At 32.9% G+C, this 130,871-nt stretch overlaps 4 protein-coding genes and 1 long non-coding RNA gene across 6 annotated transcripts; 4 read left to right on the top strand and 1 right to left on the bottom strand.

Moving 5' to 3' along the window:
- The first annotated feature begins 20,508 nt into the window (after positions 1 to 20,508).
- LOC143042934 (uncharacterized) lies at positions 20,509 to 44,122 on the top strand. Its single transcript, XM_076215439.1, has 10 exons — positions 20,509 to 20,544; positions 22,242 to 24,470; positions 30,478 to 30,732; positions 32,773 to 33,297; positions 34,023 to 34,138; positions 35,862 to 37,100; positions 37,912 to 37,942; positions 38,591 to 38,880; positions 39,784 to 39,811; positions 43,615 to 44,122. Exons 1-10 carry the CDS (start codon positions 20,526 to 20,528, stop codon positions 43,905 to 43,907), a joined length of 5,025 nt encoding a protein of 1,674 aa, XP_076071554.1. The 5' UTR covers positions 20,509 to 20,525; the 3' UTR covers positions 43,908 to 44,122.
- Positions 44,123 to 53,417: 9,295 nt separating this feature from the next.
- On the bottom strand, positions 53,418 to 65,195 carry LOC143084827 (transmembrane protein 184C-like). Its single transcript, XM_076260890.1, has 9 exons — positions 64,897 to 65,195; positions 63,714 to 63,750; positions 62,632 to 62,831; positions 61,382 to 61,456; positions 59,990 to 60,083; positions 59,224 to 59,336; positions 56,788 to 56,890; positions 55,812 to 55,992; positions 53,418 to 54,232 (listed from the first exon to the last, which is right to left on the bottom strand). The coding sequence occupies exons 1-9, from the start codon at positions 65,142 to 65,144 to the stop codon at positions 53,730 to 53,732; spliced, it is 1,554 nt and encodes a 517-aa protein (XP_076117005.1). The 5' UTR covers positions 65,145 to 65,195; the 3' UTR covers positions 53,418 to 53,729.
- Positions 65,196 to 67,021: 1,826 nt separating this feature from the next.
- Positions 67,022 to 87,550, top strand: LOC143084825 (spartin-like). The gene is made up of 7 exons (XM_076260889.1): positions 67,022 to 67,140; positions 76,467 to 77,247; positions 77,820 to 78,041; positions 78,545 to 78,739; positions 80,953 to 81,114; positions 85,035 to 85,125; positions 86,899 to 87,550. Exons 2-7 carry the CDS (start codon positions 76,485 to 76,487, stop codon positions 87,110 to 87,112), a joined length of 1,647 nt encoding a protein of 548 aa, XP_076117004.1. The 5' UTR covers positions 67,022 to 67,140; positions 76,467 to 76,484; the 3' UTR covers positions 87,113 to 87,550.
- Positions 87,551 to 87,829: 279 nt separating this feature from the next.
- On the top strand, positions 87,830 to 88,896 carry LOC143084826 (uncharacterized). The gene is made up of 2 exons (XR_012981177.1): positions 87,830 to 88,436; positions 88,669 to 88,896. It is a non-coding gene; the product is annotated as an uncharacterized LOC143084826 (long non-coding RNA).
- Positions 88,897 to 99,064: 10,168 nt separating this feature from the next.
- On the top strand, positions 99,065 to 115,466 carry LOC143084824 (uncharacterized). 2 transcript variants are annotated; one of them, XM_076260887.1, is made up of 12 exons: positions 99,065 to 99,192; positions 101,722 to 101,825; positions 102,146 to 102,261; positions 102,552 to 102,776; positions 103,671 to 103,892; positions 104,164 to 104,194; positions 107,550 to 107,635; positions 108,274 to 108,507; positions 109,456 to 109,686; positions 110,452 to 110,482; positions 111,106 to 111,783; positions 113,018 to 115,466. In XM_076260887.1, exons 2-12 carry the CDS (start codon positions 101,735 to 101,737, stop codon positions 113,293 to 113,295), a joined length of 2,223 nt encoding a protein of 740 aa, XP_076117002.1. In that variant the 5' UTR covers positions 99,065 to 99,192; positions 101,722 to 101,734; the 3' UTR covers positions 113,296 to 115,466. The 2 variants fall into 2 exon arrangements, with proteins under 2 accessions (XP_076117002.1, XP_076117003.1); XM_076260888.1 differs by lacking the exon at positions 99,065 to 99,192 and adding an exon at positions 99,216 to 99,234.
- Positions 115,467 to 130,871: the final 15,405 nt, after the last annotated feature.

Below are 130,871 nucleotides of genomic sequence, written 5' to 3'. Positions count from 1 at the left end.
TTGGGGACGCCTTCTCTCATTCCTAACTGGTGGTTGCTGTTGTTCCATAGGAGCCCTGCTAATACGAAGTTCTCGACCTCCTCCAACCGGGTCCTGCCGACGACGTCTGCCTCTACCCCTTGGCATTGTTATAAACTATTATAATTATAAAAACAGATTAGATACATACATCAAGTATTAAAAGCCTTAATCATATTGCAAAACATAAATTCAGGTTCTTATTCAATCATTCAATTTAGATAAATTAAATACCACATATAACCCACTACGTTGTCTTCAATAAAATTAATACATTTGAATGCATTAAACAACTGAAGTTGGTAAGTAAACACAATTAAAACAAGTGCAATGTTCTTTTTAACCAAATAAAACGTCGTTATAAACAGCAAGTTAAATTACCAAGCTTATTTAATTATCCGCAAATTAATAACTTATAAAAGATGAACGTGTATCAAATTAAACATTAGCGGACATGTAAATGTTAATACGGCTTACACTACAAACATGTAATTACCTGTTTAAAGAATATCGCTCATACATTGCAATCAAAACAAATATATCACCTGTATCAAAGCATTTTAATTTAAATGCTATTCAATGATTAATATATGTGTGCACAAATGTAACTATTAAATAATAGTCTACTTCGTCTAAATGCTATCCAAGTACGCGATACATTGAATTAAGAATCAAACTATTGCAATAACAACTTTCAAATAAAATAAAATTATTCTTAACAAATTACAGAAATAAAATCATTCGGAAAATTCAACTGCAATAACTATATCTATTTATCAATAAAACATATGTACTTATCTTATGTCTGAATCAGCCTATCCTTTTGTGTTCCTTCAGTTCAAATCACGCAATGAACAAATCACGAAAAGCATGCAATTTTATACCAAATAAAAGCGGGAAAACCGCTTATGAAATTATGTAGGTAAATGAAAGACGCTCAAGTCCTTCAAAATTAAAGAAAAGATAACTCAAGTTTAGCAGACGATAATCTTAATTTATTAAATTGATTTAATGCTTAATGATTAAATCTTATTAATAGCAAAGTTCAAAAGGCCATATCATATCAATTTTAATACAATTCAACAGAAAAAAATACAGCCTAATTTATGTGTAACAAATATGATATAAAAAAAAAACGACAGACACCGAATTACAGAATTCTGATTTGTTACAGACACATATTGATTGGGGCGGGATTAAAACAATGTTGGAATGCGTCTTACTCCCTCCCGTCTTTTATTGGGACAGTGTTTACACAGCACAAGATTAAAACAAACTGTAAGAATTTAATTTACCGCCTTTTCTTTTTTTCATAATCATGAGCTTGGGTTCAAACGTGTGTTCCGCTCACACGATTGGATATAACCGATCCTGTACCATTTCGAACTATAGGGTTATTTGCACCATCATTTATTTTCTGGCATTGTTATACCTTTATATTTAATGTACAATCAAACTAAATATCTTTAAAATAAGTAAAAGAAAGTTAAAAAGTAATTATTTAGCAATCAAATATCTGGAAGGAATCAATATTTGTACTCAGATTATCCATAGTGTTGCATGTTTTATTTGAATATTGATTTTTTTTAAATCAAAACAATTGCGAAAAAACAATAATATGCACTACCTGCCATAATTAAATGATTTTTATGATAGAACACACTATTTGGACATTTTTAACCATGGTACCGTGTATCGAAGGCACAGATATGCATTTATATAATCTAAATGGTGTTCATACTAAATTGGCTACTGTTTCAAATTAGGAACATTGATCAGTTCTTTTTTCAAAGTTTTACAATACAAATCATTTTAGATTGTTTTGCTGGGAGCATCAATTTGTATAGATGAATACAAGCATAAATGTCCATACCCATCACAAAGGAGATTTCGTATACAGAGTGAATGCAATGGTACTTCAAGCTTATACACCTGTTTATACAATACAGAAAACAGAACCTACACTGAATTCTGTGAAAGAAACCAGCTAGTCAGAGCAGGTAGATTTTTTTTATTTAACTCTACCATACATTTAACAAATGATAGTATTGCAAATGTTAAAATGTCTTGGAAGTTTGCTCTCTAAAGTTTATATTATAGTTCGTTTATGTGTATGTTACATTTTAATGTTGTGTTTCTGTTGTGTCGTAGTCTTCCTCTTATATTTGATGTGTTTCCTCAGTTTTAGTTTGTAATGCGGATTTGATTTTTTCTCAATCGATTTATAAATTTCGAACAGCGGTTTACTACTGTTGCTTTTATTTATGCCTTCATTTTTAGTATCCCAACCAATCATTACAAATATTGGATTATACTTCGCCCCTTTTTTTCATTGTGTGTTTATCTTTATTTTTTAATTATAAGAAAAATTATATAAGAATAACAGTTAAACGTTGAATATGACTTACATTTTCAAAACTCAGTTTATTATTTCTGCAGACCTAACACACTTTCAATATTGATACAGATTCTTCTAAGTAAAAATTGGTTGCAATAATATAGTCTCTCGAAGACCAAACGCGCGTCTTACGTTTTGGTCTTGGCATCTAAGATGAATTATTTCTATTTATTGACTTTTTATCAAAATGATATTTATCATTAAATCCTGATTGTTAAAATACTCATCAAGAGACCCAAGCATCTCTTGATTTGCCCTGTTACATTACTCGGATTCTCCAGGAAAATAAACAGTTGATTTAAACATTAGTAACTTATACCAATTGATAAGCTTCCTATTAAGATCTAATATTTGTAATATCCTTTTCAATTGGAAATGACATTGAACTTGTTGGTTTATTTCTATTTGTGTATACTCTCAAATTAAATTCATTTTAAAATATGCTATATCGACATCAGTATTGTTGTTCTCTGCTCAGAACATATCGGTACACATGTAGATAAAAAAAAAACTAAGTTTCGTTAATGGATAACTGAAAAAGTAATATGTACAATGTACTATCTGTGATTTTACATCCCGATATAAGATGTTGAAATTTAGAAACACTTTTTATTTCTTCTTCTTAAGAGATCAAACATAGTTTGCTGAAATACAGTAAAATATGAACAGTAAAGAAAACAGTGTGCTTAAACCATTTCTTGAATACAAAAAATACACTTAACAGACTAAAAAGTAAAATCACAAAAATACTGAACTCCAAGGAAAATTCAAATGATTTCAACTGAAATACACGTTTGTTCGATGGAACATTATATTGTAATAATTCCCATCTAAATATGTTTTTGTTAAATTTTAGTCAGATATTCCAAAATAAATTTATTCAATTGTATTACATTCTACACATTTTCTGTAGACTTCTTTGACAGATTAAGTAGTATGTTTGTTTGAATGTTTTGGCCAGCTGTGGTGTATGTCTGCCATGTATGTTTCGGCTGTTGTTTGCTCTATGGTCGGGTGGTTGTCGCTTTGACATATTCACCGTTTCCTTTCTCAATTTTATTACAATGCTTTGACTGCTTGATCTCAATAATTGTCGCATTAATTTATTATGTTTGGTTATGTCGCTTATCCAAATTTTGCTTTGGAGTTCAATATTTGTGTTATAATTTGTATATATTGATATTTTTTTCGATATTGATACAAATGAACGAATTACGTATATATACGTGATGATTTAAAATTTCTGATGGTCAACTCCCTATGTCCTACCAATGTAAGAACCACCATTCAATCATATGACAGACAAATAACTCGCACTCGAGCATGTTCACTGTATGTTGGCGACTGAAAATGACACAATAAAATGTTTACGATCACCATCATGAATCGGGTGTCAGATAAGATTTGACAGTATCTGAACTCACAAGCAACATATGTTTGTTTCTTCGTTCTTAAAATACAAGCGTAATCGTCTGACCTTTAATTTTAAAGATTGATGTAGTATTCCCTTTTGTGACATTTAAATGAGTTGGATCAACATGGCCAGAGATGCATGCATAACACGAAACGCTGTTATGAATTTAATGCTATGTCGTTGTTCTCTTATATTTAATGCGTTTCCCTCAGTTTTAGTTTGTAACCGGGATCTGGTTTTTTTCTATCGATTTATGAGTTTTGAACATCGGTATACTACTGTTGCCTTTATTTATTCACCAAGTAATGCTACTTTTTGCGTTCATATTTTCTCCTTAGCTTGTGGCCGTGGTTTGTTCATTTTTTACATAGATAAAAAAACTATTGTTGCTTAATTCATTATCAACAGAGAAAAGTTAACGTCATAACCAAAGTGTGAGCCCAAGTGTGGGCTCAGACAAACTATTCGATGTGTTCCTAATAACAACCAGAATATCAAAATTGATTTGTTTCACTTTCGGCCTTTTTATATCTGCTATTAGAAGACACTGAATGAATTGTTTGTTTTTGTTTTTGTTTTAGGTTTGAAATATGTTATCTCTAGAACATTTAGGAAATTTTTATGCTCTACAAACAGATTTCAACCAATAACATTTTGGTCAAATAGAAGCACAGATTGCTTATATTTAAAGTCACCGTGTAGTGAAACTGGACAACTAGTGTTCGACAATACGTCAACTATCGGCGATTCTACCTGTCGATGTGATTACACAAGAAAGTATGCTTTTGTATCACCACCACGAAATCCATGTTTCTGCACGCCGTCCGTGGAGGATTGCTCATGTTACATTAAACAGTGCCCTACAAATACCACGTTATCACCTGGTAAGTCAGTATTTAAGTGTTTGTCTTTTGTTGGCAATACTGACGATTTAGTTATCACAAACATCATTCGCTAAGTATGTCCATTCACACCATATGTAGCGTGGGTCTTTTTCTTTAATAAAAACAAGTATTCTAGGCACCTTTGCTTTTTAATTGTATGCAATTTCTAATTGGTACTAATTAGGGAGCAAATAGTCATTAGCAATATATATAATGATCTTATAAAATCTAAATAGACGGATGTGAAGAATACAACTCCGCCTCTCATTGTTACCCATCATACGACGAATGTTAGAAAAGTCTAACTACGTTTTTGTTCTTGAATATATGATTATTATCCAACTAATTGAAGTTAAGCAAAAATAAAAACACCATTTTTTGATATAATCAGACTCAAAATCGTATTTTTGATTCAAAGATGTAATTATGCAGAAAGATATAGAAATTAACCAAATATATATATACAGATAATCCCCATTCCCCCTTGACATAGTTTAAACCCATTGTATATTCACAAACCTCGCCGTTTTATGCAAATGTTAAATATAACACTAAACTGAAACCATTACATAACCGGAATACAGCACAAATAAATGACAGAGAATTACGCAAATAAAGAAGACAATATAGTACATTTCGATAACGATACAATAGAAACACTGAAGTGAACAAAAAACCAACGATAATGCAACACACACAGAAGCAATCTTGACGATAACAATTGCTATTTTACTGCCTTGGTACAGGACATTTTTTTAGAAAAAAAATGGTGGGATGAATCTGGTTTTGCGGCCAGCCAAACCGCGCGCATTAATGTCCATGTTATTAAATATAACATTAAAATGACAACATTATATGACAGGACGACAGTACAAAAAAATGCAAAAACATTTAGGATAAAGAAATTCACAAATTATCATTACAATAGGACATGCTAATAGTTATCAAAGGTATAAGGCTGATTTAATACACCATACGTGCGTTTCGTCTACATGAGACTCACTTAATATATTACTAAAAAATACGACGTTGACATGATATTGCAGTGTATATAATATTTTGTCAACAACTCAAATGTATTGATTCGGTTAATAATATAAACATGACGTTGACACGCTGTTATCATCATCACGATGTTTAACATGTAAACGATATAAAAACGAAGGTTAAGACTTGGTATACAATATAAACACGATGTCGCTGTTTTCAAGATTCCAATGTCTACGTACGATGTGAACAATTTGAACACCAATGCATATATTATATGTACAATATTAACTTCATGCTGCCTTGCTATTGTCAACAGCGCAATGTCTACTATGTTAGCATATGTATTCATTTATACAACTATATGTAATGTATATCTGTTTATTTTTAACCGAATATTCGAAGAAAATATCGGTTATTGATTTAGGAGTCTACGGCGGGTGAGCGGGCGAGCGGGCGGATGTCAGCCGAATGATGTCCGTGCATTTACTAATAACCGTTTAACCAAAGCTTTTAAAATTTTTAAATGGTGTTACTGACAAAAAATGGAGGCCAAGTTCTATAATGACAATTTTTGACTTTTACCGTTCGGGCGTTATATTCTTTTTTTTAATAGGAAAATGGTGTTTCAAGTCGTTTCCGTTCATTTACTCATGAACCGTTCAACCTAAGCTTTTCAAATTTTAATATGTTGTTACTGATGACAAAATGGAGGACAAGTTCAATAATGACGATTTTTACTATCCTGTTCTTGAAAGATTGAAAAATGGCGGTTCCAGTCATGTTGTTGCATTATTTCATGAACAAATCAACTAAAGCTTTTCAAATTTTCAAATGTTGTTACTGATGATTATTAAATCATAAGATGTTGTTTCAGATGACAAAATAGAGGTCATATCTAATGTAAGAGTCAATAGTTAAATCCTATTTAATTTTAGATTAACATTATTGTTTCATGGAAATAAAGTTTGAGTTATTTCCAATCGAACAGAAATGGCTTAACAAAGAAGTATTTCATCAAAAATTTAATTCTTTTGGTTCATTGATACGCTAATTCTAGCAATGTACTTATATGTTGGATAATAATAGGTAAATGATCAATTTCAAATTTTCCAGTTCTGACCACATTTACTTTGTGTCACAAACCCATGCTGTATCAAATATTCAAAATTGAGGACTGTTTTAAGCATAAACGTTGTGTCCATAATTGCTCAACTGTTCAGGGTTTGATGTCCCTCTGACAGCCTCTTGTTATAATGATGCTTCGCTGAATCATATAAAAAGATCTCTCTATTCCTTCTTCGCGACCGTCAATTGTGTGTACGGAAACACGGCATTTAAGGATCAGAAATGGCAACAGTAGTACTGTATATCGTTGTGCAAAAGGCAGGCACATAAACTGTATATAATAGGCAAGGCGTTTTGAATTTACTCATAAAAACACAGAAAAAAAGTCATGAACAATTCAGTACTCTTTTCTCAATCGATTTATGAATTTCTACAGCGGTATACTACTGTTGCTTTTATTTACGATCATTTTAATCGTAAGAATTTTTGTGAAAAGTTTCGCTGGCTACTTTGGTTATTTTTCACACATACATATTGCAACGGATCATCTTTTGATCTTCATTTGTCTTTTGTGGTTACATGTACATGTTGAGTTTTTAGTGGGTGCGGGTGTATATTTGTATATAGCGCGTTCGCCATCCTACTATATAGGATTGCACCGATCTAGAACGGCGATTCATTATAAAAATTAAATTGGAAAGTTCCTAGCTGATCATAAAAAGCATGCATACAATAAAAACTTAAACATACACCGACCATGAAATTCGTGAAAATAAACGAACCGAAGGCAGTTTACATACAATGTATAATGTAGGAATACTTTGAGATTGACTGAAAATCATACTCAGAAGTCATCTTCAAAGGAATATGACATATCATATTCAGGTGTTGCACTATGTGCCATTTAATTAAAAGATATCGTTATTGATCAACACATTGTAATTTAGGATAGCATGCACCTATACAGTGTAAAACAGGCTGTACGTTTTGAATGTACTGACTAAGGTGTTCTCAAATCTCGTTATTCCTATTGGTTTAACCAGTTTTACTAGAGTTCTATCCACTAGTCTTGAGTTGACGAAATACATTCTTGGAATAATTTATATTAAGCTGCAAATGTTTTGAATTTAGTACAACTTAAGATTAATTTTTACCTTAAATTGTTTTGTGAAAATAGCTGCTAGTTCCTTTGGTGATATTTACACATTATATAGTTTGAAGAAGATGTTACAAAGTGCCAAAGAGACAACTCTCCATCTATGTCACAATTTGTAAAAGTAAACCATTATAGTTCAAAGTACGGTCTTCAACCCAGTTCCCTCGCTCACACCAAAAAGTAAAAACACAAAAATACTGAACTCCGAGGAAAATTCAAAAAGGAAAATCAAAAATCAAAAGGCAAAATCAAAAGTCCAAACACATCAAACGAATGGATAACAACTGTCATATTCCTGACTTGGTACAGGCATTTTCTAATGTAGAAAATGGTGGATTGAACCTGGTTTTATAGCTAGCTAAACCTCTCACTTGTATGACAGTCGTATCAAATTCCATTACATTGTCAACGATGCAAAACATACTGAGTAAAATATTTCATACAGGAAACCACCATGGTCTTATCTATATATACAAGAAAACTATATTCGATTCTTTATGTCTTTCTGAAGACATTATATTGCCGTGAAGTGTATTGTATGGTTACCTGTTTAATAGAGATTGGATTTCATTGACAAATACATCGATCAGATCTCCCTTTATGCACGTTTTGCGAATGGCAGAATATTAAACTTTTTAGGAACACTTGTGTACAAGAAGACGGATTGAATCGCAAAGGTAATTGAGATACTGAGTAGTTAAATTCTATATAATATTTTTCAGATTACGAATGTATGTATTTGAATGCAACAGAGAAAAGCTTTAAGTGCAATCATGTTATGCATACGTGAGTGAACATTATAAAAATCGATAATTTGTTAAGTCATTTTTGACAACTTAAACGCCTCACTTTTTTTCGATGAAAACTGAAAGCGAAAATACTATGATACTATGCCATCAATGTGAACAAGAAATAAAACTGGAAATCAACATCAAGTTTAGAAAACCTGAATTACTTCTTATTGCTTAATTTCATGATGTTAGTTATCTTATTTTTTAAGTTGATGTTACTATCATTTTTCCCTTTTAGTTGATTTTCACATATTCAACCTATTTATTATGATTTAAAGACACTTACCTTAAGAAATAAATTGCAAATACTTGATAGTATGACTAAACCTTTTCATATTATGTAATAATGAAATCTTAAGAACTAAGCTTAGTCCATGCATGCATGGACAAAGGCAACTAACGTTAACTTAGTACATGCATGCATGAGCTAAACTTATTTACATAGACATTTGAAATTATTCAATGTTTTAAACAGACTAAGTACATGCAAGCATGGACTAAGTTAACACTAGTAGCATTCGTCCATGCATGCATGGAAGTGGCCAAGTTCTCAAGTTTTCAGGTTTTATTTAATACCTTAGTGGTGGTAGAATCTCTACAACACCTTTGTTGATATTGAGAAAGCTGCTGTAAATAGGTATTTAATTTCAGGCGAACAAATGAATCTGATATGGACACTTTTCCAAAAGGTAAGATATTGTAACTGTTAAACTGTTTTGGCATTTCAAGAATATTTAAAATCTTAATATTTTAATATTATTGAATTTATGTTTTTAACACACTACTACAATTTCAATGTAATTGAGACATCGCTATTTGCGATGCGTTCAAGTTTTAATATTAAGTTTGAGGTAGTCTGAAATAAATTAATATATAACATTGAATAAATACTTTGTGATTAACAAAAACCATAGTCAAAAGTCATCTTTTATGATACGTTATGATTTATGTGTTGAGATTTCAGGTAATGTGTCGTTTATGTTCATAAGTTAAACAGTTATGTAATGAAAAACAGAAAATGTGAAAATAATTCAAAAGTATGTCAAAGGCCATGGTTATATGAAAATCAGGATGATACGTTCAAACCCGTTTAGTGGTTATACACTTTCACATCAAAAGATAAACATCCAACCGTAAAATGTCGTATGGAAAGAAACTGTGGAAGAGGAAACACAACTAAATTTATAGTCATTTCTCTCTATCTTTTTTTTAAAGGAAAAAAAAAGAAGGCAAATAATTAGTAGAATTTATATATATTGTTAGTTGTTTATACATAGTTGTTATACTTAGCTGTCTAATTTCTCATTTAAATTCGTTAAATTGAAGAAATATAGCCATAGATAATACGAACGGGTTTCGTGTGAATCTGTCTGTATGACGGATCCGAAACAACGTACGTTTACGTCCACAGCTAATCTTCATAGTATGTTTGTTATAGGTACAGAACAGTTCCAACCGCAGATAAAGTCTTTAAGAACAATTTTAGCAGTGTGTATTGGTCTTATTGCAGGTAAACTAGTTTCTAAAATGTTTATCATTTAGTATTGATGGAACAAAAAACGATACACGTTTCATGTGTGCATTTATTTGTAGTGTCGCATCGAAATCTAACAGAATATACAATACTGTACTGTAACAAAAACGTTAAGATAGTTTGTAGAGTGACATAAATCGACCACATTTCTTATAAATTGTATTCTCATATTTTTCATATGTTTATTTGATAAAGTTAACAATATATAAGTTACAGTAATGCATAGAATACGACTGGTAGAGAACACTTAAAATCAGTTATAAGACATAAGTTTTTGTCGAAATGTGACTCATCAGTGGTATATTATTTGTTTTAAAATGTTCTAGAACAGTTCTGCCCTAGAACTGTTCTAGATAACATAATTCAAATATATTCGAAAGTCTGTCAGTATCCGTGTTATGGTAGAACTGTCAAAATATGTTACAGAGTAAAACTAGTGAAACCTGTTCCAAGTAAGAACTTTCCGAAACTTTTATAAGGTTGAACTCTCAGGAAATGTCATAGTTATTGTTCATTATTTAAATATCTTTCATTTTGCATTTGATAATGAATTTTCCGGTAATAACTGTTCTCGGAGTTGGGTATTTTTGGTAACATTAGGGTGATGGTTCAATATTGCACGCAGTCTGATGATGCATTTTATAAATCTTTAAACTGCCGTTTGGTACTCATCCTATTCGCACGAGGCTTCCTTTATTACCACTTTCAAAACTTCAGTCTTTATTCAATTTATGTTTTAAAACCACTGTTACAAACCTGTATTTAAACCAATACAAAGGTACAGTTATCATTATGGATATTGTAAGTCACTCCCTTTTCAGACCAGTTTGCAATGGAAAAGATAAAAAAGGAGAAAACTTCCTTTGTTAAACTTTCATTTGTTGACAAAGGTGTCGATGCCGACAACTTGGCCAATATCCTTTATCATAAATTAGTTCAATTGAAAATACTTTCTTTTTTTAACATTTTAATTAGAAACACTTTTTGCAGGATCCTAATATTGGCGACCCCAAGTCTAAACCTCTTGATTGCACATGTCCTAGTTCCCCATTCATATATAATCTAGCTTGCCACATCATTTACATCAATTTTAATACCAAAATATTGCAAAACACTTGTTCTACCTTCATGACTAATATATTAACGTTGTTGTCCCCGCAGATAAAGCCTTAAACAACATCGTTTTTGTGTGTAAAACGTATTACATTAACTGCTGGATAAACGAATTAGGTGTTGACAATTCATTTACAAACAACGGTATTTTAAAGGGTCATTCAATTGCTCCACGAAACCTCTTTCTAAATTATTTATCTCAATGTTATCAAAGCTGGGCTTCAAAGTTATTGTGAAACTGCCTTTTCTAAGTGTTGCGTGAATGAGATGTGGGTAGTTAAAAAAATCAAAATATCTTTTAGAGTACATACAATCAAAGACTGTCTAATCTTACAATAGTATTAACTTTTTTACTCTTTACACGTATTCTCCATTCCATCCAAAAAGACAAATTGAAGGAGTCGGTATTACTTTGTTTCATAAAAGGAAATGCCTACGTAAATACAAGTATCTTTTATTGGGGAGGAATAAATCCTACTTTGTAAAAAATCCTTCTGAATCAAACAAAAATTTCTCTGACACTGACATTATCAAGCTGCTAGATTTCTTGATTGAGAACATATTTGTTACGTTTGGATGACATTTTTTCAACAACTAATCCTCATTCAAATGGGAACCAACTGTGCCCTTTTCTTGTCGAATTGTTCCTTTATTCTTGTGGGGCTGACTTCATACATGAACTTTTTATGAAGAAAGAATATAAAATATCAATATCTTCTAACTTTGCTTTTTGCTATGAAACCACGAGTTCCAAATAATGAAGTTGAAATCGTTACTTTGTAAAATTTACGGTCGCCATTACGGGTTAGTTTACGTTACGAAGTGTCCGTTTAACAGATGATATCGGATATGTTCCTAATGTCGTTACTACAATTCTATTCCCTTTTCACCATTATACTATTTACCAGGTCTCGTAATAACATGAGCAATACATTGGGTGCCACATGAGAAGCAGGATCTGTATACCCTTCCGGAGCACATGAAATCTCTCCCAGGTATTGTTGGGGTTCGTGTTGCTGAGTCTTTAGTTTTTTTTTGTTTTTTTTTTTATGTTGAGTCTTAATTGTGTACTATTTAAAAAAAAAAGGAAGAGACCAAATGATACAGAAATTAACCATGAAATTGGAATATGTGTAAACATTCATGCCAACTGATGTGTCAATGACAAAGTCAAAAACGTGTGGTCTCGGGACATTATTCATAATTGAACGATTACAAGAAAAAAAAGAGTAAAAAACAAATATATAATGTTTTCTTGAAGAAAATAAGCATTAAAACAGAACGATCTAGAGGGATCCAAACTAAAACGTATCCCAATATTCAAGCTTAAGTGAAAAATCAAACTATACATTCATCTGTGCCGAGTTCAGTATTTTTGTGATTTTACTTTTTTCTATACATTCCCCATATGTTATCTTAATCAATAATTAAAAGAAAAAGTGATATGAGCGCCAATGAGACAACTCTACACCCAAGTCATAATTTGTAAAAGCCATTGAAGGTAAAAAAAAAACAGTCCTCAACACGGAGCCTGTTCACTTTTTCTAAACTTACATATTAACCAACAGACATAGAAAAAATAGGCTTTCGTTTATTTTTATTTTTTTTTATTTTTTGTGATTTTGAAGAGTTAACATACAAATATTACTCTTTTCATTTGTGAGTTGTAATATTTTTTACAATCTTTCTAGATAGATGTAGAAATAAGTAAAGAGTGAACATTGGCTTCCTTTTTCAAATTGTGCAAATTATACGGAAAGAAAGGTACTGAAAGAAATATACATTAAGATGGAGATTAGACATGTTGGAAAACTATTCACTCTGGACACATAGTAATGCCATAACAACTACGTTTTTTAAGAACAATCTGTGGTCATTCATTTCAGGTCCGGTACAAATAAAATAGCAAGAATACTGAAATAGTGGATTAATTCATTAAAAAGTCTTTGGGACCAGGCAAGCTGAGGCAATTTCCTATCAAAGCTTTGCCGTCGGGACTTTTGTATGAATTAAAGTTTGGAGGTTATAGGGTCACACTACCCGAACTTTGAACCTTTACCCACCTGTGTTCTTGGGTCCAGACACTCTAATGCGATTGCCTATCATTTTTACCTTGTGGCGACAACAGCTTTGCCATAGAGACTTCTGTATGAATTAAAATGTTTGACCTAAATTAAAACCGTTTCGAAGCTTCACCCTTCTGGGTCTCTGGGTCAAGGCAACCCTAGTCAATTGCCTATCATTTTTACCTAGTGGAGACAAAAGCTTTGTCGTAGGGACTTTTGTATAAATTAGAGTTGGGAGGTGTTAGGGTCAATCTATTCCAATTTTGGACCTCAATTAAAAAAACTCCCTTCACTTTATCCATTTTTGTCTTTATGTCACGGGAACCTTTTGGAATTGCCTATCATTTTTACCTAGTTGAGAAAACAACTTTGCCATATATACTTTTGTATGAATTGGGAGGTGGTAGTGTCACCCTACCACAGTTTTGGACCTCAATTAAAACAGTTTCATTTACCTACCTGGGTCTCTACCCAACTTTACCCAACTGGGTCTTTGGCTTCAGGCATCATTAGACAATTACCTATCATTTGTTCCTAGTAGGGACAAAAGCTTTGTCGTAGAGACTTTTGTATGAATTAAAATTGGGTTGTGGTAATCTCCCCCTACCTCAATTTTGGATCTTTATTAAAAAAGTTCCGTGACTTTACAAAATTGTGTCATTAGGACAACGCAACCACAGTTAATTGCTTATCATTTTTTCCTAGTCGAGAGAACAGCTTTGCCATAGAGACTTTTTTATGAATTAAAGTTTGGAGGGGGAAGTGTTTACCTACCCCAATTTTTAACCTCAATTAAAACAGTTTCGTAACTCCCCCATTCTGGGTCTCTGGATCAAGGCTACCATAGTCAATTGCCTATCATTTGTTCCTAGTGTGTATAAAAGCTTTGTCGTACGGACTTTTGTATGAATTAAAGTTGGGTGGTGCTAAAGTTACATTATTCCAACTTTTTACTTTACGTAAAAGTATTCCGTGACTTGACCCACCTGTGTCATTCGGTTTAGGCAACCTTCCGTAAGCAATAACCTATCATTTGTTCCTAGTGGAGACACAATATTTGCCGTATGGACTTTTGTATGAATAGAAGTTGGGAGATGGAAGGTTCTCCCTGCCCAAACTTTGGACATTACTTACAAATGTTCCGTGTTTTACACTCCTAGTTCTTTGGGTCCAGGAAACCTTTGACCGTTCAACTTGCCTATCATTTGTACCTAGTGTTGACAAAAGCTTGCCGTAGGGACTTTTTCATGAAGTACAAAAACGGGTCATTAGTGTCAACCTACCTCAACTTTGTACCTTTATAAAAACAAATCTTAGGACTTTAGGCATGATTATGTTGGCGCGTTTTCTTATTGTTCGCCGGCTTACTGTTCGCTAGTTTGATGCATCTTATTGTTCGCTGATTTATTGTTCGCTAGCTTTAGGTGTCAGATGATTATACATGTTTAAGGTTGCACTTTGTAAAATACAGCTGTTTCTTAAAACACGCCTCTTTATGGGAGATCTTGAATATTCATAGAAATTTTTTTTTTTTTACATACTGGTTCCCAGTTATGCTCTCTATGTTCCATCTCACAGAGACATAACTTAGGAATATTACCAGGAAATAAACATGTGCCAATTGTTTACATTGAAATCTGTGGCAACCTTCGAGGTAGGGGTAGTTAAGAAAATAAGTGTCAGTTTAAACTCTGAGAAGTTCAGTGCATATAACATGTATAAACGTTGAAAATATGCCGCACAGCCCTATATTTTGACCTTTAAAAACAAGTGTGGTGCATATGAACTTTGAATTCTAGGATAAGATTTTTTTTTAAACTTCATAGTAAAAGTGGTACAGTTTTAGCCGTAAAAGGAGTTCCTATGGGAAATTGCATTGTCAATATTTACAGAAATGCAACATAAATCATTGTTTCATTTTTGAGAATCGACACTATCATAACTTAGTCTATCGCTGAGGTTTTGTTTTCTTCTTAAAATTAACACAAAAACTACAAACCAAAACGAAATAATCATGATAGAGGATCACTTTCATTCATAATATACATAAACATTGTTTTTTTAGGGATATTTATTTAATTTTATATATTTTTTCAATCAATTAATGTACACTTTCCATCAAATTTCCGATGAATGCGACATCTGCTGACTAAACAAAATTCTATAGAAAACAACACTTGCAAATATTTACCCCTTTCCGGTGTTTTTCATTATCCACACAAATAGAATAATAATCTGCTAAAGATATCCAGATTTTTTTTCCAGTTCGGGTTTAGTAACTGCTATATACATTTTGTATGGAAAAGACTTTTTTCTTAAAGAATGAAACTGTATCTCAACTAAATCAGCTATAAGACGGCAAGCATTTTAGAAGAAAAACAATATTACTTATAAATGAGAAGATTTAGTATGAGTTTCAATTAGACAACTCTCCACCAAAGTCACAATGTATAAAAAGTTAACGACTATACTTCAAAGCAAGGCCGTCAACACGGAGCCTTCAAGTTGGCTCCACACCAAACAGCAAGCTGAAATGTGTCAAGTGTAAAACCATTTAAACTGGACAACCAACGGTCTAATCTATATGAAAAACTAGAAACGAGAAACACTAAATGTTATTTGTTAATATCTATTGCAAGTGATCAATATTTTCAGACTTGTATCAAAATAGAAACATAATAGATAGAAAAAGCGGCGCCATAATTCATCGCGGGATTCGGCCAGTATACAATACATTTGGTCCATCTTCGGGATAATAGGTCACATCTTCCTTTAATTAACTCGCAAATTGTTCTCAGAGAAATATCTTCATCTTGAATGGTTTTCAAATCTTTTGGTTCCACCATCGTTAGCGGTGGCGAAGATGTAATGTGGCGTTATATTCAATTGTGACGTTATACGGTACTCTTTCCCAAAGATCTGCCATAGATTTGGAGTAAACAAAAATCTGGCATAGATTTGAGTTGTTAGGGATTTGTAACGTCACATTTGCCATAGATTAGGAATCTGCCATAGATTTGGAACGCGACATAGATTTGAGTCCTACATATAAATTATTATTTGAGAGAGGATATTTAGTCGCTCTCGCTGCTTGTTTTAAAGTTAAAGTCTACGTAATATTTTGTATTCATTATCGACAGCGAGAAATATTTGGCAGTGGAAATATAAAATAATTTTTATCTTGAATTCATGATTTTTTGTATTTATTGTTGCTTTGAAATAGCTGTCAATAACTACGAGTACTCTCAGATCTGTACATTATGGGTTTTTTTCTTGTTGTTAAGATACCCTACCACGTCCGGTCAGTGTTTTGTTTGATGATTTTCTGCTTTGTATCGATCTCATATGCATCCCCTTTTGAAATCATTTTATATGCAGGATTGTGCGTTCACATACATGATTAACCCCGCCTCATTCTGTATGGACCAGTCCAAAAAAGAGGGACGAAAGATACCAAAGGGACAGTCAAACTCATAAATCTAAAATAAACTGACAACGCCATTGTTAAAAATGAAAAAGACAAACAGACAAACAATAGAACACATGACACAACATAGAAAACTAAAGAATAAACAACACGAACTCCACCAAAAACTAGGGGTGATCTCACAAAGTCAAGAGCCTATAGTTTAGTGGTTGTCGTTTGTTCGTCTCTGTTAAATTTGTTTTTTTCGTTAACTGTTTTGATACAAGATAGGCTGTTAATTTTCTCAATTGAATTGTACCATTTTTAGGGCGTTTTATAGCTGACTTTACGGTATTGTTGTGGGTTTTTCGTTGTTAATGCCGTACGGTTGCATATAATTGCTTACATCCACTGCATTTGAACTTTGGTAAATAAATGTCTCATTGGCAATAATATCACATCTCCTTACTTTTATACATCAAACTTTATTTAACATTAATGATGTCCTATTGAGATTTTTAGTATGTAACATGCTATAAGATATGTATATAACTTATGGTCATTATATAATTTGTTACAATGTGATAAAATTCAAATTGACTTTCTTCTTTTGCATTCCATAAGTTTTTATATGTTTGTCTTGTGTATGTTTTTAACCATAGTTTTTCCGGTTTGTCATGTTTTCAATGTATTTATATCAATTTCATTTGGTTTCTTTTATTGATTTAGGTGTCATACCACCAATTACTCCCTCAAATTTTGTAATGAAAGTAGGCCTACTCGAACAAAAAGTTAAACTTAAGGTAAAATATTTAGAAAGCTGTGAAAATTGCAAAATTTGGTTGAACAGATAGGGACTTTTAATTGGTGGTATGACACCTTTAAGCGAAATGCGATGAAACATCAAATTCAGAAAACAATTGATTTTTTTGGCCTTATCTGATCATTTGAAGTAAAAGTAGCCAAATTTCAATCGTTTTTGGGCAAAATGTCACATATTGCAAATTTAAAGCCTACATCTTGAGTTTGTGCTATTTTTAGCTTTTCTCATCCTGACAATATGCTTAAATATTAAAAAATGTCCTAAATTGTTACAAATGCACAGAGCGTTGTTTCTGTAGTGTTAAACATTATAACATAGGTTATTTGCTACCCCCAAACAAATTTTGTCATGCAGATTTAATGAAATTATTTGATTTTTACCCCTTATATCATTGCGTCATACTATGTACTTGGCAGATAGCATAGCCTAATGTAAACACTGCAGAAACTCACAAAAATACCATTTATTATTCCAAATGGAATTTTTATATCTTAAATTTTATTAACTGATGTAATTAAAAACAGTTAAATGACCATGACTGCACTTTTGATCAATTTTTAGTACTTTATTAACACAAGATGAAAAAAAAGGGGGGGGGTCAATATTCCTTGACACTTCAATACCTTGGATTTTTTACTAAATGCATTGCAAGAATTGTTGAAAGTCTTTTAAGTAGTAGAACAAGCAAGTAAAAATCAGCAAAAACTGATCTTGATATTGAAACTTTATGTTCCTGTAGCCCAAAATGAAATTTTTAAGTATTTTCTATCAAAGTCATACATTACAGTCAGTTTAAATTGAGCTGTGAAATTTTTAATATAAGTCGCATTTTGCTCAGAAAGGCTGTTTTTAACTTCAAATTGACTAAGGATTAAGAATAAAGCAAAACAAAAGATTTCTAATCAATTTTTGTGTCTCTTTAAGCGAAATGCGATGAAACATCAAATTCAGAAAACAATTGATTTTTTTGGCCTTATCTGATCATTTGAAGTAATAGTAGCCACATTTAATCGTTTTGGGGGCAAAATGTCACATATTGCAAATTTAGAGCCTAAAACTTGAGTTTGTGCTATTTTTAGCTTTTCTCACCCTGACAATATGCTTAAATATTAAAAAATGTCCTAAATTGTTACAAATGCACAGAGAGTTGTTTCTGTGGTGTTAAACATTATAACATAGGTTATTTGCTACCCTCAAACAAATTTTGTCATGCAGATTTAATGAAATTATTTGATTTTTACCCCTTATATCATTGCGTCATACTATGTACTTGGCAGATAGCATAGCCTAATGTAAACACTGCAGAAACTCACAAAAATACCATTTATTATTTCAAATGGAATTTTTATATCTTAAATTTTATTAACTGATGTAATTAAAAACAGTTAAATGACCATGACTGCACTTTTGATCAATTTTTAGTACTTTACTGACACAAGATGAAAAAAGGGGGGGTCAATATTCCTTGACACTTCAATACCTTGGATTTTTTACTAAATGCATTGCAAGAATTGTTGAAAGTCTTTTAAGTAGTAGAACAAGCAAGTAAAAATTAGCAAAAACTGATCTTGATATTGAAACTTTATGTTCCTGTAGCCCAAAATGAAATTTTTAAGTATTTTCTATCAAAGTCATACATAACAGTCAGTTTAAATTGAGCTGTGAAATTTTTAATATAAGTCGCATTTTGCTCAGAAAGGCTGTTTTTAACTTCAAATTGACTAAGGATTAAGAATAAAGCAAAACAAAAGATTTATAATCAATTTTTTTGTCTCTTTAAGCGAAATGCGATGAAACATCAAATTCAGAAAACAATTGATTGTTTTGGCCTTATCTGATCATTTGAAGTAATAGTAGCCACATTTCAATCTTTTTGGGGGCAAAATGTCACATATTGCAAATTTAGAGCCTAAAACTTGAGTTTGTGCTATTTTTAGCTTTTCTCACCCTGACAATATGCTTTAATATTAAAAAATGTCCTAAATTGTCACAAATGCACAGAGAGTTGTTTCTGTGGTGTTAAACATTATAACATAGGTTATTTGCTACCCTCAAAACACATTTTTTCATGCAGATTTAATGAAATTATTTGATTTTTACCCCTTATATCAATGCGTCATACTATGTACTTGGCAGATAGCATAGCCATCATTTTTTTTGTCTCTTTAGGTGTCATACCACCAATTACTCCCTCAAATTTTGTAATGAAAGTAGGCCTACTCGAACAAAAAATAGTGCATTTGATGTCATTATTCACCTAAACTAACCGACAAATTTGCAGAAATGCAACTTTTGTTGAAAGAGAAATATATTAAGACCATTTTGAGCCAAATTTTACCTGTCTAGGAGTTTGCATTTAAAATTGAAGATTAATGCGCTCCATGGTATACTAATTTAAGATTTCCAGAAAACCAGGGGTTATTTTTAGTGGTACCTCCTTTCAGGAGCTCTCTTCTTTCTTATATGATTTTGAATGTATGTTGAAAATTGGCATGCAGAAAGGTGACACCTGTACAATTCAGGATATACCTAGTTTCTATGAAGTTAAACTTAAGGTAAAATATTTAGAAAGCTGTGAAAATTGCAAAATTTGGTTGAACAGAAAGGGACTTTTAATTGGTGGTATGACACCTAAAGACAATCCGTAATAAAGGACAAGCATCGACTTTAAAATTAAAAGTCTGCAGTAAAATGGTTTTTTTTACGGGCATTGGTTTTGACTCGGACAAAAACCAGGACTTGCAGGATAGGCTTCTTAAATGGAAATCACATTCATTTCAGCCATTTCATGCTACTCCTACGGAAGCCATTTATTATATTTCGCATTAACACAATGTATTTCTTTAATTTTAGTCATATTGGTGGTGATGTACGTGATATATGAAAGTGAGTATGATAACATATATTCATAGTTTTTATTTTCTGTTATAAGGCAAGGCATTCATATTTGTGCTAGAGTTTCTCGCAGCATTGAAGACCAATTGGCGGACTTCGGCTGTTTTTTGCTCTTTAGTCGGGTTGTTGTCTCTTTGACACATTCCCCATTTCCATTCTCAATACTATCTAGACTTGCATTGTCAGTTTAAGGTTCTGGGTGGATAAGGGAATATCGGTACCTATACTTTTTAATTACAACCGAAACTCATATAAGAACAAAAAACAAATAAGAATTACAGAGCAAATCTTTGATACATGTCTTGTGCATGTTGTAAGGTTTTCCATTTCGTATAGCACACCGTGGATTGTCTGGATTGATGAAAAGAAAGACTGAACGTATGTTCTGTTTAATATGGATTATCTTACTTTTTTTATATCTGTCAAAAAACAAATTATTTGCCAAAACGTTCAAGTGCATTGTATCTCATTTCACTGTTTATAGTTAAGTTGTATTTTATATCTTGAAAAGTTTAGTATAACACCCAACAGATTTATCATAAGATGTACTTAAACCCACTGCTGTTGGACGAGTAATTAGAAATACCAGCAAGCAAAGTGTAATTAAAAAAAATAGAACTCGATTACCAACTCTCTTATCTAAATAAAACAAAAACTTTACTATCACTTAAGCTGTTTTATCAAAATTCTGAAAAGCGGATTCTAAGTTTATGCTCTAATTTTTAAAACATAATTGTCTTCTCGAGTCGTGATTGTAAAATAAGATTTTTTACCGTAATATTCAGAACAATTTTTTTTATCCTCTTTTTTCTGCTGGCAAAACAAATCAAAAAGGAATATCATACCCTATTACCTTTGTTTTTATTAGCGTGGTGGTTCTACCTCAGGCATACATTACCTTAGCTGTATTTGTCAACACTTTTAGGAATTTTGGTCCTCAAAGCTCTTCAACTTCGTACTTGATTTGGACTTTTTAACTTTTTTGAATTCGAGCGTCACTGATGAGTCTTTTGTAGACGAAACGTGCGTCTGGCGTATATACAAATTTTAGTCCTGGTATCTACGATGAGTTTATCTATATAAAATAAGGATATTTGGTCATTTGGCTGGTGGGAACCCAACACAAAGTCTTAATCTACAATTCACACGGAGTACAGACATTCAAAGGGTATAGTACGTTCAATTAAGGTGTGATTAAGCAAGATTGTGAGCTGTTTTTTAATAATCATACACCTACATGCAAAAACATTTGGGTTATTTCAAAAACGTTATGCAAAGTTTTTTTTTATTACATTTATTTCACTTATTTTATATATCAAAGTGAGGATATTACAAGCTTTTACACTTTTTCTTTTAAAAAATAAACTCTTGTATAACGATGTTATTTTATTACTTTACTATCAAATATACCTTTATTAAACAATAGTTCACGACCAATGGCTGCATAAGTAGTCTTTTCACGGAGATTTATGTGCCCTTCAAAATCAATAATTGTCATTAAACGCATGAAACCAACCATCTAAGGTACGGAATTTATCAGAGTAGTAACTTTTGTAACAAAAAAATTGCCAACTTAAAATGCATCATCCTAAATGATTATAATGAAAGATTTATTTGGTAGGTAAAACATACTGAACGCCTATTGTATTAACAAAAATGACACTAATCATCTTAAATGTTTTTTGTAGGAATTAGCGAAGACCATAGAGATTTGATACATGATAACGGGAAAATAATTGAATCAGACCACAGTCATGCACATAACATAAATATTGAGAATCAGTCAAGTGAAGCTTGTTCTACACCAAATGATAACTCGTCGTTGTCAGAATCTGATATAACTGTTATTCGTGAATATAATACTATTGAAAATAACAGTTTAATTGGTGCTTGTCAAAATGGAGATTTATCCAAAGTTATCAGTCTTATTAAGAGAGGGGTTGACATTAACATTACCGACAGTGATGGAGACACGCCATTGTCATTGTCCTGTATGCATGGTCACATTGATATAGTAAACTTACTGATAGATAAAGGTTGTGATATACATAAACCTAACATTGAAGGAAAGACACCTTTCATGAATGCTTGTTATCAAGGACATCTACCGATAGTAGCACGTCTTATTGAGAGAGGGGCTGACATTAACACTACCGACAATGATGGAGACACGGCATTGTCATTGTCCTGTTTCAATGGTAACATTGATATAGTAAACTTACTGATAGATAAAGGTTGTGATATACATAAACCTAACATTGAAGGAAAGACACCTTTAATGAATGTTTGTTATCAAGGACATCTACCGATAGTAGCACGTCTTATTGAGAGAGGGGCTGACATTAACACTACCGACAATGATGGAGACACGGCATTGTCATTGTCCTGTTTCAATGGTAACATTGATATAGTAAACTTACTGATAGATAAAGGTTGTGATATAAATAAACCTGACATTAATGGAATTACACCTCTAATGAAAGCTTGTTATGTAGGATATCTACCGATAGTAGAACGTCTTATTGAGAAAGGTGCTGACATTAACATTACCGACAAGGATGGAGACACGCCATTGTCATTGTTCTGCAAATATGGTCACATTGATATAGTAAACTTACTGATAGATAAAGGTTGTGATATAAATAAACCTGACATTGAAGGAAAAACACCTTTAATGTATGCTTGTCTTAATGAATATGTACCGATAGTAGCACGTCTTATTGAGAGAGGGGCTGACATTAACATTACCGACAATGATGGAGACACGGCATTGTCATTGTCCTGTTTCAATGGTAACATTGATAGAGTAAACTTACTGATAGATAAAGGTTGTGATATACATAAACCTAACATTGAAGGAAAGACACCTTTAATGTATGCTTGTCTTAATGGATATCTACCGATAGTAGCACGTCTTATTGAGAGAGGGGCTGACATTAACATTACCGACAAGAATGGAGACACGGCATTGTCATTGTCCTGTTTCAATGGTAACAGTGATATAGTAAACTTACTGATAGATAAAGGTTGTGATATACATAAACCTAACATTGAAGGAAAGACACCTTTAATGTATGCTTGTCTTACTGAATATCTACCGATAGTAGCACGTCTTATTGAGAGAGGGGCTGACATTAACATTACCGACAAGAATGGAGACACGGCATTGTCATTGTCCTGTTTCAATGGTAACATTGATATAGTAAACCTACTGATAGATAAAGGTTGTGATATACATAAACCTAACATTGAAGGAAAGACACCTTTAATGTATGCTTGTCTTACTGAATATCTACCGATAGTAGCACGTCTTATTGAGAGAGGGGCTGACATTAACATTACCGACAAGAATGGAGACACGGCATTGTCATTGTCCTGTTTCAATGGTAACATTGATAGAGTAAACTTACTGATAGATAAAGGTTGTGATATACATAAACCTAACATTGAAGGAAAGACACCTTTAATGTATGCTTGTCTTACTGAATATGTACCGATAGTAGCACGTCTTATTGAGAGAGGGGCTGACATTAACATTACCGACAAGAATGGAGACACGGCATTGTCATTGTCCTGTTTCAATGGTAACATTGATATAGTAAACTTACTCATAGATAAAGGTTGTGATATAAATAAACCTAACAATAACGGAACAAATCCTCTAATGAATGCTTGTTATCGAGGACATCTACCGATAGTATCTCGTCTTATTGAGAGAGGTGCTGACATTAACACTGCCGACAAGAACGGAAACACGCCATTTTCATGGGCCTCTGAAAATGGCAAAATAGATGTAGTAAACCTACTGATAGATAAAGGTTATGATATAAATAAAGCTGACAATGTTGGAAAACCACCACTTGAGAAAGGTGAAGGAACTAATATACAAACACAAGTACAAGAACAGAATATGGCAGGTAAGTGGCTTAGATTTGCTTTATTAATTGTGAACTATTTTGAAATCAGAATTCGAAATTTATTCAGTCCCTTTTGTTATTATTATAATTGTGTGTGCATTTAGTATACTGGTAATATAATTTGCAAATTTAGAAAAATATATATAGAAGCAATTGATTTGTTTCAAATTGAATGAAATCCTCCTAATTTATGATCTTATAATACCAGATTGTTTTCCAGAGTAGAATCTTTAACTTGAAATACTTATTCATACTACAAATTAAATCTTGTTGAAACTCTGCTTTCTGGCTTATTGAACTTTACGTATTTTATAAAATTTATTATCAGTGTCTAAATTGCGGTAAAAACTAATTCTATTCAAAAACAAAATTCCAAAATTGTAGAAATATCTTTTTGTTTTTGAAATTATTTACCTTTCAGTATTGGAAAAATTAAGTTTAACAAACATATTAATTCCCCGAGGGTATCACCAGCCCAGTAGTCAGCACTTTTGTACTTTTGTGCTGACATGAATTATCATTGATATGGTCATATTTATAAATTAACTATTTACAAAACTTTTTATTTTTTTATTACTAAGGCTTTTCTATCTCAAGAATCGATTACCTCTGCAGTATTTGGCAAATCTTTTTGGAATTTTGGTCCTCAATGCTCTTTAACTTCGTACTTTTTTCGGCCTTTTAAACGTTTTTGGGTTCGTCCGTCACTGATGAGTCTTTTGTAGACGAAACGCACGTCTGGCATAAATCCAAAACTTAATCCTGGTATCTATGATGAGTTTATATATGTGAACTTCCTTTTTTGAAATGACTGGCATTATTTATCAATTATTCATGAAAGAGATTTGATAGAATAATAACGTTTTAATATTTCAACAAAAAGAGGGACGAAAGATATCAAAGGGACAAGTCAAACTCATAAATCAAAAATAAATTGACAACGCTATGGCTGAAAATGAAAAATACAAACAGACAAACAATAGTACACATGACACAACATATAAAACTAAAGAATAAACAACACGAACCACACAAAAAATAGGGGTGATCTCAGGTGCTCCGGAAGGGTAAGCAGATCCTGCTCCAGATGTGGCACCCGTTGTGTTCAAGCTTCACACTTACGTACTTTACACAAGTTTATTATTAGATAATTTTCAAAAACAATTTTTATAGTTTCAGCATTTTCAAAATCAAAGGACAGAATAAAAAAGGCCTCAAGATAAAATGATAGTTAACTCCCCACCCCCACCCCAAAAATAGCATCATGTAGGCAAGCAAGAAAACAAAAAGCTTAATCGAAATTAGTCCCAGCATCTCATCCTCTTAACATCAAAAGGCTACTTTCTTAATAAATACACTGATATTCTTAAAAGTAAACGGAATTGAAGTAAGAACAGGAATTACAAAATAACACATAAATATATATATAAAAAAGACCTTATGTTAGGTTTTGGCACTTGAAAGTCCACATTTTTTTCTGTTGGCTTGTATCCACCTTCAAGAGACAGAGGGAACTTAGCAACTTTACTATTTAATATAAGTAGGTATGGTCGGCGTTCTATTGAACTGACGAAGGAGATTTTAGCTATCCTAAACCTAAATATGTCTACATGGTCGGTCTTTAGACGGCTTTGGTATATAAATATTTATATTTTTAAACAAAAGAAAAATACTTCAGTTTTATTACATGAAACACCAATGGAAAAACAACACTGTAGGACGTATTGGTGAATGAGGACTGATGAAGTAATTCAGTAATAAAATATTTAATGTCAAAGTTTAAAAGGATGCCGCCATTTGGAGAGAAAAATCATAATGCAAAATGTTGTTTTGCGGAAAGGATTATGAACAAAAAAGTTACAGCCAAAATATGAGTCATCTGATACAGAAAGAAAAGTCTAAAGTCAAATTGAGGAACATTTATTTGTATAATTTAGCGAAATAAAAAGAGTTATATGTAATTTCTATAGTTAATACTATGATCATGGTAAAGGGTATCTTCGCTAGCCAAGGTTTACGATCCACTCCTGTTCTCTTCCCCCTTGGCGGATTGAGATAAAATTTCGGTGACACAAGGTAAGAATTTTTATTGGTTGCAGTCGAAGTTTGCTGCTTTCAACCAAAAAGCGCCTATAACATGATCACGAGTAAATGTAGAAAGTGTTTGTAAACGATTGCCACGGGTTTCTTGTGCAAACAATCTTTACATCGCTAAACATACGACTACATTTAATGACAACTTGAATGTTTTTAATCAAAATAAAAAGTTCCTGTGTAAGTTCCTTGACAAATGCATGTTTGTTGACGTATATCTTCATTTCCGGCTTTACCAAGTGTGTAGAATCTAGACGCTTCCGTGTTTTACCTCTAAATTGAAGAGTTCAAGTGCTACCATTGGCCAGGAATAATGTATTCTGAATGGGCGTGACTTTAATTTCCGATAGATGACTCAATATTGTTATCAAATATGTTGGCCTAATCTGCCAAGGGTGAAGATAACGGGAGTGGATCGTAACCATCGGCTAGCGAAGATGGGTAAAGGGGCGTGTGTAATTATCTTAGAATCGACGTGACGTGATTCGGGGTTTACAATCTACGGCATTTGATACCCTTGTTCGCCTTTGATAACTTTCACATCACCTTCGTTTTCGACTTTTTTTCCTCCCGCGACTGCTGTCTTTTTCAATGTAATTGCCTTTCCCATACATTTCTTTGAAGAGAAATAGGAACACTTCCAACCCGTCTGCCTATTCTTTGATCCATCCGTTCGTAACACCATTGTTGATACTCTTAAATTCGCATCATGCAAGGGATATTCTATACGTCATATTTATCACACCGCGAGATGCTCTATTTTCACTTGCAGCAATGAATTTTCTTATGTAAACGATTTATTATGTAGACGAAACGCGCGTCTGGCGTACTAAATTATAATCCTGGTACCTTTGATAACTACTTATTCAATTGTTTATTCGTGATAAATTATTTTCAATGACACACATATGACAGAAATCATTCATTTTAACATTTTAAAGTTCATTGAGTCCGACAACAAATCATGTTTGGTAATCCTACAAATATTACCTAATGGCAAATACCCTTTATGGCAAACAAATAATTACCCCGAACGAACTGATAGTCAAATAATTGGGGTATTTTAGTAAGTCTTAATATAAGAAAAATTTTACAACTTGAAAATATGATAATGTGCTATTCCACACTCATCAACTTTATTCTTTCAGTAGTAATCGTTCCAAAAAACTCATATTCCCATAAGCTCTTTGAAAGCGGCACACTATGTTGACGAATAGGTTGGAAGAAAAACTCTTTTTTCTGTGAAAATTGAAAACATTGTTAACTGTATATTGTACAGAAATAGATCATGCCATTAGGCGGGGACATTTGGTCCCAAATCTGGTATTTTTCGGAAAAAATCCTCGGTAAGATGATATATCTGGTAAATTACACCGAATATATTTTGATTGAAACTCTATGTACATACAGGTAAAGGAAATCTTTTTCTTTTTTGTTCACTAATAAGCTGAGGAGAGTTGTCTCATTTGCAGACATACCACATCTTCATTTTTAGCTCACCTGGCCTAAAAGGCCATGTGAGCTTTTCTCATCACTTGGCGTCAGTCGTCGTCGTCGTCTGTCGTCGTTAACCATTTTTCAAACATCTTCTCCTCTGAAACTACTGAATGAATTTGAATGAAACTTAGCATGATTGTTCCTTAGATTATCCTGCACAAAGTGTGTGCTTCGATTTTTGATCCGTCAAAAAACATGGCCGCCGTTACTTAAAATAGAACATAGGGGTCAAATGCAGTTTTTGGCTTATATCTCAAAAACGAAAGCATTTAGAGCAAATCTGACAGGGGTAAAAATGTTCATTAGGTCAAGATCTATCAGCCCTTAAATTTTCAGATGAATCAAACAAACCATTGTTGGGTTGCTGCCACTTAATTGGTAATTTTAAGGAAATTTTGCAGTTTTTGGTCATTATCTTGAATATTATTATAGATAAAGATAAACTGTAAACAGCAAAAATGATCAGCAAAGTAAGATCTACAAATAAGTTAATATTACCAAAATTGTCAATTGACCCCTTAAGGGGTTATTGTCCTTTAATGACAATTTTTCACAATTTGTTCATCATATTTGCTAACTTTAAAAAATCTTCTCCTCTTAAACTACTAAACCAAATTCAACCAAACTTCAACTGAATGATCAGTAGGGTGTATAAAATAAAGTTTGTGCTTTATTTTTTATTTCGTCAAAAAACATGGCCGTCATGGCTAAAAATAGAACACAGGGTAAAATGCAGTTTTTGGCTTATATCTCAAAAACTCCAGCATTTAGAGCAAATAAGACAAGAAGTTAAAGTATTTATTAGGTCAAGGTCTACCTGTCCTGAAATTTTCAGCCGAATTGGGTAACTGGTTTTTCAGGTATAATGCCCCTGAATTGATGATTTTAAAGAAATTTTGCAGTTTTTGGTTATTATCTTGAATATTATTATAGATACAGATAAACTGTTAATATCAAAAATGCAAAGTAAGATCAACAAATAAGTCAATTTGACCAAAATTGTCAATTGACCCCTTAAGGAGTTGTTGCCCTTTAAAGACTTTTTTCACAATTTGTTCATCATGTTGACTTACTTTAAAAAAATCTTCTCCTTTGAAACTGCTGTATCAATTTCAGCCAAACTTAGGCTAAATGAGTTTCAGAGTATCTAGTATAAATTTTATATTTCATTTCCTTGTATGTCAGAAACATAGCTCCTATGGCTAAAATAGAACATAGGAGAAAATTTTTTTTTTTTTGCTTTTGAAGAAAATAGGACGATTCAAAGAACATTTAAATAAATTGAAAAGCCAAAATAATCATTGATGAGAGATTTAACCAAAAAAATTAAGGTGAGCGATTCAGGCTCTTGGGAGCCTCTTGTTTTATATGTAATGAATAGACATGCTTATGCATACCTTTGATGATAAGTATTTTCCCTATAGTACCGAGAGAATTATACATGTGCTTATACTCTGTCTTTATGTTACATATGTGTGTAAAAGTAGAGTCTCGCGATGGTATTCAAAATTAGAAATACCACAACAAGAGGGGAATTTAGACATATACCTTTTTGTTTGTTTAAATTTAAGTAAAAACTCCCTCTTTTAAGGAATACGCTAATTTAAAATAGATTTAAAATAATTGGTGAAAAGAAAACAAATATATTTTACGTATCTCAAAAAATACCAGTTGTGTTCAATATACAAGCTTAATAGCCAAAGAGAGATAGCAATAACCATTTATGTGAAATGTTATGGTAAATTACGTTAACGTTTATCAAATAAGACTTGTTATGGTTGGCAAAAAAAAACACATTTTTCAACACCTAGTTGTGTGCTGGGAACCTTTGTTTTGTAAAACTCCTTGAGAACATATTTCTATTTCGTCTGCGACAAGTTGAGAAATACGTGATATAAGGATAATTAGCCGGCAGCGGAGGCAAAGGCGTAGACTATTTGTATATACCTCTATATTTCAAAAGGCAGAAGTCCTAATTGCAACGCTCTTTGTGTGCAAATACCTTATTTTACGAAAATTCAACTATGCATTATTACGGTGACCTATAGTTGGTAATTTATGTGTCATTGTGGTCTCTTGTAGAGAGTCGTGACATTGGCAATCATACCATATCTTCTTTTTTATATTATACATAAAAAATAAGTGATAATTCTCAATTTGCTGTTTTAGTAAATCTTTGTTTACTTCCCGTTACTTCGATATCATTTCCTACATAAAAAAAACAACTTAGTTTATCTTTTGTAAACAATAAGAATTGATGTTGCATTTTTTTCAATCATCGCAAATTCCAGTAATTTTTGTAAATATAAATATTTGAGTAATTCACAATTAAATCTCTACTCGATTTTAAGAAGAATTTTGATATTTTTAATATACACAACATTAACACTTATAATGAATCTCACATTCATTTTAGAAAATCCTGAGTATTTACTACCTTTTGCTGGTAGTTCTGAGGATTTTAACAAACTGCTATCTACTGGAACATATAAATCGTTTGAAAATAGAGTTTTCCTTTGTGGAAGTTGTGCATGTGGAAAGTCAACCCTAGCAAGTGTTCTTATTGGTAGTACAATACCACTTACGTGGAAATCAACAGATGGATTAGTCATACACTTTGGACGTAACGGTATTAACTTGGAAACTCATGAGATGGTTCCTTTAGCGGGAGGTAATGTAGTCTAAAAAATGATAAAGATTAAATCTGTTTAATATGAATAGCATATTTGTATACTTAATGAATGGCTATTATTTATTTTTGAATTAATTGAACCATAGAATTAATTATTGACCTTTACATTGAATAAATTGCGAAGGGTATTATGTAAAATGCGAAGAGTCAAAAATTTATTTTATGGTTCATTAAATTCAAAATAAATTATTGCCATTCATCATCAATAAATTTCTATCAAAAATAAGGCGCAAAAAACTTATTATATTATTTATAGTAACAATAGCAACGTACACACATGTTGATGTTGGCGTACAAATACACTACGTCAGAGTGGGAGTGTCGCCATAAAAATTGACAACATTGAAAATAGAAGTAATACTTTTAACCAACCAGGAGATCGTTAAAACACCAAATATATTTATCAGTAATTGTTTAGAAGGAGTTGCACATATGAACAATCGTATAAACAAACGATATATGAATGAATTCCGGATACGAAATAGAAACTCCACACCTGACAATGGCAAAGTCCAAGCATTAATTAGGGACTTTCGGTTTATAATTGTCCTCGGAAATCAGTATTTTTGTGATATAAAATCGCATAGACGAATGGACTTCGTAATTAACATAAAACTGCACTCTTGATAGCAAAGACGTAAAATATCCATTGACTCACTCTATTTCACTAAAATTGGTGCGCATCTGATTTGATCTTTGTGATGGAACGGTTTCGCCGGTTTTCCGAGAAAATTTAAATAAACACATTTCTTTGTTTCAAAACTGCTGCTTTCTGACTTATGAATGCATCTTTATAATACTCCTTTATAAACGTTTTTATCATTTTTTTTTTCATTAAGTGAACATTTTTGCAATGGAGGTTATTTTTTGTCAAGCATATGCGTTTGGTTGTCCAAGTGCTGGAACAACAAAATGCTGTTGTTACGTGTTTTTTTTTTATGAAACTAATTAACATAATAAACAAACTAAAGAGACCTATTCGATCTATTTTTATCATAGTACGTAAACATAGTTGCGTGCTGGCAACAACAGTATTTTGGTGATTGTCAAATATTCCCTCAAGATACAAACATTTGCATTTTCGACTTTGGGTGAAAATATCCTTTTATTTTCGTTAAGTGATGTTTCTGTTTATTGAATTTCAATTAATAAACACTAAACAGTCTTCGAACGAAGCGTGTGTAAGTCAATATACTTTTAAGGGTTAAAAAGGAAGATTTTAGACCAAGTTATAATTGTTGTATGTATATTGTAAGCCATAAAATGCATGTCAATTACCGTCATGTATGGCAATATTGTTGCTTTGGTTTTTTTCTATAAAATAGTTGCATCTTTTACTTCTATGCTAGCATTTGATTATTTTTGATATTTTTACAATCATTGTATAAATTCGTATTACAGACACTTTTAAACACAATTTGAAATGTTTATACTAAAAACAGCTATATACATAGATTCAATAAGTGCAACAAGTGTGATAGGTTATTTTTTCACTCGAGACCGTAAAATTTATAATATTTTAAGCGCGAGGCTTGTCGAGCTTTTTAAAGAAAATTATAAATTTTACTGTAGAGAGTGGAAAAATATCGTAATACACCAGTAATAGTGATGGAATCTGTTTCGTGAATGATTTGTATCCTTCTCTTTCAAATATTTTCAGAAAGTCCTTTAATTGTGGCGTCATCAGACGTGGTCACCTTTTTTTTTATGGCGTCACAATAGGAAATTCAGAAGAAATCAAGAGTAAAATTCCAAATTAGATTAAGAACAATCATTTGCTGCGAAAAGATACCTCACTAGTGATGGAATTTTTTTTTTCTCCCACTGCTAAGGAAATGTGAAAATAGCACAAGCATAAGAGAAAAGTGTTTCGTACATCAGTGATCAATTATCTATATCGTTCATCGTGTGTAAATATTGTTTTTCTTTGCTATTTCTACATTTTATTTTCACAAATAAATATTCTGAATCTGTATCAACGTTTGTTCATAAAATAATAAAAAAAAGTCTTTGTTGTAGGCGGAAAAAAAGATCCGAATGTGTTGACAAAGGTGGTAATCGGTAAGCCAAATCGTGAGACAGTCATACGTCAAAGTGTTAATACCAACCAGGACAAGCACATTGCGCCATCATCTACTGGAACTGACTTTTCTAAGTCAAATCAACAGACGATAAAGAAAGACAAAGGTTACAGTGCCACAGTTTCTCATTCATCCGATGTTTTTGTCGAGGAATCTAAAGATTTACCGGTTAAAAGTACATTGACATCCGACGATGAAAAAGCTGCATCAGTTAGTCTGCCTAAGATAAACAAAATTGAAGCCTACGCTGTACGGGAAGACATTTTAAAAGAAATTAAGAGTGGTAAATACAAAATCAAGATTGCTCCTTCTGATTTAGTCGACTTTGGTGGTCAACGATCGTATGATATGACTCATCAGCTATTTGTTCAGCAAGGAGGGACATTTGTCGTGATGTTTGATGGTAGTAGGGATTTTCATGAACCTCTGACGGAATATCCTACTGGAGATATTTCTAATGAAAGTATGTTTATTATTTCAAAATATATGACTATAAACAAATATACATTTCGTTTCTACCCAAATGTACACTCATTGGACACAATACATATTTGTCATTACGGGGCCTTTATAGCTGACTATGCGGTATGGGCTTTGCCCATTGTCGAATTCCGTACGGTGACCTATAGTTGTTACTTACTGTGTCATTTGGTCTCCTGTGGAAAGTTGTCTCATGCAAGTTTTATTGTAGGTCCAGGTTTGTGTATTAAGAATACAGCTTTAAAAAGTATCATTTTGATGATGTCTTGAACTAAAACTCTATATATTCGAGGCAAAATGACACATTAATATACACATTAATGTACACATTAAGGTCAAGTTAAAGGCTTCCATTATAAATGAAACCCACCAATATAGTTAGCATAAAGTTTCAGCGACACAAGCAATGACAACATTATTGAAACGATAGTTTAACTTGTATTTTTGTAAATCGTACAATCTGTTTTTAAAAAGTTAAATCACAAAAATAATGAACTCCGAGGAAAATTCAAAACGTAAAGTCCTTGATAAAATGGCTAAATCGAAAATGGAAGCACATCAAACTAATTGACAAGAACTGTCTTATTCCTGACTTAATTGTCTTAATATTAAGGATTTATTGATTTATTTAAAGATGATATTTTTTGTTTGAAGAAAGAAAGCATATGTAGACAGGATATGAATTGTATATTCTTATTTTTCTTCTAGCTATTGTAAAGCATTGGGTCAATTCAATACTCACTTATTGTGTTGATGAGAGTGATGTTGATGATCCTATGCCTATGGTCGTGTTCGCTGCAACGCACAGCGACCTTATTTCTGAGGTAAGCATCGAATTATTTACATGTAGTATCAACTAGTTGATATCGCAAATACTATTGTTGAAAAAATAAAACAACATACAGATAAATACCTTTAGGTTTTGTTTCTAAAACCTGAATCTTAACTCAGTGTAGAATCGGTTATTAGATACACTGGTATAATTATTTTTTATTTAAAAAGTAAAACTAGATTTGTAAATGCTGATGATCCCATTTATATTTAGTACATTAAATGGCGTTCCAGTGTTTTAAACAGCAACACATTCAGTCTACGGTAAGATTGGGACAAATTAAATTAAAACATCTTGTATTTGGATATTAAATCACAAACAGTAAATATTACTTTATGAATTATATATTTACAGTATTAAGTTTTTCTATTTATAATTCATATTATGTATCCGAGAAGAGAACAAAAACTGTTGATGTCTTTAGTTTTTTATAAAATGAATTTAATAAAACAGTAGATACATATAAGTCAAGATGTCCAATGTTAGTGTCAATTAAAAAGAATTATCTGTATAGGACAATGATACCTTCTTTATATTATTTTTGAGGATTTAATAAGTTATATCAGCTGTTTATTTCCCTGGATAATCAGTGGAGTGTAACAGGGTAAATCAAGAGAAGCTTGGACTCTTGTTGAAATTTGTAACAAGCAAGATTTGATGAATACATCCTTTTATGTTATTAAAAAATGATTGGGACAAAACTAAACTGACCTTGTCCGTACGGTCATCCGTCTTATCGTTGAATACATATTTCTGTAACACTTTCAAAGGTACTTCTGAAAAGATTTCCTATTTGGTAAACAGCTGCAATTTGATTAGTTGTAATGTGTGCATACTGTATGGGTCCGCTAGACCTTAAATTTTTCTATACTAGTATGTTCAACGATCTTTAATTATTTGTCGTATTTTTCAATTATTTTGAACTACAACTGAACAGAATGACTTCGACATCAAATGAAGTTTTTCATTGGTAAGGAGTCATGTTTGGGTACATTTTGGATCCAGTAGTCACCTTTTTCCTGTTTTCAGATTCTATGAATTGCGATCGAAGATGTGGTCCATCATTTCCCTTTTTGTTATATACAACTGATGAAGCCTATTTACTGATGATATTATTGTTTTTGTGAAATGTGTAAACCCTAATAATAGCAGCGTTGTGGAAAGACCAATATTTGGATGCTGTGCTATTTTCTGCTGTTAATCTATAATATGCTGTCAACTAAGTTTGTTGATACATTCATCATTGGTATTTGATAATTGTTGTTCATACGGACCTCCACCTAAAATTAAACCTAACATACTTGAGTTGAAATAGAAATCAATAAAATACTGAACTCCGATGAAAAAATTCAAACGATAAGTCAATGACAAAATTAAAAGCCAAAACACACTAAAACGAATAGATAACAACTGTCATATTCCTGACTTGGTACAGGCATTTTCTTTCTAAGAAAATAGTGGATTAAAGTTGGTTTTCTACTTAGCTAAACCTCTCACTTGTATTACAGTCGCATCAAATTCCAACAATTGACAACAATGTCTGAATAAAACAAACATACATAATAGGCAAAAATGTCAATATTGTGTTGTAATCTTAATCACTAATAAACAAACAGATATTTTACAAAATAGCACTAAAAGGCATATAAAATGCACATTAACATAATTATAACATTAGCAGTTATCTTTTTACATTGATATCATTTACCTTCCAGAATAAGCAGGAGAAGATGAAAAAAGAATTCTCTAAACAAGTCACTGAAATGTTTGGTACCCATGAAATGAAGAAACACATCGTGTTCGATCCAGTTTACTTCATAAATGGTACAGACAAAGATGATCTTGAAATTAAGAATTTAAAAAACCAACTTGTCAGTATTGCTGTGAACCAGCCATCCTGGGGACAACGACGGCCTATGATTTGGGTTCCTCTCGAGCTTCTGATTGATAATATGAAAAAAGATAACATAAATGTTATACTAAAAACACACTTAGCTGAGGCAAACACCATGAATGGAGAGCTAGCACTCTCTGACAAACAACTGGACAATTTTCTCTTAACACAACACGCATTGGGTAAACTAATGTATTTTAATCAACCAGAACTAAACAGTTTCATTATTCTCTATCCTCCTGCATTGGTGAATATCCTGAAGTCATTTGTCACTGATGAAATGTTTTGGCCCGAAGCTGAAACCCTGAAAAATATTCTAAGAAAAATGACGGATACTGGAATTATAAGAAAACGTGATCTCCTAAAACTATGGCAACAAAAACAAGTCAACCAGTACTTATCAAGTGATGAGTTCAAAGAGTATGTTATTCAAGTCCTCGTACATCTGGATATTTTGGTACTTCCAAAGCGGTACTTAGGCAAGACAGTCACAGACGATTGTTTCTTGGTTCCGTGCACTGCTAAAAACAAAATGCCGATGTCATTTTTGGATGACAAATCATTTGAAAACAAAACCATTTCTTTGGTCTATCGATTACAGAATAGAACCATACCGTCTTCATTGGCCTTTAAACTTATTGGTGCTGTAAGTAGTATTTGGCCTATTAAAGAGGAGAACAAATGTTCACTTTTATATCACTCCTCAGCCGTGTTATATGTTGACAGTAAAACCGAGTTCAGAATAATTATAGAGGACACGAGAATCATCGTCTACCTTACACACATACCATCTAAGTTTACCATCTCTCCAGATATTGCAGCCAGCATTCAAGAATGCTTGACATTCACATTAAACGATGTTCTTAAATTCTATTTAACAAGTATTGGAAAGAGCTATAAAAATAAAGATATATCAAACCTCTTTCAAATTGAAGTCGGGGAAGTTTGTGACAGATCCCCCTGTGTGTTTTCTGTTTCCGAGGCGAAACGAACTTCTAGCTGGAGTTGCAGTAAAAATCAACATTTAACTAAATATCCGCTGCTTTGGATTTTTGACAAGGTATGTAAAATCAACAAGTGATTGTGTTTGAAAACTTTTTTTTGCAGAATATGTATCATCCATGTTAGATTGTTTTAAACATTTTTTCCGTTATGAAGTTTTTCAGAATGTTCAATGACCTGTTTATGTTCATGTTTGTCATGCAAAATATTAACAGAGGTTTTCATGTGTGTTCTGCATCTTCTGGCTTTATCTATAATTTAATTACTCAGCACATCATAAGTATCATAAACAAAAACGGAATAACATAAACAGATCACATAACATTGCTAGTTTCATGGTAAGCGCCATTGGCAGTTTATTTTGAAAATCAATGTATCTTCATGAGCAGAAGTGTAAAATGTTAAAATATATTTAACGATAGCACCTCTCCTGAATCAGATGTGTATTATATAAATGATGCTTATCAGTCGATTGTAACATATTTTGAAATATAATGATATGTTCTAACGACAAAAGCCGATAAAAGAGATATGCATGCGGTAAATGATTTCACAAATTTTACGACAACAACCCTGCATGCAACAATATATTTTTTGTCTACCAAAGGTGAAGTTTTGATTCATCACCTGTGATACAGCGGTAGTAATACTGCATTTTTAAAAGGTTTACGGATAATTAGAAAAATCTTAAATTGCCAGGAGCAAAAACTCTTTGATATTTAATGTTCTAGTACTTATTGACAGCGAAAATAAATCCACATGGAAACTGTGTAACCTTTAGATCACATGGAAAAGCCTACGTCAAATCGTTCCAAAAATGGCATATATTTATGGATATAAACTACACTGCGTTTCTCTTTGTTTTTCAGACACAGGAAGAATGTCCACCAGAGTGTACAGGTAAATTAAGGTTTGATTGAACATGATTGTGCTTTGTGATTTTTGTTTGATGGTAGATATTTCTGTGCTTCGTACTGGTCATTTGATTTAAGTCAATTGTAAACTTGTACAGGTTTTTTTTTATTTTTTGCTGTAACGACACTGTTACAGGTTAGCGGATGGTTTAGCGATCACACACATGTTCAACTTACCCAAAAATTGTAATATGCCGGTCCAAGTCAAGAGCCTGTTACTCAGTTGTTTTTGCTGGTTAATGTCTGTCATATTCAGGTTTTGCTAATTTATTTTATATGAGTACGGCCTTTTGTTTTTTCTCTTAAATTGCTTCACATTCTAGCTTACTAAACGGTCTAGAATTTGTTGATTAATGGAGTCAAGACGATGACGTAACAATTCATATATTAACTCATTTGAACCCTGAAGGATAGTTGACCAAAGTGTCATACCAATTTGTTTTGTTTTATCGGCATTTCATTTTGAGATAGTTCTTTATGTCTATCAATCAACATGATCAATGTAAATCAATTCAAAAATATGTTTGTGAAGTCATTCAACAAAGGCCGACTAACATATGTTTTTAATGGAAACTTTATTTCTACAATGTCTTTATGATTATATAACTCTGTGTTTAATCTTCATATGCTTCAGGTCTTCACGTTGATGCCCTGGAAATGTTGCCAAGCGACAAACATCTTGTAAGACTTGCAAGCCAGCTTGATATTGATAGTTGTAAAAAGCTGGTCCATCAACTGGGGTTACAAGAAATACATTGGAAAAATGTAAATCACGCGTACGGCCATGATGCTCTGACGCTAAATACCATGGTGTTATATACCTGGATGAATACAAAGATTAAAGGAAAAACAAAAACAAAATCATTGAATAATTTGCACGCAGGACTGAAAGCAATTGGTGCTGATACGCATGTTCTTTGCAAGGTTTGTACTTTATACAATCTATTTAAATTTGTGAACTTTGTTTTTCACACGGGGGTCTCAACATGGAATTTAAGGCACAGATGTACAGCTGGAATTTCAAAAACACATCCCATTCATATATTGTAGTCTTGTGAAATCCTGACCCATAAAAATATTTCATAGCGGAATCATAACCCATTCATATATTCCTCAGTTATAACATATTGATTTTTTTTACATCTTGACTTGATTTTAAACGATAAAAAACAACATTTATACTAATCGAAGGATGAAAATAGTAAATCAAGTGACAAATCACTTGATATATTTGATGTGTCAAAAAGGGACCTTTTCCTTCGGCACATCTGTATACACCTTTATAAAGGAATTCCCCCTCCCCCCGTTGGGTTTCAATAATTGGTTTTCTAAGTAAAATCAATATATGGCGTTTGTTTCGCTCTGACATAGCATCAACTGTAAGATATATACTTCATATACAGGCGCTGTCGCAATTTTGCTACATTGCAATGTAGAGGCCACAGTTTGGAAGCAGGCGTCATCGAATCATAAGATACACATTTTTTTAATTAACTGAATTTTTTGGAAATTTTTATATAATTGATAAAAAAAAAAGACAAAAAGATAGTCAATAATCTTTATTTAGTATATTTTTCTAGTACACATTTGTTCCTATAAATTCATTTTAGAATTATATAAGGTTATTTGAATTTGAGGCTTCGGTCTATTATGGTTTCGTGTACCACTGAATTTTTAAATAGTACACAGTATTAAGAAATAGTCTTCTTGTGTAAAATTCAAAAAATGAATTGCTTACAAGGAGATTTTTGATATAAACCATATTTAGTTTTGCCCTTGTGTTTATTTATTTTTTTAAAAATACTTGTGTCTCAATTTCAATTTCAGGTATTCAGAGAATACACAGATTTTTCTGGTAAGAATACAAAAGCATTCAGTTGAATATGCAACATCCTTATATATATGTATCATTTATTATAAGGTTTCAAATGATTTGCAGATATATGTGTTGATACTAACCATAACCAAATACCGGCCTTACTTCGTATGGAATTAATGTTATTACCTTACTACATTGTGATTTTTGTGTTTTGCCTCAATTTGTATCCCTAATCTTTTTCTGAGATTTGTACATCAGTTTCTACTATAGTTGCCTATGCACTCACAGCAGGGGGAATTTAATGCACAAAGAGAAAAATATAGTTTTTTGGTCCTCAATTACACGAAACATAATCATTTAAGTATATATAAAATTGAGAATGGAAATGGCGAATGTGTCAATGAGACAACAACCCGCCTATAGATAAAAACAACAGCAGAAGGTCACTAACAGGTCTTCAATGTAGCGATAAATTCCCGCACCCGGAGGCGTCCTTCAGCTGGCCCCTAAAAAATATATACTAGTACAGTGAAAATGTACGCCATACTAATTTCCAAATTGTACACAAGAAACTAAAATTAAAATGATACAAGACTAACAAAGGCCAGAGGCTCCTGACTTGGGACAGACGCAAAAATGCGGCGGGGTTAAACATGTTTGTGAGATCTCAACCCTCCCCCTATACCTCTAGCCAATGTGGAAAAGTAAACGCATAACAATACGTACATTAAAACTCAGTTCAAGAGAAGTCCGAGTCCGATACTATACTTGGACAAATGACACATTACCAAGAAAATTTCAAAGTTTTATATTGAGGAGGTTTAAAACGATCATAATGTTTTGACACTCAATGAATAAGTGTGCCACTAACAGAAACAAAGGTAAACTAATACCAAATAGATAAAAAGAAATAGTTCCTCTTACCGATTTAGGTGTAAGCAACAAAACTATTGAAAAATGTACTTAATCGTATTACAAATTCCTATATGTTTAGTTCTTACAGTGAAGTTATGGGATGGACATTACAAGAATTGCCGTGTTTAGATTAACAAAACCTAGTCAAATATAAAAAAAGAGATGTGGTATGATTGCCAATGAGACAATTGTCCACAAGAGACCAAAATGACACAGACATTAACAACTATAGGTCACCGTACGGCCTTCAAACCCCAATTTCATATCAAGACTGTTGCATTAACCCTTATAGTAATAGCCTTTCAATACATCAATGTCTTTGTCCTTTAGCAAATTGAAAAAAAACAATTATCGTTTGTCCTTTATATTGTACATTGTCAACATGATTTTGTTCTAACCTTTAGAATTTCAAGTTGTCTGTTGTTAAATACCGTATGTTAAAATTTTAAAACGTTATGTTGGTTTGGGTTATTTACTTTATCGGATACCTTTTTGTTCAATCCTCGGTTTTTCAATGATTACGTAAAGGTACACCCAAAGTCGTGATTCTTTATTGGTTCAAGCAGCTGCTTCCTGCCATTTAAGAAATAATTCATGGAAGCCATAGATTTGTTGGAAATTTACACATGGCCTGGGCCGTGATATTCGAATTTTATCCTGAGCGTTAGCGAGGGATGAAATTAACGAATATCACGGCCCAGGCCATGTGTAAATTTCCAACAAATCTATGGCTTCCATGAATTATTTCGATTCTAATAGGACAAATACGATCATTAAAAAACTGAAGCGATGATGGGTATACCTTTGTGTGTGGCTGTTCTATTTTACCCACTGTTCGATAAATGTAAAACAATTTAATAAACCTGCATGAATGATTTCTTAACTAACCGCTAGAAAAAAAAATGTGCTTCCTTTTGTTACTTCTCAGTAAACCCAACATTTGCAATTTCAAATTTACATTTTTTATCGTAAGGTACCGTCAAATTCACTGTTGACATGTTGTAACCAAGAAGCCGCCATGTTGACTTGTTGAAATCAGTAAATGTGCGAATAATGCAATAGAACAGAAAACAAGCAACACCTACCTCAATAATTTATTTCAATGCAATTGTATCCGAGTTAAGAAGGTAAACGCAATAGAAAAACCTTCAGCTTTGACGTTTTCATACGTATGACGTCATGTTTTGAAATGACGTTAATGCGCCAAAATCATTACTGGAATTTCGCGGAATTTTAATTTATTTTGTTTTTGTCCATTTTTCCGTTCTCTAATGTGTAAATTCTTTTTGTTATGCGTCAGAATCAGAATAAATGTTCTGTAGGGTTTTATTCAATTGTAATTGTTAACACAGCGAAATCCACAACCGTTTACACATAGGTTACGATACATGTGGATTTACGTGGGAGGCATATTTAAACAGCCATTTGTGTACATCTTGGAGTCTGCGCTAAGTATAGATATATCGAGAATTTTATCACGGTGTTGTTTACAAAGCGAAAGAAGCACGTCATATTAGAATTAAAGATTACATATATGAAAGTAATGCACCAATTAATAATAAGTATATGCACCATATATCCTTTGTGCTGAATAAGTTTGATACACTGATATTTACAGACATCAACGACTATGTTATTATTACAACTAGAAAGATGATCTAAGTTTTCATAGATACCCTGACCCATAGCGACTTATTCAAGCTATCACTACTTGTATCACTCTTTACTATAGCGTGATAGCCAGTTGTTCTTGGTAGAGGATTCCGAAACAACCGATTGCTATGGAATAACATTTAATGATTGTAAGCGAAAGCGCATTCAATAACGGTATCGAACTTGCAAACTCAGAATCATAGAAGATAAACTTCTATTATACTAAGACTATTTGGCCTCCACTGAAACTGAAAAGTCAAGGTTTTGTTAAGGGGTACAAATTACCCTTTAGAATTTAAAGTTGTCTGTTGTTGGTTTGTGTTATATACTGTATCGGATACCTTTTTGTTTACTCCTCAGTTTATTATTGATTACCTTTAGGTAAAACCAAAAGTCGTTATTAGGTATTGGTCCAGGCAGCGGCTTCCTACTGTTTTAAGATTACATACGTAAACATGGTATAAGTAACGCACCAATTAATAATAGGTTTGGCACGATATATTATTCAAAGCTGAACTAGATTAACTAGTAATACATGAAAACTAAGCAAACGTTTCAAAGTCAATAAACTATACAACCTATTAATGTTTCAAATTAGTTTAAAGAGTCTTTCTTTTTATTGTCTCAAAACAATATTTTCATTTATCTAACATCAGGTACCATTTCTAAGAACGGGAAAGATGGAAAAAAACCAATATCCCCGGTCTATAGTGGAACAAAACACTCCTTTAGAATATCAAGTTATATCAATAATCGATGTCTCATTTTGAAACCAAACACGGTTTTTTTTAACATTCTGGTACAATATCTCTAGAACGGCTAAAGTGAAAACGACAAAAATCGACATTAACTTGTCTGAAGTGTGAACACAACTTATCACAATGTAAATTTATTCAAAACACAGTTATCTATTTATCATATGTAAACCTAAATATATTAATGTTTCATACAAACAGGTACAGTTCCTCTGGAAAGTGGTCGATGAACACAATCAAATTCAAAAACAACATATCTGCAGTGGTGCAAACCTTCAGTTTGCATTAAAATTGTTTCCTTTTGATTACAAGTACCTTGAGACAAACACATTTGAAATTTCCACACTCAACCACATGTTCATTTTCTTAAACGGTAACATTTAAAATGATGAACAACAAACGTGCCTTATTTTTTGTGGTTTAAATCATTAAATGAAATAGTGTAAGAACTGGAAACTTAAAGTGATAGATAAATTTTGTCGACATATTTTTAATAATATTTATATTCCTTTACAGAATTTCCAAATGTCGGACCAGACGAAGTTCCAAATGATGATGTCCTAAAAAATCTACCTCAAAAACTTGGTAACTGCGCTTTACAACTGGGTGTAGAACTAGGAATAGCTATAAGCTCTATAGAGCAGACAAAAACAGATCACCGAAAGATGTACGATCAAACTGAAGACATCTTAAGAAAATGGAAAAATTCAACTGAAGAAAAACCTACTTTATTCAAGTTACTGGTTGGTCTGGAACGCGTTCATCTTGGCGGCTTCCAGTTTGTTAAAGACATGTATCTCCACAAATGATTTTGTAGATAACGAATGTCAATCACTGAATGTTGTTTTTACATTTTACTTGATAGACACTTAAGTTCGGCAACAGTATATGTCATACATTTTCGTTCAACTAAATCCAATATACAATGAATTTCATCTACAATATGGGTCGTACTATTTGATGCCCCTTTACAAAAATTACATAGTATGCGTAAATCAATATTGATTAAAATCAAATTAATTTCCACGGTATTCGTTATACAAATTGAGTCAATTCAACTCCTTTCCCCAAGTAAAATACAAACAAGTTCTTTCATTTAACAAACTTTCCACAGTATGTGCCGTACATTTTGGTTCAACCATCCAGCCTTATGGAAATATTTACATTATAAAGCTTTGCAATATATTAAAAGAATCATTTATAAAGGGCAGTGCTTTTCCTTTTTTTTTTAGGGGGGGGGGGGTTCATTGCATCTCAAGGGTTTGATAGTCTGCGAGCACTTTCTGGATTAACTATCCTTTATCGAAAACGTTCAGAGCCATACATATAAAGGCCGATGATTTATAAGAACTGAATCATTTGAAGAGGTGTATGAACTGAAAGAATCTAGAAATAATACCCACATCCATCTTGCATAAAGAAGGGAGTTCCAACCCTAGTTTCTTAATAATTCGTTTATTCATAACCGGAAATAAAATAATCTCAAAATAGCTACCAGAATTGAATGTGTACAACTGATTTTTATGTGCATTAAAGAATGTTTTTAAAGATATCGACGAGATAATACTACCCTAAATACATACGAAAATATCATGTTATCTAAGGTACGATTACAATAACCTAAATCTCTTGTGAAGTAGTCATGTATTGTTTAATTGCATTCCTGGGCATATTATATTTGTATTTGGTCGTCTCCTTTTAAGAATGCCTTCTTGGTTTTTTTTATGGTACAGGAGTTGTAAAACATCATTTAACTATTTCTTTAGTGGCACATTTTAATTACTTCTTAACCATCCATGTTTGGGATTTATTAGTACTTCGAAAAAAAGTAGCAAAAATGTGTTGAACCAACGGGAGGCAGAACAAAAACTGTTTAACCTCAAATTTAACAATTCATTTCATTTTTATGCATTTGAATCGATAGATATAAGAAGATGTGGTATTAGTGCCAATGAGACAACTCTTCATTCAAGTTACAATTTGTAAAAAGGTAATCATTATCAGTGAAAGAATGACCTTTAAACGGAGGATTGACTCACACCGAACAGCAAGCTATAAAGGGATCTTGGTCTATGTTCATATTCAACAAATGACACTCTCCAACATTGTAGACAAGAATAGAATTAAAAAACAGAAATCTGTCTTGTCGATCTTGTATTGCTGATTATTTGCAGTTTAGTTCCCCCCCCCCTCCATGGCGTACACTTGCAAAATCGTTTTCGTACCCTCACCATTTCGTACCTTGTGGAATAATAACATGTATGCCATTTCGTCCTTCATGGAAGGTTTATATGTAATATCATTTCGTTCCTCATGATAGATTTATACTAAATGGAGGATGGAATTGGGGAATGTGTCAAAGAGACAACAACCCGACCATAGAAAAAAACATTTCGTACCTCATGGAAAATAAATATGTAAGGCATCCTCAGTGTTAACTCAAAACAAAAAACAGGGTAAAAATATTCTTATTGAAGGGGCTTGACAATCGCTTCAATAAAGAAGGACAGTAAAAACATAAAACCAGAAGATGTGGTATGATTGCAAATGAGATAACTCTTCAAAAGAGAATAAATTTATTCGTATTGATTCAACTTTAAAAGGCTCCAAAATGACAAATGTAAAACAGATCAAACAAAAAATCTAACGGCCTAATTTATGTTCAAACAAAAGAACAAAAAAAAACAAATATGTAACACATTAGCCTATGAAAAAAACTGAATTACAAGCTCTGACTTGAGACAGGCACATACAATGTACATTCAGAATGTGGCGGGGTTAAACATGTTAGCGGGATAGCAACCCTACCCGTAACATAGAACAGTGGTGTAACGTTACAACATATGAACCATCTATAAAAATCAGATAAAAATTATCAGATCAATACATTAAGAAATAAGTCTAACAAAAAAGGAGTAGCCGTGGCCAAGTACTGGTTAATCTCAGCGACACAAAGACACAAAATACAGATCTGAGAGTACTCGCAGTAACTGACTGCTAGTTCATAGCCAAAACAACTAATAATTAGATCATGCATCTTAGACTAAATTTTATTAACTATTACATATCCAACATCCTATGGACTAAGTGTAAATACCTCATGATCAGTTACAGAAAAAACATGACCATTTTTTACTAATAAAAACAATCTTTAAAGAACTAATTACTGTATCAAATAAGTAACATATTTGAAGAAGTTTATTTAAGGATCGATAAGCTTACCACGAAAGTTTTTAAATTTCTGGGCAAGGTAAAAAGTAAAATCACAAAAATACTGAACTCAGAGGAAAATCAATACGGAAAGTCCATATTCACATGGCAAAATCAAATAACAAAACGCATCAAAAACGAATAGACAAGAACTGTTATATTCCTAACTTGGTACAGGCATTTTCAAATGTAGAAAATGGTGGATTAAACCTGGTTCTATAGCGCTAACCCTCTCTTTTTAATAACAGTCTCATCAAATTCCGTTAAATAAACAGTCACAATTAATAAAAAAAAAGTCAAAATATGGGTACATCAGTCATCATCGCATAACAATTTTGAAAGGGACAATTTAACAGAACACAAAAACATCTATCTACGAACACATGGATTGACTTGAGTGTCTGACGTCATAAAATGTGTATACGTCACATAAATTTTTCGTTCAATGTGCATACAAACAGTTTTAAAATTTACATAGGCAATGTAAGCATACAGAGTTAAAAAATCAAAAGTATGTAAGAACAAATTGCAGAAATAGACCGAGATTTAAACTAGTCCAAAAGTTATAGGTAGAATTTATGAGAATCCAAAAATAGTTAATTCCACTACGCGATTGAATGATTTCAACATCTCCGTATAATGTACTATGCCGTTAGAAATTGGTTTTCTACAGTAACAACCTAACTTCAAAATAACAAACTTACAAATTTTCATATCTTTGGAAGAATTTAGTAATGATTTTAAATAATTTGTGATAACGAACTCCCTGGGCTTTTGATTTTGACTTTTAATAAGGAACTGTCCGTTTGAATTTTCCTCGGTGTTCAGTATTTTCGTGATTCTTTTTTTTAATACTTTACCAGTTATAATATACATAGATTATGTTCATTAAACTACATAACGTAACAACAGACATGGACATAAGGAACGAGTTTTGATATATAAACACCGTAAATTGGTGCCAAAGGAGTATATCAGCATCATCCAAAAATGGAATATTAACAATAGGGACTGAAAAATCGTCCCTGTTGTAAATTTTAGTGTTGAGATTTCTGAGTTAAACTGAATCAAGGACAAGACAGTTATAACCGTTTACATTTAATTTATAAAAACAAAATTACTTTTGGGTAGAAATGCCGAAATGTACATAAATATTATCAAGGAGAAAATTAACAGCCTCAATCATCTCATCACACCTCCAGTAAGTATACCTAGCATAGTACTTATTCAAATTTCTGATTAGAGTAGAAGGCTTAACATGAGTATCAGCAAACATATGTGTGTTTAGATTTAACAAATGACCATTTAATTTAATATAAAAACTAATGTTTGATAATATTGTGTGGAAGTGTTGTGTAAAGAGTTGGTGAAAAGTCAAAATTGTTAATAGAATCATTAGGATCAACAAACGCATGTATTTAAGAACCTCTTAATAAAATTGAGAAAGGAAATGGGGAAAGGGTAAAAGAGATAACAAACAAACTAAAGAGCAGAAAAATTTGAACACTCCAAAAAAAAGATAATTCCTTTATTTTCATATATTTTGTAACAAAAGTTAAAGTTATTTGGTATATGTTAACGAACTAGTTAAAAGCACTGAAAAATTAGTTGTAGAACTAGAGACCGAGATGAAACGTACCATTAAGAAGTTGTCTAACAATTTTGACGTAAATGGACAATTGGTAGAGCTCAACATTCTGAAAAGGTTTTTTCTATTCATAATGATTTATAAAGTTATAGACACAACTTGCATTTTTACCTGTGTTCCATTTTTAGCCACGGGACACATATTTTAAAGTAGATACTCAAATTATGAGTGTGGCCAAATTCCAAATTTGTTTCATTTTTGCCTAGAAGTTTCACTTCATTGTTAAAGTTAACAGATGACGACAGACAAGAGATTCCAAGTGATGAGAAAAGCTCACTTGGCTAATTGGGCCAGGTGATCTAAAAAGGGGGGAGATGTGAAATGTTATCAAAAGGCCAACTATAATCCTGAACGAAATGGTGTTTGATAAATTAAAGTACACAGTCAAGGCATTTGGGAGTGTCGGTTTGGATATGTATTATGTCCTAACTGGTTCCTCGTTATTGCCTTAGAGGCGTATTTTGCCAAGGCATGTGTGGGGCATCCTAGTTGACCTTGTCCCAGTTTATTTATATTAGTTTTGCGGGTTTTAGACTTTGACGACTGTACGAAGTGCAAAAATATACATAAAATGAAACTTGGTCACCCCGGATGCCCCATAAATGCCTTGGCAAGATAAGTATGAGGGTATTCTACTGTTGCCTTTATTCATAGTACAAGAACAGATTGAAGTGAAACTTTATCATCATACTGAATAGAATATTTTCTGTATTTATTTTTTGAATTACATTCCGCTAAAATGTAGATTACAACATTATAAAAACATGTGTAAAAAAAAGTAAAATCACAAAAACACTGAACTCAGAGGATAATCCAATGGGAAAGTCCATAATCACATGGCAAAATCAAAACGACAAAACACATCAAACGTAACCATTGCTAATTAAAATAAAGTACCATTTCTTCTTTCAGTCCTATTTATAAAGCTTAATTAGATTTTCCTTGGAAATTTAAATACTCAAATACAAGAAATGTATGCACATTTTTAAGCAATCTCCAGCTGATTGTTTGTTTCAAATGTCACATAATAATCATTGGTAATGTTGGACAAATTGATAATTTTCAACATTATATTGTGTCCTTACGTTTTAACTGATTCCAGTAGTGTAGGATAGAAGTGTATGATTAATAAGCCCTCTAAATAAGCATAGTTAATGGTAGAAGTTGAAATATTGAAGGAGGTATAAAAATCAAAATAAAGTACAATGGCTCTGCAGCAAAGCTTTCAAGAGAATACATTATGCTTTATAAAGTAGTAAAATTAACTAATAAAACTAGAGGCTCTCAAGAGCCTGTGTCGCTCACCTAGGTCTATGTGCATATTAAACAATGGACACATATAAGTTCATAACAAAATTGTGTTTTGGTGATGGTGATGTGTTTGTAGATCTTATTTTACTGAACGGTCTTGTTGCTACAATTATCTCTATCTATAATGAACTTGGCCCAGTAATTACAGTAGAAAATATTTTGTTAAAATTTGCAAAAAATTATTAAAACTGTTTAAACTTAACTATAAAGGGTAATAACTATTGAAGGGGTCAATTGACAATGTTGGTAATTTGACTTATTTGTATATCTCACTTTTCTTAACATAATTGCTGTTTACAGTTTATCTCTATCTATAATAATAATCAAGATAATAACCAAAATCTGCAAAATGTCCTTAAAACTTCTTATTCGGGTAGCAGCCGAACAACAGGTTGTCCGATTTGTCTGAAAATTTCTGGGCAGATTGATTTAAACATTATAAACAGTTTTAACTTGTCAGATTTGCTCTAAATGCTTGGGTTTCAGAGATATAAGCCAAAATCTACATATTACCCCTATGTACTATTTTTAGCCATGACGGCCGACTTGGTTGGTTGGCCGGGTCATCGGACACTTTTTTAAAACTAGATCCCTTTACTAATGATTGTGGCCAAGTTTGGTTACATTTGACCCAGTAGTTTCAGAGGAGAAGAATTTTGTGAAAGCCGGACGACGACGGACGACGGACGCCAAGTGATGAGAAACGTTCACTTGACCTTTCAGGTCAGGTAAGCTAAACAAAAATTGAAGAGAAGCTTTTTGGCAAACTTACTTTGACTATTCATAAAAATAGTGTAAATATTCAAGCAAATAGATCAACAATTCATTGAATTTTGGCCTCAGGTAAATATATAAAAGCTTTAACAATCTGATATTGTTAAGGTGTTAAAACTCTGAAAGAACAAATGGAAACATTGTCAAAACAGATTCAATTGCAAGTATACTATGCAAATTTCATACAATTTAATCCCTCCATTTTCTATGTTTAGAAATTGACTGAAGGACAGACAGTAGTATACCACAACTGTTGACTGGAATTGTCCTATGTTAAAGGAGTCAAAGTGCATAGAAAAACATATAAAAATGATCATTGATGATCAGTTAGAATAACCATTGCAGTGAACATTTTGAGCATTGCAGAATAGGAAAATTCCATAGTTTTTCTTTTAAAAATTAAAGTATTCAATGAAAAGAAAGCTTTACGAATAGCCAAGTGATTCTGTCATGGGAAACACAAAATGAAGCTGAGAACCACAAGTAAAATGCTGCTGTTACTCAAGGCCACAACCAGAATCGTTGCTTCGTTGCCAAATTGTAACGTTCAGACTGCACGAAGAGCTTCTGTATCAACTGCTGCACTAGGGAACTTTTCATTTTCGAATTTATACATTTATTTGAAAAATTAATAAGTAAAAATATACATACCAAAATATGATTAAAAGTATTAACGCGTGCAGTCATTGTTACATCAGCTCTTCATAGTGTCTATGAACATTACAATTTTGTTTGTGACATTTTGCATCAGTATGACAATTAACATCTTATGAAGATATGTATTACACACTGTGTGCTTTGAAATTAATCATATATCAAACTTGTATAGTTTTAAGAATTATATTATATCATAATCAAGGATGTTTTATTTGTAATAAAACAGAACACAAAGCAAAACAAAACAATCTCATTCAAATTCCTTTTTTTATAAATAATACTGTAAATTCAGAAATAATTGTGTGCATTTATTATTGGGATTTTGTCATTTTAGACTAAAATGTGATTTTAATGTTTGCTATATTGAGGGAAATCCTGTTCATTTCATATAAAAAAAAATCAAAATGCAAGTTTAAATTATTGCAATAACAACCCTGTCGCATTTTTTCCAATAATTAAACATTGCAATAATTTCTGAATTAGTAGTGCCAAGAACTTGAAAATTTTGAAACTCTGGGAATGTATTATACAATCTGTCAATACCTATAGTTTTGCATTGCACAAGGTCATGTTTTTTTCACTTAATTGATTGGAAGTTGGATGTGTGATGATTGATATTTTAGTCTTAGATACATGATTTTTTTTAGTTGTTATCGGCTTTGAACTAGATATCAGTATCTGCAAGTAATCTCAGATCTATACTTTTTGTTTTGTTTTTTTTTTTGGTATAAATATCCTACAACGTCCTGTCTGTGTTATCTAGATGTTTTTTCTGCATTGTTTTTGATCTGACGAGTTAAGCCCTTCTTTTAAACTTTGTTTTGTTGTACTGTTACACCACTGCCATGCCAAATTCTTCATAGTTTCTGTCCCAAGTCAGGACCATTAGTAAAATCAAAGATATTTTTACATTATGGAATATTCAATTAGATGATGATAATTTAAAACAGTTTATGCTTTTGGGAGATAGCAGTGGTCACTCGAACCAAAATTTACTTGTAAATCTATTTTTTATTTTGACAAAATGGTCCTTGTGGAAAATAAGAAACAAAATTAAATATGATGGGATAAAAATGTCTTCTACATATATTTTAAATCTTTGGAAATCATACATGGTAACACATCTGAAATCTGTACCCTGTTACTTATCAATTAATACATTAGACAAAGAGAAAATAAACACATTAATTAATTTCATACTATAAGTACATACCTTGAAGGAGATAGCAGTCATGTTGTCTGGTTTTTTTTTATATCTCTTTAATTTATATTGATTACGGTAATCCATGGTTTAAAGATGCACTCGATTATGTTAAAATATTATGTGAATCTGGTTTATAGGTGCACTCGTTTATGTTTTTATAATGTTATATTATTTACCACTAGTAGTACATTCTATAAAGATATTCCTTTTTCACTCATTGTCATATAAAAGAATATAAGTATTATTACATGTATACTATTTTTTTCGGATAATATAGTGCACATTTTTCAGCCTCCTGCTTCCCGGACAGTTGGTTTAAATGTAAACGGGAATCCACAGTTTGCATCCTGGGCAACTGAGGAAATTGTAAACAGGAAATATTTGGAATAAACAAGTATCAATTTAAAAAAAATAAAAATAAAGTCAGGACCATGTAATTTAGAGGATATTGTTTCCTGTCTGTCTTATTTGTTTTCTGTTTTCTGTTGTGTTATAAATTAAACTGCTCAATTGAGTTATTATTATTATATTGTCAGGGCCTTTTATAGCTGACTATATATTGTTGAAACCATACAGTCATTAAAGTGGCCTATAATTGCTGAAATCTACTTCATTTGTATGGAAAGTCAATGTCAATTCATTACTTGTAGTTGTGTAATTTCATAATTCTTTATGCGTAAATTGTCAGTTTGTAACTTGTACTTGTAATTAGAAATATAGAATTTTGACCCTGTTGGTTTTCCACACATTTGAACTTTGGTGGATAATTTTCACATTGGCAATCATCTTCTTATTCAATTTTGTATAATGGTGACAGTTCCCAAATTGCACTGAAAACCCCAAGTACACCTATTCAACAAATATAGCTGTGGAAATCTGATAAGTTTTCTTTGAGACTAAACCATTCGTAATTTCATTATTGGAAACTATACATGTCTTTCAACATAGGCAAACATATTTAGATATACACAAAATGTTTACAGTTACAACAATTGATGAACCATTGAGTGAAAAAGTAAAATCAGCGGAAATATGTTCACAAAAAGTCAGGAATCTGATGTACAGTAGTTGTCGTTTGTTTGAATATGTAATATATACGTGTTTCTTGTTTTGTTTATATAGATTAGACCGTTAATTTTCCCGTTTGAATGGTTTTACACTAGTAATTTTGGGGCCCTTTATAGCTTGTTGTTCGGTGTGAGCCAAGGCTCTGTGTTGAAGGCCGTACATTGACCTATAATAGTTTACTTTTTTAAATTGTTATTTGGATGGAGAGTTGTCTCATTGGCACTCACACAACATATTCCTATATCTAAGTCATGTTATTATTTAAAACTAATAAGTGACTACAGCACAAACTATGCATTCCCTTTGCAGGCTAGGCTTTAACTTAAGTTATTAAATAAATTGATTTTCTAAAAAATCAATTTATATACTTGTATAAACAGATACACTGATTCAGTGTTATTAAAAAAAATGTCTTTTGACTTCAGATTTGCAATCAGAAGACATGGGTATTTGAAAAATAGCACTATTTTTATTACCATAAAATAAATAATTACATTCAAAAACAATGAAAATGAAAGACGTAATAAAAAATGTTGGCAATTATGCACATTTGAATATAAAACATTGATATTAAGTAGCTATGGCACTGAACAGAAAGAAACAACATATAATTGGTTGTCACAATATTCTAAAAAAAGCAAGATATACATAAGTTTACTTAAATTTCTTCACAATAGTTTACAATCTTAATTTGTATACTGTAGTAACCATACTAACATCAATGAATGCATTCATTTAATTTATAATTATAATAAAACATTATACAATAGGAGTGTCATCAGTATTTACTGTCGACATATCAACCTGTATAGAACCTGTCTGGTCTGTATCTATTGTTCTACTGTTTATATTGCTATGAACTTCTACTTCAATTAACCCTTCTGTTTGTTTATTATCACTTTTGTTACTTTCTTCCTGATTGGATGATACACTAACTACATTTGTTTCACAACTTTCTATTGGTCCATTAATTTCCTTTTTATCACTAGTCACATGATCTTTCTGTCTTACCCTAACATCTGTCTGAGTATCATTACTATAATTAGTTTCTGAACTAGAACCAAACACTATGTAATTATTCATTGATTCAGTAGGAACTGATTTTTTATGAGTTATTTCCCTTTGTTCTAGTGAAGCTGTATCCCAGTCACTGGGACCCCCATCTGATGTATAGTTACTCTGACTGTCTTTTATTAATGGTGTCCGTTCTGTATCACTGGTTTTTATTCTTGGTTTACTCACTGTTTTCTTTACTGCTTTACCTGAAATGTCAAAGAAAATATTATAGCACACTAGAGACAAATTATAAAACAATTTTGGACGCAACAAAAAAAACTGCAACTACCAATGACAACCATCTTGTAAAAAAAACACAACAAGTTAAAACCAACAAGCGAAAATATAATGTAATGGTGTTCAAACTATTAAAAATATCAATTGTCTGCACTCTTTCTGTAAAGCCTGTATTAATTTTTTAAGATATTTTGTAGGAAAATGCAAGAAAGGAATTTTTGTCCCTGCATTTCTGCAATGTTGTCATGTCATAAAACAATGGCTAAGTTTTCCGACGTAGTCGGTATAGTTTCCGTTTGTGCCCTTTGAACTTAAGGACGCTTAACTATGGCAACAGAATACGCATGCTCGAAAATCTTTTCTATGATTGGACAAAATGCTTTGATGGTCGGTGATTTAGTTGTGTTTGAAAAAATGTCTCGTTAATTATATTGTGATTGAAAGCAAGTGAAAAACTGTAAATATTTGAACTAGATCTTACAAAGATTTATATTTTTAAAATAATTGTTTCTCCAATAGCTCTTTGCATCCATAACAGCTGCGGGACAATTATATAATTTTTAATGTAAACTTTGTTGTACGAACGTACATGACTTTTAGAACGCACCTAGGCATGTGAGATTTCCACAGGGTTTTGGTGATTGTAAACAGAAAGATACTAGGACCGAGAATACTAAACACAAACATAGAAAATATTAAAAAGAAGATGTGGTATGATTGCCACGTTATTTAAATGGTAAATCACTTATTTAAATATTATCAGAATATTCACAAAACAATTTGTAATGTTCTTTTGTCATGTTTGTTGGTAATTCTTCTTGTTATTTGCACTGGATTTTTTGACAAATAAAATTTGTAGGTGTCGTCACAATATTCTTATATATTATTGCATAAATACAACTAGACTTAGTAAAAAATTTCTTGTAGTTACATTCAGATGGAGATTTAATTAAAGAGGTCCTGCATCATTAAGTCATTGTGCTTCTGGAGGTTATCGAAATGATAGTGTTAAACATATACTCAAATACAAATACGTCAGATATCTTTTTTAAAACTATTTATTAGATCATACAGGTTATTTGAAAAAGTTTAAAGATAAATTGATCTTAAAGACAATAACATTGTCTAAATCAATGCTGCACAATAAATGTTTAACATACTTGTTACATAAATAAGAATAAAATGTCACACCAATTTAAATGTTTAAAAGAGATACCAATCTTAACAAAATCTCTGCAAGGTGTGATATCAATGTGTTAAATGAATGATTTAAACCTTCATTTTTTACTGTTATTTTCATTGCTGATAAGTTGGCCTTAAATGCATATTCTGATATCCTACATCACTACTCAATCTTTCTTAAAGTCTTTTGTTTCATTTGCCCTTATTTCAAATTTAGATACAAAGATCTAAAATTGACAAAAATGTTAGAAGCCTTTAAAATGAAGAAAATGCTTGTTATATAAACCATAAGCAAATCTTAATAATAATCTCTGATGTGGACTATAATTTAATACGGTAGAACTATACAGTCCTGTCAGGACTTACTTATTATTTTAGCATGCTCCAGCACATCATCTCTCATGTCTGAGACATCCCACATGGACAGGAAAGCCTCACAGCAGTTAGACTGGTGTACATTCTCCTCTGTCACAATGAATGGTTTGTGGGAAAATGAGTAGTAATGGGCAATGGCTGCTATAAACATTTCTACACAGATAATAAAATCCTGAAAAAGAAATTACACTTCTGACAATACCCGTAATGTTAAACACATTTCTAAATAGATAATTGAATCCATCAAAGACAAAGTTCCTGATAAAACTATTTTAATCCTTTCATTATGATACTGTGCATTCACTAACATTTTCGTTGGATACCAATTTTGGTGAACTTCATGGCTTTGGGTACTTTTAATGTTATAACAAGAATGTGTTCATAGTACACGGATGCCCCACTTGCACTATCATTTTCGATGTTCAGTGGACTGTGCAATTAGGGTAAAAACTCTAATTTGTCATAAAAATTTGAACTATTGTATCATCATGATCATAGGGAACATGTGTACTAAATTTCAAGTTGTTTGGACATCAACTTCATCAAAAACTACCTTGACCAAAAATGTTAACCTAAATTGGGACAGACACAAAGACAAATGCAGTAACTTATGAAAGGTCACCATACACCCTTTAACAATGAGCATAGTCATTGGTAGAAAGTCCTAGGATGACAAATGTAAAACAAGAAAAAACTATCAGCCTGATTTATGCACAAAACAGTGAAGAGAAAATTATTCAATGACTGTTTTGTTTTTATCCTGAATATGCATGAAGTATTTGCCACTAACCTGAAGAAAACAAAAACAAACTTTGGTGGATAGTTATCTCATTGATAATCATACCACATTTCATTATTTTTTTCATATTTAAGCAAAGATCAGTTACTCAATCAATTGATTTTGTGTACTTGTGAACGTAGGCTGCCCTATCAATGACTTTTCCCATCATTCAATGGCTATAGCTACCTGTAAGCCTGTTGCTACATCAGTGATACTGTGATAGAAATCCCATGTCCCTCCACTTGGTATAACATTTAGTTTGACTAGTATTGCAATAGCTAGGGATTGCCTGAAAAAGATCAGAATTCTCAAATATAATTGTGAATTGAAAATCTGTGTAATGTCTTTTATATAAAAGCAAAATAAATCCCTAGGTTAATCACAGTTTAAATTTTTTGTCCTTTGTGGTTTATAGGCTCTTCATCTTTACATAATAAGTTTTGGATTCCCAAATATTTTTTTCTTAAGCATCAGTACATGTTGTTCTAGATGCTTTACTTTTTTTTCTTTATTCTTTTTATCTTTTATGTTAAAGTTGACTGTCATTGACTGTATATGGCCGTAACTAGTCAGAATATATATCACATCAAATTAAAGTCTCCTAAGCACTTTCTTTCTATTAGCTTAGTGTATTAATCACAAATAAATTGGGAATATGTTCATGAGACACAGATTATGCCCTCTGTGCATATAACGTAAACATAAAGAGACCTAAATCAAGAATGACAAGAGGCTGTCACAAGGACAGCAAACCGGATTAATTAACATTTATTTGTGTCCTGGCAATATCACAAGAACCATTACTGATGAATGGTGGAAGTGAAAATCATCCATATCAAATTTGACCTCAATTTTGTAGTCCGAAAAGCTTAGATTGAATGGTTCATGAGTAAATGCAACAATGTGAATGGAAAAGCCATTTTACAATCTTTCAAGAACCATAACTCCTGAATGGTAAAAGTCGAAATCGTCATTATTGAACTTGACCTCTATTTTGTCATCAGTAACAACATTTAAAAATTTCAAAAGCTTTGGTTGAATGGTTCATGAGAAATTGCAGGTACACGACTGGAAACACCATTTTTCAATCTTTCAAGAACCATAACTCCTGAACAGTAAAAGTCAAAATCGTCATTATTGAACTTGATCTCCATTTTGTCATCAGTAACAATATGTTAAAATTTGGGAAGCTTTGATAGAACAGTTCATTTGTAAATGCATGGACACGACTGGAAACTCCATTTTTCAATCTTTCAAGAACCATAACTACTGAACGGTAAAAGTCAAAATCGTCATTATTTAACTTGATCTCCATTTTGTCATCAGTAACAATATATTAAAATTTGGGAAGCTTTGGTAGAACAGTTCATGCGTAAATGCACGGACACGACTGGAAACTCTATTTTTCAATCTTTCAAGAACCATAACTCCTGAACGGTAAAGGTCAAAATAGTTATTATTGAACTTGACCTCCAATTTGTCATCGGTAACAACATATTAAAATTTGGGAAGCTTTGGTAAAACAGTTCATGCGTAAATGCACAGACACGACTGGAAACTCCATTTTCAATCTTTCAAGAACCATAACTCCTGAACGGTAAAAGTCAAAATCGTCATTATTGAACTTGACCACCATTTTGTCATTGGTAACAACATATTAGAATTTGGGAAGCTTTGGTAGAACAGTTCATGCGTAAATACAAGGACACGACTGGAAACTCCATTTTTCAATCTTTCAAGAACCATAACTCCTGAACAGTAAAAGTCAAAATCGCCATTATTGAACTTGACCTTCATTTAGTTGTCAGTAACAACATATTAAAATTTTAAAAGCTTTGGTTGAATGGTTCATGAGTTAATGCATGGACAACGTTTGATTGCCGCCCGCCGTACATCCCCTATCACAAAAATCCGGTTAATAAAAGTGATGCCACCAAAATTGATACTTGATCTGAGTTTTGTGATTATAAGCATTGTGTATATGATTCATAAAATTGGTTTAGGTGACCTATCGTTGTTAATGTCTGAGTCATTTTGGTCTCTTGTGGACAGTTGTCTCATTGGCAATCATACCACATCTTCTTTTTTATATAAAATTAGAGAATGGAAAGGAAAATTTTGCATTTTTTCCATTTGTAAAAGGGCATAACATTAGAAATGTAAAGGTGAGGCCACCCAAATTCAAACTTGATCTGTTTTTTGTGGTGGTCAGCTTTTATAAATGTCATAACATTTCCTCAAGCCAAACTTATGTTACAGAACGGAAACCAATTTCAGGAAGGAAGGTTGTATAGACGGACAGACCAACAAGTGTTATACTTTATGCCCCCTTTGCAATAGAAGGGCCATAGAAAATGTGAAAACCTATCTGAACCCCAATCTAAAACTAGAGACTCCTGGGAACTTCTACTACATCCCTGATATATTTTATCTATTTACTTTTGTTTATGTGGTGGCATAACAGTTACTCTAGATATACACAAACTTTCTCAGATTGCTGATGACACATCTCTTATATAAGATGATGATACATACATCATTCTGTTAAAAGAATTGTTGGTGTTCTGTTGTTTTAGCTGACTTTTACGTTTTTGAATATATCTATCTGTTCTTCCTACTTACCAAAAACAGAAGAACACAACAAATTTAACACACAGAAATTTAGGAACTGGATTAATTGGTGCTAGTTCTGTTTTCATTGCTTTATAAAACAATACCAAACTATACATTGCTATCTGAAAAATATAACAATACCAAATCATACATCCCTATGTGAATAATAAAACTATACCTATATCCTTGTTTTGATTCGTCAGAGGTCTTAAATTGTTATTTTAACAGTCATTTTTGGAAAAAAATTAACATGATTCGACAAATTGGTCAAGTTTTTATTGTCTAAAAGAAAGTGTACATTTTATCATCATACACCAAAAATCACGTTAACATCATTTGGCAAGAATTTTTACCATTATCGTCATGAAGACTCCCCACCGGTTCCAGCTCTGTCCCCCATACTACTCTACATTAATCACATTGATAGAGCAATGGAAAATAGTTCCAGAATAGAAACGATCACTGTACAGAGTTTGTAATGAATTACCCCCATTACAAACCTCATGAAAACTATGTGTAATTTAAACAGTCCTCAATGGAAGTCTAGTCAATTACTTAATAGTCAAACTGAGGACAGAAACCATATTCAGACGCTTATTTTTTTTCTCTCCCAAAATAACTCAAACAGAATAATCATAAGTGAAGATGACAAATGTGACTATGCATTGTACCTATATATAGGACAAAAAGGCATGATGATTAATTTATTGTGGAAGGAAGAAAAGCGACTCACAAAATGAGGTCTTCTCGTTTAATAGTATATATAGATACTTACAATTTGTGATATATTATTAATGATGACAAGATAAGACCAGGCAGATTTAAAATCAAAGTCTCCCTCGTGATATTTACCTCCCATCTCACAGGCTCTACAAATAAAAAACATTTAAAATCAAAGTCTCCCTCATGATATTTACCTCCCATCTCACAGGCTCTACAAATAAAAAAAACATTTAAAATCAAAGTCTCCCTCGTGATATTTACCTCCCATCTCACAGGCTCTACAAATAAAAAAACATTTAAAATCAAAGTCTCCCTTGTGATATTTACCTCCCATCTTACAGGCTCTACAAATAAAAAACATTTAAAATCAAAGTCTCCCTCATGATATTTACCTCCCATCTCACAGGCTCTACAAATAAAAAACATTTAAAATCAAAGTCTCCCTCGTGATATTTACCTCCCATCTCACAGGCTCTACAAATAAAAAACATTTAAAATCAAAGTCTCCCTCGTGATATTTACCTCCCATCTCACAGGCTCTACAAATAAAAAACATTTAAAATCAAAGTCTCCCTCGTGATATTTACCTCCCATCTCACAGGCTCTACAAATAAAAAAACATTTAAAATCAAAGTATCCCTCATGATATTTACCTCTTATCTTACAGGCTCTACAAATAAAAAATTATTTAAAATCAAAGTCTCCCTCGTGATATTTACCTCTCATCTCACAGGCTCTACAAATAAAAAAACATTTAAAATCAAAGTCTCCCTCGTGATATTCACCTCCCATCTCACAGGCTCTACAAATAAAAAACAAGAATGTGTCCTAAGTACATGGATGCCCCACTCACACTATCATTTTCCATGTTCAATGGACCATGAAATTGGGTAAAAAATCTATGGCATTAAAATTAGAAAGATCATACCATTTACATGATTGATATAGGGAACATGTGTACTAAGTTTCAAGTTGTTTGGTCTTCAACCTCATCAAAAACTTTAACCTGAAGTGGGGCGAACAGACGGACACACGGAATAGCGAAGGAACGGAGGCACAGACCAGAAAACATAATGCCCCTCTACTATCGTAGGTGGGGCATAAAAACATTTAAAATCAAGAACCTGATATATAGTAGTAGTTATTTGGTGATGTGGTTTATAAGTGTTTCTCGTAACTCGATTTATATATATATTAGAATGTTGGTTTTCCCGTTTGAATGGTTTTACACTGTAACACTTGTCATTTTTGGAGCACTTTATAGCTTGCTTTTCGGTGTGAGCTTAGGCTCACTGTTGCAGATCATACTTTGACCTATATATAATGGTTGACAAATTGTGACTTGGATGGAGATTTGTCTCATTACCTCTCATATCACATCTTTTTATATTTAAGTTTATTTATTTAAATCCTATATCCATCTATTTTAATATACTTCACTTACAAGGCAACAACAGTAGTAAGAGGTCTAACAATGGTATACTGTAGGGCTCCATGTTTACATCTCTGTATAAAATTTCTGAAAAAGAGGTCAAAGATCAGAGGTCAGATATATCATTATAGAAGTAAGATGTTTTCTTAAGGTGGTACCCAACACTTTCCATAAAATTAATTTGGCTCGTTTCATTTTCATAAAATTTTGTCAAAGTATTTACTTTGACCCTCCAACAAAAATATAAAAATTTCAAAAATTTGGAAACCAACCGTTTTGTCAGAAAATCATTGAGTCCTTTTACAACACAACATAATTAAAATGTTTAGCTGACTTTACAGAGTTATCTCCCTGTAGTGTAAGATACCACCTTAAGTTAGATGAAGCAATCATACTAATTTTCAGAAACAAAAGAGTCAAAGTTTAAAGGTAATAAAAGATGTTTCCATTCATAACCTCATGGATCCATTTGACTTCTGTCGGATAAACAGGTTCAGGTTTTATTTATAGTCAGATATTCATATCATAATAAGTATTCATCCAATCTCCTTTACACATTGCTGCATTTATTTTATGCACTTCTGTAGAGAAAGTTTTTTGGAAAAAATCACTGAATTTACAATGATTTATTTAATTTTATCATAATACTAGCCTTTATGTTGAAGGCTATACTTTTGAGTCATTAACCTTTTATACATTGTTACTTGGATGGAGAGTTGAGACAACTCATAACTCATCTTCTTAATACTATACAATATTTTGAATTAATGAAGATGTGGGATTTAGAGGACAAATATGTTTAAGGTAGCACAATACAAAGATTTTTCATCCCCAATCAGACATCTTTAAACTGATGTAATTCCACTCATCCTTCTTTAAATTTTATAAATGAGGTACCAAAAGAAAGAAGTAGGATTAATCTTTTAAAGACACAGTTTTGGAGGTCAAGTTGTGTTGTACAAGAATCTATAAAATATTTTGGAATGCTATGGGAAACAAAGACGCTAAATTCATTCAAGTGTGGACATCACAGTATAGCAACTAATTACATAACAATTAATTATGTAATAATTCTGTCATAATGAAATTATCACAATTTGAAAGATTAATCTTTCTTCTTTCTTTTGGTACCTCATTTATAACATATAAAGAAGGATGAAATGAATTACATCAGTTTAAAGTTGTCTGATTGGGAGTCAAAAAATCTTTGTATTGTGCTACCTTAACTGGAACTTGATATCTTTACAATGAGCTAACCATACCTGTTTATTCTCCATGGTCGTATACAGCACAGAGGACAGATATGTGTGACTGGATCTTTCTGTTCAAAGTGTTGTAGTTGATGTTGATTATTGAGGTATTGTAAGAGGTAAGCCATGAAGTTATAGATCACATAGGCCTCATAACATTCTCTGATAGTGTCTAAATATATGGCAGCATGTGGGAAACGAAGGGCAAACCACTGTAATAAAAGTGAAATAAATGTTATTACATTCCTCTTTGTTCATCTAAATATATGGCAGCATGTGGGAAACGAAGGGCAGATCACTGTAATAAAAGGGAAATACATGTTATTACATTCCTAATTGTACTTCTAAATATATGGCAGCATGTGGTAAACCAAAGGCAAACCACTGTAATACAAGTGAAATAAATCTTATAAAATTCCTCATGGTTTGTCTTAATATACATGATGTACAGCAAGATATAAAGGGACAAATAACCGTTTTAAATAAATTATCAAATGTCTCTTTTGACATGTTTGAAGTCTAACTATATGGCAGCATGTTGGAAATGAGGTGAAAACTGTTGTAAGTTGTATGGTGACCTTAGTATAGCTGTTAATTGCTGTGTCATTTTGGTTTCTTGTGGAGAGTTGTCTCATTGGCAATTATACCACATCTTCTTTTCTTATAACAAAAGGGTTATATTTGGGGTTTTTTTAGTGTCTATATGATACATTTATGACAGTATATCTGGATTATAATATTATATACACATGTACATCACAATTGGGGGTATGTTAAAATAGCAACATTAATAGAAATAGAGCACTAGCACTGCAAAACTATTTTTTTCATATTGCTTTTATATCTATTGAGGTTTTGTAAACAACTGCGTACATGATGTATGAGATTTGATTTGAACAGACTACCAAGGTGATTTAGATGTTGTCATTTCCTTTACACTTGTCTATCTTCACCTCTCGACATCTTTTTTTGTCTTAAAGTGATTCTGTCTCATTGACATACACATCACTTTTTTTTTCTTTCAAATTGATGTTTTCTTTTTTTAAATCTTTTTTTAAACATATTAAAATAGCACAATTAAAATCATAACTTACTGCATTTACTCCATAAATTGGCACCATCCATAAAATTCTGAAAGAAAAATATAAAAGGTTTCCATGTTGACAAAATAAATGAGTTATGCATAAATTAATAATAATTTTTGCTTAATCAATATGATCATGATGATAAATCATAAATGTATATTATGTATATATATTGTTGAATGTAAATTATACCTATTAATCATAATAAACATACATTTGGTGTAAGTCAGGGTACTTCTTGTACAAGTAATTGTTGTTAACTTGAAGAAGTTAATAATAATATACTTTATATATTATAAGTTAATTTGAAAGATACTTATACATGTAGAAGCCATTAAAGTGTGTTTTATTTACTTGTTGGTTTTTTTTTTTAAATAATATGATGAAACTGTTCTCACAAACAACAAACTAAAACATTATTTATAGTCTTGTTTTCAATAACATCACATGTCTGCAATTTCAAACATTGCCAATACGGACGGACAGACGGACGGACGGACGGATGGACGGGAAGTAAATGTTACAGACAGAGACATGTGACAAAGTGTATGTATAAATGCATTGACTGAGCATTTAGAAGTAAATGTTACAGACGGACGGACGGACGGACGGACGGACGGACGGACGGACAGACAGACAGACAGACAGACAGACAGACAGACAGACAGACAGACAGACAGACAGACAGACAGACAGACAGACAGACAGACAGACAGACAGACAGACAGACAGACAGACAGACAGACAGACAGACAGACAGACAGACAGACAGACAGACAGACAGACAGACAGACAGACAGACAGACAGACAGACAGACAGACAGACAGACAGACAGACAGACAGACAGACAGACAGACAGACAGACAGACAGACAGACAGACAGACAGACAGACAGACAGACAGACAGACAGACAGACAGACAGACAGACAGACAGACAGACAGACAGACAGACAGACAGACAGAGACAGACAGACAGACATACATGAAAAGTGTATGTTTTAATACATTGACTGATTTAGAAGTAAATGTTACAGACAGACAGACATGTGACAAAGTGTTTGTATAAATGCATTGACTGATTTTAGAAGTAAATGTTACATACATGTACATATTCAGGACTAAGTTTATTTGATTTATCTGAATCTGATGTATAAATTGATTAAAGTACTTGTGACATAATAAAAAGTTACCTAATGATGTGACGCTGGAGATTTGGCTGAGTGTAGTTTACAAGATGTTGTAACATTCCAAATAATGAAATAGGTAAGGCACAGAGTACAAAGATACCCGAGGCAAACCAGGCTTGTACATGGGTGGGTTTGTCAGCTCTGTTCAGTTCTATGATACACAAGGGAAGTGCAACAAACAGAGCCAGGATGAAATAGAGGAGGATAATAAAAGGCCGTATCCAAAGCCTCCAGTCCCTTCGCAAGTCCATCTTTCTCACGGACACTACTGTGGGAGTGTTTCCTTGTGGTTTGTTGATAAATCATAGTGTAGTGAACGAAAAGACAAGAAACCTTCCAAATACACTAATCATGGTTAGCAAAATGCTTCTCAAGTTTTATCGTGTAACGCAAACGTTTAGACGATTATGTTTTTTCGGGCACCTTGTTCTAGGGATGCTGATTCAACACCACTAATACATTAACGTTAATTGTATGGGAGTCTAAAATAAAAATGATAGAATTTGTTCATACTTTGCCAAAACGTAGTATCTATTGATATATGTTGAAAAATATAATAAAAATGATAGGTCACCGCGCATTTTTTCGAACTAGAGGACGTGACAAAATGACAAATTTCGTATGGATTATACAGGAAAAAACACCATTTTGTGATTAGGCAGCAACCATTTGATTTTCTGGGGGGGGCTATGGTTTTTTTTTCTGGACAAATTTTTTTTTTCGCCTGCGGCGAAAAACAATCTATTTTTTTCGCGACAAGTCAAAAACAATTTTTTTCTTTCAATTTTAGCATTACATATAGTGGCAGCTGAGGGTGAAACAAACAATTTTTTTTTCTCAGAATCAAAAGCAAATTATTTTTTTCTCCAAAAACTGGAAACAAACTTTTTTTTCCAAAAAAAACCATAGCCCCCCCCAGAAAATCAAATGGTGGCTGCCTTAGAAACTAAACAAAATGATAGAATTGTTAAATACTTAAGGAAAAGATAGTATTAATTAAGAGTCAAAATTACCAAGCTTAGAAATAAGAAGAATCAGAATGATAGCAATAGAGGTATATAAAAGTTATTTTTTTATAATTTGTGAATGTTGTGCTTTAGTTTTTATATTTGCTTTTAGTGCTTATGCATGTGTATAATATAGTATTTAAATAGTGCAGCCTAAATGTGCATGGAATGTATGTTCTATGTCTTTTATGTTTTAATATTTGTATTGTGTATGATTGTTATGTAAATCGTTATGCATTTGTCGGTTATAAAAGCTCAGAGAGCTTATGTTTATTTGTTATGTGACATGCCGACTATAAATAAAGCTTTGAATTGAATTGAATTGAATTGAATATTAACAAACAATGTCCATTATATCTACATGATCTTATTGAAATTAAAAAAATGTAATTACTCTTTTAGAAATAACAACATAGCAGATGTTCCCATGCAGGGTAAGGACAATTGTTAACTACCCATGGGCTACACTCATTCAGATATCATCATCATCAGGAGCAAAACTCTGGAACGAACTGCCAAATAAAATGAGGGAAAAAATGCCATTGGGTCAGTTCAAAAGCCAAGTTTGGTTGGTAATTGGGAGGGCAGTCAGTCGTGTCAGTGTTCCTCCTGCAGATCTCAATGAGCGGTAGATCAGTTTATTTATTTATCTTGTATACTCTGGCTTTTAAATTATTTGGCATGATTTTTTTCATTTGTGTTCTTAATGCTTGAATTACTTTTAGTGCTTTATAATAGCTATTGCATGAATGTCAGTTTAACTGCATTGTATGTTTGCCTTTATGCTTTAATTGTACTTATTAATTGCTGTGCTTGATAACATTATTTATTTTGCATTATGTGCTATTGTTTTATGTATTGTGCTTGTCTTTTATGTATGTCGGAAAAAAGCTCTACAGAGCATATGTTGTATTGTTATATGTATAACCGACTTTAAATAAATCTTTATGTTTATCCTGTATTTTATTTTTTAAATCTTTAGTTGTATTTCAAATGGTTCCGACGGGAAAAAATCTGAACAGGATCTTGTTTTCTTTTCTTATGTTTTACGCTCCATGCATAATTCTGTTCTTTTGTTTATCTAACCCAAAATTGGGAAAAGGGGTTTTCCAACTTTTGTTGACATCACCTTAGATCTCCTGACTTTTACACATTTTTATTTACATTCACGTCATATCACAAGACAGTAGTTAGATAGTGAGACATTCGTCAGTGTGTCAAGAACGTTGTTATCTTTCTTGTAAGTCAAATACCATCTTCAGTCTAATATACAAATGTATCTTTAAAGGACTTTAAAGGGAAGAAATGATATTTAGAACAATATTGTCCATTGAGGTCTCAACAGCTCAACATGCTTATAAAGAGGGGTCCAATTATTTTTAGCTCACCTGGCCTAAAAGGCCATGTGAGCTTTTCTCATCACTTGGCGTCCGTCGTCGTCGTCGTCGTCGTCGTCGTCGTCGTCGTCGTCGTTAACAATTTTTCAAACATCTTCTCCTCTGAAACTACTGAATGGATTTGAATGAAACTTAACATGATTGTTCCTTAGTATATCCTGCACAAAATGTGCGCTTCGATTTTTGATCCGTCAAATAACATGGCCGCCGTTACTTAAAATAGAACATAGGGGTCAAATGCAGTTTTTGGCTTATATCTCAAAAACGAAAGCATTTAGAGCAAATCTGACATGGGGTAAAAATGTTCATTAGGTCAAGATCTATCAGCCCTGAAATTTTCAGATGAATCAAACAAACCATTGTTGGGTTGCTGCCACTTAATTGGTAATTTTAATGAAATTTTGCAGTTTTTGGTCATTATCTTGAATATTATTATAGATAAAGATAAACTGTAAACAGCAAAAAAGATCAGCAAAGTAAGATCTACAAATAAGTTAATATGACCAAAATTGTCAATTGACCCCTTAAGGGGTTATTGTCCTTTAATGACAATTTTTCACAATTTGTTCATCATATTTGCTAACTTTAAAAAATCTTCTCCTCTGAAACTACTGAATGGATTTGGTTAAAACATAGCATGGTTGTTCCTTAGATTATCCTGCACAAAGTGTGTGCTTTGATTTTTGATCCGTCAAAAAACATGGCCGCCGTTACTTAAAATAGAACATAGGGGTCAAATGCAGTTTTTGGCTTATATCTCAAAAACGAAAGCATTAAGAGCAAATCTGACATGGAGTAAAAATGTTCATTAGGTCAATATCTATCAGCCCTGAAATTTTCAGATGAATCAAACATCCAATTGTTGGGTTGCTGCCACTTAATTGGTAATTTTAATGAAATTTTGCAGTTTTTGGTCATTATCTTGAATATTATTATAGATAAAGATAAACTGTAAACAGCAAAAAAGATCAGCAAAGTAAGATCTACAAATAAGTTAATATGACCAAAATTGTCAATTGACCCCTTAAGGGGTTATTGTCCTTTAATGACAATTTTTCACAATTTCATCATCATATTTGCTAACTTTAAAAAATCTTCTCCTCTGAAACTACTAAATGGATTTGGTTAAAACTTAGCATGGTTGTTCCTTAGATTATCCTGCACAAAGTGTGTGCTTTGATTTTTGATCCGTCAAAAAACATGGCCGCCGTTACTTAAAATAGAACATAGGGGTCAAATGCAGTTTTTGGCTTATATCTCAAAAACGAAAGCATTAAGAGCAAATCTGACATGGAGTAAAAATGTTCATTAGGTCAATATCTATCAGCCCTGAAATTTTCAGATGAATCAAACATCCAATTGTTGGGTTGCTGCCACTTAATTGGTAATTTTAAGGAAATTTTGCAGTTTTTGGTCATTATCTTGAATATTATTATAGATAAAGATAAACTGTAAACAGCAAATATGATCAGCAAAGTAAGATCTACAAATAAGTCAATTTGACCAAAATTGTCAATTGACCTCTTTAGGAGTTATTGCCTTTAAAGACTTTTTTCACAATTTGTTCATCATGTTGACTTACTTTAAAAAATCTTCTCTTATGAAACTGCTGTATCAATTTCAGCCAAACTTAGGCTAAATGAGTTTCAGAGTTTCAGAGTATCTAGTATAAATTTTATATTTCATTTCCTTGTATGTCAAGAAACATAGCTCCTATGGCTAAAATAGAACATAGGAGAAAATGATTTTTTTTTGCTTTTGAAGAAAATAGGACGATTCAAAGAACATTTAAATAAATTGAAAAGCCAAAATAATCATTGATGAGAGATTTAACCAAAAAAATTCAGGTGAGCGATTCAGGCTCTTGAGAGCCTCTTGTTAATTTTAAAGAAGATATAACCCTCTCATACCTGCCAACTGTCACTATTTGCGGGGGATTTCCCCCATGGAGGCTCCCAAATTGAAATTTTTAAAGAGCAATTATGTCCACAATTTTAATAAAACAATTAATTTTAAATGAATTGAGGCTTATAAACATGATAAAAGTATGAAGAAGCCAAACAAGAACATTACACTTTATTTGAAGGCCCCCTTGAAGGTTTTTTTTTTAGTATGGCAGGCATTTTGAAAACTTGGCAGGTATGCCCTCTTATGATTATTACAAAAATTCTTGGATATGCATGACATGTTTAAATTCAGTTTTGACCATATAATACCAGATAGTCTTAGATATATAGTTCTTTGAGTAAAGTTTCAGAGATGTCTACAAATAATATAATTATTTGCTCATTTTTTGTATTATATGTCTGTTTTTACTTATAAATCATGAAAGTGATTTTTACCAAAAGATATTTTTTATCACTTGAAATGTACCCCTCATTAAAGGGATAGTCATTACATTGAGGGATAAACCTTACCCCTCATAATTTTCAATATTTTTGTTTGATATATTCTGATTAAAGTATTTGCATTCAATTTATTTTAGATTTAGTCTTTCTTTACCAAATATAACATACATGACATAGGTATTAAAGGAGTATATTGTGAAAGGGGAAAATAAAGGGAAAGTAACTCAAATTGTTTGTAAAACAACTTTGAAATACAGAGGCGGATTTACGGGGGGGAGGTTGCTTATAAAGGGAATCACTGAAGTGTGACTGGAGCTGGCATTCTCTTAGGCAGTCAGTGGCCCCCACTTATGAAAATTTCTAGATCCGCCAGTGAAATACACAGATTATTTATGATCTAATGAGCTAAGGTAAATGGGGTTATTTAACAGTGTGTTTAACACCAAATGTTAAGTAAAGCCATTCACTGAAATGGGTCGTTTAATTTGATAGTCTACACCATGAACACAGCTTATTTAACTGTCCATTGCTGTCTGTCCAGGAAGAATTGATGAAAAGGGGTCATTTTTGCAATACCCAGGTTATTTAAAGACCAAGCTGGTATTTAAAAAATCCCTGGTGAGAGTGAAAATTCTTGGGTGTGACCCACCATTTTTTCCCCACAGTACATGTACATGTGGGTCAGTTGACAGGTATTAGCACCATGTATAAGATCATCATGATCAATGGATATTCTTTATTCCCCAAAGGACTATACGCTTGTCCTACTTTTTATTGACAATAATAGGCATTAATTAATTTGTGGCTGCCATTATACATGTTATACTCTAATACTTGTTACTAGCCAACATATTTGAATTTACCAGATAGATCCAAAGTACATGTTTGTGGTTTAAAGTACATGTAAACATTGCAAATTTAATGACATTTGGTGTTGCTTCAAAAACAGACTGCCCTTATTGCCCTTGTCCTTTACTAATTGAATATAATATAATATATTTAATTTTGCTGGATATCGTATGATTAGATTTATAGAAAAAATTTAGTGGAAAAGCTGGATTTCAAACAAAATGTAAGCTTAAAGCCTCGGTCACACCTTACCAGATAGCTCGAACGGATGCCTAATGGATAACTTTTTTTCAATCTGTTCATGTCTGTTAGACGTCTGTTCTTATTCGTTAAATGTCCGTTCATATCAGTTGCATGTCCGTTAAGCGTACTTTTTATTCGTCGACGTCTGTTCTGTCAGGTGGAAAATTTTTAGCATGTTCAAAACTTTGAACGGACATACAACAGATAAAATGTCAGTTGTACGTCTGTTAGGTGTTCGTTTTTGTCGAGCCTGCAACTTTTGTTGCAGAAAGCTCGACATAGGGATAGTGATCCGGCTGCAGCAGTGGCGTTAGCTAACTTCTTAAAAGCTTTATATTTTAGAAGGTAGAAGACCTGGATGCTTCATTCTTTGTATATACATTTTGTAGATGCCTCATGTTACGAACTTTCCGTCAGTCACATGTCCAATGTCCTTGACCTCATTTTCATGGTTCAGTGACTACTTGAAAAGAAAAGTTAAGATTTTTTGTAATGTTAAATTCTTTCTTATTATAAGTAATTGGATAACTATATTTGGTACATGTATGTGCGTACCTTGCAAGGTCCTCATGCCGGTCAGACAGTTTTCACTTGACCTGGACCTTAATTCACTGTGCTTAAACGGCTGTGGGTAACTTAAGTTACCCACAGCCCAAGATGGAGCCCCCTTGCGTTGGTTAGATACTTTTCTTCTATAGAATACCAATACCACGAATGCATCAATTAAACAATTGAATTTAAAAGTTGTATTAATCGTTTAGGGAAACCCCTAAACTGGAAAGGTGATTAAATTCTACAAAATAAACGATCACAGCACGATTTTAAAAAACACTTAGGCTGTCCGTAACTTCAAAACAACTTGTCCGTAACTTTTTTCATCATACCAATAGTGATGTCCGTAACTTTCAAAGAATCGACATACGCGGATGTAATGTTTAATCTGATGATAGTGATTGCATCAAATATATATTCACAAAACGAAGTAGATGTCTAGGATGATATAATTCATTGTATCGATGGAAGACAAAATTGGGAAAAATATGAAAAAAATCACGATAAATCCGCAAAACTCGGGTCTCATTTTGTATAACGTCGGGGTACCCGAATCGCCTAGTTCGGAGGGTTGTTTCCGATCATAGCAGATAAACTGTTGAAACATCATTGTTCGTTTTTATTTTTGAACAAGTAGACTACACAAGTATTTTTTACACATACATGTAGCATGTATACACTTACTGATTATCTGCCAGCAACAACCGAAGGGTAGCGTGAATCCAGGATTTTGGAGGGGAACCCAAATTGCCCAGGCATGCAGTGGATAGACTATACGAGACTTAAGTGCACAAACTTTTCCCGTCTTTTTGAAAAAGCCAAAAACACTTTTCTCTCATCCCCACAAAAACAAATCCCATCAGCATTGACAGTAAATTAAAAGGGGTGTCAATCTGGACACACTGGGACGTTGCGCACGGTGATATTGCGGCACCCTGGCCAAGCTTTACAGTAAATGGGAAAACTTTTTAAAAAAAAAGGACATTTTGTATAAATGAATAAACCTAGTTTTACAGCTAGCTGCATATTTATGCAAGTTGTATGCAAGTTGCATTAAATCTCATTAAACTGAATAAAACTAAAAGACACAATAGGTAAAAGTCAGTGACAATAAAAGGAAAAGAGCAGTCAACATAGTGTAACAATTCGACATCTATAATACTAAAATTACGAGGTCCAATTTGTCAGCCGTCATCGGGTAAAAACGACAAATCAAAGAATTCAACTCATTATATAGCCAATATAGGACAATGGTGTAGATTAAAAATTACACCACTCCAGACCCTTTTGTTTTCCACATAATTAATATTGCCAATAATTAACAAGTTCCGGGTCAAAACCAATACCGATACCAATAATATATTCACCTGTTACCTATTACCTTATTTGTACGTTCCGCATTTGACAGGCGCACCACCAAACGGTGTATTTAGGATTTTGCTATATACACGGGTCATAATCAAAGGGTACGTTCCGCATTTGACAGACGCACCACCAAACGGTGTATTTAGGATTTTGCTATATACACGGGTCATAATCAAAGGGTACGTTCCGCATTTGACAGGCGCACCACGAAACGGTGTATTTAGGATTTTGCTATATACAGAGGTCATAATCAAAGGGCCGACACTACTAAATTCAATCTTTGTCAAATTTTTCCCTATTGTAGTTTTATTCAGCAATCAGCAAGACTTTCTAAGATAACTAATATGGGACAATGATGTTGATTAAAAAATACTCCATTCCTGGATAGCCAGGACCTTTTGTTTTCCAAATAATTAATATTACCAATAATTGACAAGTTCCAGGTCGACGGGTTCAAACAGAAAGATTTGAAAGCAGAGAAAACTGTGTATCTTATAATCGACATGACTTTATCAGATGACAATACCAATTACTAAAATAAGGCTTAGGCATAGTTGTATACTTTAATTCAGTTACGGACCAGTGATATCACGGGTGTGTACTTGTAGTATATAAAAATATAAATAACTACGTAGGACAAAAGAGTAATTTAATAGTCTAACAACCCCTGATAACATACAAAGAGAGAAAAAAACATACTAGGAAACATATTCAAAAAATCATAACACTATAACTAACTGGTGGGATGTATAAATACCGAGCCGCGTCAAAGAGTATTCATCAAAATACACATAGAAAGAAACAGAGGTGAAGGTAAACCGCAAACATATAATTAAACTCAAAACATTAAAGAGTATGGAAAAACCTTGGTCTGACAAGCGAAAAACGTTGATAAGACGCACATCAGTAAATAAAAGTTCAAACCATAACCAGGATGGAGTACCACAAACCCCACATAAAACTTCTGTGGTGTAAGTATGATGCGTTAATAAAATCACATTTGGTGGTGAATGAGTAGTATAAACAGCCGCGAAGGTTACAAATATGATGTTAATTGTCTTCTAACTGTTGAAATTATAATTCTTAAAATTTTAAATCAAAAGTTACCCACATCTAAAAATAAAGTTAGGGACAGTCTGCTTAGTTTCGATCAAAAAGTTACGGACATCTTATGCATTTTTTGAAGTTGACCTTGTGCTTTAGTGAACTCTATATTAACAAATTTATGGTAATTGTTAGTCATTTCTTTATTCAATAATCCTATAAATATTTACATTCTGCATGAAAAACGTCGCAAAAGGTACATTTTGTATGAATTAAATATCAACGAGTTTAAAGTCCGCCATCTTGGGCTGTGGGTAACTTAAGTTACCCACAGCCGTTTAAGCACAGTGTTAATTCATGGATCAGTGAACAAGGTTAAGTTTTGGTGGTCAAGTCCATATCTCAGATACTATAAGCAATAGGTCTAGTATATTCGCTGTATGGAAGGACTGTAAGGTGTACATGTCCAACTGACAGGTGTCATCTGACCTTGACCTCATTTTCAAGGTCCAGTGGTTATAGTTAAGTTTATGTGTTTTGGTCTGTTTTTCTTATACTATATGCAATAGGTCTACTATATTTGGTGTATGGAATGATTTTAAGGTGTACATGTTTAGCAGACAGGTGTCATCTGACCTTGACCTCATTTTAATGGTTCAGTGGTTATAACTAAGTTTTTGTGTTTTGGTCTGTTTTTCTTAAACCATATGCAATAGGTCTTCTATATTTGGTGTATGGAATGATTGTAAGGTGTACATGTCTAGCTGACAGGTGTCATCTGACCTTGACCTCATTTTCAGGGTTCAGTGGTCAAAGGTAAGTTTTTGAGTTTTGGTCTATTTTTCTAATACTTTATGCACTAGGTCAACTATATTTGGTGAATGGAAATATTTTATCATCTATATGTCTGTTACCCAGCTTTTATTTGACCTTGACCTATTTTTCACTGCTTATTGCTCAGTGTTAAGTTCTTGTGTTTTGGTCTGTTTTTCTAAATTTATAAGCAATAAGTCAACTATATTTGTTGTATTGAAGAATTGTTAGCTGTACATGTCAGCCTGGCATGATTCATCTGACCTTGACCTCATTTTCATGGTTCATTGATCAATGTTTTGTTTTCTTGGTCAATGTTGAGTTTATGTGACAGTTGTAATAAAGCTTTATATTTGGTCTATCAACATAATATCTATGATTAGTAAAGAAGGGGAGACATTTCAGCGTGTGCACTCTTGTGTACGGTATTCGTCTGTTTCGTTTCCGTTTTGTATCCGTTACGTGTCCGTAATACATCTGTTGGAGGTCTGGAAGACTTTTAACAGATAAAACGGATGCTGAACAGATGAAAAACGGACTTCTACCGGACGTATAATGGATAAAACGGAGGCTGAACGGATCTGAAACGGAAAAATGCCAATTGAAAATTTCGCGTCAGAAATGCCAATTATTGGTTATGTCAGATTTCTTAAGGTTCATGAATTCTTATTCTTCATAATCGATCTTATAGTATAGGCATGTCTTCACAATCAAGCAGTTCATATTCAGGCAAGACACTGCCCTTTGGCTGAATTTTGAAGAACAGACCAAAACCAGTTACACAGAAACGTTTTGAATATTTATGCGATTTACATGACTCTATTATTATTGTCGCCTTTGATTTTTCCGTATATATATCTTGTTCATCCGTTTTATCCGGTACTCTTCCGTTAGGTGTCCGTTTTATGCATTACTCTTCCGTTGGATGTATGTTCAACATCCGTTCTGTCCAGTACGTGTAAGTTTCTCGTATGTTGCATATCCGGTGTGTGTCCGTTATGCATCCCTTACACGTCCGTTTTATTCGGTCAGTACATCAACGGACTCCCAACGGATAACAATTTTGTCAACGGACAACTTCTATTGTCATCCCTTAGGCATCTGTTTGTGCTATCTGGTAAGGTGTGACCGAGGCTAAAGGGGGCTCCTGGGTATAATGATTTTTTTTTTCTAATATAGGATTTCGCTATATTTTTTCATAAATAAACTTTATCATATGCTTAATAGAAAAATGAAATAAAAAATGGAGTCACCGTTCATTTAAGCTAAAATCTGCCTCTGGAAGAAGCATACATTTTTGTTAATGTCCTTTTTTTCTGTTGAACTAATAGGAGAAAAAGAGGAAATAGAAAAATAACCTAATACATGTATAAGAAATCGCTAAAATTTTACAGTTATTTAGTTTATGTACAGCTCATTTGAAACCAATAATAAAAAATATAGGTCACCGATAAGTTAATAAAGATATTTCAAATTTAAGGCCAAAAAATGGCATTTTTGCACCAAAGGGAGATAATTTGGAGCTTTTTCAATTTTTAAGGTCATCTGGGGCCAAACCAAATCATTTTTTGGGGGTATTTTTTGTACCATATCATAAAGTAACAACTAATAGTGTAATAAATAAAATTTGTAATGGAAAAATAAAGGTTTAATTTTTTGCTAAATTTTTTGTACCCACGAGCCACCTTAACAAAAATTTATATTACTATCATGACTAAAGGGTCTTCTTTACAATAAATGTCGGTTTTTTTTTAATTTTACATAGCCTTTTGCATTTGACTGTTACAGTATAAATTTAATTTGATACAGGTACATATTAATTTATATAAATGTACTAGAAAAACTACATTTTTAAATTGTTTATAAAATTTAATGCCAGCAACATGAGCAACACTGAATGACTGACTGGATGAAATTATACATAATTCCCTATTTTTCTTATTTTTTTTTGCCAGGATTAAAAAACCATCAACATGGCCACTTGTGCTGATGCACGACCTTGTGACAGAGTTCCCCCAGCTAGACCTCCATCCCTCCATCAGGCAGATCAAACTGACTATAAAACAATACAATCTTACCATGACAATGCTTACAAACATATAGAGAAAGGTCTGTCGGCAGACGAGAGTGAACACTTTGATGAAGCAGTCAATCAATATAGAGCAGGATTACAGTTCTTAGACAAAGGTCTGGCTATAGATTGTGAGAAGATAAAAGCTACAGAAGAGAAAAAAGACTCTGCCAAATTATTACAACAAAAAATGACAAAAACCAAACTTCAGATAGAATATAGGCTTCAGAGTATAGAAGTCCAAAGAAACGTACATTCTAGACATCCGACTACACCCATGGAATTAAATCAACCTCCGTCATACGAGGACGTGATGTCAGAATCTGGGTCATCAATTAGTGACACAGCGTTTCAGTCCCTCGGAGATTCTATTATGAGTAATGAATCGTCAGAAGTCTTTGATGCTGACGCTACAGAGATATATAATATTCCCGATGGTGTCCAGATTTTCTTTATAACACCAGAAGGTTACGTTAGTGCTCCATCATATCCAAGCTCACTGAAAATATTCAAATTTATAAGTGAACCGACTGTTAGAACTGGTCAGCGCCCTCCAGCCTTTTTACAGGTCAATAGTTGGGTGTACCCCTTACAACCAGGAGCCTCTCCAGCTCTAAAGGCCACCAATGGGGCTTATGTCTTCCCTGATACAACAGACAGACCAGGTAAATATCAATTAGAAAAGAAAAACAAGACAAGTTAGCACTCAATACTTTTGGTACACTTTGAAAAATAAGATTTGTAGAAAGAATTATTTGTAAGCTCTGGTAATAAAAGTTAAAAATAAGAAGATGTGGTATGATTACCAATCAGACACTCTCTTCAAGCATTGTCCAGAGACCACATGATGTAGAATTTAACAACTGTAGGTCCTTCAACAATGAGGGAAACCCTTACCGCATAGTAAGACAATACATAACATTCATAACATTTCAGGGGCTAAGTGGTCTAAGTAGTTGTACACTATCACTAGCCAGTCAACAATATGGTTGTGAATTTGAATCCCTCACATGGACAGTGCTAAAAATTAGCAATGACGCTTTTTTGTTTTCCAGTAGTTGATATAATGTAGTCTGGATCAACTGTGCTATTATATCATGTACTGTTATTTTACAAAGAGAATCTAAGATTAGCCGATATCTTATTGACTTTCATCTGATGAATAATACACTTTATCATGTTTATAAATGATATAATTACATATTTTAATTCTTTAAAAACGACTTTCTTTATATAGGATCAGCCGTAGGTTTAATGTTACCAGACACAATGTCATTGACTGACAAAGATGTTTTTGAGTCCGTTTTATCTTCTATGACCATGATGCAAGACCAAGAGGTTGTAGCAGAAATTAGGGAACCCACAGCACCCCCTGAAGAAAGGGAGGTAATACCGTCAGAAGGAGAAACTAAAGATGATGAATCTACCAGTGCTAAAATATCAAAAGGTATCGCAGTGGGTAAGGTATTTTATAACAGTTCAAACTAGAAGAAGGAAATTAAATATTTCCCAATTTTATTTCAAAACTTTGAGGTTCTGACAATACAGTGTTACTTTGATAAAATCTGAAATATATAAGAATTTACCCACATGATGAGTAAATTCCAAACCAATACAGAAATTTATCCATTGCTTATAAGACTTAAGCTTTTGTCAATAACCATGGTTTCTTTTCTATAATCAATGCCTCCTAAATCTGTCGCTAAAATAGACTCCTCAAATTATATTCAATTGTTTCCTTAGCATGCTTAGTGTGTTTAATTTCTTCAAGTTGAAATTGGCTAATTTACTGATTTTTTTCACTGATGGAATTAATCTAAAAACTTAAATTTACCTTTGTGTTATCTTTTGGTTGGTGGTATCTTTTTAACGAACCAACACTTATCCATTCTTTGTAGAGACAATTATCATTATTGAGGAGTTTCGCCAGTCTGTAGACAAGTGTTATTTTATTTGTTTCAGCATCAAGTTGGATAACATGGGGTATTGAAAAAGGAGCAGAAAAAGCTGGCCACTATATTAAAGTTGGATCTGAAAAAATCAAAGAGAAACTAAAACCTGAGGAAAGAGCTAAAGAAATTGATCCCAGAGTTATACAAGGAGTCCAGTATGCTAGGAGAGGGACACACACGGCTGTCAAAGTCAGTTCTTATGTGGGTATGTATATGTACATTTGCTAAGAGGAGAACCAAGTTATTTTAAGGCCAATTAAAATTAATTGATAGATTTTCATCCCCGCCCGCCCCTATGAAATCGGCCCGCCCCGAATTTTTTTATTTCATAAAATTTACGATTTCCGGATTTTGTTCATTTCTGTTACCGGTAACCGTTAAAATTTCGTTTCATTCAAAGCTTCTTGTTTCAAATTTCGGTTTTGTACCTCGAGTAAATCTAACCAAAATGATTAAGTCGACATATTCTGCTGCTCTATGATGACAACATCATCTTCTGATAATAAAGATTGATTACGAGAATGTCATGAAATATTCGTGTTTCGAGAAACACTGTTTCCAAGACCGCAAATCACGGTATGTCAAAAATTTCTGTGATTAGAAAACTGCGGATTTTTTTATTTATGCAATGGCTTTGTGTCAGGAAATTTAAACTGTGAATGATATCCAAAGTGCAAGATTCGTGGAAACCATTGATACAGAAAACATGACTGGATTAAAGATATTGAAACACAAGCACAAACTTGTTAGATTTATGACCGTATTTTGAATTTAAAAAGTCGACTAACATACGCATTTTACTTTTATGTTGACAAACAGCAAATCTCCCAATACACATAAAAGAGTCATTAAACAACAACTTTTTTTTTATTAAGTTCAAGTTTTACATGGTAATTATATTTTCATCTTGCATAAGTACCAACCCAATTATTTCAACACTGTTCGAGTTTTCATTTTATTCTGTACTCATAATAAATGTGTTGCATACCAATGCATTTGCTTCATTTTAATGGAATACAAACCATCGTTTTAAAACCCTAATACATTTAGTGAAGGTAGTCCAACTGAAGAGAGCATTTCTCACACGTTTTTGTTGTTTAGTTTTTAAAGCCGCAATTAGATAGTATTTATTTAAGGATTTGAAAAATTATGTAAGATTCCTCATACTTGTGTATACATGATATAAGCTTATTATTACACTTGCATATATGAAGAAATCGTCACAAAAGGGTTTCATATGAAATAAAATTTATAAAATAAAATCCTCCCACCCACCCCATTTTTTAAAAAAATTTGGATGAAAATCTACTAATTAGTTTTAGTTGGCCTAAAGGAGCACTAGCTATGAAATATATAAAAAATCTAAAACATGATTTCTTTTGCTCAATCATTATTGAAAGTGAAATAGTGAAATAATAATAGCAGCCAGTATGGTTCAAAATGCAAATTTGTCAAATTCAACTAAGAAACATTGATGATGAATTATTTACTTGCAAGTTTTATATTTCTAAGTTATATGACCATTGGAGGTCTTTGGAAGTCAACTATGCTTTACTCAATAGTTAATTAGATGGTGTCTAGACTAAAATACACACAAAATTGATCTACATATTATTGAGTCCATGCCTTGTAAATTGTTTATTTTAAACGTTTTATGATTTGAATAAATGTTTTACATTGTTATAAATCAAATATGAGAATTTGAGTCAAATCAGAGAAAATGAATTTGACAGCTAGTGCCCCTTTAAGCTGAAAATCTGCAAATGTTCTTGCAGTGCTGAAAAAACTAATGAACCTGATATTAATATAAGAAAATACTTGAAGGTTCAATCGTATTTTAAAAGAGATTATCTCTTTATCAAAGGGATTAAATTTAAGAACAAAAATTGACAAATTTAAATCTTAAGTTTTATAGAAAACTTATTACTCATATATATATACAATTTGGATGGTTCAGAATAAAATGTTGAATGATATAAGTGTGAATCTTAAAGGATAAGCAGCAGTAGAGGCCATGAAAGGCATTCCTGATGATTGAACACCATTAATTGTAAAAAAAGTTTTTTTTGGGTTTTTTTTATGCCCCCTTCATACACAAGGCATGCATTCAGTGATATCCTTGGTCTGTGTTTCTGTTTGTCCATCTTTCTCTCCAATCAAGTTTTGCACTCACGTAAGTTTGCATGCAAATTTTATGAAACTCATACACAATGCTAAGAACCACAACACACATACTGAGTTCCAATGTTGGCAGTGACTTGCCTTACATTTTAGAGTAATGACCCTTTATAACTTAAAAAATTGCATATCTTAATTAGGGAAATTTGTGTCCTTTGACATATTCTTCTTTTATTTTTTGTCTGATTTGCCTTTAAAAAGGAATTTACTGTATAAATGATTCAATTAAATCTGTTTCAGTGAAGAAGCTTGGAGAAGCTACAATGGCTGTAGGGAGAGAGTTAGCACCACACATAAAGAAACATGGTGAAAAACTACTTCCTGAGTCTGTCAAGGGAAAATCTCAAGATGGAAAATCTAAAGTAGATGGTGTTCTTGATGTCGCTGGGGCAGGTCTCATAGGTAATTATTGTTTGTATTTAAAGTTAAGCTTGGGCAAGTCTCAAAGGTAAATATTGAGGTTGATATCTGGGTAGTTTTTTATCCCCATCATGCTCATAGTTTTTATACGACCGCAAAAAATTTGGGGTTTTATATTGGTATCACATTGTAGTCATCATCGTCCGAAGACATTTGGTTTCCAGACAATAACTTTAGTATAAGTAAATAGAAATCTATGAAATTTAAAGACAAAGTTTATAACCACAAAAGGAAGGTTGGGATTAATTTTTGGGGTTATGGTTCTAACAGTTAAGGAATTAGTGGCCAAAATGGGGCCCAAATAAGCATTTTTCTAGTTTCCAAACAATATCTTGTGGAAAGGTGTATGGAGCTCTCTGAAATTATACCACAAGGTTCCATACCAGAAAGGAATGGTTATGATTGGCTTGGGGGGGGGGGGGGGGGTTATGGCTCAAACTGTTTAGGAATTAGGGACACAAAAGGGTGAAAACCAAGGTTTTGGATTACCTTCCTTACACTGCTTTTAAATTATAAAATGGGTAATTATGGTTGCAAACTTCATTGGAAATTTTGACCATATCTTGAGGGAAACAATTGACTGAATTGTGTTGGGGAAAAAGTGGGGAGGACAATTTTTTCTTAAGATTTGAAAAAGTAAAAACAAAAATCTTCAAATATTGTGGCACTATAACATGTATAAAATCCAATGGCTAAAGAGGAACTAATTTTTATTCAGTGCCTAGTTACAATCTGAACTGTCTTGTTAGGGACAGTTCTTTTATACAACTACGAACGTGACATTAATTTAGAAAGAATTATGTTTATCATAGGTACTTACTTTAAGAAAGCCCAAAGCCACAAATAAAATGGTTCTAAATATCGACGGTGACCATTACTTTTGGTCTTATAAACTTAACATTAGGTTAATTAGAGCCAAACTATTAAAGTCTAATTAACTGTCCACAACACGATGACCACATGTCACTAAATGAAAAAGCAATTGTCATAAACTTGAACATCCCTAAAGCCAAAGCATGTACATATAGAAAGTCACGTTTGTAGTTTAACAATAAAACATACAATTATAAACTTTAGAAATTATATTTAATTATTTCAATTCTTTTTATCACTGCATAGTGTTACATATTTGGGTTTTTTTCCAAAAGGGGGGGGGGTCAATTTTCAACTGCATAGTGTATTGCACAAAAGTAAAAAAAAAAGAAGGGGGGTATATTTTTTTTTTGGGGGGAGGGGGGGTAATTCACAACAGCATGGTTTAATTGCAGAATAACAGAAAAATGATGGTGTCTTCAACCTATGCCAACATTTTATAAAAATATATTCAACCTATGCCTACATTCAAAACACAATAGGTGTTGTTATAGCAATTATTAATTAATAAAAGGTAAAATACAGTCAGTATATTTAAGCATTAAAATTTTACTCTTTGAAAATTCAGAAACTAAAATAAAGTATTTGCAAAATTGTGTTGTGAAAAAAATGAACAATTAAAAAATTTCTAAAATTTATTATATTGTTTATTATTATTTTGTTGTGTGATTATTGTTACATTTTGTGTCTCTTATTTGGAACTTCATCATCCGAATTGATAATTTAGATATTAATAAGATAATTTGAAAAATTGATCAACTTTAGAAAATGTCAAAAAGGATCACTTTGTGAAACCCACTAAGGACGTCTAGAATATACCTAAAACCATCCTATGTCTTACTCCTGAGATATCTGTGTGAAACTTTCCTAAGAGACCAAAGGATAACATGACACCAGTTGATTGTGCAGATGCAGCATCATATCATATTATATAGTATGACTTTTGAGACAATCATATTAGTGAAATTTGTCTACTTCTATGTACAGTTGGGTGCAGACCAAGCATTACATAAAGTAAACGCAAGTTAACGCGGCGTGCACATATTTCGTTAGTTAACTTTAAATTTAGCGTTTACTAGTAAACGCCCGTTTACTTCATTTACGTTAACGCGGTCAAAATGGAAATTTCTAATGTCTACTCGAGTAAACGCGCGTTTACTCTGTGTCCGTTTAGTCAGTAGTAAACGGCCGTTTACTTCAGATTTCACAAGTATAATTTTACGTGCACGTAAAAGTAAACGGGCGTTTACTACAGATTTCTAAATTGTATTTTTACGTGCACTTGAAAGTAAACGCGCGTTTACTTTTCGCGTTAACTAATTGTGTATATTATAAAATAATCGTCGCGTGCATTTGTACATTTATTTATGTTGTTAAAATGACTTAATATTTTACGTATTTGTGTTTTAAACCTTAACATTCAAAAACACTTTTTATTACAAATATAAACATTTATTAATTGCAAAAAAAAAAATCGAATTTTCATTTTGTTCTTATATGCAATTATTAATTTTCAATAAATTAATTAATTAAAGAGGTGTCATTTCATTAAATGCAATCGTCAATATGTTGATCGAAAATGGACAGATGGATATTTTGATGTACCTTATCATGTGATATATTAGGTCAGTGTATCCAGGATACGAGGACAATCTGCGTTAACGCGCGTTTACTACAAACAGTAAACGGGCGTTTACTTTATTATACAAAATTGGAAGACACGCCTTTTTCGCGTTAACGCGAAGTAAACGCACGTTTACTCTTTACAAAATTAGAAGACGCGCGGTTTTTGCGTTAACACGGAGGTAAACGCGAAAGTAAACGCCCGTTTACTATTTATGTCTACTAAAATTTCGGAGTTAACGCAGAGTTAACGTGGCGTTTACATGAAGTGCACGCGAGTGAACGCCGCGTTAACTTTTAAGGCCCGTTTACATGTAATGCTTGGTCTGCACCCAACTGTATGTGTTGGAATTACATTTGTAATAGTTACCATTTATAATAGATATTTTACACGAGTCAGTATTTATTAAATACGCAAGTTTCAATAGTGTATTATGTCATTGTATTTGAAGAAAACTATTTTATATAAAATTTAATATTTTGATCATATATTTTATATTATTCATGTGAATGACACTGATAGATATTTAATATGACTAGATGATTCTTCCTTTAATAAAAATCCATAAAATTCATTGTTTTCCCTCATTATTTCATTATATTAATTTTAAACTAATTCCTATATAAAATAAAGATCCTCAACACACACAATTATACCTACATTTTCACTTGTACTTGTAAACGATTTTGTATATTGAGTACACAGTTATCCTGTGTCATAAACCTATTATGTGTCAAATATTTAATTACAATCAAAATTCAGAACTTTATCAAGCACGAATATTGTGTCCATTTTTGCCCAACTGTTCAGGGTTGGACATCTGCGGTCGTATCCAGCTGCGATTAGCAAAGCAATTTATTACACATATATTCTATGGTCCTCTACTTTCCAAATCAACATAAATGGTTAAACTCAGTCACTTGCTTAAAATAGAAACGCACAACCTTTGATATCCTCAATTTGAGGCAAATAAGGGATAATGACCCATCTCAGATTGGTTATAGATTGGACTTGGGAGAACAATTTGGGTTGATATCTTTAAAAGGTTTATCTAGAACAAGAATGAAGGGAATAAATTATCAATAATTGTGGTTGGTTAACCTTTGAAAGGTCAGAAAATTATTATAAGGTGTAACTTGAGCAGATCTCAATGATTCTAATGGACAATGATGCATTGTAAACGTTTATATCAAACATTTCTCCTGAAATTATCAGATTTATCTTAAATGTTGGTTTTCTCATTGTTATTTTGTGTAATAGATTTCCGTAATCAATATACACATTTTATCACACATTTCTTTTCAGTCATGAAATGTTCCAAATTGAAACCACAGTTTAAATCTGAAAAAAAGTCTTATACAGCTAAAGTGTACATGAAATGTAATCTGAATATTTTATTATGTAGGTTTCAGTGCAGTGTACCTAACATTAGAAGCAGCAGCCAAGGCTCTCGGTAGAAACCTCACCAATGAAACAGTGACTCTGGTGAATTACAAGTAAGTTATACTATGGTCTAGGTAAATAGTTCTGTATATCAGATTCCACAAAGACTTGATACAACAACTAGGAGCTTTATCAGTAAGAATTTGAGGCCTTTATTCTATGAAGGAATTTTTGTGGTGAAGGCATCTCTTCTACATATAAAAATAAAGATGTGGTAAGATTGCCAGGGGAACAACTCTCCACAAGAGACCAAAAAAAATTAACGAAAAACAAATATGCATAAAATTGAGAATGGAAATGGGGAATGTGTCAATGAGACAACAACCCGACCATAGAACAGACAACAGCAGAAGGTCACCAACAGGTCTTCAATGCAGTGAGAAATTCCCGCACCCGGAGGCGTCCTTCAGCTGGCCCCTAAACAAATATATATACTAGTTCAGTGATAATGAAATATATGTTTATAGTCTTTGTTTAATTGATTTTGAATTAAGGCTTTAATTCCCAGCAAAAAACTGACAAATTCAAATGTTATTAACTAAATGGAACGTGTGGAAAACCCCTGTTATATTCATAACTTGATACATCTTTGTTTGCCCATTGTTACAGGTCAAATGTTGTCTTATTATTTTGATTGAAGTTACAACTCAATTCATTCATGTCATAAACTTAATTTGCTTTAATTTATGTCTTCCATTTTACTATTCCATTTTGTTGTCGAGCCTGCAACTTTTGTTGCAGAAAGCTCGACATAGGGATAGTGATCCGGAGGCTACGGCGGCGGTGGCGGTGTTAGCTAACTTCTTAAAAGCTTTATATTTCAGAAGGTGAACCTGGATGCTTCATACTTTGTATATAGATGCCTCATGTTACGAAGTTTCCGTCAGTCACATGTCCAATGTCCTTGACCTCATTTTCATGGTTCAGTGACCACTTGAAAAAAAAGTTCAGATTTTTTGTAATGTTGAATTCTCTCTTATTATAAGTAATAGGATAACTATATTTGATATGTGAGTACCTTGAAAGGTCCTCATGTCTGTCAGACAGTTTTCACTTGACCTTGACCTCATTTCATGGATTAGTGAACAAGGTTAAGTTTTGGTGGTCAAGTCCATATCTCAGATACTACAAGCAATAGGGCTAGTATATATTCGGTGTATGGAAGGACTGTAAGGTGTACATGTCCAACTGGCAAGTGTCATCTGACCTTGACCTCATTTTCATGGTTCAGTGTTTATAGTTAAATTTTTGTGTTTTTGTCTGTTTTTCTCATACTATATGCAATAGGTCTACTATATTTGTTGTATGGAATGATTGTAAGGTGTACCTATCTAGCGGGCAGATGTCATGTGACCTTGACCTCATTTTCATGGTTCAGTGGTCAAAGTTAAGTTTTTGAGTTTTGGTCTTTTTATCTAATACTATATGCCATAGGTCATCTATATTTGGTGTATGGAAATATTTTATGATCTTTATGTCAGTCGCACAGGTTTTATTTGACCCTGACCTCATTTTCACGGTTCATTGCACAGTGTTAAGTTTTTGTGTTTTTGTCTATTTTTCTTAAACTATAAGTAATAGGTCAACTCTATATGTTGTATAGAAGCATTGTTAGCTGTACATGTCTGCCTGGCATGGTTCATTTGACCTTGACCTCATTTTCAAGGTTCATTGGTCTTTGTTTAGTTATCTTGGTTAATGTTAAGTTTATGTGACAGTTGTATTAAAGCTTGGCTTTATACTTAGGACTATCAACATAATATCAATGATTAGTATAGAAGGCGAGACATTTCAGCGTGTGCACTCTTGTTTTTATGTTATTTAAGATATGGTAGTCAGGCAGGATTGTTAGCAGAGCACGGAATGTATGCTGTTGGTAACACTGTGTTGACTGTTAATAATGTGGACAATTTAGGAATCAAGGCTGTGGCAAAGAGGACAGCGAAAGAGACAGGCAAGGCCCTGATAATGGACATAAATGAAGGAAGTAAAACTAAACCAGCAGACTCTACAGTTATCACACAAACTAAAAAGTCTTGAAACATATGTCAGTGAAAATGTAAAGACAATCAAATAACTATTGACATAATTAAGTCAAGTTCCTCCATTACAACTAAAGAAAGAGGCTGAAGCAGTGAGAAATAAACTTAATCATGTTAATGTAGTCAAATCTTTCTGCATGTTACCTCTTATACACGAAAGATTTTGGTATAGGTCTCTCAGATGAAATAATATGAGAATATTCATTGTATTTCCTTGTACATGAATCCACTTTAGACAGGCTTCAGTTGTTTACAAATTTCTCTGTACAGACAGGTTGCTTTAAGACAAGTTACACTGTACTTTGATAATCATGTTTGTTATGTAATAACAGGAAATTATTTCAAAGAATCATTGTCAAAACTACATATTATTACAATATGTATTATTAACTTGACGAATTAGCTTCCATTTTAACTTTCTTTTATTGAAAACTATTTTGTTGTTGAATTTCTTAGATTGTTTTATACACTGCTAATGACACATAAATATACATGCAATATAGCCTATATTTGCTGAGGCAGTGTAAAGCAAACATGAATCAATCAATCAATTTATTATTGTTATTTACAATTGAGAATACTAAGCCCCTGTCAGCTGCTGTGAGTCATCCAAATATTAAGAAATCTATAATTAGATCCCACCTACTAACTTCTGTGATTATTTTTTTTGTTGTGGAATTTATAGAATTTTAATATATTTTCCTTGAGTAATGCCTTAATGAACACATTTCTTAAATTGTTCAACCTATTTTTTTCATCATGAAAATGATATATATATATAACCTTTTACTGATAAAAATACTCAGCATCTGTTAAGATTATAGAGTAATCCAAAAGTACAGAAATCCACATTTTAACCCACCAACCTTTCTTTCTGTGATACATATTTTGTTTAGTAATTTATAGAATTTTTAATAACATTATTTCCCGTTTCAATTGTTTGTCAAATGGAAATAAAGTTTAACTTACTTCAACATGTAAAACAAAATTTCAAACTTTAACATGTCCTGTTACTTTGGTAAAATTCAATTTTTCTCAGCAAAGTGTTAAAGGTGAATACGTGAATCAGAATTCTCAGATACTTGAATCAGAATTGTCAGATACTTGAATCAGAATTGTCATATTTCATTGATGTAAACATTGTTGTCTTTTTCTGACATTATCATAATTACCACAGGTAGAAATAAAAAAAGATGTTTTGAATTGAATAAATATATATTAACAGTGAAACCTGTGTAAACCAGACCTCCTGTGGAACTTTTGTTATATTGAAACAGGTTTTCTGATTACTCAGGTTTAATATTTCTTTATTTTGTCCTGATGTAAGAGTCTTGTCTGAATAGCTATATGTATACATTGGGCTCTGTTTGATGTCCTGAGGTAAGAGTCTTGTCTGAATAGCTATATGTATACATTGGGTTCTGTTTGATGTCCTGAGGTAAATGTCTTGTTTGAATAGCTATATGTATACATTGGGTTCTGTTTGATGTCCTGAGGTAAGTGTCTTGTTTGAATAGCTATATGTATACATTGGGTTCTGTTTGATGTCCTGAGGTAAGAGTCTTGTTTGAATAGCTATAGATATACATTGGGTTCTGTTTGACAGGTTTCACTGTAACATATTTATTGATGTTTTTCAAAAGAATGAAAATGGTTCACAAGACTTAAGAAATAATGTTAACATATTGTAATGCAGTATGTAATTCTTTGTGTATTGAATATCTTTATCTGTGATATATAAGCATTTATTAAAGTGTTATCTATTAAAATTAAATGTCTAGAGTACTAGGAGTTTAAATTTTACTAAAATGTTTAAATGAAAAGAGACGAAAGATACCAGATGGACCAAACAAATTAACAACAACCTGACAACACTAGAGCAAAAACATAAAACAAAGGAAAGACAAAATGTCTGCAAGTTAAAAAAAAACTACATAAAAATCTAGAATCAAAAACCATTGATCATTTCTATACAACACAATCCCCACCAAAAACCTGGATGATCTCTATACAACACAATCTCCACCAAAAACCTGGATGATCTCTATACAACACAATCTCCACCAAAAACCTGGATGATCTCTATACAACACCATCTCCACCAAAAACCTGGATGATCTCTATACAACACAATCCCTTCCAACAACCTAGATGATCTCTATACAACACGATCCAAACCAAACACCTGGATGATCTCTATACAACGCAATCCTCACCAAAAACCTGGATGATCTCTATACAACACAATCCCCACCCAAAACCTGGAAGATGTCTATACAACACGATCCCAACCAAAAACCTGGATGATCTCTATACAACACGATCCAAACCAAACACCTGGATGATCTCTATACAACGCAATCCTCACCAAAAACCTGGATGATCTCTATACAACACAATCCCCACCAAAAACCTGGATGCTCTCTATACAACACGATCTCCACCAAAACCTGGAAGATGTCTATACAACACGATACCAACAATAAACCTGGATGATCTCTATACAACACAATCCCCACCAAAAACCTGGATGATCTCTATACAACACAATCCCCACCAAAAACCTGGATGATCTCTATACAACACAATCCCCACCAAAAACCTGGATGATCTCTATACAACACGATCTCCACCAAAAACCTTGAAGATGTCTATACAACACGATCCCAACAATAAACCTGGATGATCTCTATACAACACCATCTCCACCCAAAACCTGGATGATCTCTATACAACACAATCCCCACCAAAAACCTGGATGATCTCTATACAACACAATCCCCACCAAAAACCTGGATGATCTCTATACAACACCATCTCCACCCAAAACCTGGATGATCTCTATACAACACAATCACCACCAAAAACCTGGATGATCTCTATACAACACGATCTCTACCAAAAACCTGGATGATATCTATACAACACGATCCTCACCAAAAACCTGGATGATCTCTATACAAAACGATCCCCACCAAAAACCTGGATGATCTCTATACAACACAATCTCCACCAAAAACCTGGATGATCTCTATACAACACGATCCTCACCAAAAACCTGAATAATCTCTATATAAGACGATCTCCACCAAAAACCTTGAAGATGTCTATACAACACGATCCCAACAATAAACCTGGATGATCTCTATACAACACAATCTCCACCCAAAACCTGGATGATCTCTATACAACACAATCACCACCAAAAACCTGAATAATCTCTATATAAGACGATCTCTACCAAAAACCTGGATGATCTCTATACAACACGATCCTCACCAAAAACCTGGATGATCTCTATACAACACGATCCCCACCAAAAACCTGGATGATCTCTATACAACACAATCACCACCAAAAACCTAGATGATCTCTATACAACACAATCCCCACCAAAAACCTAGATGATCTCTAAACAACAAAATCCCCACCCAAAACCTTGATGATCTCTTTACAACACAATCCCCACCAAAAACCTAGATGATCTCTAAACAACACAATCCCCACCCAAAACCTCTATGATCTCTATACAACACAATCCCCACCAAAAACCTGGATGATCTCTATGCAACACCATCTCCACCCAAAACCTGGATGATCTCTATACAACACCATCTCCACCCAAAACCTGGATGATCTCTATACAACACAATCACCACCAAAAACCTGGATGATCTCTATACAACACGATCCTCACCAAAAACCTGGATGATCTCTAAACAACACGATCTCCACCAAAAACCTGGATGATCTCTATACAACACGATCTCTACCAAAAACCTTGATGATCTCTATACAACACAATCCCCACCAAAAACCTAGATTATCTCTATACAACATGATCCTCACCAAAAACCTAGCTGATCTCTATACAACACAATCCTCACCAAAAACCTAGATTATCTCTATACAACATGATCCTCACCAAAAACCTGGATGGTCTCTATACAACACGATCTCTACCAAAAACCTGGATGATCTCTATACAACACAATCATCACAAAAAACTTGGATGATATCTATACAACACAATCCCCAACAAAAACCTGAATGGTCTCTATACAACACGATCTCTACCAAAAACCTGGATGATCTCTATACAACACAATCCTCACCAAAAACCTGGATGATCTCTATACAACACAATCCCCACCAAAAACCTGAATAATCTCTATACAACACAATCCCCACCCAAAACCTGGATGATCTTTATACAACACAATCCCCACCAAATCCTGGATGATCTCTATACAACACAATCCTCACCAAAACCTTGATAATCTCTATACAACACAATCCCCACCAAAAACCTAGATGATCTCTTAACAACACAATCCCCACCCAAAACCTGGATGATCTCTATACAACACAATCCCCACCAAAAACCTGGATGATCTCTATACAACACCATCTCCACCCAATACCTGGATGATCTCTATACAACACAATCCCCACCAAAAACCTGGATGATCTCTATACAACACAATCCTAACCAAAAACCTAAATGATCTCTATACAACACCATCTCCACCCAAAACCTGGATGATCTCTATACAACACAATCACCACCAAAAACCTGGATGATCTCTATACAACACAATCCCCACCAAAAACCTAGATGATCTCTAAACAACACAATCCCAACCCAAAACCTGGATGATCTCTATACAACACAATCCCCACCAAAAACCTAGATGATCTCTAAACAACACAATCCCCACCCAAAACCTGGATGATCTCTATACAACACAATCCCCACCAAAAACCTGGATGATCTCTATACAACACCATCTCCACCCAAAACCTGGATGATCTCTATACAAAACGATCCCCACCAAAAACCTGGATGATCTCTATACAACACAATCCCCACCAAAACCTGGATGATCTCTATACAACACCATCTCCAACCAAAACCTGGATGATCTCTATACAACACAATCACCACCAAAAACCTGGATGATCTCTATACAACACGATCTCTACCAAAAACCTGGAAGATGTCTATACAACACGATCCCAACAATAAACCTGGATGATCTCTATACAACACAATCTCCACCCAAAACCTGGATGATCTCTATACAACACAATCACCACCAAAAACCTGAATAATCTCTATACAAGACGATCTCTACCAAAAACCTGGATGATCTCTATACAACACGATCCTCACCAAAAACCTGGATGATCTCTATACAACACGATCCCCACCAAAAACCTGGATGATCTCTATACAACACAATCACCACCAAAAACCTAGATGATCTCTATACAACACAATCCCCACCAAAAACCTAGATGATCTCTAAACAACAAAATCCCCACCCAAAACCTTGATGATCTCTATACAACACCATCTCCACCCAAAACCTGGATGATCTCTATACAACACAATCACCACCAAAAACCTGGATGATCTCTATACAACACGATCCTCACCAAAAACCTGGATGATCTCTATACAACACGATCTCCACCAAAAACCTGGATGATCTCTATACAACACGATCTCTACCAAAAACCTTGATGATCTCTATACAACACAATCCCCACCAAAAACCTAGATTATCTCTATACAACATGATCCTCAGCAAAAACCTAGCTGATCTCTATACAACACAATCCTCACCAAAAACCTAGATTATCTCTATACAACATGATCCTCACCAAAAACCTGGATGGTCTCTATACAACACGATCTCTACCAAAAACCTGGATGATCTCTATACAACACAATCATCACAAAAAACTTGGATGATATCTATACAACACAATCCCCAACAAAAACCTGAATGGTCTCTATACAACACGATCTCTACCAAAAACCTGGATGATCTCTATACAACACAATCCTCACCAAAAACCTGGATGATCTCTATACAACACAATCCCCACCAAAAACCTGAATAATCTCTATACAACACAATCCCCACCCAAAACCTGGATGATCTTTATACAACACAATCCCCACCAAAATCCTGGATGATCTCTATACAACACAATCCTCACCAAAACCTTAATAATCTCTATACAACACAATCTCCACCAAAAACCTGGATTATCTCTATACAACACAATCCCCACCAAAAACCTATATTATCTCTATACAACACAATCCCCACAATAAACCTGGATGATCTCTATACAACACAATCCCCACAATAAACCTGGATGATCTCTATACAACACAATCCCCACCAAAAACCTGGATTATCTCTATACAACTCAATCCCAACCAAAAACCTGGATGATGTCTATACAACACAATCCCAACCAAAAACCAGAATAATCTCTATACAACACAATCCCCACAATAAACCTTGATGATCTCTATACAACACGATCCCCACAATAAACCTGGATGATCTGTAAACAACACCAACCTCACCAAAAACCTGGATGATCTCTATACACCACAATCCCCACCCAAATCCTGGATGATCTCTATACAACACAATCCCCACCAAAAACCTAGATGATCTCTTAACAACACAATCCCCACCCAAAACCTGGATGATCTCTATACAACACAATCCCCACCAAAAACCTGGATGATCTCTATACAACACCATCTCCACCCAATACCTGGATGATCTCTATACAACACAATCCCCACCAAAAACCTGGATGATCTCTATACAACACAATCCTAACCAAAAACCTAAATGATCTCTATACAACACCATCTCCACCCAAAACCTGGATGATCTCTATACAACACAATCACCACCAAAAACCTGGATGATCTCTATACAACACAATCACCACCAAAAACCTAGATGATCTCTAAACAACACAATCCCAACCCAAAACCTGGATGATCTCTATACAACACAATCCCCACCAAAAACCTAGATGATCTCTAAACAACACAATCCCCACCCAAACCTGGATGATCTCTATACAACACAATCCCCACCAAAAACCTGGATGATCTCTATACAACACCATCTCCACCCAAAACCTGGATGATCTCTATACAACACAATCCCCACCAAAAACCTGGATGATCTCTATACAACACAATCCCCACCAAAAACCTGGATGATCTCTATACAACACCATCTCCACCCAAAACCTGGATGATCTCTATACAACACAATCACCACCAAAAACCTGGATGATCTCTATACAACACGATCTCTACCAAAAACCTGGATGATATCTATACAACACGATCCTCACCAAAAACCTGGATGATCTCTATACAAAACGATCCCCACCAAAAACCTGGATGATCTCTATACAACACAATCTCCACCAAAAACCTGGATGATCTCTATACAACACGATCTCCACAAAAAACCTGGAAGATGTCTATACAACACGATCCCAACAATAAACCTGGATGATCTCTATACAACACAATCTCCACCCAAAACCTGGATGATCTCTATACAACACAATCACCACCAAAAACCTGAATAATCTCTATACAAGACGATCTCTACCAAAAACCTAGATGATCTCTATACAACACGATCCTCACCAAAAACCTGGATGATCTCTATACAACACGATCCCCACCAAAAACCTGGATGATCTCTATACAACACAATCACCACCAAAAACCTAGATGATCTCTATACAACACAATCCCCACCAAAAACCTAGATGATCTCTAAACAACAAAGTCCCCACCCAAAACCTTGATGATCTCTATACAACACAATCCCCACCAAAAACCTAGATGATCTCTAAACAACACAATCCCCACCCAAAACCTCTATGATCTCTATACAACACAATCCCCACCAAAAACCTGGATGATCTCTATGCAACACCATCTCCACCCAAAACCTGGATGATCTCTATACAACACCATCTCCACCCAAAACCTGGATGATCTCTATACAACACAATCACCACCAAAAACCTGGATGATCTCTATACAACACGATCCTCACCAAAAACCTGGATGATCTCTATAAAACACGATCTCCACCAAAAACCTGGATGATCTCTATACAACACGATCTCTACCAAAAACCTTGATGATCTCTATACAACACAATCCCCACCAAAAACCTAGATTATCTCTATACAACATGATCCTCACCAAAAACCTAGCTGATCTCTATACAACACAATCCTCACCAAAAACCTAGATTATCTCTATACAACATGATCCTCACCAAAAACCTGGATGGTCTCTATACAACACGATCTCTACCAAAAACCTGGATGATCTCTATACAACACAATCATCACAAAAAACTTGGATGATATCTATACAACACAATCCCCAACAAAAACCTGAATGGTCTCTATACAACACGATCTCTACCAAAAACCTGGATGATCTCTATACAACACAATCCTCACCAAAAACCTGGATGATCTCTATACAACACAATCCCCACCAAAAACCTGAATAATCTCTATACAACACAATCCCCACCCAAAACCTGGATGATCTTTATACAACACAATCCCCACCAAAATCCTGGATGATCTCTATACAACACAATCCTCACCAAAACCTTGATAATCTCTATACAACACAATCTCCACCAAAAACCTGGATTATCTCTATACAACACAATCCCCACCAAAAACCTATATTATCTCTATACAACACAATCCCAACAATAAACCTGGATGATCTCTATACAACACAATCCCCACAATAAACCTGGATGATCTCTATACAACACAATCCCCACCAAAAACCTGGATTATCTCTATACAACTCAATCCCAACCAAAAACCTGGATGATGTCTATACAACACAATCCCAACCAAAAACCAGAATAATCTCTATACAACACAATCCCCACAATAAACCTTGATGATCTCTATACAACACGATCCCCACAATAAACCTGGATGATCTGTAAACAACACCAACCTCACCAAAAACCTGGATGATCTCTATACACCACAATCCCCACCAAAAACCTGGATGATCTCTATACAACACAATCCCCACCAAAAACCTGAATAAACTCTATACAACACAATCCCCACCCAAAACCTGGATGATCTTTATACAACACAATCACCACCAAAATCCTGGATGATCTCTATACAACACAATCCCCACCAAAAACCTGGATGATCTCTATACAACACGATCTCCACCAAAAACATGGATGATCTCTATGCAACTTGATCCCCATTAAAAACCAGGATGATCTCTATACTACACAATCTCCTCCAAAAACCTGGATGATCTCTATACAACACAATCTCCACCAAAAACCTGGATGATCTCTTTACAACACAATCCCCACCAAAAACCTGGATGATCTCTATACAACACAATCCCCACCAAAAACCTGGATGATCTCTTTACAACACAATCCCCACCAAAAACCTGGATGATCTCTATACAACACAATCCCCACCAAAAACCTGGATGATCTCTATGCAACACAATCCCCACCAAAAACCTGGATGATGTCTAAACAACACAATCCCCACCAAAAACCTGGATGATCTCTAAACAACACAATCACCACCAAAAACCTGGATGATCTCTATACAACACAATCCCCACCAAAAACCTAGATGATCTATATACAACACAATCACCACCAAAAACCTGGATGATCGCTATACAACACGATCCCCACCAAAAACCTAGATGATCTCTTTACAACACAATCCCCACCAAAAACCTAGATGATCTCTAAACAACACAATCCCCACCCAAAACCTGGATGATCTCTATACAACACAATCCCCACCAAAAACCTGGATGATCTCTATACAACACAATCCCCACCAAAAACTTGGATGATCTCTATACAACACAGTCCTTACCAAAAACCTGAATAATCTGTATACAACATGATCCCCTCAAAAACCTGGATGATCTCTTTACAACACAATCCACCAAAAACCTGAATAATCTCTTAAAACGATCCCGACCGCTGTGTGTCAAAACTGTCAGGTTGAGGATACATGTAGTACTCACTACTTTTAGAGTGCCCTTTTCACATCGAAGAAAGATACATCATACATATTGGTGGTTGGTTTTTTTCAAATTAGAAAGATTATATTGAGCTTCTATTAGCTTGTGACGGGGACATTTCATTTAACAAAATGTTTAAACAAAACAAAAACATGGATGATCTCTATACAACATGATCCCCATTAAAAACCTGGATGATCTCTATACAACACAATCTCCTCCAAAAACCTGGATGATCTGTATACAACACAATCTCCACCAAAAACCTGGATGATCTCTTTACAACACAATCCCCACCAAAAACCTGGATGATCTCTATACAACACAATCCCCACCAAAACCCTGGATGATCTCTATACAACACAATCCCCACCAAAAACCTGGATGATGTCTAAACAACACAATCCCCACCAAAAACCTGGATGATCTCTAAACAACACAATCACCACCAAAAACCTGGATGATCTCTATACAACACAATCCCCACCAAAAACCTAGATGATCTCTATACAACACAATCACCACCAAAAACTTGGATGATCGCTATACAACACAATCCCCACCTAAAACCTGGATGATCTCTATACAACACAATCCCCACCAAAAACCTAGATGATCTCTAAACAACACAATCCCCACCCAAAACCTGGATGATCTCTATACAACACAATCCCCACCAAAAACCTGGATGATCTCTTTACAACACAGTCCTTACCAAAAACCTGAATAATCTCTATACAACATGATCCCATCAAAAACCTGGATGATCTCTATACAACACAATCCTCACCAAAAACCTGAATAATCTCTTAAAACGATCCCCTCCGCTGTGTGTCAAAACTGTCACGTTGAGGATACATGTAGTACTCACTACTTTTAGAGTGCCCTTTTCACATCGAAGAAAGATACATCATACATATTGGTGGTTGGTTTTTTTTCAAATTAGAAAGATATGCTATTTATATTGTCTATTAGCTTGTGGCGGGGACATTTCATTTAACAAAATGTTTAAACAAAACAAAAAAAACTTTGAGTTTGTACAATCATATCAGAATTCCTCAAAGATTAAGAACATTCAATTTACATTCTGAATTCCTACTTTCCAACTCTTTGATGCAGACATCACTCCAGGTCAGTTTCTTACATTATCCAAGAATATTGTATTTTTAGTTTTGATGCCCCTTTTATGGGCATTGGTTTTTTTTGGGTCTGTGCGTCCGTCCGCTCGTTCGTTCTTCCGTCCGTCCGTACGTCCGTTTCAGATTAAAGTTTTTTGTCAAGATAATTTTGAATGAAGTTGAAGACAAATCAACTTGAAACCTAGTACATGTGTAGAGTGTTGTCCCTAATTTCACGGTCCACTGAACGTAGAAAATGATAGTGCTAGTGGGGCATTCGTGTACTATGGACACATTCTTGTTGTTTGTAGTTTGTATTATATGCATCCCTATTAATATGTTTCTTCATTATCTAATGCATTTTGTGTTTATATTTATATAGGATCGACGTCACTATTATAATGATTATGTTGTAAGCTCAAAGCGTGTGTCACAGAGGCAGATTTGAGGCTTGGCTCCCACTTTAGTGAGAGAACAAAATTGGTTGATTACATTGGGAATCATTGAAGCATGACTGGAGCTGTCCCACTCTTATGCAGTCACCCTCCCCCTTTTTATAAAAATTTGTTCTGGATCCGCATACGTGGATCCAAGGAGGGGCTTGGGGACCCTGGTCCAGCATATGTGCAGGAAATTTGGTTGATAGTATAGGGAATCACTGAAGCATGACTAGCTGGAGGCCCCCTAACAAAAAGTTCTGATCCGCCACTTTTGCAAATAAAATATTATATGTTAAACCTAAAGTAAACCCCACCAAAAAATCCGCCGGTAAAATAGCATTGCCATGCCAAAGAAAGAAAATATGGGGTTTGTTTCCGCCAAAAAAGTAAGAAGAAAAAAAAGATAAAATTTGTACATATTTGGCGGGAAATTAATCGTCATGCAGACTGAGTAGTTTCCCTTTTTAACATTGTACTTTCGTTTTCAACAAACAAGCAAACACCAAAATAAATCAAAGGCAATAAGATAAGTCGACATTTTTCAAACATGACAAAAAGAAAGATGATATATTGTAAAAACATTTAAAAAGGAATACCAGTAAGAGTTGTTACTCTCTGTTTTAATATATTGCCTTTATTGGTAATATTGATTACTTGTTTCGCAAGTCAATGTTTTGTAGTTTCATTTTAGATGTCTATTTCAAAAGGAAAAGCTATTAAGTATTTGCCGTTACAGATTGAATAATTAATTCATGTTGCAGTTGATAAAATGTACAACTTTTATAAAGTTTCTTGTTTAATAGGATCAATCATAACCTGTAAGGTTGAATTAATTACCTAAATTTAGTAAATCTAAATATTGCTTTGACTTTCACTTTTGGTAAAATGTGAATACTGAAACTTTAATCAAACTAACTTTACTGTTAATTAACCTTTTGTAAAGTTTTGAATTATAATGTTATATATAATGTTTTGAGGTCAATCTGGGAACAGTATATGTTAATATATATATGTTCCTGGGTCAATGGAGGTGATGGTGATAATCATATATGTAATTAGGCCTTTTGTTATTGTAATTTTTTCAAACTAATCCTTTTTGGGATTATCTGATGTGTACTCCTCAGAATCATTAAACAAGGCCTATTATAGTCCTATTTAGGGAAAATTTTGCCTACAACCTCACATGGAACCAGCGTCTTTTATACCAATACATAATTGTTAATTGTAATATCTCTAGTTGAGACTGTCTGAGATATTAGACTAAGTACTGTGTTAGGATTGCCAATGAGACACTCTCACAAGCAAAAATGCCTAACTGTAAAATAGGATAGCATATATATATACCACAGGCATGTACATGATGTACATTGCGACACATTTTACTGCACTCACACAGCCTGAACAATACACCCTGCAGGCTGCAGTAAATATCAAAATAAGAAGATTTGGTAGGATTGCCAATGAGACAACTCTCCAGGAATATCCAGATGCTTATTAGTGAAGGATACATTGAGTTAATTTGCAGACACATAAAAAAACCAGAAAAAGATATATATAACATTGGCATTAGAGATAACACACAGAATAAATATAACATTGGCATTAGAGATAACACACAGAATAAATATAACATTGGCATTAGAGATAACACACAGAATAAATATAACATTGGCATTAGAGATAACACACAGAATAAATATAACATTGGCATTAGAGATAACACACAGAATAAATATAACATTGGCATTAGAGATAACACACAGAAAAAATATAACATTGGCATTAGTGATAACACACAGAAAAAATATAACATTGGCATTAGAGATAACACACAGAATAAATATAACATTGGCATTAGAGATAACACACAGAATAAATATAACATTGGCATTAGAGATAACACACAGAATAAATATAACATTGGCATTAGAGATAACACACAGAATAAATATAACATTGGCATTAGAGATAACACACAGAATAAATATAACATTGGCATTAGAGATAACACACAAGGCATTGAATGTGTCCATGGTGTCTGCGCTTCTTTACAAACTATATAGCTATGTTAGGTAATTATACATTATCATTTATCATCTCAATGAGATTGATTTTCTCGCTTGAGCCGGTACGACGAAAGCGAGAAAAACAATCGAGCTGAGAGGACTAATGATAATCTGTTTATCGCTACTTTACCTATGAAGGCGTTGTCAATTTCATTAGCAACGCCATGTGCCTCCTTAGTTTCTAGCGATAATTGTCCATCTCAAGCGAGTAGCATGATATATAAATTATCACAAAAAAAGATCAAAGGAAAAATGCACAAAATAGAGATAACAGTGGTTCCCTCCGTAAAATATCAAGTATTCTTTCGGAATATACAAATATTGTCAAGAATTTCACTAACGGTTGAGTACCAGTCTATAGGTGTCATACCACCAATTAAAAGTCCCTATCTGTTCAACCAAATTTTATAATTTTCACAGCTTTCTAAATATTTGACCTTAAGTTTAACTTCATAGAAACCAGGTATATTCTGAATTGTACATGTATCAGCTTTCTACATGCCAATTTTCAACAGGTGTTTAAAATCATATAAAAAAGAAAAGGTCTTCCGAATAGAGGTACTACTAAAAATAACCCCTGGTTTCTGGAAATCTTAAATTAGTATACTATGGGGTGCATTAATCCTCAATTTTGAATGCAAACTCATAAACAAGTAAATTTTAGCTCAAAATGGTCTTAATATATTTCTCTTTCACCAAAAGTTTCATTTCTGCCAATTTGTTGGTTAGTTTAAGTAAACAATGACATCAAATGCACTATTTTTTGTCCGAGTAGGCCTACTTTCTAAATTTAAGGGCGTAATTGGTGGTATGACACCTCGCTATGTTCAGTTAAAATCTAAACAACAATTTCAAAATAAAAGTTTAATTAATGACAATAGAATTATTTTATTTGAGGTCAAATGAGAATGTTGGTTTGGCAACCAAAAATGTAATATAATTATATGCTCCAAGTACTATTATGTGTTAAAAGTACTGTTAACCAAATTTTTTTCAAAATATGAGCTGCAGATCATGTTATCATGGTTATAATTGATAATATTAACTCTTCCATATTTCAGCTAGAAATAAATAATGGGTGATGTTTTTAGTAAGAAGGAAGGGAAATCTCCAACAAGAAACCCGACACAGATAGCCAGGGACACCAACTTACATACAAATAAAGGTAACAAAGACAATTTGTATTTAACCGATAACATGTTGGATGATGCAAATCAAAGACTAGTTATAGACTTACACTATTCTGAAAGAATGATAAGATTTAAATATAAGTTGAATTGTTTTACATTTTGTAATCACTTGGTATCTTATATCTAACTATACCATAATGTCTTTTTCTTATATTTGAAGGATATATACTATTACTTGTTATTGTTTAGTTGATAAACTAAAATATTGTTTTTGGTTAAAAGTTATCTGACTGAATTGCCAATCATACCATGTCTTCTTAATGCTCCTTATATATTATTTATTTTTTATTACCAGTTTTATCAAAGTCTACACCAGACTTATTTGAGGAACAAAAACCAAGACGGAGAAAGTTTGTAAAGATTGGAAATATCAAAGTTAGCATAATACAGGGAAAGATAGCTGAAGAGAACGTAAGCGTTATCTAAGTTAGAGTAATACAGGAAAGATAGCAGAAGAGAATGTAAGAGTTATCTAACTTGTTGCGCTTCTTTTCTTGTCTGCAATAAATTTGGCAAAGCAAAATATACAACTAAATGATTTTATAGTTACTTTAATATTTTATGAAAGATAACATTGTTCAAATGTTAATTTTATTTTCTTCGTTTTTATTTTACTTAAAATTTATGTTCCAGTACCATGCATTGTTAAATAACTTTACTAATCTCTGATGGTTATTCTGTGAATTATATTTTTGTTGTAGGCAGATGTAATTGTAAATAGTGTGAACAGTGACCTTGACCTTGAAACGGGTCGTGGGTCAAAGGCTTTAGCTGACAGTGGGGGTGATGCAATTCAGAAAGAATGTGAGGAGAACTATCCAGGGGGGATAACTGAGAATGAAGTTGCTGTAACCAATGGTGGAAATCTAAAATGTCGTAAAGTGTATCATGTGACCTTACCTAAATGGGAGGACAACAACAAACAGGTAATAAAACTTAAGATCACAAAAATACTGAACTCCGAGGATAATTCCAAACGGAAAGTCCCTAATCACATGGCCAAATCAAAAGCAACCACACATCAAACGAATGAATAACATCTGTCATATTCCTGACTTGGTACAGGCATTTTCTTATGTAGAAAAATTGTGGATTAAATCTTGTTTTATAACTAGCTAAACCTCTCACTTGTATGACAGTTGCATAATTAAACTCCATAATATTGACAACAATATGTGAACAAAAGGATTTCAAGGTTAAATCAAAATAGGATTCATTTCATGAAATAACTTAATTCAGGGAAAGTAAGTTCTAAAAGGGGAGGGGTCTATGAGGGCTCAAACAAGTAAATTTTGTTATGACTTATATAAATAATATTCCCAATGCTAAAGAAAATAAAATGAATTGATTTTAATTTAACATGAATGTCATGAAAAATGTTTGAAAAAAAGTTGCAAGTTGCTAGAAAAAACCCTGATACAAAACCGTTGTTATAAAATATCAAATTGCCCTATAGATGAAAGATACAGAGAAAGAGAGAAAGACTATTTATTTTGACATCCACAGGTCAAAGGTCAAAGTCACTGTTATTAAAACAATTAAATTGGTTCTGGGATGGAATCACGAAATGAATTTTTACACTTTTATGAAGATGAAAAATTAGCAATAGTAGTCATGTTTATTTCTTCCTCCAAGCTTACGAGTATTTTGAACCCTTGAAATAAATAAATAAAAAATGTTGTCTCAGTGTCTCTCTATAATCAATGTACAATTTGGGCATTTCAATTTAAAGACCATTGCAGGTCATTTAAATATCCAATGGGTTCAAGGGCTGGACAAAGTGCTGCTCAAAGTACAAGTTGAGTATATATGTTTTATAGGCAATAACCACAGCTATGACCAACTGTCTAACTATGGCAGAACAGTATGGAGTTTCTTCCCTTGTTTTTCCTCCCTTTGGATCAGGATACTTGAACTACCCAGATGATATATTGACAGATACCATGCTTCAGTCAGTCGTGGACTTTGAACAGTTATTTCATTCCACTTCTATCGATTCTATTGTTATAGTTTGTCATAGAACACAGAATTCTGTATATAGGGTAGGTTTATGAATCACAATTTTAAACATTTGGCATTTAAGTTTTCACACAATGCATATTTTGGTTTACTGCTTTAAAATCTAAATTGACTGATTCCGGTACTATTTTTTGACAAATATTTTGTATGAAACATTTTCATTTGTATCTATAAGGAATTGTATTGTCTTGAATACTCTTGTAAGGTGTTCTGCTTGCTGGACAATTTGTCCAATGATCAATCAATATGTATAGGATTTAAAGAAAGAAAAATATAAATATATCTTATTTTCAGGCATTTGAAAGGAAAGCAAGGGAATTATCAGGTAAGAAAGACATCCATAAGTTAAGGTTAGAAATACTTATTTCCTTTCACAAATATGGAGAACTTTTAACATATCTATGTTTCCTCAAAGGCAGAGAGATTGAATAGGTTCTGTCTAATAAAAAAAAATTCTAAAACCTTTCAAACCTGACTAATTCTTGTGTAATTTTTAAACAAATTAAAATCTGAGACACTATATGAAAAGTGAGATCTATGTTTTATAAGACAATGAGACAGCAACCCAACAATACAAATAACTCGAAAATCTAGAGGGCAATATACAGTCTTCATTATATAGGTCTTCAACTTTTCTTGGCATTTAAATAATTGGTTTTGAATGTTCCTGATGAAGATCAATCCAGAAAAGAGCTTCAGACTCATGACTATAACATTAAAACATGATTTTTTATACGACCGCTAAAATTTTAATTGGATTGATTTTGGGAGTTGAGGTCCGAACAGTTTAGGAATGAGGGGCCAAAAAGGGGCCCAAATAAGCATTTTTCTTGGTTTTCACACCATAAGGCATAACTTTAGTATAAGTAAATAGAAATCTATGAAATTTAAACACAAGGTTTATGACCATAAAAGGAAGGTTGGGTTTGATTTTGGGAGTTTTGGTCCAAACAGTTTAGGAATAAGGGGCCCAAAGGGTCCAAAATTGAACTTTGTGTGATTTCATCAAAAATTGAATAATTGGGGTTCTTTGATATGCTGAATCTAACTATGTATGTAGATTCTTAATTTTTGGTCCCGTTTTCAAATTGGTCTACATTAAGGTCCAAAGGGTCCAAAATTAAACTTAGTTTGATTTTAACAAAAATTGAATCCTTGGGGTTCTTTGATATGCTGAATTTAAAAATTTACTTAGATTTTTAATTATTGGCCCAGTTTTCAAGTTGGTCCAAATGGGGGTCCAAAATTAAACTTTGTTTGATTTCATCAAAAATTGAATAAATGGGTTCTTTGATATGCCAAATCTAACTGTGTATGTAGATTCTTAATTTTTGGTCCAGTTTTCAAATTGGTCTACATTAAGGTCCAAAGGGTCCAAAATTAAACTAAGTTTGATTTTAACAAAAATTAAATTCTTGGGCTTATTTGATATGCTTTATCTAAACATGTACTTTGATTTTTGATTATGGGCCCAGTTTTCAAGTTGGTCCAAATCAGGATTCCATATCAAGTATTGTGCAATAGCAAGAAATTTTCAATTGCACAGTATTGCACAATAGCAAGAAATATCTAATTGCACAATATTGTGCAATAGCAATTAATTTTCAATTGGAGTTATCTTTCTTTGTATAGAATAGTAGTTGATAATATATGTTGGAAATTTGCCAGACATGACTATGATGTCATTTTCTATTTTTATTTGCCAATAACTTTATGTAAATAATTTCATTGGAAATTTGCCAATATAAAATGTTGCTGATGAAGCTTTTTTAACCGGATTTTTGTGACAAAAATGTCGGTTATTGATTTGGGGATGCTCGGCGGGCGGCCGGGCGGTCGGGCAGTCGGGCAGTCGGGCAGTCGGGCAGCCGGGCGGTCGGGCGGGCGGCAATCAAATGTTGTCCGTGCATTAACTCATGAACCGTTCGGCCAAAGCTTTTAAAATTTTAATATGTTGTTACTGACAACTAAATGAAGGTCAAGTTCAATAATGGCGATTTTGACTTTTACCGTTCAGGAGTTATGGTTCTTGAAAGATTGAAAAATGGAGTTTTCAGTCGTGTCCGTGCATTTACGCATGAACTGTTCTACCAAAGCTTCCCAAATTTTAATATGTTGTTACTGATGACAAAATGGAGGTCAAGTTAAATAATGACGATTTTGACTTTTACTGTTCAGGAGTTATGGTTTTTGAAAGATTGAAAAATGGAGTTTCCAGTCGTGTCCGTGCATTTTATCATGAACCATTCAACCAAAGCTTTTGAAATTTTTATATGTTGTTACTGATGACAAAATAGAGGTCAAGTTCAATAATGACGATTTTGACTTTTACCGTTCAGGCGTTATGGTTCTTGAAAGATTGTAAAATGGTGTTTCCATTCACGTTGTTGCATTTACTCATGAACCATTCAATCTAAGATTTCAAATTTTAATATGTTGATACTGATGACAAAATGGAGGTCAAATTTGATATTGACGATTTTCACTTTCACCATTCATCAGTAATGGTTCTTGTGATATTGCCAGGACACAAATAAATATTAATAAATCCGGTTTGCTGTCGTTGTGACAGCCTCTTGTTTCCTTATCTTATCTAAAATGTTTTTAGATAATGTATGTTGGACATTTGCCAGACATGACTATGGTGTCATTTTCTATTTTTATTTGCCAATAACTTTATGTAAATAACTTCATTGGAAATTTGCCAATATAAAATGTTGCTGATGAAGTTTTTTTTATTGTTTTATACTATAAACAATGTATATTCACTTTTACTACCAACCAATCTTTACCATTCAGTGATAACAAGCACTTTATTTTACATTTTAATATTTTATGATGTATTTAAAAGAGTAGTTATTGTTGCAAACTCCATTAGAAATTTGAATTGATATCAGTTTTGGAAAAAGGGAAACAGGGATGTGAAAAAAAAGGGGGAGGGGGTTAAATTTTTCTCATTTCAGATTTCATAAATAAAAAGAAAATTTCTTCAAACATTTTTTTGAGAGGATTAATATTCAACAGCATAGTGAATTGCTCAAAGGCAAAAAATAATTTTAAGTTCATTAGACCACATTCATTCTGTGTCAGAAACCTATGCTGTGTCAACTATTTAATTTTAGATTTAAATAAGTTTGAAGAAGAAATCTTTAATTGATTTGTAAAATCTTGACATTTGTTTTGTGTAAAAAATCCCATGTAATGTCAAAAATTTGATCACAATCCAAATTCAGAGCTGTATCACGCTTGAATGTTTTGTCCATACTTGCCCCAACTGTTCAGGGTTCGACCTCTGCGGTTGGTCCTTCATCAATAGGCAAAGGATCTACAAAGTTGTAAATGAATTGGGCAAAAGTAAATAAAGATAATCAACAGCATTAGTCCAAATCACTTAAAATCATTTAGATATGTCATGGGACAATCACACCGACAAGGTTCCTGATTAGGGGTAGACATATTCTTTTCCATTAATTGAGTAGGTTGTGGTGGGCGTTGAAATTGTCTTGTTTTTTCAGAGACATACAAAATGTGATCATGAACCTTTAGGGCTAGGGATATAGTGCTCACAGAATTGAGATGCTTGAATATTGAATTTTGTATAGGGAAAAACTTATTTTATATTTAAGGGAGAGTTAAAGTCGTTCTCTAACGTTATACAACTATAAACTGTACAATTGTAGGTGCTGTATCTCAGGGCGGCAGTCATTCCTGTAAATGTGGACATATTAATGTTATAATACAGAAAGGGACTATCACTAAACAAAGGGTAAGATGTAAAAACAAATTCATCACATAATGAACCTTGGCACAAGGATTTATATAGTAAAACTTCTTACTATATAAACCATTGTTGGTATGGACTTTTCCAAGAACTCACAAGTATTTATGATGAATTGGACTGTGTTGGGTTTTTTCAGATTCAATATGTGAATAACCACAAATAATGAAATCCCAGATTGACCTTAAATATTCAACTGCACTTTGTTAAGATTAAATCAAAATCTATTTGCTTCTAGTTGCTCTGTAGCATGTAAATTTTTAAGTTGTTTGTGCTTTTATATAGTCATGCCATAATATGCTCGTTGGATTGCAATGTAACATAACCTTTTCCTTTCCAATAAAATCATATAAGCTGAAGTTGTGGATTCATTATTATTTGTTGGAGACTAATTTTCATGGATTTCAAGGGTAGATGTGAAGCACAAGATTAAATGTTCATTGAATAACAATATTAATTTTCTATAGGATTGCATGCACACCTCGTCAAAATTATGAAATTAAACATCTACAAACTTGCAAGTTTTCATGATCCATGAAAATAAATAAATCCACAGTTACTGACCTTACAGTGCTGTCTCCCTTTGATTTTATTTTCATTACATATATCATATATATTGTTTTCAGTGTGATGTGATGGTTATAACAGCATCTAAAGAATTAAAGTTAAAGTATGGTGCGCTATCTAAGTCAGTTCTAGATGCTGCAGGACCAGACATACAGACTGCTTGTGATAATAACTATCCCTCCGGAGTGGACTATACAGAGGTGGCAGCTACCCGAGCATACAAACTTCATTGTAGATTTGTTTACTTTGGTTCTTTACCTGATTGGAAAAATACCTCAGATAATCCGCAACAGGTTGGTAAAATATCCTTTATAAATCAGGACAAAAGCTGCTGATTTTCCAATAGATTGGTAAAACATAAAACATCTTTGATCTTTGATAAATTTTGCCTATCATGCTATGAAGATGCAACTAATATAATTTCTAATGCAATCTTTTTTCTTTGTTTAAAGTTTTCATAAAAATTCACATCTTAATTTGGTAGCCATTTTGAATTGGTGGAAATCACAATTGCTTGATTAATGTAATACAATCAAAATAAATCATCATCTATCTCAATAGGAATGTATTCAAGTCTGAAGTATAAAAGTTTGAATTTAACCTTTGGTTTGAAATCCTTTGTATCATGTCATAAATACATTGCCAAGATGTTATGGGCCAAAAATCATTCATAGAATTTATGTTTTATCTTAATTTTTTTTACATTTTTAAAGGCTTTCACGTACAATTTTTTGTTGTAATGCATACTTATATGACAGGTATAACAGTACTGGAGTTGAACACTGAGTTGCCTCATCATCAGTTGGAATTTGCAAATATGTGTTGCCAGCTAAACATCATTTGTGATAGTTAAAATTGCCAATTGACTGCCGCAACTCTCTCTTCAACTACAGCAATGTTATTCCTAAAATATAATCTTTCTGTACTCTTTGTTTACTTTGTTTAGTGTATATATACTGTTGATAGAGATGTTGTAAACCCTTATACATACAAAGATGACATTTAGATTTGGTTAATACTTTCTTTAAGTATCCTTGTCAATGAAATTTATTGGGGGTAGTTTTGGATAAATGATAATGACTTCTAAAATATGTAAGATATATTAGAAATTGTTACTCTTTTAAATTGTAGGGTCCAGAATTAAATTATTCAGAGAAGAAGTTAAACAAAGCATTGTTTAATCTTTGTAAGATCTATTTAAACATGATCTGTATTTTAACTTGATTAATTGCATGTTTCAGGTTCTGACAGATTTTATCACTAACTGTCTAGAGAAGGCACATAGCCATGACGCCAAGTATTTAGCCTTTCCCACCCTCGGGACAGGAGCTCTAAAGTACCCCCCTGATGTGATGGCTAAGACTATGGAGAGTTGTATCAGAAAGTTTGATCTGAAGCATGGTGACACAAAGTTACAACACATCTATATTGTTGTCTTTGATAGGAGTAAAGACTGTATGGTGGTGGAAAATGTAAGTATATATGCATAATTAAAAGAAGTAAAGTCTGTATGGTTGTTGAAAATGTAAGTGCAATTAAATTAACCCTGTCTGTGGCCCCATGTTAGTGTCCTTGAATCAAGTATGGAAGGTCAATGATTCCATGATGGACTGGATAAAGCCAAAGAATGGAAAGTTTGTTATTGCTGCATCTCCCCTAAGAATTCAGTATTTGCAACTATTTTATGTGTAATTGACATTTCCTTTATATTAATTACTCAATGCTATCCATTTACACATTTGCTGATCCAGAAAAATAAGTCAACATTAGGAATGATACTGGTAAACAGTCTTAGCATTTAACATTTTTGTAGCTCCATATGGGAGGGATCAAAATCCCTCACTTTGGCAGATTCCATACTTTAATCATGTCAGTCATTTCTTTCAATTAATTTTATCAAAATTTCCATGAATTTATTTCTTCTCATGATAAAAAAAAAAATATTCTTTAAAAAATAAAATTGAGGAATGGGGAATGTGTCAAAGAGACAACAACCCATAAAAAAACAGTAAACAGCTGAATTCTGCTCATGGGTCTTTGATGGGACAACACAGTGAGGGAATACCACACCCAGCTTCAAGCTTTAGCTGGCCCCTGGAAAAAAAGTTCAAAGTTCATACAATTTGAATAAGATATGCATTTTTATTCAGGAATTAAGCTTACTGTTTTGACTTTTTCTGCTTGAAGTATCAAAATTTGATTTTACTTTCTATTAATGTACTATTTTTCTCATATAGGCTTTGCTAAAGGAATTTCAAGTATCAAGAGGTGAGATTAAAATCTAAAAGATTTATAATCATTATAAAAAGAAGGAGATGTGGTATGATTGCCAATCAGACAACTATCCACCAATGGTCAAAATAAAGTGGATGCAAGCAATTAAAGGCAACTATATGGCCTTCAACAATGAGAAAAACCCATACCATGTTTGAGGTAGTGTGAGGGATAAGTACAGAATCACACGAAAAAAAGAATTAATAGAGTTGGTGATATAAGCCTCAAGTGAAGAATTGTCTCTCAATTCCCTTTGAAATTTAGACAATGTTAAAGACTAATTTAAAAACAATCAAAATCTCATATTTTGAGTAACAAGTTGAACATAATTAACATATTAGGAATAAAAAAAACACAAGGAAGAATGAAAGTTTCAACTATTTGTTGAAGTTGTCAGTTCAAGTTTCCAGAATACTTTCATCAAAAACACTACAGAAATAAGTTTTAAAAGCCAGTTGACAAAAAACATTTGGGGCCAATAAAGAGAGTATGGTAAGGGAAACTTTTTTATAATTCAATAAATAGATTGAATTATCGTTACTTATTAGTTTGAATTATGCAATTTTCAATTATTATGATTTTTGTCCTAATCTCATTAATTTTAACCATCATTTTAGGTCTGACATTAAAGATGCCATCAGCCCCACCCCCTACAGTCGAGCCATCTGCCCCACCCGAGTCCCCAGCTCCAGGAACACCAGCTTTCTTTCTGTGGATGTACCAGTACCAGGACAAGCCTCCTAGTTACTGGTCCATATTTGGTCCAGCCAAGTCCCTGAAGGAATGGAACTCACAGACCAAGAGAGAACGTTATAAACTAGTTAAAGTGACTAGACAGATAGAAACAGCTGTCAGTAAAATTGTGGAAGAGACATGGATACCGAAATTCGTTGGAAAAGGTCGTGATGGTGCTGGCTTGGAAGACTTGAATTATACGAACATTCAAGTGACAAAAGTTGAAAGGATTGAAAATACAGAACTGTTTGAAAAGTATGTTCAGATGAGAGGAAAACTATTCCATAAAGCTGGAGTACTAGAAACACCTTTTGGTCAGTTAGGAGATCTTCCTAGTGGGGTTAAAAAAAGGAGAATTTTTACCACTGGAAAAGCTGATAAGAATGTTTTTACCGATGTTTACCCTGAGATAAATGAGCACTATCTATTCCATGGTACCCAGGAAGATAGGATTTCAACGATCGCCACACAAGGATTTGACATCAGACTGACGGACAAGGCCATGTTTGGAGCAGCCGTCTACGCATCAGAAAGCTCAACAAAGGCAGATCAGTATGCAGGTATAATGTAATCTAAATTCTTTAGGTGAAATGGAAATTTATTTTGTATATATAATTCCAGTCCTTATTGTCCCCCGCACAACGCTTTGCAGGGAAAAATATAAACACTGGTCATTTAATCATCCATCCTGTCTTGTTAGTGCCATTCAATTATTTTTAAAAGTGTTATGTCGCTTCGAAATATTAGTTATATTGAAAATATAATTGTTAGCTATAATGCTCTTATGATTGCAGTTATTGCCACAATTTTATGACACTTTCAAAAAATAAGTGATTATCAGATATCTTTAACTATAATTATGCCCCTTTAAAATGTGACTATTTACATTGGAAATTACTTTGATTTTGCTAAGAAGCATTTATTTGTCTAAGACAGTTTTAAAGAAAAAGAAAAAAGTATATTTTTTAGTTATTGCTTTTGATCCATGGATAGATAAAATATGTGCAACACAATGAGGACATTGGAACTTTGTTCTTTTAATTTGACAACCTTTATCAGGGAAAATACATAAATAAATTCATAATAGATACCAGGACTAAATTTTGTATATACGCCAGATGCGCGTTTCGTCTAAACAAGACTCATCAGTGACGCTCGAATCCAAAAAGGTTAATAGTCTGTTACTATAACAATTGAATAGAATAACAAAAAATATTTTATTTATATTAAACTTTAAATTTTCTTGAAACACTTCAAAACAAACTGTATATATTATAAAATGCATATATTTAAATCTGTTCTGTTATATAATATTGTCACTTGCTACGGTTTCATTGAAATGTAACAATTACAAAAAAAGTTAAAGTTACATTGGAGACTAATTACTGGAATAAAGGGTTGGGAAAGGAACTGATTAATTACCAAACTAATTCAATGTAACTGTAGCCAGTGTCTATAATACATGTACTTGTATCCATAACTGTTTAACATGGTAAGGGAAGATCCAGGGTTCAAGTAAAGGGGGGTTATATTGTCTGTAATGGTAAAATAGTGTTCTCTACAGAGCCATGCATTTTTTGTATGTTGATGATTTTATTTCAATAACTGTTGTATTATCTGTAAAACAGTGGGAAGAGGAGGGAACGTTAAATGTTTTCTTTATAGTACATGTATGTAAAGGTTATAAAACATTTTGTTAATTGTTTAATATACATATAGTCAGGTAGTCTCTGTTGATAATTAATGGTATCTTTACTATAAAGTTGGACTATCTTTTATCATTTTATTTTGTAGATAAAAAAAGTGAAAGGGACAAAGCTAAGCCAAAGAAGATGATTCTGTTGAGAATGGCTCTTGGAGAAATCTTTGTGACTGAAACAGAGAAGAAGTTTGCCCGTCCCCCATGTAAATCTTGTGAGAAAGACAAATGTACTGATCCTTCCCATAATTCCTCAGGACACGGATCATATGACTCAGTTGTTGTTGATGGGTTGTGGAATTTCCGTGAGTTTCTTGCTTTTGATGCAGCACAGTGTTATCCAGAGTATGTGATTACTTATCAGCGAGTATAATGACAGTATATATGTGATAAATCTAAATGTGTCATTATTATATAAATGTGATTATTTATAATTTAGCTTTATTGGATGTTTTTTTAATAATATTATTTCAGTTTGAAATAATGATATCTTTTTCCACCATTCTGCCTGTGGTGAATGTCCCTGTGTTTGGCTAAAGTTTTTGGTCAAGGTAGTTTTTGGTGAAGTTGAAGTCACATCAGTTTGAAATTTAGTACACATGTTCCCTATGATATGATCTTTCTAATTGTAATTCCAAATTAAGTTTTGACCCCAATTTCACGGTCCATTGAACATGGAAAATGATAGTGCGAGTGGGGCATCCGTGTACTATGGACACATTCTTATTCTGTTTTTTCTCAAATACCTCACATTTTAACACAGTGACAGGCCCTTTATTCATTAGAAAAAAACATGAAAATGTGGAGTTGCTTGAGAAAACCATTTGGCTCTTTTACCAATTTTGTAAATAAAAGGGCATTTCCATCCATGGCTATATTCACTTTTGGAATAACCCATGTTATTTTATATTAACTAATTACAGCACCCATTTTTATTGTGTTACATTATCAAGTGTTCTTATCAATGTCTACTTAAGTCTATATTTATATTGAGATTACATTGGAATGTTTTGTTTTTGTATTTGTAAATTGTGTTCTTGAATATTTGCAGCATCTAAAGGTATATCCTATATCACAAGTCGTAGAGCAGGACAACTCAAATGATTGATGAAGGTGCTTAACTTAAATGTGTGTGTTTATTTTTATTATCTTTTCATTCCATGCATATGCATATGTATATAAATTTAAATGACATTGTCCATTATATGTGATAGTCTTAACAAGTCCAACAATGGATGAATTTTTTACAACTTTTCTTTTGAACTAATTTTTTAAGTTCTATATATTTCTTCCTAAACAGTGAGAATTAGTTATATCGTTTCTCACAGTGTGAAGGTGTCAGAAACACCAATTTGTGAACAGATTGTGTGATAAGGTCAGTTAAAGGAAAACCACTTATGATAAGCCAGTGATATGTGGTATGCTGCTTTGTATTAGCATTGACACATGTCATTCTAGTTGAGATTATTTGATTTTGCCCCCTAAGTCATTGTCTATTGACTTTGAAAACGGTTGCATGGTTGACAAATTAAAGTATTGCTATTTACATTTCATCCTTTGCTTTTTACTCTTGGAAAAACTTTTGTGACAGACGAAACATGTCTCTCTGTCAATAGTTTATTTGAAACACTTTTTCTTATATCTGTTGTTGTGATCAATCTATACTTCAAGGTCAAATGACTCAGGCAAAGTTTTTATGCAAATTTAGTTTCTCATGTAAATTTTGCATGCAGATGGTATTTAGTGAGGGATGACCAATCAATACCATGTATTTCATGTTTCTTCAGGATGACTTATGTCAGTTATGACACTGAAGGATTATTTTTGTATTTAAACTGGAAAGTTGTTCATTCATGTGAACCTAAATAATTTTTATACGACGTTGTCATAGATTTATATTATATCATTTATATTATAGACTGAATGATTTGTGGCATTATAACTTGATTGTGAGATGCATAAATATAGTTTATTTGATCAGTTGAATAAGGGGTCAACCTTTGAAATCTATTTTTTCTTAGATATTGATGTTTTGAAAACTATACTACCTGCATGATAATTTTTTATGTACAGATACCATAACACAAATGTACAGTGGTCTGCTCTTTGCTCGGGTTGTTGTCTCTTTCACATATTTCCCATTTCCATTCTCAATTTTATTTCCAATTTTTACTGATGGTCTGGAACATGCAAAAAATATTTGTCTTTGAATAATAAACGACAATCAATCAATCAACCAACACATACCTCTGTGGTTGAAGGGGTTCTCTAAAACATTTCAAGTTATGTTTCAAAAATCTCAATGATAATTTTAAGGTATGTTTTCAATTTTGTTGAATAATCTGCATGAATATATGAGTAATAATCAGTTGAATATATGTAATTGAGTAAATATAAATATGTAATGTGTCAAAGTTTTCAGGTTAATTATATGTTATTTTTATTTTCATAAATATTTTGTTACCAAGCATGATGGAAATGATAACTGTGATATTTAATAATGTCTTACAATTGTTAAGAAACAATAAATTTGCATCATAGATACTGAGTACTCTTTTCTCTAAAAGAAGGAATATGATTGGTTAATTGAATTCAGTAGAGTAACAACTTGAACAAAATTTAGGTTAAATTATCAGATTTGTAAACATTGGTTCATTACTGTTTCTCTTTTATATATATATAAGATTGGATCGTTGGTTTACTTGTTTGAATGGTTTGACACTAGTCATTTTGGGGCCCTTTATAGCTTGCTGTTCAGTGTGAGCCAAGGCTCTATGTTGACCTATAATGGTTTACGATTATATATTGCATGCCATCAATCAAAATGACTGACATGGTTCAGTAAATTTAATGACTATATTGCACAAACCAGTATATAAGTCATAATTAGTTATCTGTCGTTGGTTCATGTCACTCTGTCATATTTATTTCGTAAATTGTTTTGTTATAAATTAGGCAGATAGTTTTTCCATTCAATTGTTTCAAATTTTTCATATTGAGTCCTTTTATAGACAATAATAGGGTACGGTCGTTTCTCACTGTTTAAGGCAGTTCTGTTGATTATAGTTTCTTACATACGATTCATTTGAACTTTGGGTGATAGATGTATTATTTGCAATCATACCGCATCTCCTTATTTTTATAAAAAAAAAAGGAGATGTGGCATGATTGCACATGAGTCAACTCTTTACAAGAGACCAAATGACACAGACATTAACAAATATAGGTCACAACACAACCTTCAATAATGAGCAAAGCCCTTGTCACATATTCAGCTTTAAAAGATTATGAAATAAAAAATGAAATTTGATTTGAACGAAAAACAAATACTAGTATGTAACACATCAACAAATGACAACATCTGAATTACAAGACAGACACAAACATACATAATGTGACAGGGTTGAAACATGTTTGAGGGATCCCAACCACCTCCTAACCTGGGACAGTGGTATAACAGTACAACATAAGAACGAAATATACAATTCAGTTGAAAAAGGCTTAACTCATCAGATGGATACAAATAGAAATACATAACATAAACACAGATTGAACATGGACAGGTACTTGTACATCACAACAACAAAAAGTCTACTCACAGTTACTGACAACTAATCAAACAAATCAGACATCTAAGACTAAAATATCATTCAGGACACATCCAACATCCAATGGATTTAGTGTAAAGACGTCATAAACAGTCGGAGAGAGAAACATGACCTTGTGCAATTAATGCTAAGAGACAAATATCGACCGATTGTAGATCAAAGAATGTGCATATGTATATAACAGTAGTAATTAGTTTGCTTTTAATTTTACTGATGACCTTATTCCAGTGTTAAAATGGTTTCCTTTTAAAATAAGTTTTTTTAAAGATCAAGGATGAAAACGTTAGAAATGCAAATATTTCATTATCTATCTAATTTTCTTTTTTTTTAATGAATACATATATATATATTATCATGACTTGGGAAGAACTTAATAAAATTGAAAATGGAAATGGGGAATGTGTCAAAAAGACAACAACCCGACCATAGAAAAGACGACAGCAGAAGGTCACCAACAGGTCTTTAATGTAGCGAGAAATTCCCGCACCCGAAGGCGTCCTTCAGCTGGTCCCTTAACAAATATTTACTAGTTCAGTGATTATGAACGCCATACTTAACTCCAAATTGTACACAAGAAACTAAAATAAAAATAATACAAGACTCACAAAGGCCAGAGGCTCCTGACTTGGGACAGGTGCTAAAATGCGGCGGGGTAAAACATATTTAGGAGATCTCAACCCTCCCCCTATACCTTTAGCCAAAGTAGAAAAATAAACGCGTAACAATACGCACATTAAAAAATTCAGTTCAAAAGAAGTCCGAGTCTGATGTCAGAAGATGTAACCAAAGAAAATAAACAAAATGACAATAATACATAAATAACAACAGACTACTAACAGTTAACTGACATACCAGCTCCAGACTTCAATTAAACTGATTGAAAGATTATGATTCATCATATGAATATCAGGCACGATCCTTCCCGTTAGGGGTTTAGTATCATACCATCATAACATATATGAGAGGAAAATAACCCGTGTCATGCCAACCACTGGTTTTTGAATAAATGTGTTTAGTTCCGATGCAAAGACCCTATAAGTGAGTCAATCGCCAAAATATGTAATCTTTAATGACCTTACAACAGTATCGTAACTTTATCCCTTCTTGATAAGTCTATTTAAAGGTTTTGTTAGTTTCTCAGGTGAATACTGACATTTTTGTGCTTTATTAAGAATATTTCCATACAAAATTGGATGTGAAATACCTGAACGTATAAGAAGTCTGCATGTTGAGCTATATTTACGAATGATGTCCTTATACCGATGATAAAATTTAGTAAATGTTTTGACTATATAAAAAGAAGATGTGGTATAATTGCCAATGCGACAACTTTCCACAAAAGACCAAAATGTCACAAACATTAACAACTATAGGTCACCATACGGCCTTCAACAATGAGCAAAGCCCATATCGCATAGTCAGCTATAAAAGGCCCCGATAAGACCATGTAAAACAATTCAAACGAGAAAACTAACGGCCTTATTTATGTAAAAAAAAAATGAACGAAAAACAAATATGTAACACATAAACAAACGACAACCACTGAATTACAGGCTCCTGACTTGGGACAGGCACATACATAAATAATGTGGCGGGGTTAAACATGTTAGCGGGATCCCAACCCTCCCCTAACCTGTGACAGTGGTATAACAGTACAACATAAGAACGAACTATAAAAATCAGTTGAAAAAGGTTTAACTCATCAGATAGACAAAAAATACAAGTGGACGTGGCCGGGTACTTATACATCCTGACACAAAAAGACACAATGAAGAGATCTGAGAGTACTCGCAGTTATCTGACAACTAGTTCAAAGCCACTAACAACTAATAAAAAAATCATGCCTCTAAGACTAAACACTCAATCCGTACACATCCAACATACAATGGATTTAATGTAAAGACGTTATAAACAGCCAGTGAAAAAACATGACCTTGTGCAATGCCAAGTTACAGGTATCGACAAATTGTAGATCCATGAAAATGTATATGTACATAACATACTAGTAATATTTAGTTAGCCTTTAATCTACTGATAACAAAATCAATATTTATACCAATAAAAACAATATTCAATGATCTTATTACAGTGTTGAATAGGTAACCTTTTAGAATAAGCTTATTTAAAGGAGCAACAAGTTTACAGGGATCATTTCCGTAAAAAGGAGGATGTGCTATCCCGTTTGAAATAAGTTTTCTACAGGTACAACCAAACTTCAAAACCAAATCTTTATATCTTTGGAAAAATTTAGTAAAGGTTTTAAGTAATTTATGGTAACGATATCCCTGGTTTAATAATTTACCAGTAATACATAGGTTGCGTTCGTTAAAATCAAAAACGTCACAACAGACACGGTCATAGCGAACAAGTTGTGAAATATAAACACCGTAAGATGGTGCCAAAGGAATAGTTTGTGATATCGAAAACCCTGGTGTAATAATTTTTCAATAATACATAAATTTCTCTCGTTGAAATCTAAAACATTGTTACATACACGAGCGAATCGTACAAGTTGAGATATATAAACACCGCAAGATGGTGACAAGGGAACGTCACCATCTAAAAATGGATAATTAACGATAGGAAATGAAAAATCATCTCTTTTATCATAAATTTTAGTATTCAGCTTTCCGTTAGTGATATAGATATCAAGATCGAGGAAAGGGCTTTTTACCATTAATATTTAATAACTTTTTCAATGATTATAACTTATTTGATTCAATGTCACGGAATAACGAAAAAACGTAAAAAGGTGTGTGCATGTCGAGTAAGTGCCATTATTATCGAGTTATCATTCTCTGTAATTTTCCATAAAATGTTCCATCTTACAATTGAACGTCTAGACTGTGTAATGGATTATTTAGTTTAAATTGTCCAGGATGTTGCATACTATAAAATAAGTCGACAAAATGAAAAAATATATTACTTCATACAGATTTCACAAACCACTGTGAATGCAATGTATTTTTCTAATTCTTTGTTGATATGTTTAACTGCAGGTAAGTTAATATTTTTCTATGATAGTTTTATAATATATACCAAAGGTTTGCCATTGTCTATAATTAGTTAATGTGTTATGATGTATATGTATTATGAAATCTTCTTTCATTTAGAAATGTATGTTGTATATCCATAGACGTTCTGACTTTTTACTATTTGGTTGCTGTAATTCAGTATTAGCATTTCCCTGTTCATACTGGAATATAATTCAAGCCGATACTAGGGCTATTGCTGTTTACTGACATGCTATTAACTGCTCGCGAGGCTTTTTATATTTGAATCAAAGACATGATTAATGAGATGTTAATAGTCTTTAAACAATCGAGACAAGTTATCTACTTCAGAATAAGGTATATTTGATTTTTACCTAGTGCTTAAATTCGAAAATGTTATTTTGCATATCAATCGTGTTGTCGACTTGTATCCCGAACTTCTCTGGATATATCTAAATAAATGGGCTTCTGGTAACTGAATTTATGTAGTTACTTGATGAATTTATTTGGAGATTAATATTCAAATTTTAAAGCAAAACTAAAGTATTATGTCCTCATGCTAATGGATTTCAATATTAAGAGGGAAATCATACCAGAAAGATTTTCTCTGAACTTAAAATAAAAATTGTGACTGTTTAAAACAGCAGAATATTAAGGGGATCTATAAAACGATGTTTGCAAGTGTAATTTTATTTCTTGCCACCGGATTTTAAATCGTTTACCATACACATTTCAGTGTTGTTTACATCAAGTGATGCAGCTAGTCTCAGCTATAATTACTTCGATGAGATGGCACAGAGCTACTGCACAAGTCAAGGCGTAGGTGAATGGGTGTTTGCAATAAGAAGAAACTGTATCGGGAGAGCCCCAAGATGTAACTCTATATGTCTTAGAGCAAAGAGAAATATTCTTAAAGCAATCAATGGCCAACGAAATTGTTTTTTACAATTTTGTCTCTCTTTATGATAGCGTTTCATGTTTTTTTTAGTGTTGATAGAACTATCTTAAGCATACCCCAAGTGTCCTTTACTTATAGATTAATGCTTGATTTCTTGATTGACAACATATTTGTTACGTTCGGAGGACGTGTTTTTCAACAGACTGTCGACATTCCAATGGGAACAAACTGTGCCCCTCTACTTGCCGACTTATTTCTTTATTATTATGAGGCTGACTTCATGCAGGAACTTCTTAGGAAGAAAGATAAGATGTAAGTAGCAACATTCCAGCAGCACTTGCATACGGGGTATATATCTCCCAATTGATACGATATTCCCGTGCTTGCATTTCCTATCATGATTTTCTTGATAGGGGGTTGCTGCTCACAAGGAAGCTATTAAACCAAGAGTTCCAAATGGTGAAGTTGAAAGCATTTCTTCGTAAATTTTACGGACGCCATCACGAGTTGGTTGACCGTTATGGAATAACCGTTTCACAAATGATATCGGATATGTTCCTTACGTCGTAACTACAATCCCCTTCCCTTTCATGAATGTGACCTACCGAATTAGACTATTTGCCGGATTTGTTATCACATAAGCAACACGACGGGTGCCACATGTGGAGCAGGATCTGCTTACCCTTCTGGAGCACCTGAGATCAACCCTAGTTTTTGGTGGGGTTCGTGTTGTTTATTCTTTGGTTTTCTATGTTGTGTCATGTGTACTATTGTTTGTCTTTTTGTCTTTTTCATTTTTAGCCATGGTGTTGTCAGTTTGTTTTAGATTTATGAGTTTGACTGTCCCTTTTGTATCTTTCGTCCCTCTTTTAAGTCTCTATACAATACAAAACTGTTGACTTCAACATGCCATACCTTGTTTCATGCATGTTACTTTTTGTCATTTGGACATTTTGACATTTTCATAAAACTATTTGACCTAAAAATAAGGATGATAGAGAGTTTGCCCGCTAAACCTTTCTTTTCTTTTTTAATTTTTAGAACATATTATTTAAAAGTCTCTTTTCACAAATCTTGTATCTTAGAGATAGTTATCAAAGGTACCAGGATTATAATTAGTCCACCGCCATATTTTCAATGGCTCTTCTCGAAAACCAGTACCCTTTATTCTGCCTCTTTTGTTCCTTGATGTATAGTATATCAATTTATAACAGTCTTTTAAAAAGCTTGTTATATTAAAATAGATAGCAAACATCTGAATCTCTAAAGCTAATAAGTTGTTAACATGGTTAATGTTGGCATTTAATTTTTTGTGTAGTTACTATATCGGATTAGTTAGGGGTTACTTCCTTTTCAAAACAACAAAGAAAGCTGAAAGGATTCAACAGACGATGGAATTGATAATGAAAGATTGAAATAAACCAATAAATCAAATTTAAAGCTAACAAATTATTATTGTCGGCAATCTTTTTTATATATGTATTGAAGACTTAATCATTTCGATAGGCCGCTAGTCTAAATACCACAGAAAAACATATAAAAAAATGCATCAACTTCAAGGTAAATTCAAGAAGAGGTGAAAACTGACATATTCAAAAATTATCAACCTACAGAAATGCTAACGATTGGATTTCGTCCCAAAAGGTCATTTTTGTAAACTTGACCGTAGCGCTTAGTGTTTATTGTTATCTGATGAACCACGTTGACTATACAATGAATAACTTTTTTTATCCTTTAGCGTTGCTTGTTTCGATGCATACCAGGTTAGAAAGCAGCACGCACATCTCCGACATGACAGTTCTAATACCTAACCCGATGCCGGAAAAGTTAATATGGTAACTTACGGATATGGTAGTAAAGGATGTAGTTGGAAGCGTAATCACTGTGGGCCAAATTATTGCTGCTGTAAAGCTTTCAATTCATAATAGTCATATACACATGTGCGATTGTTCGTTTTTATTCTAAATATTTTAACACTATGACTGTTCACACATTGTTGTCAATTTAATTTTATTTTATGCGAATTTCATACCAGTGAGAGGTTTAGCTACCTATAAAACCAGTTAAAACTGATCCCATCTAATTTATGGAAATAATTTACAGATGCCTTATGAAATCTGTTACAGTACACACGAAAGTAATATTGTATGCATTAGAGGAATATATATTGCTTTTGATTGCATTATATTGTCAATATGTTAAATATATGATTTAAAAAAATAAAGTCTGCTAGATGAAATTATATTAAAAATGGTAAACCATGTTATTCAGTGGCTGTCGTTTGTTTATGTGTTACATATTTTTTTTTCGTTAATTTTTTTTATAAATAGTTAGTTTGAATTGCTTTACATTATGTCATTTCAGTTCCTTTTATTGCTGACTATGCGGTATGGGCATGCTCATTGTTTAAGGCCGTACGGTGATCTATAACTGATAATTTCTGTGTCACCACAAATCATTTGTCAAAGATGATTTATTAAAAGTAGTAACTTATGAAACCATGCAACACAAGCTGGCATTTAACGTTTATAGTATATGCAATAGAAGGGTAAAACAAAAAGGAAATATAATAATGTATGGTTGATCTCATTCGCTCCAGAATCTGCGCCAAATAGCTTACCCCTTGATTTAAGTATGATTTCGATGCAAGCCCAGCTCAATATTCTAACATTTGATGAAATAACCACAGGATGTTGGCTACGACAAGTGAAACATATTCGTCCTCATTTTTGAAACCGATATTTGATAACAACACATATGTTTGTCGTCATATTTCATAACCGTCAACCAACTCATTATAGAGTCCATAACAGCTTCGAATTGCATCACCGGGAACGCTTTGTTGGATAGTTTCCTTTTATAGTGATGCAAAATGTTATATACAAATTAGTTGTAAGTTAAAATTAAAATGTTTTATAGATAAATGGTGACATTTGTTATGTGTCAAATGTAAAATAACAAAAATACCGTCTCAAATGAAAATTCAAAACAGAAATTATCTAATGTAAGGAAACGTTAAGCCTTACAACTTAACTTGAAGTCGAATAAAATGGTGCTAAATAGATTTTGTAGTTACAATTATAAAAATGACCACATTATTGATATTCATGTCAACACCGAAGTGTTGACTACTGGGCTGGTGATACCATCGGGGACGAAACGTCCACCAGCAGTGGCATCGACCCAGTGGTGTAAATAGTTATCAAAGGTACCAGGATTATAATTTAGTACTCCAGACGCGCGTTTCGTCTACATAAGACTGATCAGTGACGCTCATATTAAAATATTTATAAAGCCAAACAAGTACAAAGTTGAAGAGCATTGAGGATCCAAAAGTTGTGCCAAATACGGCTACGGTAAAAGTTGTTCGTTTTTTTTTCAGTTTCGGATAAGCACTTTTAACTCGCATATACAGATAATTGCAAATGTGAAGGATGCACAACAACATGTGTGTTGAATTTATGTTCTAAATCTTATCTAGTGTGCCAACTTCTACTTGTTCATTTAAAGCAGAATTCATATGAAATCTTCTCAATGGTAAAATCAAAGTAATAATCAAATAATTTTTTTTTAAATTTCGTATACAAAGAAAAATCACAATATCGATACAAAGCAATAATAGTATAAGTGCTGATGACTAAAAGACTTTGATCAAGGAAGTCTTTGATTTTGAAAATCAACTTATATCCGGAATAATTTGATCAAATATAAAGTATAATGAAACAAAAGAAACGGAAAAAAACCGCAATACATCAAAAATAAAGACAAGGACGATAATTTATATGTATGGTGTTCTTGTGGTAGGATACCAAGTTTGACTAAATGTTGTAATAGTTGATCAGTAGACATCTTCTGTTGTCTTACATTTGATTGTAATATGATAATGTCAGATCTGTTAAAACATGGAATGTCTGCGGAATCTGATGTCATATCTTTCAAAATACTTAGAAAATTTTCATTAATCTCAAAGTTTGCCGTCTTCTGAATGTTATATGCTTTGATGAATGGGCTACCAATAAAATTATTTTTGGTGTAAAGACTTAATATTTCCACAATATGTTTCAAGCACGCTGCAATTGTAATACTTTCGCACGTTAAGGAGTGCTGAATGCAAGCAATTTTTAAAAGGTAAGATGGGAATGGATTGTACAATAATGATTTAAAATGTCTGTTCAGTAACTTGAGAAACATATAGATATTCTTGTGATGATTTGTCATGTTATGAACAAAATCTAATTCTATTTCCGTAAAGGTTATTTTGAATAGTCCCGGTTTCAAACTGGAAAACCCATCAAAGTATTGGTTAACGAACAATATTGTCCCCTTTTTCAACACTCGGTCCGCTAAAACAGGATAATCACAATCTCTCATCGAATACACTTCTTTAACGTTGTTGTAGCGTATGGCTGGACATATGTCAACTGTTACAGGGTGTCCATTTACGACAAGTGAAAGTATGAAATTAAGAGTTTGAGTACATGCTTGGTGCAAAAAAGTATCACTAACCGACATGAATATCACTCCAGTTTTGTCAGTTTTTTCTTTTGTTTCAACTTGTAATATGCAATTGTTATCAATGTACAATTTTACATTCTGACGTTTTGAAATTTCAGCAATTGATGACAACATTGTTGCGCTAAATGATTTAGGCACATTTGAAAATTTCGAAGGATACTGAAACTGTCTCAATCTTTTATCCACACACTACCATTTAGCTGTCATCTTTTGTCGTTTACTTCAATGTATGTAAAACCTGGGGGAGCATCATCCTTCACGACTGATATGGCACCAGGTTTCGACAGTTTGTCAATCACAACTAAAAAGTCAAATTCGTCTGGTGCTATTATTTTTGTTTTCTCCTTGTAACTACCTACTGAAATGATTTCGGATGATTTAAAACGAAGGTCTTTCTTCTTTGTGTAAAAGAGTACTTCATTGACCACAGCTCTAACTTTCATCTCTATCTCTCTGTTGATGGCATCGTCTTGCACTTTGATTTGTACAATTGAGACTGTATCATCAATTAATTTGGACAAATTACTTGAATCTTTTACAGAATATTCATTTTCCATATGTTGCAACATTGCATCTGAACCGGTTTTATTTCCTGGTTATGTTTATATCAACATCTAAAAATAGCTCTTTTCATTTAAATTTGTATACATGGACGATTATAGTTTGTTAATTATCGATATGGGACACAATGATTAAAAAGGAGTAATCACTGAAGTGTAAATCATGGAAATTTTAATGCACCATTTTCTTTTCTTTATAAGGAAATTCCTGTATAAAAAGGTAATATCACAAAAACACTGAATACCTAGGAAAATTCAAGAAGGAAAATCCCTAATCAGATGGCAACATAAAAAGCGCAAACACGTTAAATAAATGGATAACAACTGTCATACCCCTGACTTGGTGCAGGCATTTTTTTATGTAGAAAAGGTGGATTAAACATTTTTATAGCTAGATTAACCTTTCACTTGCATGATAGTCACATGTGATATACCTGACTTAGGTTTGGGGGACTGAAGACGAAGTATATAGATTGTAAATAAAAAGAAGAACTTTCAAATTATGATCCTTTTACTTCAAACGCCAAAAGAGGCTGATACATGTAATCATCACAAAAATCATGGTTAAAACAATACAACGGTTCCGGAAAGTACGGATTCAACATACAGATATACAACACGCATCACATTGCATTATAACGGCAATGATGGGTGGACAAAACATTATTATTTCTATGTAGCAACATATTACTGCAGCGCCATCATACGGAGCATATATCTCCCAATTGATGGGCTTTTATTTCCTATCATTATTTCCTTGATAGAGGATTGCTGCTCACAAAGAAGCTATCTATCTAAGAGTTCCAAATGGTTAAGTTGAAGTCATCTCTTCGTAAATTTGAAGAACGCTATGAAATAACCGTTTCACAGATGATATCGTTCCTTATGTCTTAACTACAATCCACTGCCCTTTTCACCACGAATATGACCTTCCGAATTTGACTATTTATCGGTTTTGTTAACAACATGCGCAACACGACAGGTGCCACATGAGGAGCAGGATCTGCTTATCCTTCCGGGACACACCAAGGTTTTGGTGGGGTTTATGTTGCTTAGTCTTTAGTTTTCTATGTTGTATCTTTTGTACTACTATTTTTCTATTTGTCTTTTAATTTTTTAGCCATTGTGTTGTCAGTTTATTTTTCGATCTATGAGTTTGACTGTTCCTCTCTTATCTTTCGCCCCTCTTACACAACATTCCAGCTTACACATACTTTGTGTTATGTGAACATTTTTAAGACACAAAGCGGGATGACGTAGCTTACATATACTTTGTGCCATCTGAACATTTCATGACACATACTTCCTTCTTACCAATACTTGTGCCGTGTAAACACTTTCAAGTCACATGCTTCATGCTTATAGATAATTTTGTGACATGTGAACATTTTCAAGACACAAATTTCCAGCATTCAAATACTTAGAATATTGTGTATGTTGAATTAGCAAAACGTACGCTTATTAACTTATTTCGCCAGTACTAATTATATAATAAAAAAAAATATCATATGATGCCTATAGATTGAGAGTTATAATTTGTAACATGTGAACACTTTTTATCGAAATGTTAGATAGACATTGGGAAATTCTTAGCACTTACTATTTAAACAAGAAAACACAAGCCTACAAAGATAAGAAAAATTAACAAATTGAGCAATAATATTTCCATGATTTGGGTGCCCTTACGGACAAATAAGTCTTGTGGTAAATATTTGCAGTAAACTAGCAACAAACATTGCTGCAACCATTCAAATGAAGGCTACAGCACGCTTGCAGAAAACATAATTATGCAAATTAGATTTGCCGCAAACTTGCCGTAAATGTTTGCTGCAATCTTGCCGCAAACGTCTGCGGAATACTTGTGGCAAACTTGCAGTAACTACACATTATACCATTGCCTTGTGTGTAGACACATTCAATTTATCTCTTTCAAATTACACATCAAAATTTTAAGAAAAAGAACTTCTTGCCAATATAAAAACAGTCATTTAACGAATACTTACAAACTTATATCGATGCCACTGCTGCTGGACGTTTCGTCCCCGAGGGTATCACCAGTCCAGTAGTCAGCACTACGGTGTTGACCTGAGTATCTATTATGTGGTCATTTTTGTAAACTTCCTGTTTACAAAACTTTGCATTTTTCGAAAAACTAAGGATTTTTTTTATCCCAGGAATAGATTGCCGTAACCGTATTTGGCACAACTTTTTGGAATTTTGGATCCTCAATGCTCTTCAACTTTGTACTTGTTTGGCTTTAATAATATTTTGATATGAGCGACGATGTTGAGTCTTATGGAGACGAAACGCGCGTCTGGCGTAATAAATTATAATCCTGGTACCTTTGATAACTATTCATGTAGGGGACATTTATAGCTACCTATACGTAATGGGATTTTCTCACTGTTAGTTTCCGAGCGGTTGCTTACATCCACTTCATTTGATATTTGGTAGATATTTGTCTCATTATCAGTCAAACCTTATCTCTTTTTTTCTCTAATAGTATATACTGGTATATTATGATTTTGTATTTTGATAAAAAAAATAAAAATTATAGTTTGAATGGGATTATCTTCCTTTTACCATACTTTATCGAACGTACTTTAAATTTGAGTTATTGAAATATTAGTATAAACTATGTCGCTTGTCTGGTATTTCCTGTCAGAATGTTTGTCCGTAATAGATGCCAACCATGTAGACGTACTCAGTCTAAGTTATGTTTTTCCTCGTATATATGTCCTGTTATTGAGAGATATACATGAACATCAGTATACTACCTCAATATTTTACTTGAAAAAGAGTTTTTTTACACTAACTTATAAGCAAATAGCTCTTTAGTTATCATTGGAAATTTTCAAGCATCGAGTGAAATAAATATCTAAAGTACTTTGCAATGCATTGATGCATATCAGCTGTATACACATCAGTGTAAATCGAATCCACTTAATTAAAAGTCTTAAACTGTAATTCCTTCATTAAATCAGAGATGGTTCATCAAAATGTAATGATGTTTGCATTTGACGAACGTAAATTAATTTTTTTTTAAATATGTTTGTTAAAGGGGCACTAGCTGTCAAATTCACCGATTCGACTCAAATTCTCATGTTTGATTTATAACAATGTAGAACATTTATCCAAACTATCAAAAGTCTGAAATAAACAGTTTACAGAGCATGGGGTAATTAATATATAGGTTCGTTTCGTGTGTATTTTAGTCCAGACGCCATAATAATTAACTATCGATTTGACCTCAGATGACCATATAAGCGATGTAAACATAAATAAAGATATGAATAGATTAAACCAACACGTGCAATTGGATTTTTATAGGTCTGTTTGATTTTATTTTATAGATTAAAATAGATGTTTTTCATATTTTTAACCGTATAAGAATGATTTTATGTGCATCGAATTAGTAATCAAATGATTTACCGTAGTTTCACTTTCATTGTTGACATTCTTTTTCTTTAAAAAAAAAAAAAAAAAAAAAACAGTACACGTACAATGCATGCGTTGTCAATCTCTAGCTAGGGGTTACATTGAAGTTCACATGAATACGGATTTAAAGAGGTCGACTCATTCACTTGCAAGTGAATAACTAATTATCAATGTTTCTTAGCGTAATTTGACAAAATTGAACCTTTTTAGCTGCAAAAAGCGAATTGTTATTTCACTATTTCACTTTCATTATTGATTGAACAGAAAAAAAATCAAACTTTAGATTTTTAATATATCTCGTAGCTAGTGCCCCTTTAAACATAATGTTTTTGTTTTATATTATAGGAAAGAAAGTCTTAAACATTAAAAGATACAGCGTTGATACAGCTTTTAACTATTTTAAGTAGGAACCAAATTTGAAATATATTTTAGAAAATATGTGATTGTCACATATTTTCCTGTTGTTTTTTTCAAATTTGATTTTGAGGTTATGTGAGAAAGTCCTACAGCATGTACAAAAGTTGGTTTAACAAATAAAAACAAATAAAACATTATATTTTAGCTCTACTATTGTCTATTTCTTGTAAAAAGAATGCTATGTGATGAAGTATTAATTATAAGCAGTTTATAATTCGTTAAGATAAGAAAAATTATGCAAATGATATGATGTTTCTATTTCTTTACTAACCACATAAATTTTTTTGCGGGATTTGTACGCATGTTGCGCAGTGTTTTGATTTATATGTTGTGTTTTGTGTACTTTGTTTGTTTGTTTATTGGATTTGCTCTTTTGTAGCCATGGCGATGTCAGTTCATTATCGACTTGAGTGAGTTTGAATGTCCGTCTGGTATCTTTCGCTCCTTTTCTGGAATCCTTCATAACATAGTTGTCTTATAACCAACAACCATAAAAAAAAAACCTAAGGAGAATGTGGTATGATTGCCAATGAGATAATTATCCCTCAAATCTCAAATAAAGTAGATGTTAGCTCGGTGTTTCTGTTGTTTCGTTGTTTTCCTCTTGTGGTTTATGTGTTTCCCTCGATTTTGGTTTTTAGCCCGATTTTTATTCTCTCGGTCGATCTGTAACTGTCGAACGGCTGTCTTTATTAAACATTTATAGGCAACCGTATGGCTTTCAACAACGAGAACAACTCAAACCGTATAGTCGCCTATAAAAGGCAGTGACATGAAATAATATGAAACAATTCAGTTGAGAAAACCAACAAAGGTCATTATGATGAAAAATCAAGCTTTGGGATTTGTTCCAAATGGGACATAAATACTCCATATTATGGCTCGGCTAAAAATTTGCTTCATAAAAAAATGAAAAATGAAAGTTTGCAATTTTGCAGCTGAAATCATCTCTGTTGTGGTAAAATGTTGTCCACAACCGACTATGTTGACATTTTCCCCTCAAATATAGATAAAATTAATTGGAAAATATTTTGCCTTTACAACAATTAAATGATTGATCTATTTAAGCAAAGAAAATAGTAAAACATAACTATGTTGCTTTACGTTGTAGAATTGGGCATGCGTTTCTGATGATGTCAGATGTTTTAACATCCGCCTTCGTTGGGTATTGTGTATCAAAATTTTAAACTGGTTGCCTTTTGTTAGCTATTATTCTTTTGTATGTTTGTCAATTATGTTCTCCTATTTATTTATATTGTAGTCCTGTAATGTTGTGTTGTCATTTTAATGTTATATTTCACATGGCCATAAAAGAGGGAGGTTTGGCATGCCACAAAACCAGGTTCAAGCCACCATTTTTTCCTTTAAAAATATCATGTACCAAGTCAGGAATAAGGCCATTGTTATTTTATAGTTCGTTTCTGTGTGTGTTACATTTTAACGTTGTGTTTCCGTTGTGTCGTTTGTTTTCTCATATTTTTTAGTGTGAATTAACATTACTATAAGACGTGTCACGGTAC

Source organism: Mytilus galloprovincialis, chromosome 8 (genome assembly GCF_965363235.1).
Source record: "Mytilus galloprovincialis chromosome 8, xbMytGall1.hap1.1, whole genome shotgun sequence".
Taxonomy (NCBI): domain Eukaryota; kingdom Metazoa; phylum Mollusca; class Bivalvia; order Mytilida; family Mytilidae; genus Mytilus; species Mytilus galloprovincialis.
This window is presented reverse-complemented; position numbering and strand designations above follow the sequence as displayed.

Excerpts from the sequence above, each read along its gene's own strand:
- LOC143084825 (XM_076260889.1), top strand. The coding sequence starts at position 76,485 with ATGGCCACTTGTGCTGATGCACGACCTTGTGACAGAGTTCCCCCAGCT. Across the intron at positions 77,248-77,819 it reads TGATACAACAGACAGACCAG|GATCAGCCGTAGGTTTAATG; the intron begins GTAAATATCAAT and ends TTCTTTATATAG. Across the intron at positions 78,740-80,952 it reads CAAAGTCAGTTCTTATGTGG|TGAAGAAGCTTGGAGAAGCT; the intron begins GTATGTATATGT and ends AATCTGTTTCAG.
- LOC143084827 (XM_076260890.1), bottom strand. The coding sequence starts at position 65,144 with ATGGACTTGCGAAGGGACTGGAGGCTTTGGATACGGCCTTTTATTATC. Across the intron at positions 59,337-59,989 it reads TTAATAATATATCACAAATT|ATAGCAATGTATAGTTTGGT; the intron begins GTAAGTATCTAT and ends TATATTTTTCAG. Across the intron at positions 56,891-59,223 it reads GTTGTGTTCTTCTGTTTTTG|GCAATCCCTAGCTATTGCAA; the intron begins GTAAGTAGGAAG and ends GATCTTTTTCAG.
- LOC143042934 (XM_076215439.1), top strand. Across the intron at positions 24,471-30,477 it reads ACAAGAACAGAATATGGCAG|AAAATCCTGAGTATTTACTA; the intron begins GTAAGTGGCTTA and ends CATTCATTTTAG. Across the intron at positions 37,101-37,911 it reads TGCTTTGGATTTTTGACAAG|ACACAGGAAGAATGTCCACC; the intron begins GTATGTAAAATC and ends TTTGTTTTTCAG.
- LOC143084824 (XM_076260887.1), top strand. The coding sequence starts at position 101,735 with ATGGGTGATGTTTTTAGTAAGAAGGAAGGGAAATCTCCAACAAGAAAC. Across the intron at positions 101,826-102,145 it reads CAACTTACATACAAATAAAG|TTTTATCAAAGTCTACACCA; the intron begins GTAACAAAGACA and ends TTTTATTACCAG. Across the intron at positions 109,687-110,451 it reads ACTGTATGGTGGTGGAAAAT|GCTTTGCTAAAGGAATTTCA; the intron begins GTAAGTATATAT and ends TTTCTCATATAG.